This window comes from Microplitis mediator, chromosome 3 (assembly GCF_029852145.1).
Source record: "Microplitis mediator isolate UGA2020A chromosome 3, iyMicMedi2.1, whole genome shotgun sequence".
Taxonomy (NCBI): Eukaryota; Metazoa; Arthropoda; class Insecta; order Hymenoptera; family Braconidae; genus Microplitis; species Microplitis mediator.
In genome coordinates this window covers 24,811,054-24,955,232 of record NC_079971.1, presented here as the reverse complement: position 1 = coordinate 24,955,232, position 144,179 = coordinate 24,811,054, and the positions used below count along the sequence as shown (strand labels likewise).

Genomic DNA, 144,179 nt, shown 5'->3' with positions numbered 1-144,179 from the left:
CGCCCATTCAGATCGAAAACCTCGCGGTAATCAACGAACATCAAAGGCACTGGAAATATCCATCACAAATGAGCATAATTGAAACTATCTAATCAAGATGATTACAATTATACATCTGTTATCATTATCACGATTATCATTTCCACAGTACCGGGATCATAATCATCATTATCGTTATCAACACGCCAACGAAAGAGTTTTAAAATTCTAAAAGCAAATGGATGATGGAAAAAAGCTGTATCCAAAAGTACCGAAAAAAGTGATGTGCTTTATAACAGAAAAAAATAAAAAAAAACAGCACATGTGAAACTCGAGTCAGTGGCTACTCGAACTCATATTATAAAAATCCACAAAATAACCGAGCAGGGCCATTAGCGATGCTCTTTTAACCCTCGGCATTCAGTGTAGCAGCATCACCCCCGTGATGCGTGTAAATTTTCCAGCGGCGGTTGGCTCTCTACTCGTCCGTGTTCCATAACGCGTCCTCTCCTCTGGAGCATCATATGACTCTGCTCCCACCTCACTCGTTCGTTTGTACATCAGCCAAGTACATACATTTTTCGTTGAACGAAACTGTGTTGAGCACACAGCAGTATACGATGCCGTACCACGGTAAAAAAATCCAGTGTAGCTGAGTTGTCCCTGTATCAAAGTGTGTACACAGCCTGGTACGAATGTGTGTGTGGGTGTGCTTGCATTTGGCCCCTGAATATCCAGGACGAGCATCAGCCCTCTGGTCACTCCACCACTCGGTGGTAATCCGACTGGCTAGCCACTCGCGCCAACAAATACCCTCACTGTCGACCAGCAACCCACCCTTCTGTTAACTCACCCTCACTAAAACTCACTCACTTGCTTTATCATTCCCACTCTCTTTCTCTGACTCTCACTCCAGCAGATCGCGTTTTGTTCTCGTATCTCTACATCCGCGGTACACTGGTGAACCATCCCCGACACCCCGAACACCACGAAATGTGCTCCTGGTCTGCTTCTAACCCTTGTCCATCTTCACTCTTTTCCTCCTAAGTAGGGCCGGTACTCGTAATTGTGCTTCTGATCTAGTGTCAGAACCCGTCCCGTTACGGATCGCGCAATACAATTCCCAGCTGAAGACCCTGAGGTCCCTGAGCCTCCAGCTCTGGATTCGCTGACACCCGGATCAATTCTGGAAGTGACTGAAAAATGGTCTTATCCCACTGGGCGACAAATCCATTCGACGAACTGTCAGGCGGATTAATCTCCCACCGAATCCACCCCATTAGCTTGATGATTTTCCTAGTACCGAGGGTGCTGTTTTTTATCGAAGCTGCCCAGCTCGGATCGGAGGCAATCATTGGCCTTTGTGTCGGTTCGCGCGATGTTCTACAAGCCTTGTAGCGGTTCATCGAATAGCTGGAGCCGCAGTAGATCCTAATACACACACCTACTCAACCACTCTCTATTCTCTACGCTCTACTCTCTGCTAGCTACTCTAGTACCGGTACTACTTCATCCCCTGGACTTGATGCCATGACAAAATGAACCCAGAGCTAGACACTCAGTTACCACGGGCGGCATTTCCACTAGACAAGAGGATGATGGACAGGTTAGTAGGTGTATATATATTACAGCGCACCCACCCTAGGTCCATGTTTGTGTGTGCAACCCCCGAGTACACCAGAGTGTCTCTTTCTCTCGGCGATACTCAGCGGGCAAACGAGCTTCTATACAAACCTGTCAGGGTTCTCTGTCACCTCTTTCTCTTTGTCACTTTTATTATCTTTCTCACTCAGTCAGCGAGCGATCCTGTCCCACATCACCATGTACCTTCCATACACACGGGGATCACGCCCGAAATGTCCATGTGTTTGCGTGGATATTGGAGGTCATGTTGGTTTTTCGGTTTTTAGTTAATACCCATCGAGCTGTAGAGGGCATCGGCTGCGTGTGGGTGTTAAAACTATGGTACACCACTTATTCGACCGCATTCTCAACTACTTCCAACTATTTCGTGTATTTATTATTGAAGATTAAATAATACTCCGGTCAATGAGCGCTGCGGTTTTAAATCATCTTACCGTTTCACGGGCTAATTCTATATTATATTCAGTATTTGCGGTCTGTGCAACTGAAAATTTGTTTACTAAATATATTGTCGAGTTAATTAATGATCATGCTGATAAAATTTAAATTTATTAGCCAATAATTTTTAAATAACTAACTCATGATGTCTGTCTGTTTCTCGGAGATAAAATGTCTATATATGATCAGATAGTGATCGTATATGATCATACATGGTCTTATGTGATCATATATGATCATGCATAGTCTTATGAGTTCATATATGATCATACGCGGTCGTATGTGATCATATAAAAATTTGCATGATCATATGTGATCAGATATGCTTTACATATGAGCGTGGATGGTCATGTGATCACATGTGCTTTTGCGTATGACCATATGTAATTAGTAGGGCCAGGATTTTTGTGTTAATTTAAAAATAATTAATAATTAGTGGTGTGAAATTTTTCATATTACGGGGAAAATATTGGTCTTATTAAAAAATTTTTCAAACAAAAGTTGTAGAAAATTTAATTTTATAAAAAAAATGTCTCTTATCATTTTTTCTTAGAACTAATAAGAAAGCCGTAATTTCAAAATTAAGATTTTCATAATTGATCAAATTTTGAATCATTCATTATGAATCTTAATTTTTGAATTGCAGTAAAAATATTGGTCGTATTGAAAAATTTTTCAAACAAAAGTTGTAGAAAATTTAATTTTATAAAAAAAATGTCTCTTGTAATTTTTTCTTAGGACTAATAAAAAAGCCGTAATTTCAAAATTAAGATTTTCATAATTAATCAAATTTTAAATTATTCATTATGAATCTTAATTTTTGAATTGCAGTGAAAATATTGGTCGTATTAAAATATTTTTTAAATAAAAGTTGTAGGAAATTTAATTTTATAAAAAAAATGTCTTTTATAATTTTTTCTTAGGACTAATAAGAAAGCCGTAATTTCAAAATTAACAAATTTTGAATCATTTATTATGAATCTTAATTTTTGAATTGCAGTGAAAATATTGGTTGTATTAAAAAATTTTTCAAACAAAAGTTGTAGGAAATTCAATTTTATAAAAAAAATTTCTCTTATAATTTTTTCCTAGGACTAATAAGAAATCTGTAATTTCAAAATTAAGATTTTCATAATTAACAAAATTTTGAATCATTCATTATGAATCTTAATCTCTAAATTACGGTAAAAATATTGATTGTATCAAAAAATTATAAGACACATTTTTTTGATAAAATTAAATTTCCTACAACTTTTGTTTGAAAATTTTTTTTATAGGACCAATATTTTCCCCGTAATATCAAAAATTTGAACTACTCATTTCAAAAATAAGGCAAAAATCTTGTCCCTAGTGATCAGATATGCTTCACATGTGATCATATGTCATCAGATATGTTTTACATATGATCGTATGTGATCAGATATGCGCTTACATATGAGACTTTCAGTCACAAACGAAATTTTTTGAAAATTTCAGAAATTTTCAATATCAAGTTAAAAAAGTATCTGGAACTACTGGAGCTAAAAATTTACATTTGTACTTAAAATGTTTGTTGAAACTTGAGCTTCGTAAAAAAAAAGTAATCGAGAGTTGAGAAAAAAAATTTTACAATCAAGTGCCTAAAAAAAAAATTTTAAATAGCAGATGGCGGCAAAAAAAATTAACAAACAGAAAACAAAGAATAACGTGTACAAGCTAATTGTCTGATCCACTAATAACAGACTGGCGCACCGAAATGACTAGCGCGGCGAGGGCAAGAGGGAGGGGGTTGAGTTGCAGAGAATGAGTGTGTGACGTTTGAAAAAGTTTACTTCCTGACCAGCCGATGCGGGGGAAAGAAAAGAGAGACAAAACAATGTAAAATAAACGCCTACTCTTAATGATTCCAAGTGCGGCGAACCGGTTAACCGGTCATTAGTCGATCGTGCGCTCCAGCTCCACTCTACAATACTACAGACGGTGGGATGTAAATTAAACCTCCAGGCAATTTCGACGCTTTCTAACTCTACTCATTGGGACATTTGGGTTGCTGCCGCTACTCAGAAATAAACCTAGGGGTTAAATGCATTGTATGTATGTACAGAGAGAGGGAGAAAGGAAGAGTGTAAAAGGAAAGAGAGAAATTGAACACCAGGTGAACGGATATCGCGAGTTTTCGGTAAAGTCCAACTTTATCGCGTGGCAACTTTAGAACAGGATCTCGTCATTTATATTTAATTGCCTATATATTTTACCTGTTTGAGTATCTATCCAACCACATGAGCTGTAATTATATTTATAAATACTTTAATTGCTTGAGTGGTGATTATTTCGTCAGGTGGTCATTCAATTTAATTTTTTTTTCACGAGTCCAAAGGTCGAGGTTCAAAAATGATAATAAAATTCTTTTTAAATTTTCATCTCTTAAAATTACCCGGGTCAAAAATAAAACTTGATTTGAACTTGGTTTACCTGATCACAGGTGAAGCATATCTGATCAGTAGGGACAAGATTTTTGGCTTATTTTTGAAATGAGTAGTTCGAATTTTTGATATTACGGCGAAAATATTGGTCTTATAAAAAAACTTTTCAAACAAAAGTTGTAGGAAATTTAATTTTATTAGGAAAATGTATCTTATGATTTTCTTATACAATCAATATTTTTACCGTAATTTAGAAATTAAGATTCATAATGAATGATTCAAAATTTTTTTAATTATGAAAATCTTAATTTTGAAATTACGGCTTTCTTATTAGTCCTAAGAAAAAATTATAAGAGACATTTTTTTTATAAAATTAAATTTCCTACAACTTTTGTTTAAAAAATTTTTTAATACAACCAATATTTTCACTGCAATTCAAAAATTAAGATTCATAATGAATGATTCAAAATTTTGTTAATTATAAAAATATTAATTTTGAAATTACGGCTTTCTGATTAGTCCTAAAAAAAAATTATAAGAGACATTTTTTTTATAAAATTAAATTTCCTACAACTTTTGTTTAAAAAATTTTTTAATACGACCAATATTTTCACTGCAATTCAAAAATTAAGATTCATAATGAATGATTCAAAATTTTGTTAATTATGAAAATCTTAATTTTGAAATTACGGCTTTCTTATTAGTCCTAAGAAAAAATTATAAGAGACATTTTTTTTATAAAATTAAATTTCCTACAACTTTTGTTTAAGAAATTTTTTAACACGACCAATATTTTCACTGCAATTCAAAAATTAAGATTCATAATGAATGATTCAAAATTTTGTTAATTATGAAAATCTTAATTTTGAAATTACGGCTTTCTTATTAGTTCTAAGAAAAAATTATAAGAGACATTTTTTTTATAAAATTAAATTTCCTACAACTTTTGTTTAAAAAATTTTTTAATACGACCAATATTTTCACTGCAATTCAAAAATTAAGATTCATAATGAATGATTCAAAATTTTATTAATTATGAAAATCTTAATTTTCAATTCTTGAAATTTGGAGCCGTTTTTCACAAGACAAACTCGACTTTTTTTTCCACCCCAAAATAAAAATAAAACAAAGGCCAGTAAAAAAAGTTTGGAAATTTTGTGGCCCAGAGCATTAGCTGACAGCAGTGATTCCAAAGCTGATAGACTTTCAGGATTTCCTCTGCTGACCCATCTCACCCTCCATCTCCCGCTGCAGGATCCCTTCCATCTGATAGCAAATGATAAAGTTACTTAAATATCTGACATCTAAAAGTTCAAGACAAACTTTTGTAGTCTAGACTAATAAATAATTTATTTTCCAATCTCCATTTAAATCGCGATCCACAAAAATTTAAAATTCCCGCCGAAAAAATATTCAAATAATTAAACCTGATAAAAAATTAAAAGGCAAAAGAGCGTTTGTGGTGTAAGTGTACGTGTACTAGTGTAGCAAAGCTAAAAAATCGGCTGACGTCAAACTGGTAACGGCGCTTTATCGAACTCTCATTACCGCGGGTTCAGTAGTGGCGGTGGCGGCAGTGTCGGTGAATGTGTTTTTCAGGCTCATGTGGTCGGCCACCAGGCTTTAAAATCTTTCTCTCTTGCCCATCAGCTATTCTCTCACTTTTCACCCTCACTGGGTCTCCCACCCCCACTCTTTTCTCCTCCCCCTCCCCCTACCGGCGATCGCACCAACTTCTGTCTCGCTCGCGTTTTATCCCGGTCCAACTAACCCTTTCAACCCCCAGCTCTCTATCCACCGGGTTAAGCTAACTTTCTACCCCCCACCACTTCCCACCCCCTTTGGCTGGACGCAATAATAAACAACCCCAGGTCGCTATGGCGACGCGTCCATCGCGCGAACAAAACACTCTGTGACGCTACTCGTATCCACTGGCCTCTACTTGTCGCTTTATACATATGTACTCCCGTACACACGTACCTATATACATATTATACAACTCAGCCTTTAACCACCCCTAAACGCCGACAAAATACATCCTACAAAATTCACAAATTTTTTACACGCTAACTCTACTTTATTCCACTCCGATACATTCAAATCTCATTCGCTCCATTTTTTTTTTTTTTTTATTTCAACAATAAATTTTTTTTTTTTTAATAAGACATTTTTTGGAAAATTGCTGACTTATTAAACTGCCGACTTCAAGATTTGATTTTTTTTCGGGTAGGAAATGGAACCGGTGTCGCCCTCTCTTAGCGGAGCGACCAACAAGATGGCAAGTTTCTTAAGATCAATCAAACTTTCCTTTGAAAAGTAGCTTATAATTATTTTTGAAAGCTGATTGAAGTTTTTTGACATTTTTTTGACGTTCCTCAAAGAGTCATAGAGGAATTTTTTGAAAAAAAATTAAACCAGGGGTAGTTTCTTTGTTTGTCACTAATTTCGATAAGCGCTTTTTTGGAAATTAATGCGGATTTCTCGTTGCGGATTTGAAAAAATTTTTCTGTGGGTTAATTAGGAGAATTTTTGGAGTCATTTACTACCGGGTGTCATGTTAAGACCGCAGGTAAAAAATTTCTAGACGTTCCATAGGGAGGATTTTTTCAAAATTTTTTTCTTAAGGCAGTGAATCTTAAAAATATGAAAAAGGATAAGAATGAGGATGCGCAAGAAGGCTGTCCTTGTATACAAAAGGCGCCGCCCCTTTTTAAGTCTCACCCTCACCCTCACCCTCACCATTCCTCACTGGCTTCTTAAGTGTTTTGATATTTCGCCGCTTCGCGGTTCCAAGTTTACTTTTTTTTCTCAATACCCAAAATAAGACTCAAAAAAAAATCAGTGGCTCTTCCACCCCCTTTTAAAAATCAATAAAATTACTGATTTAACAAACGTATTAACAGATTGACATAATTAAATTACGTGAAACTAATCAATGTGAATTTCACGCTTCAAATAATCAATGACAACTTTGAAGTGGCAATTAAATCTAAATCTATCAATTCAGTTGAATTTCAATATCATTTTATTTAAAATCCTCTTTGATCCTCGTCCCTTTTTTTGAGGGGTGGAAAAAATTTGGCTCTTCAGATAAAAAAAAAATTCTTTATCTTACCGACAGTCGATAGTGAGATAAAAAATTGCAGAAAAAAGGGATTTTATACTGCGTTTTAGTATTTTAGTTCGCGATTTGGACGACAGGGTGCTGGCGTTACTTGACGGTAAGGGAAAATGTTGGTGGCGAGGAGGGAAAAGAAGGAGAGGGAAAAAAAGGGAAAACCTCGTGGGTAATAATTTTTACAAGCGCGCGTAATCAAGGCTGGATGTTACACATGTTCATGCCCCCACCAGCTTCTCGACCTTGGGAGCGCGATAGGAGGGGATGGACAGGGCGCGGGGGGAGTCGCGTAGGGCGGGATCGTGGATGGATGGCAGAGGGAAAATGGTGGAGAGGGTACTGAGGCTTTGGATGTATATAGATAGATTGTTACTGTGTGCAATGAGGTGACCGCGGGAACGCCGAAAAATGTGAGTATGGATAAAAACTCCGCGGATACTTTTACTCTCTTCTATTCGCATTTTAAATGTTTTGGCTTTTTCTTTCGCGGCATCCGCGCGTTTAATCCACTTGCTGGTACGTTCTACCGTTTGACCAACGACGGATTTTGACAATTTTACATCCGCTTCAAGTGTAAGGCCAGAGTTAATGTGTTTTTTTTTTAATCATAAAAATTTGGGCGCGGGTTATTTGAATTATTTTTTCCCGCGCTTTAGAAAATTTGAATTTTCTTATTATCTGTGTACTTGAGTTTAATAGGAAATTTTTGCTAGTGGTTAAAAATAATTTTCAATTGAATTTTTTTTTGAATTTCCGAAATAAATTTTTGAAAAGTGAAACTTGTGATCCAGCGGTAAAACTTACTATTCAAAAGTATAAGAAATTAAAACTTCAAATTAACGATCAGAAATTTTGTCAGTTTTTTTTTTATAACAATTTTCAAATTACTGTTATTTTTTTTCCACTTATTTATAAATTTTTCAATTTATTTTTTTTTTCCCGCGCATTAAAAATTTTTCAAATTGTTTTTTTTTTCCCGCTTAATTGAAAATTTTCAAATTATTTCTATTTTTTTCCCGCTCATTTAAAAATTTTCAAATGATTTCTATTTTTTTTCTCGCTCATTTAAAAATTTTCAAAATTATTTATATTTTTTTCCCGCTCATTAAAAAATTTTCAAATTATTTCTATTTTTGTTTCCTGATTATTAAAAATTTTTCAAATTATTTATATTTTTTTCCCGCTCATTTAAAAATTTTTAAATTATTTCTATTTTTTTTCCCGCTCATTTAAAAATTTTTAAATTGTTTCTATTTTTGTCTGTTCATTTAAAAATTTGAATACAGAAAATTTTTTTCACTTTCTTAGAAAAAAAATTTATTGAAATTCGTAATTTAAAAAAAAAAAATTTCAAAATTGGTTGCTAATATTGAGCTCAAAAAATAATTTTTCCAAAATGACCACCCACTAAATTCCAATTACCCAATAAATAGACAGAGTACAGTCTGAAAAAAAAATTACCTCTAGGAAATAAATAATCGACAAATTTATTAATAGGAAAGAATAATTAATGTAAAATGTAGAGTTAAAGTAAAATGACGAGTATCCTCGTGGACGTCGTGAGTGTGTTGATCGGTGCGTGACGAGCGGTAATTGAATGTAGGTACGGCATTTGCATTGACAAGCTCGCAACAGAGATAATTCGAATCTCATCGGCGAATACTCGCAGCCGTCCACACGAACGCGTTAGGTCGTTTGTCAATATACGACTACGTTCGCCCGAACTCACTTCTCTCCTCATCTCTTCTCTTCTCTTTACCCTCCAGCCCCATCTCCACTTCACCCCTCGCCCTCCACCCCATGAGCACACAAATATATTCTATGCCGATGATCCACACCCTCCAATTCGCCATCCACTTCCCAATGTTTGTCACCCCCCTCCCCCACCCCTTTCCGAACACTCATTTCTCACTGTTTACATTCAATAATTTATCTATGATTTAGTTCCTGCATCGAAAAATTCGACGTCAGCAGAAACATTTTCCGAAGGTATTTCCATTATTCAAATTTTCTTGAATAAAAAAAGGAAAAATTTATCGGTCAGATCTGAACACGATAATAAAATATAAAAACAGTATAAAGAGTAACAAAAGAAGTGGTTGAGGCTAGAAAACAAGAGGGAAAGGATTGAATAGGAGAGAGCAAGAGAGTAGAATAGAAGAGAGTCGACTCGAGAGCTGGTGGGGGCAGAGTATGCGGTCGTGGAGGGGTGGGAGGAGGAGGCTGAGGATGATGATTCTAGAAGGGGATGCTGCGTGTGTTGGCATGGACCAGTGCGTCAACGGCTGTTGCCTCACACGTACCGCCCCGACTATAATTGTTAGTGGCCCTCAAGGCATTCCGCGGTACGCTCGCTCTCGGACTATCAGGATCCTCCTGATCTTTATCGTCTTACAACCGAGTCAACGTTTTTATCAACTGGACCCACTGTGACTGAGATCTAGATTCGCCATAGTGATCTGTGTTACTGTGATGTGAACTGTTCTTGCTAATTAGTTACCATGGTTTTGGTTTTTTTGAGTGAGTGATTCAATTCTCCGATCAAGTAAGACCTTTTTTTATTTTTTTTTTTATAATTTATTGGGCAAGTGGTTTTGCTGTTGGGTAAATCCCTGATAGGGCGGAAATGAGGGAAATCTTCTAAGAGGGAGAGAAAGATTTTTGTAAGACAGAGACTTGAATGCGAAGCAAAGCGAGAGCTTCCGTCGCTCGGTAATAAATTTTTTTACACAATAGCCACTGCTGATGTTTACAAAAAATTCTAGAGTTAACATTTTAGGCAGCACATGATCTGGTAAAAATTAAAAAAAAACGTGGACGCACCACGTGCCGTAGTTTGACACGCGGTAATCGTGCGTAGTGGGTATATATAAAGGGGGATTTGAATCGCCACGTTCTTTTCCCCTGTTTTTTTCATCCCCCACCATGAAACAGCACGAGCACACGTCGATTCAAGTATCATGAACAGAAACACACACATGCCCCTACTCGCTGAGTATTTCATTCTACTGTATTTTATTTCGTTCTCTTCTTTTTTTGTCCACTCTTTCGCTTAACTCACCCTTTAAAATCCTGTCACACACATCGACAGTGTGACGTACGCAAAAATAACTGAATGAATCAGCCGTCACGCGGCCGCCGGAATTAAAAATTGCGCGGGATTTAACTTTGTCGACAGGTCGACAAGTTGCTTTTAACAGAAACTGATCATATTTCGACGCACTGTTACTTTGAAGCCCGAAAAAGTCGCGGAAATTCACCAATCGGCTTAACTGGCGCCCAAGCAGTGGCTAATGATCACGGAATACAACAGATACTATTGCGATTATCAATCAAGACTTTAGAGCTAGAGGCTGGTAATGAACCTGGGGATTATCTTTGGTAATGATCGAAATTATTACAAAGCCGGCGAGTAGGTTCCGAGTAGATTTAGTCCATTAGACTGTAGACCGCATCGGAAAAGCGGCTTTCGGTTGTTTCTCAAGGGCTACCATCCATTGTTTCAGATGCAAATGATGTATTTTGAGATAAAGCTAAAAATCCTTGACATTCGTCACAAGATCAAGAACAAACTCCTGCGTTGAATTTGCGAAGGATCGAAATTAGGCCGCTGATAAGTGAAGAGTCGCAAGAACTTAAGCCGTCGGGTCTGGTTTAGAAAGATGTCGTGGTTCATTTGGAGAAAGATGCCGCTCTAACCCGATGTCCTGATTGCCTATGGATATATTCGGCCGTTGTAACGGTCCAGGAAGTGCTGGCACCACATTGACTGGAGCTGGTAGTGGAGTTGGAACCTCTATCAGAACTGGGACTGTGGTTCCTGCGATAGCAACAGCGACAGCAACGGTAGCTGATTCATCAGCTAGTGTCAGTGCCAGTGAATCTGCACAAGGTCCTGGAAGTACCAACAGGATGCAACTGACCGGGGCATCGGCTCCTGGAACTGCGGCTTCTCCGGAATCCGGGGTATCGCCGCTTGCTGATGCCTACTCCAAAATGACGACTGACATTCTTACGGAACGTACGTTGGGTGACTTTGTCAGCGAGCATCCTGGTGAACTTGTCAAGACAGGTAAGTTGGTCATTACTTTGGCTCACGGATTTTCGTAGCGTTGATGGGAACTTTTCTGATCCTGTCGATGTGGAATTTGAATTTCCAGGCTCTCCACATTTAGTTTGCACGGTTCTGCCGGCTCATTGGCGTTCCAATAAGACACTTCCGGTGGCATTTAAAGTTGTGGCATTAGGAGAAGTTGGTGATGGCACGCTGGTGACAGTACGGGCGGGCAATGATGAAAATTGTTGCGCGGAGCTCAGGAACTCAACAGCTCTGATGAAAAACCAAGTGGCCAAGTTCAATGATTTGAGGTTCGTCGGCCGTAGCGGAAGGGGTAAGTCCACTCCAATTATTTGACCACTGAATTCCTTTTTCCGTCCCGGGATCTATTCCTCACTAGGCTGATTCGCTCTTCGTCAGAGTCGAGCCCATAAGCGCGAAAATAGTGAATGGCACGATTATAAATTCACTGAAGTTGTTAAGTGTGTCGCTAAAATTTCATTCACACAAAAGTTTAAAGTTTTCCGACCCTCAGTTGACAGAGTCAGCGTCGGGTAGATGGTCGGGCGACCTCAAGAAAGAGGGAAGAAAACCAAGGGAAGAAAATGGGGTGTAAGACGTAACGTAAGAATTTCGCGTAACGGTAGGTCATGGATGTCTCAAGCAACATCCCACCCCCGGTTTATTTTTCCAGCCTCGCCCTTTCCGTTTGGGAGGAGTCCCGGAAAGAAAACCCTGATTTCTTGAGGAAGCTTTTGAATTGGCTCCTGTTTTATTCCACAATTCCGAGGGTGGGTAATGGGTTTTATCTGTCTCAACTTGTTGGTTCCTTTCCATCCCCTTTTACTTATCGTCAACTAACTCTCTTACAGTCTACATAGTCTGGTATTACCACTCTTTGCTATTACCCGTTAATACTGGCACAGTAAGCGCTTATAAAGAAGGGTTACTTGTAAGTATTAAAGAGACGAGCCGGTAAGATGAGGGCGATGATATTAATTGAGGTTTTACCAGAGAGTTTCAATTAAGATTATTAGCTCAACTATGCTTTTCAGGTTCGCCAATATTACCCATCTCCTTTATTATATCCGATGTGCCGCTTCGCCGGATACCTTAAATATTTCCCTCAAAACTATTTACCATTATACATATTCAGATATCCAAAACATCTGCACAAATAAATCGTGACTCCTTCTTACGAGTGTATAAATAGACAGGAGTTTTGTCAGGGAATTAGAATGATGATGAAAGACACGGTGGTATTAAAGGATCTCAGAGAAATAAGGACGTTGAGAGTCTTATAAAACAGGCAGCATCTTCTCTGCTTACATCCTTCATCCAAGCTTATGTTAATTCCACGTTTGCCGAAAACAATTGAGTCTTAATCCCAGACAAATGACGTTGCTAGAATCTCCCAGGAGTTTATCAACCCGTTCCACTGGATCGGAAATCCTGGATTGTCGATATTTTTGTCTGAATAAACTATGATGTCAATTCTCGACGATCGCTGCTCTGCTGGATTCAGTCAAGTCGGTCGAGGCTGATGAAGAACACAAAGCAAAGGAGTGTCGAGAGTGGCCACAGTCTGGTTCGCCACGCGAATTTACCGGCCGTCAACCCGCGAGACAAGTCACGCAACAAGAACCTCTTGTGTAAACTCACCCACCCTACGATTACTCTTTGGGTTTGCGTGGCTGTGCCGGGAACTACGCAACCCTCGTATCACCCTCGGTGCCAGTCTCCGAAACCATTTAAAAAGTATCTCATTTTATTTCGCTAATGGCCGCACTCTTACACGTTTTTCGAGGCTATCTATTGTAATAGTCACCTACCAAGTGAATTACACTCAGTGATGGGCATACTTAAGTACATTTGTATTTTAAGTACTAATTAAGTAATAAATACTTTGATATATAATAATTTTTTTTTTGTAGAGTAAAAATATGCAAATAATTAGTATTTTGAACAAGTACTAAATACGACATACCGAAGTACTTAGTATTTTATTTATTATCTAATTACAAATACTTTTAATTTTTCCTAGTACTAAATACAATAGTATTCAGTATTTTATTTTTAAACTAAATAAGAATACTTTTGTACTCATAGAACGGTTCAAGTACTAAGTACATTTGTACTGAGATTAAAAGTTGCATTTAAGTACTAGATCATTGGTATTTCTAACAAAAAATAATTAAAAACTCCCAGAGTATTTTTTAGATTGACTATAGAAGTTGAGCCAATAATAAATTAAAACGATTAAACCTTTTAACTCTACAAGAACTTTTTATTTTAAATTTTATGTCAATAGAAAAAAGTTTTTTTTTTTTTTTAAGAACCCGTAAAAAAATGATGTTATAAAATTTGATATAATAATTTTTGCTCGGGTATATAAAAATGATTGATTAGATTACTGGTTGAAGCTGAAACATAAACTGTACGCGTGCACTTATTTGAACTAAACAGTATAAATTTGACAATAATATATTAATATCATCTAATGAATAAATTTGACTATTAAAATCTTAGGAGTGCAATAGTATATTCAAAAATGATAATTTTAAGTCTCAATCGTCGTATGTAAAGTTCTGGTAGTGATAGAATAAGTATTAAAATTTTTTTTTTAATAGATACTGTGACAATTATAAGCTCTAATTACAATTATGCTTAGTACTTATATCAAATTTAAGTAAAAAGTACACTGTAAAAAGAGCGGTGTTAAAAATGGAGTCATTTTAACTCCACCCGGTGTTAAAATAAAATTACACCGGTGTAGGAGAAGTAATTCACCGGTGTTAAAAATACCGGTGTAAAATCGGGGTAACCGGTGTAAAAGCGGAGTAAAATCGGTGTAAAAGCGGGGTAACCGGTGTAAAAGCGGAGTAATACCGGTGTAAAAGCTGGGTAAACTGCGTCCGCTGGGAGTATTAACTTTAAAGATTATAAAAGACAAAAAATGTCAGTTCTTTATGAAAATTAATAAAAAATATCATTTATTAACAAGTATAGTGATCGAGTAAGTAAAAATACTCACAAAGTAAAATATTTTAACACCGGTAAAGAATATTTACACCGGCGGCGGCGATGTTTTAACACCGGTATAGAATATTTACACCGGCAGCGGTGTTATTTTAACACCGGAGAATTTTTTTTAACACCGGTACAGAATATTTACACCGGCGGCGGCGTTATTTTTACACCGCTTTCGGTGTTGAAATTTAACACCGCCGATTTTAACACCTACACCGCTTGGACTTACCCCGGTGATTTTTCACAGTGTACCAAGTACAATGTATTTAGTATAGATAAATCGTAAAAAATACTAAGTTACAAACTATTTAGTACTTTGTCTGTTTCTGAGGATAAGTATTTTTTAGACACGTCCCAATAATTAATTTGGGTTTCAAGTCAAATTTTACTTAAATACTCAGTATTTATTAAATCCTCTTTTGCCCATCCCTGATTACACCCTTCGGCCTTCGTCTTCACTTCCCTTGGAACCTATTTCCCGCAGTTTTTCCATAAATAAAATGATTCATTTCCCGTAACACATCCCCCCACTGAAGGGTGTCATTGCATTTTACACTCAACGTATCGTCCTTTCGATACATTACTGCGGCTTAATTTGGTTAGCCTGAGTTCCGGTAGATAACCGGGTTTGCAAACTTTTGGCGACAATGCCTGGCAATGCATATTTACCAGAAAAGCTTAATGGAGAAGAGAAAGCTTCAGTGAATAAACTCCCCAGTCCCCAGTGTTATCAAACTCTGTAAATATATTCGATATTTTAACAATACCCATGTTCGTCCTCCAACATCACAGTACTTTTACGTAATAGTAATTGATGCAATAACAAAACAACTAATTTGATAATATTAACGCATGATCATCAATATGTTAACAGGGAAAAGTTTTACGCTGACGATAACCGTATCGACGTCGCCGCCGCAGGTTGCGACCTACACGAAAGCAATAAAGGTGACGGTTGATGGTCCACGTGAGCCCAGATCCAAGACCAGTGAGTATCACTGTAAGCATTATTTCATATTTTTTTAACATATTATCAATAAGTCTGACTGTGTATTTAATTAACGACCTTAATGTACGGTAACTATTTTTTGCGGTGGGTCTTTGGCTCGAGAAACTCATCATCAAAGTTTCTTATTACTTTATTCCCACGTAAGTTTCGAGCCCGCGCTAAATGTTAAGAACACGAGGACTAAAGCGTAATGCTGTTGATGAAGGACTGCGGGTTACACCTAAGATATTGTAGACTGTAGCATCTAAAATGTTAAACTACATAACGGAACATATATAACTATACTGGGGACAACGACAAACTTAGTGTAGAGTCCACGCCTACTTCTTGGTACTGTTCCCAGCCGTGGACCCTTTCGGGACATACAATTATCCCATAGAAGTTAGTTATTCACCCCCTTACAGCCTTACCAAAACGTGCTAGTGGGTAGTGGGTGTCGTTTAGTTGCCACTATTGCACACTAAAACCTAGAATGTGTTGTCTAGTTTGTACCTAACTTAGTACACTCGCATTATCCCGTGTGAACTGGTTTGGGTATCAACAGTTGTGAGTTTTGACTCGGCTCTATTTAACCACTTTCTTATTATATTATACTCCATCATTTTCTTGTTTTTAGATGACTGAGTATTAGACAGGGTTAGGTATTTTTGCAGGGTAAAAAATCGCCTGAAAGTTAGAGCTCTTAATATCAACTTTCTGATGGCAATTTTCTGTCCCATTTAAAAGACATGGAAAAAAAGTTTTTTTAATTATGGAATTTTGTAACTCATTAATTACTTGGGACATTAAGAAGGCTGATACATTTCACTATAGAGAATTGAATGCTCTACAAAAAAGGTCTCTTATAAATTTTTGATAAATTGAGTATTTCAAAAGTTATTCGAGGTCGAAGTTGTGTTTATAAAATTTTTGTTTTCTGACTTTTCTGGTGAAAATATTAGACTTATCGCAAAATTTTGTGGGACCTTTTTTGTAGAGCGTTTCATTTCGAACAAATTATCTCTTGCAATTTTTTCAAAATTCCTGAATAGTCTTTAGTTATTCGCACTCAAAACCAATCAGTTTTAAAAGTCGTATTATAGCCAATTTAATACTAATGCAAATAACTGAAGACCATTCAAGAATTTTGAAAAATTTGTAAAAGATAATTTGTTGGAAATAAAAAGGCCTACAAAAAAGGTTTCATAAAATTTTTCAATAAGTCTGATATTTTCACCAGAAAAGTCGAAAAACAGTGAAAATTTCATAAATTCAACTTTGACCTCGAATAACTTTTGAAATACTCAATTTATCAAAAATTTATAAGAGACCTTTTTTGTAGAGCATTCAATTCTCTATAGAAAAATGTATCAGCCGTTTTTGTATACTAAATCATTGATGAGTTATAAAATTCCATAATTAAAAAATTTTGATTCCATGTTATTTAAACGAGAAATAGAAAATTGCTATTAGAATATAAACTTTTGAGTGCGTCCTCGAAAATAAAAAATTCCCGATTTTTCGAATCTGTCTAATGAGCATGACAGCAAGTATCGGAGGTCAATTTTTCTCTATACGTAATTCTAATAATTGGCAATAGATCCCGAAAATTTAAGAAAAGGCTACCGAGCCAAAATTTTAGATCAAAACTCCAAGTAAAAGAATTTTCAAGCAAAAACGTCACCAAGACTTTATCCGATGCCTATCCCCACTCTACCGCGCTCGTTATAACCCTAAGGTACCGAAAAAGTTTATCAACATCAAATCGTGCCGCTCAATCCCCAGACGCTGGACCACCCGCGTAATAATAAAACCCGACTGTTCAGACCTTGCCAAAAATAGCTCCTTTGAAGACAAGGAGCTTATGGAAACAAACAGACATGAAAGGGGATTTTGTATTTCGTCGGATCATAGTTTAGCCATTTTTTAATAGCCGACTTTCTTAGATGTTTCATTTATCTCAGGCGCGACAGCTATTCCGATCTCTGGGCTTCTCAATACAATCGCTGGTAAGGGAAATCACACAGAAGCCTATACGGTGTTGCTTGGAAGCAGTTGGGTGGCGCTTACGTGGACGCGGTTTGACACGAGGATAAATGAGCGTCGGCCCGGGCTGCTGGCACGTTTGGTTCGGTCCGTGAGAGGGTTGTAATTAATTAAACAAGCAATTCATTACATATTCAACCCTCCTAGTAGACACCCACGTATACCTTGAGCTCCTTTTTGTCTCTTACCCTCTTGTCCTTATCGTTATTTCTCTCTCGGAATCGGGCAAAGCAACCACGTGCATCCAAGGAAATTGATCGAGGGTTTCCCTGTACCTCCGGGTTCTTCTTTGTCTCTAATCCGGAATCTGAAGGACTCCCATTGGCCGAGGACCTCTGTTCGATTGTTTCCAAGTCCAAAATGTTAGACGATGTACAGTTGTACCATGTCCTCACTTTTCCCCAATAGAAACGTGTATATGAACACTCACATGCACACATCCGTAAGTTTTGGGATGTGCGGGATGTGGGTGCCAGACTGTGTGTGTCGCGAAATGAGAAGCTGTCGTTGACAGCTGGCTGATTCTCTTGGCAGCTCGCAAGCTCTCTTAGGACCCGATGAAATCGATAATGAACAGAAAAGTCGTTGGTTAATTTCGTTTTTTTTTACCCCAGCCAACAGAAAGGAATTAAGCGAAAATGAAAACTACTTTGTCAAATTAAATCAGATTGTCCTTTTGATTATTTCCCGGTAGTTTTTTTACTCGGAAAGTAATTTAAGCTTCGGAGAATGTCATTGACATATTGGGGCAGGATCAGGTAAATAAGGAAAGTGCGATGGTCAACGTGCAGTGACTCAATCGCTGATCGTTTAACCGGATCTCGTTAGCTGGCGTCGTGGAAGCCGTCGGTATTCCGTCTGCTATTGTGTCATCTGGGTAGTACGGTACCTATTCAGCAAACTAGCGGGAATTTCGGGTTGCCGAGTTAGAGGAATTAGGGCTTCGATTGGATTATCGAGTGCGCCGGGATCTGGACTCGGGATGTCTCTGTCTAGCTTTTTATCAGTGTATGTCTCCATCACAACTCTATATTACGTTGGGCTTGAAATGTTGGTCTCTATGGCCTTCAGCGTTTGCATTAGAGTATACAGAAAGCTAGGGTTCTACTGAAATTCGTTCCATCTCACTCGATTTCAAACCCACCCTCTTCGGTCCTGTCCCCATGCTCTCTCTATAACTCTCTCTCTTTGTGCAACCAAGAGAAAGGGAGCTATAGCGAGAACTGTACACATGAGAGATACGCTCTTGTTGCCAGCTGGACGCCTGCTGGGACGTCTTTAATTGGGTTCCAACGTCGCCGCCGCCGACGGGAAATAAAATATATCGGCACCTACTACTCTTCGCTGACTACAGAGTAACATATAGCAGTCGCGGTGGATTTATCCCAGTCTCCAAAGTTCTCCCTTTGGACCCACGTCAATTCCAATTGATTCTAAAGATTTTACCATCAGTGAATAGATTTGGCTTTTAAACTTTTTTAGTTGATTTTGTAAAAATTTATCTTTTGCATTTGTTCTCATGGAATTTTCAAAGAACTTTGATATAATTTATCATAATTTATAAAAAAATTTCCAAAAATATCATTGGTTCAAAAGTTTATATGCATACGAGGGTTTTTCTAAAGAAAACAATTTTTTTTTCTCGGAAACAGGTTCAAAAGTTTCATTTAGATATAAAAATACGCTTGTAAATATAAATATTAAGAGCTTCCGCATCGCACTGTTCTATTTTCCATAAGAATAACATGAAAAATTTTTTTGCGTCTTCTGATTTTTGTAACTAGCTAACGATGCGTCGTAGGAAAAATCTGTAGACATGTTTTTGTAGGGAATTGAATGCCCTACAAAAAAAGTCTCTTATAATTTTTTGATAAATACATCTGTTCAAAAGTTATTGGAGCTAGAAGTCAAATTTATAGTAAATTTCGAGATCTTTTTACTTTTCCAGCGAAACTATTAGACTTATCACAAAATGTCACTCGATCTTTTTTGTAGAAAATTTTATTCCCTACAAATTATCTCTGATAAATTTTTTTCAAATTCCGCATTTTTTTCTAGTTATTATCATTTTAATATCAAGCTCTCAGAAAAAAGATGAATTCTAATCGATTTTAAAAACGTCAAAAAAAAATTAATTTTTAATTGAATTTTATCTTGAAACTTCGAAATAAAGAAATAATGAGAAATCTGCTTCCATTTCGGATGCCGAGTGGCCGTTTTTTTTTAAATTTTGAATTCCGTAATTGGGCGCCAAAAAACTTTTATAGACTTTCCTGCTCAGAGCATAAATTTATGCTCAGTAGCAGTTATTATTATTATTAAATTTATGAACAGGCGCACGATTTATGGTAGTGCTGTCATTTTTAGGGCATCAACAGCAATTTCATGCATTTGCATTTGCATCACAAAGAGGAACGCCATTTTTTGCATCACCGCTGGTTGATTCACTTCAACCGCTACCGAATCCACTTCAACCACTACCAAATCCACTGCAGCCACGTGATCCACTGTCATCGTTTCGACATGCAATGCCCGGCAATTGTCAAAGTAAGTACAGCTTCATATTTTGTCCAGCACTAATATATTCCATTACCCGCCCAAAAAACCGAAACCACAAAAAAATCTTAATAGCTTTGAAAGTTGATCATTTTTAAGGAAAATCCTTTCCCTAATCTCTATTTACACTAGCTTCCTGTCTCCCTCTATCCCACATGATGGGTCTGGTCCTCGTGCTCGGTTGCTGTAGCTCTCACAGGCTTTTTGCCCAGACAGTAACCGCAAGCCTGTTCAAAGCTAGATTAAATATTATATTAAAGGGCTTGCCAGAAGGCCAGAGGCGGACTACTACTTCGCTCATTCTCTCATCGTTTACCTCGTTCTCGTCCCTCCATCGTACTACCGAATTCGCACGCGAGTTCCTGCGGGTTCGACTCTCGAAAATATTTAACCCCGACAAAATAAAGACTAAAATCCATCCATAGTTAAAAAAACAGCCATAAGCTTCGCAAAAACAAACGAACAAAAATCGCATATCAAGTAAACAGACTGATTCACCCTTTAGTGAATTCCGCGAGAGATGACCTACGAGTAAATTTTCCAATACGTGTGTAACATCCACATACTTCACTTATTAATTTTTTTAGCTGTATCGTCAATACCGAAGCATCGCTTGCGGTTTAATAGGTCCGCGCTTGGCTATCAACTTCGATATCCATCCATTTATTTTTTTTTCGATTCCGTCCTTTGCTAGCCTGAGCATCCCTCAATATTTCCTTTTTATCTCACCACCTAGAATTATCCGTAGCCGCATCGAGCCCAGCCTCTACATGAATTTATATTTATATCCCAGTGAAGCAACTTGCCGACACACAGGTTGTAGAATTAAAAGTCAACAAAAAAGGAAATTAAAAAGTATCCACCGAAAGTACATCAGTAGCTGCCAGTTACTAGAGTATCCAACAAAACTCCTAGGGGATTGCGAGGAATTTGTTAGTCTACGTGGCGCTGGATAGAGCGACTGGGACGGAGAGATAAAGTTAGAATAGGAAAGTGGGATAGCGATACGAGTAAAAGCATCACCGGGTTCCGGGAGCGAGAGTATTTAGGGTTAGTCAGAGCCCAGGATGGACCGTCCAGGCGAACTCGGTTATTTGAGTTGGACGCATCATCGAAATTCAACCCTTTGATCTCCCATCCCCCAATCCAGGGCTCCCTGTCCTCATATAAAGTCCCTTTATAAAAAGTAAGCATTCAAGCTACGATCAATCCATAAATTCTTTAGACATGTCGCAATTCGGATTGACAACTGGCAACTCATGGGGCTACGGAAGTACCGCTGGCTATGCTGGATACTTACCAGGACCGTTGTCATCTTGTGCTGCCCAAGCACCTTTTCCGCCACCTCCACCACCGCCTCCAGCCCCGACCACTGCACTGACGACATTTTCGGGCGCCAGTATGAGCACTCCGACGGCGCCCGATTCAACCGCTGGGTCTACTGTTGCTACTAATAGCTCACGGACACCTCAACAAGATGCTTTCTCATCTGTTTCATCACGTAAGCTGCCCAATAATTTAATTATTACATCTATGGCGCCCATCTATTAGAGTTGGCCGTCCGTTAATGGAATGGCTGCTTCCAGAGCCCGTAATTGTTTGCTTTACGTTCGGTTTTCAGTTGTTCCAGACACGACGACACCTGGACAAGCAGATCCCCTTGATCCTTTGAGCACTCTGATGTCAGGATCAACCCAACGTTACCAAGACTACGTCTCCCCACGTTCATTGTCCACGGACTCCAATACCACTGACAGTCCAGTCCACGAAGAAGGCTTCGGACAAAATTATGGCAATTACTTTCCGACCCCAGGCGTTTTGCCAAGCATACTCTACTCACAAATTTATGGTAATCAATTTCAGAACAATGACAATTCCGAACAAACGTCCGTTGCAGAAAGCTGCAATGTCAGGCAAGAAGAGGTTAGGCCTGATAATAATGTATGGAGACCTTATTAATTGAACTTTATTAGTAAAAAAAAATAATATAAATAATTAATTGTAAGTAACAAGTGATTCTATTGGTTATTGGTGCTTGTGGAATATAAATTTTAGAATTATTTTTTTGTGACTATTGTCCTCTAATTAACTCATTAAGACTATCGGCGATTAAATCTTGGGCATTACCTTTTTATTAATCGATCTAGTAGGCATCAAAAATCACCCACCTAAAAGGCTTTTTAAATTAAATTGTAAATTTTTAAAGTTACCCAGAAAAAAGTCAGACATGATCATTTATCAAAATTAGCCTATGTGATCATATGTAGTTTGGTGACGGAAAAAATTTATACTTCATCATATATGTCCATATATGGACATATATAACTCAGATATGGACATGTATGGTTTGCATAGCAGCAGGTTTTCGGTTTATATAATTATATAATATTTGTGAAATCATATATAAGTTCAGATATGGTCATATATGATTTATGCATATTCGTATTCGAACATATATGATCACATATGATTCATACACGATCATATATGATCACATATGATTAATGCAAGTACATATACGATCATATATCATCATATATGATTCATACACGATCATATACGATCACATATGAATAATGCATATTCATATACGATCATATATCATCATATATGATTCATACACGTTCATATACGATCATATATGATCACATATGATTAATGCATGTTCATGTACGATCATATATGATCACATATGATTAATGCATGTTCATATACGATCATATATCATCATATATGATTCATACACGTTCATATACGATCATATATGATCACATATGATTAATGCATGTTCATATACGATCATATATCATCATATATGATTCATACACGTTCATATACGATCATATATGATCACATATGATTAATGCATGTTCATGTACGATCATATATGATCACATATGATTAATGCATGTTCATATACGATCATATATAATCACATATGATTCATGCATGTTCATATACAATCATATATCATCATATATGATTCATACACGTTCATATACGATCATATATGATCACATATGATTAATGCATGTTCATGTACGATCATATATGATCACATATGATTAATGCATGTTCATATACGATCACATATCATCATATATGATTCATACACGTTCATATACGATCATATATGACTATATCCGGTCATATATGATCACATAGATCATATATGACTATATATGATCATATATGACTATATATGATTGTTTGTGATTATGTATGATTTATTTCTGGGTATATAGACAAAATAAAATTTTTTAGTGATTATTTTAATAAATTGATTGTGTTGTACTAAATTATCAACGAATAAATTAGCAAAAAATTTCAAAAATTGTGAATGGATGCTAATGTATAATGTGATTATATATGAGAGAAAAAAATTAAAACCATGAGAGTGAGACTGATGTATTGTAAATAAATTGTACATATAGTAAGTCCTTATTAGTTGAGGATACATTATTTATGTTTCATAGTATATTTTTGTGTTTATTAAATGAAAAATAAAATAATAAAGTGAATTATTTGGGGCATGTGCAATAAACTGTCTTTAAAGAAAAATACTAAATTAATTTAAAAAATAAACGGCGCTATTGCATGGCGAATTATTTATGCAAACCTTTAAAAATAACTGATGAAAACTCTCACTCTCAACATAAAAATTTCAAGTAAAAGTATTTAATTACTTTATAAATATATTCGATGATAACCAGCTTCTGAGTCTACCGAAGTGGATATCGCTAAAATTACGTAATTTAAAAATTTAAAATTAAACATATTATTAAATCCAGGCAACTTAATACCACTTATTTCCCATAATACATATCCGAATGTAGTTTTTGACCGAGTCGAATTACAAACAATTGTATTTCAAAAACAAAAAAAAATGAAGTAATAAATGTATATAATAATTGACTTAATTTTTTTTTCATTAGAAACCTGCCATCTTTTCACAACTAACCTAAAAATTAATTTATTTTAATTATCAGAAATTATGACCAACTTTAAATTAAAATTGTGGCGAAACTATCGAACTTACGTGAAATAGCAACAGAAACTTTTTTGTAGAAAATTTAATTTCCTACAAAATTTAATCAGTAAATTTTTACCATATCTTTTATAGTTTAGCAGAAATTTGCATTCAAAGTTAAAAAAAAAATGAAATGTAGTAAATTGAATTCCAAAAATACAAATTAAGATTACGGCTAAAATATCGAGTTGCGGTCAAAATTAACAATGACATTTTTTGTAGGAAATTAATTTTCCTACAAGATTGTAAGATATCATTTTTTCCGTATCTTGAATAGTTTAACCATAATTTTGAGTTTAAGTAAAAATAAAAATTCTGAATTAAAAACCTGGAAAAATGAGATAAATTTTTTTTTTTTCACTAGAATGTGAAAATTTAATGTAAAAAAAAATTAAATTTTCATTTTTATGAAGAAGAAACAACTACACAAATTATCTGCTGTATTTTTAACGGGTAAGTAAATTTTTATTAAAAAAAAAAAAAGAAAAAAATCACAATTTATCTGAAAAAAAATTTAATTTAACAAGATCTGAATAAATCTACAAAGATCTTATTAAATTAAAAGAATTTTTTTTTTGTATAGACCGAAATTTGTCTAAAAATTTAAAATCATGGATTATTCATTTTTTTGCTTCTTTGGCTGAGATCGGTTAAGATCTGGACGAAAAAAAAAATGATCTATGCAAGATTTAAGTCTCAGATCTGAATGAAATTTTCCCGAGTATAATTTATAGGTGAACGTATACTTCGCGGGAGAAACTGCGATGTCTTCTTATTTGAATATTTTCCTAATCACCATCGATGGCTTAATTAACAATTTTCACCGGCGGTTAATGAAATTTTTGTGACTTTATAATTTCTTTGTTCGGAAGAATTGAAATCAGTATTATACATGAGTACACGGAAGAATAAGTTTAGTTGTGCTAGGTTTAATTAAATCTTCTGTTGAATTTGCATATACCACTGTTTGAATCATTCCTCTATATATCTATATACACATACATATACATATATATAGCATTTGCTGCTCCCTTGAGTACAGAAATATAGCAGAAGTACTGGAGTATCTACTGTAAAACCCTTTGTCGAGATTCAACATGATGCTTTTGTGTTGTGTTGTGTTTTCTGTGTGTTATTCTAAAGCGTAAAAAGGTTTTCACGGCAATAATATATATAGAGATATGTGTATATTTAGAAACGCAATGCCAATTAAGATCTCAATTACAAAGAGAAATGATAAAATGGATCCTGTTGTTAAAATGGGCGCCATAAATTGCCGGAAATTATTTTTAATTCATAAGCTGAGAAAAAATAATTAAAATCTACGTTGATCTGAAGTAGACCTAAGATCTGATTTTTCTATAAATTAGATCTACGTTACTTATAGCAGATCTACGGAGATGGCTTCTGATTATCATCCAACATCATTTTAAAGCTCTGTCGATGTAAAATAATAGAAAATACTGTCTTGATTTATTGAGATCTTTTAAGATCTTCTGAGATCACCTGAGATCTAGATTCTTTGATGATCTGCTGAAATCATCAGAGATCAGAAATCGCTTCCAAGTTCAAGGTTACTGTAGATCTACCAAGATCTGATTCTTCAAAAATTTAATTTACGTTACTTCTAAGAGATCTACAGAGATCTGCTGATCTATGAAGATCGCAGTAGATCTTATAGTTTTTGGATTTTTTTTTATAGATCCCTGGGAATTCGGAAAATTCACAGAAATCGAAGATCGGCGACCTCAGATCTGCCGAGATCTGCCGAAATCTTTAAAGATCGCGTAGATCTGAAATCATTGACGGTCTGCGAAATCATTAGCGATCTTTAGGGATCTATTAAAAATTCCAGATCTACGTAGATCTTTATAGATCTTAATTATATTTTCCCGCGTATTCAATTCGATTCGAAATTTTGAACCCTGCCGGCAAATTTTGAAAATTACCAGCGATCTTAAAAAAATTCTAACGGCTGTAAGGAAAATAATTTTTATAAAAATGACCACTAATTTTGAAAAATGGGCGCGAAAAAAATTTCACTGCACCTCCCATGAAAAAAATTTATAAAAAAAATATATGTTAAAATGTAAAAAAAATATATTAAAAATACATAAAAAATATATAAATATGTATAAAAAATATATTTTAAATAGCTGACTTTTGGCCGATTTCCGTATATATTTTATATATTTTTAATATATTAAAAATATATCTTAGAATATATAAAAAATATATTTTTTATATAAACTTTTTATATTTCTTTTTCTATGTTATTAATTAACTTAATAATATATTTTTGATATAATTTTTTTATAGATTTAAAATATATTACTAATATATTTTTTTGATATTTTTAAATATAAGAAAAATATATTTTTCGTATATTTTTATACATATATTTTTTATATATTTTTAATATATTTAAAATATATAAAATATATACGAAAATCGGCCAAAAGTTAGCTATCTAAAATATATTTTTTATACATATTCTATATATATTTATATATTTTCTATGTATTTTTAATATATTTTTTTTATATGAAAAATATATTTTTTTTATATTTTAACATATATTTTTTCTATAAATTTTTTTCATGGGGGACCACACAGTCTAAATATATACAAATGTATGACGTGTACAAGTGGTTTCATTGGCACGTGTAGTCAATAGACTCGTGAAAAGAGACATTGGCATTCACATCGGCAATATATACCCCCAGTTCACTTGTTCTCCTGGTATGTAGGGCTCGAGGACATTTTTTCATTTATTTTTCACAACCACCCCACTCGCTCTCTACCTCTCTCCCGCTCTTTGTGTGCTATCTCTCACATGCGTTATCACTCGTGTTCTACCTCATGTAGGTCAACCTCAACCGCCGACTTTTTTTTATCAACCACCAAAGCCCCATTAATCTCTTTCGATTTCGTTTGCATGTTTTTTTCCGCGGACCGGCCTAAAAAAATTTCTGTCACTATTTTGATACCAATAATGACAATAATGAGGCCAAAGACGAGGGAAATTCTTCGGTTTGGATTTTAAATTTTTTATTTATCGGGGGGCGTGATTGAATTAATGGAACAAATTGATTGGATCAAATAGCTATCTCTAGTTTGTGTATATCATTTGACATTCACGTGCTATTCACCATACACTCCATTATCCGTATTCTACATTCACTCTATCGTGTCCACTTTAGTCTATTATACGTGTACCGAGTATCGATGACAAGCTGCCTTGTACCTTGTGCCTGGTTTGTGTTTGACAGCCAACTAAAGATTTATATATATATATACTTTTGGAAATTATTAATTATTAATTATTGATTCTACATTTTTACTCGGAAAATTTATTTGAGACATTGAGTGATTTCTGAAGGCAACAACGCAACTTTTATTGATCAAAAATTTACGTAAGGGTGAGTAGGGTAAAATGAGACACCATTTTTTCATAAACAAAACATTCCATACTTTGGTAAGAAGAACGAAGGAGAATTGGGGTAGGAAGGGATTGGTCAGGATAAGGAAGGAAATTTTTTTATGAAAAGTCTATAAATAAATTGACGAAAATATGGAGTCCGAAGTGGGAGTCGAACCCAGACCGTGTCGATTACGAGCCGAGTGATCTTACAGTCGAGCTCTGGGCCTATGCCGTAATCCGTTCGATTGGAGAAATTTTTCTTCATGGAGAAACCTGGACATAAAAAGATGAACTATTAGAAAATTGGTGTTAAAATAAACTTACACCGGTGTAGCGGTGTTAAATCAATGTGATTTCAATCGAAAGTAAGGATTATTTTAACACCATTTCTGGGCTTAAATTTAACACCAATAATCTTAACATCAGAGTAGTATAGACTTACACCATTTTTTGTAATACATTTCTGATATTTGAAGAATAAAACTACTTTTTTTTAACACCACGAAAAATATTAACATCACTACTGCTGTTATTTTAACACCATGTCTGTGATTAAATTTAACACCGATAATTTTAACACCCGAGTAATATAGACTTACACCTTTTTTTCTCATACATTTGAATTCTGATAATTAAAATATAAAACTACTTTATTTGTAACACCACTACCAGTGTTATTTAAACACCATTCCAAGCTTAAATTGAACACCAGAGTAGTATAGACTTACACCATTTTTTGTAATACATTTCTGATATTTGAAGAATAAAACTACTTTTTTTTAACACCACGAAAAATATTAACATCACTACTGCTGTTATTTTAACACCATGTCTGTGATTAAATTTAACACCGATAATTTTAACACCCGAGTAATATAGACTTACACCTTTTTTTCTCATACATTTGAATTCTGATAATTAAAATATAAAACTACTTTATTTGTAACACCACTACCAGTGTTATTTAAACACCATTCCAAGCTTAAATTGAACACCAGAGTAGTATAGCCTTACACCGTTTTTTGTAAGACACCCACCTTCTGATAATTAAAATATAAAACTACTTCATTTTTAACACCACGAAAAATATTAACACCACTACCAGTGTTATTGGAATACTATTCTAGGCTTGAATTAAACACCAGAGTAGTATAGCCTTACACCGTTTTTTGTAATACACCCGACTTCTGATAATTAAAATATAAAACTACTTTATTTTTAACACCACGAAAAATGCTAACACCACTACCAGTGTTATTTGAACATTATTCTAGGCTCGAATTAAACACCAGAGTTGTATGTCTTTACACCATTTTTTGTAATTTATTCAACTTCTGATACTTAAAATATAAATCTACTGTATTTTTAACACCACGAAAAATAATAACACCACTACTGGTTTTTTGATACCATCTTCTGTGTTAAATTTAACACCAGGATAACGTGGCCTTACACCGTTGATTTTTACTGACTTTTACATTCCTATATATTTATATACATCTATACTGATCATTAAACAGTACATATATGTGTTACACCCATCCATACAGTAACACCCTTAGCCTCCGCATCTACCCAGCGAGTAAATAGGTTTATCCATCTACATATATTTATATAAATACATAGATTCGTACATAGGTAACTATACCCAAGTATTAGTGCATTATAGTGGTAAAGAGCGAGTTAGAAATAGTCGTTATACGCACCGGTCACTGCTCTCGCAACTCGAGTACCCCCGTCCCGACCATCGGCGATCACTCCCATACAAAATCACCCTTTGTCCCCTGATGCACGATGGGAAATTACTTTTTGCCCTCGCCCGATTATGGAGAGACAAATTTTCATGTACGCGAACCCAATCATTTTCTCCTGTAGGGCCGAATGATTTGAGTCATGGGTTTTGTTAAAAAATCCTCGAATTTCGACAAGGGTTAGAATTTATTTTTTTTTCTACTCGTGTTTTTGCTCAGGGTTTGTATTTTTTGTTAATTAATGGAATTAAATATTTTAGGGATGCAAGAAAACGTGCATCCGTGTACTGAATTCAAGGCGAATTGAAATAAGTCGAGTTAAACTTGACGAAGTGGGTCCCCAGGGGGTGGTCGGGGTAGAGGCAGCCCTTGATTACCAAGATCTTCATCTACATGCTAAACATCCCTCCGCATCGTCTTGTGAATACACTTGTATATGTATGTATATCACTAGATCTACAAGTTTGTATCCTAGTTCTCCAACAGAGGAATAATTATCATAAGTAAAGTGCGTATGTAATTAATTAAATCCTCACTCATTAAAATTTTTTTATCTCTTATCTGCGCACTTTTTTCCTCAACAGCGCCACGGAATATTTCCGTACTATCGCGCCTCCTTTCTACTTTAACTCCGTATTTTTAAGACAGCGACAGTGGCGCTACAACTTATTCACTTCTTTAAGATCCTTTCCTTACTTACGTCACTACTTAACTTTCTTTCCCTCTTTTACCGGCTGTCTCTCCGTGTTACGTTACCTCAGGGGATGCTCGCGTTTCTTAGTTGAGCTCACGACCCTAGTTCACGAGTCGTTGCACAAGAAATTTTACTTTGGGGGATACTTTCTTAAAGCACTTTCTCCAGTTTTGCGTTAGAGGGCGACACTTGTGTCGATTTTTTTTTTTCCAAATTTTTTTTTTTTTTTTTTTTTTCACGCGTTTTAGAAATTTCTAAAATAAAAAAATTGTTTTTTTCATGCAAAGATGAAAATTAATTTTGAAAAAAAAAAAAAAAAAAATTAATTTAATACGGAGGCTGGAAAAAAATTGACGGATACTTTTTTATTCAGATGACATGTATATGTATATTTATATATATAGTATGCATATATGTATGTATATATGTATATAGTGACCTTATGTGTGATATTAAAGTAAAAAGTGAGAAAGAGAACAAGATTCAATGGACTAGGTGATAACCCAAGCTTGTGCAAAGAGAAGAGAGAGATCTCGGCAAGTATCTTGGCCGGGTCTCGCCGGTAGCTAGGCAACCCCCACCCTTAGTCTAGTGAGTGGAAGTGAGATTGAAAAAGCCTGAGACAGACAGAGACGGAGTAAATGACTGAGAGTATAGAGGGACAGAGAATAGAGGAAACGAGATCAGAGAGAAGTAGAAGGTGAGACTAAGAAGGGAACCCCGCGGTGTATATCTATATCAAGACCCCCCGCACCCCAGACCGACGGTCCTCTTTCGAAACCCCTTGCAGCCTCATCGCGGGAGCGCGGGATCCCAGCCGCGCCGCAGCGGCCACGCTGGGCCACCTCAGACCCCAACGCTCTCTCTCTCAATCCTCTCCTTCTTTTCACCCCTCGCCCTTTTCGCTCTTCACCCTCGCTCCTTTTCTTTCACTTACTCGCTACACTTCAACGTGACACACTTCCGCCCCTTCACTCTGCCTTCTCCTCACAACAAAGATCACCTGCATCCTTCTAAATTACGCTAATAGCAATTTTGTCTCTTGTTATATAATTATTTTTTTTTACCCAACATATTTATTAATTTTTTTTTTTTTTCACAAAAAAATTCACAATTTTCTCCACGAAAAATTTTTGCTAAAATATTTCTAATTATCTGACAATTTAAAAAAAAAATTTTTTTAAAAAATTTTGGCGGTTAAAAAATGAAAGGAAAATTTCGAATTTCCGGTGAATAAAAATTTCAATTTTTGGAAAATTAAAAAAAATGTGGAGAAAAACTTGAGAACCAGGTAAAATTGGTCACCATTTTGTTTTGCGGTTGAGGGTGCGTGGTGCGTGATGGGCGAGGCAACGTTCTGCGCATCGTCTTGCGGTTGGTTTGCGGTTAAGGGTGGCTAGGCCCGATCATTGGCCGCGGGGGTATTGAAGGAGGCTTTTGGGCGTGTGGTATCGCACCTTGCGGTTGATTCACCACCGATCTAATGTCTACAAAGGTGACTCGGCAGACAGCCGATGGGCGCCAGATTCAAAAATTTGAACGTTAAAAAAAATCTATAACTCTTTTGTGAATTTTCAGACGCTGTAGCATCCCTCGAAGTGTGAGGGCTATAATACAAAACGTAGAAGGACTTTCTGGCGTTTAATTACGTTCTACCCTTGATAGTTAACCCGGGACTGCCAGCGACGGCTCCCTTTCATTAAGGCAATAATTTTAATAATTTTTATCTTTCTGTATAATCTAGCTAATTAAAATTACGCTTTGATCGTGGGGTACCACTTGACTCGCACCCTTCATACCTTGTAAATTTTAATTTCGTTGATTCATGTCTGATTATTATTTTACATTTATACTTAACGCTGTACGCGCAAGATTCAATTGCGCTTTTAAAATTTTTTTTTCTGATAAACCAGCCTCTGATTGATGTCAATTTACATCCATATCCTGCTAAATGGGACACCATAAAAATGATAAATATCTAGGGGAAAATTGACATCCATTTTTGAGACGGAAAAAATTATTTTTCGAAGGAAAAATATTTCAGATGGAAAATTTTGATTTTTTTTCGAGTCCAAAAAATCGTGTTCCATTTTGCCCCAGGTTCCTGGGTATCAAAAGCAGTCTGGTAATGATAGAAAACTTCTTGCAAGACTACTTTGAAAAAAAAAAAAATTCCGAGGCTTTTAACCCAAAACTCCTACGCTACGGTCTACTTTGACGCGCATCGTTTTTTTCGGCATCAAAAGGGATGTTCTGAAAATCAAGGGTAAAGGTTAGAATGTATAGCCAGCACATGAAATAGCATATACCGTTTTCGACAAAGCAATGAAAAGTAAATAGGAAAAGTGTGTAAGAAAGACAGAAAATATCTTTGGCGTATTCAAATGCCTGATGAAATTGACCAGACGTTGAACTACTTTGATCTGGTGCTGCTGTACCGCTGCTCTTACTCTGGGCTCTTTAAATATATTCGCTTGGAAGATTGAAGTGAACATCTGAGAAGAGAACCGCGTAAATTACTGAGCCTTAATGGAAACTTATTTTGTCTAAGGTCTAGTGTAAAAAATATTTTGCTGTAAAAAATTGGTGTAAGTCCACGCGATCCCGGTGTAAAATTTAATTCCAATAACGGTGTTAATATTTTTCCCGGCGCTAAAAAAAATTAGTTGTTTCAAAAATTAAACTGTATAAAAAGGTGTAAGTCCAAGCAATCGCGGTGTTGAATTTAATACCCATGACGGTGTTAAAGTAACACCAGAAGCGTAGTTAAGATTTTTCCTGGTGTTAAATAAAATTTATTGTTTCAATAATTTAACTGTAAAAATGGTGTAAGCTCACGCAATCGCGGTGTTAAATTTAACTACGGTGTTAAAGTAACACCAGCAGCGTAGTTAAGATTTTGCCTGGCGCTAAATAAAATTTATTGTTTCAAAAATTTAACTGTAAAAGTGGTGTAAGCTTAACTACAATAGTGGCGTTAAAGTAACACCAGTAGCGTAGTTAAGATTTTTCCTGGTGTTAAATAAAATTTATTGTTTCAAAAATTTGACTGTAAAAAATGGTGTAAGTCCCCGCGATCCCAGTGTTGAATTTATTTTCCGTGACGGTGTTAAAGTAACACCAGCAGCGTAGTTAAGATTTTTCCTGGCGTTAAATAAAATTTATTGTTTCAAAAATTTAACTGTACAAATTGGTGTAAGCTCACCCGATCGCGGTGTTAAATTTAACTACGATGACGGTGTTAAAGTAAAACCATTAGCGTAGTTAAGATTTTTCCCGATGTTAAATAAAATTGATTGTTTTAAAAATGTAACTGAAAAAATGGTGTAAGCTTAACTACGATGGTGGTGTTAAAGTAACACCAGTAGCGTAGTTAAAAAATTTCCGGTGTTAAAAAAATTTATTGTTTCAGTTTATTGCACACTCTCACCTTTATACTGCGGTCGGAGTTAATTTACTCATTAAGTACACCAATTTAACTCCGGTTGGATAACACTGCTAAGTAGTACCACCACACTGGTGTAAGTTCATTTGAACACCGTTTTTTTACAGTGTGAGCTTAAATTACCATAATCTGTGCGTTCAAATCAGTCGTTAAAAATTTTTTTCTGTTTTCCAACACACACTAATTGCGTTGGATTTCTTTTGTATTAAAAGCAATCACTGGTGTCAATTTCTGAGGGAGATACTTTGCGACATTGCCATCGAGGGGATGAAAAGTAAAAAAGGCAAGATTTTGTATCTCTGCTGTTCACCCCTGGCGTTTAATATTTAAAAGCGAATCTGAAATATGCCGATTCTTGCACGTAAATACTGAGCTTCTGTATATATAATAACTCTACCTTCCTTGGCATCACCAGGAGTCTAGTTGCCCAAGGGAAGTTGTAGAGACGCTTGGCAAAGTGACTTAATGATTTATTTGTCACTTTACCTCTGATGGTTTACCGTCGGCAAATTTGAATTTTTTCTCTTCCGCCCGGATACCTGCCGTCTTTGAAGCAGCTCTGAATTTTGATGATCTACCGAATTTTAAAAGCGAAAAAAACACAGACGCAAAATGTAACCCTCTAAAAAAGATCCAAAGACGTTTGTGTCCGTGTCCACATTCATGTTGATAGAAATTGGAGCGACGGTATAATGAAAAAGGATAAAATAAGAAGGATATGCATGGAATTTTTCGGGTTGGAGTCATTGCGCCCTTAATTAAAAATCCAACAAGCATCCCAACCCAAAAGTCACCCCCCGTTAAAACTGGGCAGGCCACCCCAGAGTATTCGGAGTTTGGCTGCTAGAATCGTTGAAACGAAAAAAGCGCGAGTTTTACCCTCTTTGCTCTGCGAAACCCCTTGCAACCTAGAGAGAGAGTATACCCACTCGTTCCCCCGGTTGTTCATTCTCTTCACGAGCAAACTCGACGGCCGGGGGAGAGCCAACGAGCTGGCCAGGGTTAAGGGTGGCAGCCAGCCGGTCGTACGTCGACGCAAACCGCATTCTTTCGTTTAATTCCCGCGAATTTATTCGTACGCTAGTCTACTGGGTTTTATATATATATTTTTTTTACTACCCTTATATATGTATATACTGAACAAAAACAAAAAAAATAAAATAAAAGTAGAAGCCTGTAGAGAAGAGAAGGCAGAGATAGTGTACATTGGTGACGCGAAAAAACAACTTTTAAAAGTATTGCTTTGGATAATTGGATTCGACGAACGACACCTACTTTTACTCTGATTCCTATACACGACACAATACTGTTCTTTATTTTCTGATCTTTTTTAAAGGCCGTTACAACAACAATCCGATAAAAACGTCCTAATAAAAATGCCAACAGTTTTAGTTTCAAAGCCAATTGATTTTTTTTTATCATTAATAGCCGCCTTTACTGCACAAAAAACGGTGTAAGACCACGTTATCTCGGTGTCAAGGTTATTGGTGTTTGATTCAACCACGACAATGGTGTAAAAAAATAATAATAGCAGTGGTGTAATATTTTTCCTGGTAGTATGGCCTTACACCATTTTTTTACAGTGTAATTTCTGAAACAAAACCACGTTTTAAACGGGAAAAATATTAACACCACTACTGGTGTTATTTTAACACCGTCATCGGAGATATTATAACACCGTTATCGGAGTTTAATTTAACACTGGAATTGCTTGGACTTACACCGTTTTTACAGTGTAATTTTTTAAACAATAATTTTTTTTCAACACCGGAAAAATATTAACACCATTATCGGAGTTTAATTTAATACCCAAATAGTGCGTGCTTACACCGTTTTTTACAGTGTAATTTTTGAAACAATATAAACTTTTTTACTGACAAAAATATTAATAGCACTACCGGTGTTATTTTAACACCATGATCGGAGAAATGTTAACACCGTTATCGGAGTTGAATTTAACACGTGGATTGCGTGGATTTATACCATTTTTTACAGTGTAATTTTTGAAACAATAATTTTTTCCAACACCGGAAGAAATATTAACACCATTATCGGAGTTTAATTTAATACCCAAATAGTGCGGGCTTACACCGTTTTTTGCAGTGTAATTTTTGAAACAATACAAACTTTTTTATTGACAAAAATATTAATACCACTACCGGTGTTATTTTAACACCATGGTCGGAGAAATGTTAACACCATTATCGGAGTTAAATTTAACACCAAAATAATGTGGGATTACACCGTTCTTGACAGTGTAATTTTTGGAACAATATTTCTTTTCAACGCCGGAAATATATCAACACCATTATCGGAGTTAAATTTTAGACCAGAATAATGTGGAATTACACCGTTTTTACAGTGTAATTTTTGAAACAATACAAATTTTATTTTACCGGGAAAAATATTAACACCGCTACTGGTATTATTTTAACACCACTCTATCAGAGATATGTTAACACCGTTATCGGAGTGGAATTTAACACCGGGATTTCGTGAACTTACGCCATTTTTACAATGTAATGTTTGAAACAATAATTTTTTTCAACACCGGAAAAATATTAACACCATTATCGGAGTTTAATTTAACACCGAAATAATGCGAATTACACCGTTTATACAGTGTAATTTTTTTTACATCAGGAAAAATATTAACACTACTATCGAATTTGAATTTACCACCGGGATTGCGTGGACTTACACCGCACTATACCTATGTGCCCATTTTAACACCGTTTTTTTGGTGTTAAGCAATTTTCGAATAAACTTTCCTATTTACCTATAAAACAGTATTTGCTGATATTCCCAAAAAACAAACCCAGTGATGAGCTAAATTGAATCAGTGTAAAAAAAAGAGAATAAAATTTAAGATTTTGTTTCCAGACTCCAATGAGCGGAGGGTGACGAGTCAAATGAGACGATCCCCAATCCGGTGTAAAAGTGAAAGAGGAGAGTTTAAGAGTCGCGTAAAAAAATGGGGTGGTGTTCGTTTTATAAGAGAGTGTAAGTACAAGGAGGAAAGAAAAGACGGCGTTTGAAATAATTAAACCGAGGCAAGTTTTTTACGACAAGGTGTTCATTACCGTGGGTAATTAAGACGCCCCTTAACTAGACCCGCTAACCACCCCGGAGGGCGGTAAACCAACTTCTCGGTTAGAATACGCAAGGGCGCGCATTCAAGCACGATATTCCTTAGCTTAACTATATATATATTGATACACGAGGGTACCGTTAACTTTTTTTATAAGCTGCTTGTTATCAGTGATTATAGACGTCAAAGTAACTTTCCTTTGTCTATAAAAAATATCCTTTTTAATTAGTAACCAACCCAGTTCCCGCTGTCTTTTGATGCAGAACTTAGTTCCGAGTTTTGCCTTACAAAACTTCAGTACTAATGAAATGCACTCGTATTTCGCTGAATTAACTGGAGACGTAACTGCACAGCCAAGTCTTGACTGAGTCAGATTTCCATCTTCGTCAGCATCAGTCGTGTGCACTAATCAGCTGCATAATTTAGTTGACGATCGAGGACATCAGCAAAAAAGGTCATAAGTGAACCGAGTTCTCGGCTCAGAGTATTGGAAGAAATGTAAAAAATATCATGAAGAATGGAGATACTCAATCACCCAAAGACACCCGTGGAGTCAGCCAGCGTCCACTGAAAACAATGCGAAACAAACGCCCGTCCGAAACGGATATTACTTTTTCTCGATTTCTCTAGAAACATTGTGCCGAGTGGTAGCATCACAGAAAAGCTCTTGCTCGCATTTTTCTCAGTCATGCATTTATCACTTTTTTTTACATAAAATAAAACAGCAACAACGAATCCAGGGAGTGCCGGTCTAGCTCAACGGCATCTCGCTCGGAGAAAAAGCTCACGGGCTTTGATTCACGAGTCGATGCAAAAAACCGTTTGACCATGAGACAGCCCCAAACCGGATTCTATATAGATTTTCAGTAGAATACAGCACGGGCTTTTGCCTATTTCCGAGACCGAGGTTCCTCATAATTCAGTGAATTCTGACTTGGACTCACCACGGCAGCCCTTTGCAGCCACTAAAAACTCTTTGCACCCGGCTCGCGTGCACTTTGGCTTATTAAGATTTTCCCAGGAGTCCCTCGGGCTGGTGTACGTTCCCTTCAGTACACGGTTTTCCCACTCGCTGGGGATCTCCGTGTCCCACAACCGCCGTACATCACTTCTAGACAATGACTTATAGGACTCTGGGTTCTCTTACTTGATAAAATCCATACCGAGTGCTATTATTTTAATCATCGGGCGATGAATCATCGGAACGGCTGAATTTACACGGAAAAAAATTAATCGTGAATGCAACATGATGCAGTCTTGGTAAATAAACATGATGAAATCATGTTGCATTCACATGATTTGTCATGTTTCGGTTACATGATAGTCATGTCGCGGTAACATGAGAAAATCATGTTGCATTCACATGATTTGTCATGTTTCGGCTACATGATAATCATGTTCCGGTAACATGAGAAAATCATGTTGCATTCACATGATTTGTCATGTTTCGGCTACATGATTTGTCATGTTTCGGCTACATGATAATCATGTTGCGGTAACATGAGAAAAATCATGTTGCATTCACATGATTTGTCATGTTTCGGCTACATGATTTGTCATGTTTCGGCTACATGATTTGTCATGTTTCGGCTACATGATAATCATGTTGCGGTAACATGAGAAAAATCATGTTGCATTCACATGATTTGTCATGTTTCGGCTACATGATTTGTCATGTTTCGGTTACATGATAGTCATGTTGCGGTAACATGAGAAAATCATGTTGCATTCACATGATTTGTCATGTTTCGGCTACATGATTTGTCATGTTTCGGCTACATGATTTGTCATGTTTCGGCTACATGATAATCATGTTGCGGTAACATGAGAAAAATCATGTTGCATTCACATGATTTGTCATGTTTCGGCTACATGATTTGTCATGTTTCGGTTACATGATAGTCATGTTGCGGTAACATGAGAAAATCATGTTGCATTCACATGATTTGTCATGTTTCGGCTACATGATAATCATGTTGTGGTAACATGAGAAAATCATGTGCACGGAAAAAAATTAATCGTGAATGCAACATGATGCAGTCATGTTGCATTCACATGATGAAATCATGTTGCATTCACATGATTTGTCATGTTGCATTCACATGATAGTCATGTTGCGGTAACATGAGAAAATCATGTGGCATTCACGATTAATTTTTTTCCGTGTGGCATTCACATGATAATCATGTTTCGGCTACATGATAATCATGTTGCAGTAACATGAGAAAATCATGTGAATGCAACATGATTTGTCATGTTTCGGCTACATGACAATATGTGGCAGCAACATGATTATCATGTAGCCGAAACATGATAAATCATGTGAATGCAACATGATTTTTCTCATGTTACCGCAACATGATTATCATGTGAATGCTACATGATTTTCTCATGTTACCGCAACATGATTATCATGTAGCCGAAACATGGCAAATCATGTGAATGCAACATGATTTCATCATGTTTATTTACCAAGACTGCATCATGTTGCATTCACGATTAATTTTTTTCCGTGTACCGGTCTCCAGATATCGTCAACGATGATGATGATGATCATAATGACAACAATGAGGGCATGCCATTGATGACGATGTTCGGTCGGTCATCAAGGAAACACATGTGGTACGAGAGTTGGATCAGGGCTTGAGTAATCGCACTTGGGTGTGGGTTGAGTCGGCACTTGGGGGACTTAGGCTTGCGTTGATGGCCGCTTGAGTGTGCGTACGGAATAACCCGGCAAGCCACGATTAGGCGGCGATTATTCGACCGATAGCTCGAGAGATAGCTGCGGATGTTGGGGTCAAGCTTAACTACGTGTTCGCGCATCTAATCTTCCAGGTGATCTGTTGATCAGACCATCGATCAATTGACTGACAAACTCTTGACTAATCGCTGATCTTGTTTCGTTCTCGGAGCTTAACATCGTCGTGGTTCACTTTTCTGTTCACGTTTATTCTGTCACATGCATTCCGAACGCTGACGTCAACCAAGTCCTGGATTGAGATGTGGGGACTGGGAGCATGACGTCCGGTAAATTGATTTCATTTCGCGTCTGTTACTCTGGGGTTGATTGGCTGCAATACATAATAACCTATTCGTTGTTTTTAAAAATTCCGCTTAATTACTTCCCGTTCATAAGCTATCGATTGCCAAGTCCGATAATGAACAAGCAAAAAAATAGCCGAACTTTGGGAGAATGTGGAAACTGATATTGATGTTCGATCAAGTAACCCTAGGGGATTTAATTAAATACAAGTATCTCAAGCATACTCTTACTCCGGGTGCTTTGGCTGAAACAAACTAATATTTTTCCCAAAACCACCATCTACAATTCTCTCACTCTTTCGCTCCCTCGTTTACTTGGCTCATACTCAAGCCAAGTTATTAAGCTCCACAAGATTGAAGACAGTCTATCCAGCAAAGAGAAAGCAATTCCTGACTTTGTGACTACGACTACCAGCAACTGGGATATATGTTTCCGCAAAAAGCACCCGCGGCTGTGTACCCACTTCGCGTCTCGTCAAACAAACGCCCCAAAATATATTTCTACTGCTGCTAGAAATTTTTGTGTTCCACCTCCAGGCTCCTACACTGTAAAAAGAGCGGTGTTAAAAATGGACTCGTTTTAACTCCGCTCGGTGTAAAAATGAAATTACACCGGTGTAGGAAGAGTAATACACCAGTGTTAAAAATACCGGTGTTAAAGCGGGGTAACCGGTGTAAAAGCGGAGTAAAACCGGTGTAAAAACGGAGTAATACTGGTGTAAAAGCGGAGTAATACCGGTGTTAAAGCGGAGTAATCGGTGTAAAAGCGGAGTAAAACCGGTGTAAAAGCGGAGTAAAACCAGTGTAAAAGCGGAGTAATACTGGTGTAAAAGCGGAGTAATACTGGTGTTAAAGCGGGGTAATCGGTGTAAAAGCGGAGTAAAACCGGTGTTAAAGCGGAGTAAACCGGTGTAAAAGCGGAGTAATACTGGTGTAAAAGCGGAGTAATACTGGTGTTAAAGCAGGGTAATCGGTGTAAAAGCGGAGTAAAAAAGGTGTTAAAGTGGGGTAATCGGTGTAAAAGTGGAGTAAAAATGGTGTAAAAGCGGAGTAAAACCGGTGTAAAAGCGGAGTAATACTGGTGTAAAAGCGGAGTAATACTGGTGTAAAAGCGGAGTAATACCGGTGTTAAAGCGGAGTAATGCCGGTGTAAAAGCGGAGTAAATTGCGTCCGCTTGGAGTATTAACTTTAAAGATTATAAAACACAAAAAATGTCAGTTCTTTATGAAAATTAATAAAAAATATCATTTTTTAACAAGTACATAGTGACTGAGTAAGTAAAAATATTCACAAAGTAAAATATTTTAACACCGGTAAAGAATATCTACACCGGCGCCGGCGTTATTTTAACACCGGTACAGAATATTTACATCAGTGCCGGCGTTATTTTCACACCGCTTTCAGGGGTAAATTTAACACTGATAATTTTAACACCTACACCGTTTGGACTTACCCCGGTGATTTTTTACAGTGTAGGTCGTCTGTAAGACTCAATAAAGCATGAAAAACTATCCATCAGTGTGGTAACGTCTCACAAGGTATCAGTGTACCAAAATCTACACATATACTTCTGTTATTAATTAGCGAAGACCTAAGCCCTGACGATGGTTAAAAATAGTAATTTACCAGGCTTCAATTATCCGAGACAAAGCCGTTGGGGAGCCATGGGATCATAGACAGATATATATATACGTCGGATGGGACGTTGATGGCATTGCTTCTAGTGATATGACAAACGCGCCTGGCACGGGGACGCCGACACCCCCCGCGTCAAGAATTCAAACGGAGGGGATATGATGGTCGACACACCGATATCATGGGTATGAGGATCATAATTAACCGAATACCGATACTCACCCAGGTTATATAGGACTGGCGCCCAACCCCGGTGTGAATATCCTACCGTCCCACTGATATATAACGGCATATGTGTACGCATACGTACGTAATTGTGTGCCCGCTGAAACTCCCGCGAGCCGACCTGTTAAACCAACTGCTATGTATATCGGTATGCCTCCAATCACCATCGAGACATCAGAGACTGCAATCATTAAATTGACATTTCATTTTTTACAAACAATTTTTTCCCGCGACCCGAAATCGGGCCGTTAAAATCGCGTACGTCATTTATGTTTTCGTGAAAAAAAAGAGCCTGATCCAGAAGTTCAGTCTTTGTAACATCTGGTATTCCAACAAAAAAGAAGCTCGTGAGGCCTGAGGGTGTGTGAGGAAAATTCACTGAGTATATATATATATATATGTATACATTAAAAGCTGTAGGGTTAAGTCAGTGTGAGTGAGACGGGATCCTCGGCAAGCTGTCGCAGCTTCTTGTTCTTCTCGTGTCTTTGTCGGGGCAGGTTACTGGCTGTAAAGTAAGAGGGAGCTGAAGTGAGGATAAAAGGGGGAGAGAGAAAGGAAGAAGAGAGAGAAGGAAAGGAACCCCAGGCCACCCCTTTACGGGTCTGCCGGCGGTAGCGGCGGTGTCGTATCTTGGCCTCCGCGGCGCGCCGCTCTATCGACGTACAGCCAACCCAACCCTCTTTCTCTTTGCTGTTCTCTCTCTCAGCTATGCTTCCTTTAAAGCTCCCAACCCCGAGCCCCAAACCATCATTCCCGTTCCAGAGTCCTTCTATCCTGCTCGGTGTCTGCTTCCTTGCTTGCTCTTCTATTTCTAGCTCGTTGAAATACTAGTATTAGTAGTTGTTGTAGTAGTAGTTGGCCCACGAGATGTGGCAGCAGCCCACCCCGTAACTCTCGCGATTGCCGAGATAGTAGTATGAGGGAGATATAGTTTCCTATGAAACGCTCGCTTTCCTCCGTCTCCACTTCCTTCTCCACAGTCTAAGTCTCAGTCTTAGCCTCAGCTTCAGCTTTATCCTCATCCATACACTCAAGCTGCCGTAGAGAGATCTCAAGAACTTGACGTTATTGAGATGTCTGTTCTAGACTAGAATTAGGCTTGGCCTTCATCCGGCACCGGTCTATTGAAAATCCACTCCCAGGAATGCCCAACAGACAACTTGAGAAAATTTGCGCGAAATAACTCGATCGGAAATATTTTCCTTTATAAATAGCTGGTGTTTTTTTGAATTCCTTAAGAATTCATGCCTAGAACGAGGATCTTAAATCAAAGTTTAATATTCTTGGTTTGGATTTTCATGGTGTAAGTAGTAACAGGTCAGAAAATACCGTCAGAGACGTAGTACCAACGTGGGTGTGGATGGTGAGCTAGAGGTTACTGCTTGGAAGAAGATTTAATTAAGCTTGGGCCGATTTATCTCTCTGACAGGTCTCCAACCAGTCTAGGCATCTCCCCTAGCTGTAGCTCTCACTCAGAACCAACATGTTCCTTGTGCTATTCATGAAAGGCCATCCCTTTAGAGTTTTCGAGGACAGTGTCCTATCACTCTGCTGGGGTCGCCGTCGCACGAAAACCCGAAAGAGAATCCAGCGTCCGCCCAATCCTCTGTTCAATTCGATCGCTAATTTTTATCGGCATTAAAAACACAAAGAGCCGAGAGAATAAAAAGGACAGGAGGCCGAAAGGAAACGGAGAAGGGCGAACAGGAGCAAAGTAAATTGATGGTGTGGTAAAGCAAAGGCTGGGACTGCTGAGCCAAAGGAGGATGCGAGAGAAAGAGGTCGTGCTAAGTAAGGCGGAGACACGTATGATCTCGTACCTCGGTCTCTCACTTGCTGCTGCTTCCTCTTCAGAACTCGCCTCCGGACCCTCGTGCAATTATTAATTAACGCTCCCCTCTCAAGGCATTAATGCGGCTAAGAGCAACCCCATCCCAGTGACCCACGACCTTACACCCTCTTACACAGCCCCTTACACCCCGTAAACTTACCCTGGTTCTCTAGTCGTATCTGCGCTCAGCCCGAGCTGTTCTCAACCCCTTGGCATCGCTCAAAGCAGACACACACCGAGTAACGATACACCTTTGGCTCGTCGGGGCGTGACAACCGGTAGAAAACCAGTCGACGGGCTTTTACAACCCCGCAGTCTCTTTTATTCTTCTTCCTTTACTTAAACTTTAACATTTCCTCTTCCAGACTAAACTCTTCTCGGAGCTTCACTCTTTTGCTTGCTACGCTCTCACTCCTGGTCTACAATGACAAGACCCAAGTATGGACTTGACTTACAAAGAGAACTGTGTGGCCACTTGCGCGTGAAAATATCAAGCGGAGGAGAAAATGCTGGCCGACAAGCTAATGATTGCTGAAAATTTAAAAGGCACTGGCTTTTTCAAGACGTGACGTATTTTCATACTGAAAAGGAAGAAAAAGAGTTCCCGCGATAATTGTCCCGACAATTGGACGTCTAGAGAACGGCTGTTATGGCGGAGGGATAAAATCCTCTGTTGTAGACGTAAATGGGAGAAACGTGCGAATGGAAAAGAAGAGGTCGCAAAAGGAGGATCTAGAGTTTTCCGAGTGTTAAAAGTACGAGTATGAGTATGAGGGGAATGAACAGTCGAGCGACCGTACGTCCGGGGAGAGACAGGATCTCGCCACGTATGTAGCTCCTGGCGGTCCACGTAGCAGAATAAGGATTTATAGTTTAATATCTCGGCGAAGCGTCGTCACATTTTGAAACCCCCCAGAGAAACTACGCATTCACTTGCTACTATCCGAGCAAATTCGAGCAAGTGAGACGGCATTCCCTAACCAACCAACCAACCAACCGACTACTGTTGCTGGACTACACTCGCACGACTTTCTCACCCTCATCCCAGTCCTCGTCCTCACTATCACTATCACCCTCTATCACTTGTGTCTCTTTTACACTTTTCCTGGTCCCCCATCTCCCCTCCGGGCTCTTCGGCTCACAACTGCGGATCAACGTGGATCCCAAAGAAGATTTGTTTCGGTTTGATAGGGCCGTTTAAACGCAGATCCGCTCGTTAGATTGGATATTTCACCCCCTGCTGTCACCGCCAATTTGTAACAACTCTTTATTGAAAATCACAGCTCCGGTTCTCAGATAATCGACTTTTTCATGACGATCACGGAATAATTATTGTTTTACTCGCCGTATGTAGAGATGAGAAAAATAATAATGTGAATTACAACCCGGAGATGGGTGTAGGATAAATTTTTTACGGATACCCTTTTATGAAGCACGACCTCATTGGCTAAATCTACGAAGATACACGCACATTGTTAGGGAGCGGCTATCGACATCCAGCTGGACGCATATGCCGGTAATACACGTTCGTGATGATCATGTAAAAAGCCAACTTGACTTCTCATTAATCAGAATATCACAAGTCGGAATTGATTTTAATAATTTAGGCAACGAAAGAGAGAAGGATAAACCCAAAATTTGATGAAAAATTTATTTTTCCAAATGTTTCTTCAAAAATCGAAAGTGTCAGTCGAAAAATTTTAATGACTTTTGGTGTACGAGTCTAGATTTTCGATCGATTTTCTTAGACGACGATCCTGACCAAAATTAAGGCGTTCGTTGGATGATTGGAGGCCTCTAGGGTATCAGACTTCTGGACGTATTCTAGCACACAGTGAAGGCAAAAAATTTTTTTTCAGCAACGAGCCTTAGTCTAGATCAGTGATGGGCATACTTAAGTACATTTGTATTTTAAGTACTAATTAAGTAATAAATACTTTGATATATAATAATTTTTTTTTGTAGAGTAAAAATATGCAAGTAATTAGTATTTTGAACAAGTACTAAATACGACATACCGAAGTACTTAGTATTTTATTTATTATCTAATTACAAATACTTTTAATTTTTCCTAGTACTAAATACAATAGTATTTAGTATTTTATTTTTAAACTAAATAAGAATACTTTTGTACTCATAGAACGGTTCAAGTACTAAGTACATTTGTACTGAGATTAAAAGTTGCATTTAAGTACTAGATCATTGGTATTTCTAACAAAAAATAATTAAAAACTCCCAGAGTATTTTTTAGATTGACTATAGAAGTTGAGCCAATAATAAATTAAAACGATTAAACCTTTTAACTCTAAAAGAACTTTTTATTTTAAATTTTATGTCAATAGAAAAAAGTTTTTTTTTTTTTTTAAGAACCCGTAAAGAAATGATGTTATAAAATTTTATATAATAATTTTTGCTCGGGTATATAAAAATGATTGATTAGATTACTGGTTGAAGCTGAAACATAAACTGTACGCGTGCACTTATTCGAACTAAACAGTATAAATTTGACAATAATATATTAATATCATCTAATGAGTAAATTTGACTATTAAAATCTTAGGAGTGCAATAGTATATTAAAAAATGATAATTTTAAGTCTCAATCGTCGTATGTAAAGTTCTGGTAGTGATAGAATAAGTATTAAAAATTTTTTTTTCAATAGATACTGTGAGAATTATAAGTTCTAATTACAATTATGCTTAGTACTTATATCAAATTTAAGTAAAAAGTACTACAACTTTAAAGTACCAAGTACAATGTATTTAGTATAGATAAATCGTAAAAAATACTAAGTTACAAACTATTTAGTACTTTGTCTGTTTCTGAGGATAAGTATTTTTTAGACACGTCCCAATAATTCATTTGGGTTTCAAGTCTAATTTTACTTAAATACTCAGTATTTATTAAATCCTATTTTGCCCATCCCTGGTCTAGATTTTTGATCGATTTTCTATAGAATTTCCCAGACGATAAACGACGATCCCGACTAGAAACCGCTCGATTCGATTGATTTGTTCCAAAAATATCCTCAGGCAAAAAAATTTCACACACACGGGCGGCCATCCACCCGGAAATAGTCGCGATCTGATGAAAACTCGATTTTCGAAACCAATAACTTCCCTTCTATCAAAAATTTTAAAAATTCCGCCCAAATTTTTGTTGAGTGGCTGATTTCGCCCCAGATCTTAATCTTTGCCTTCTTATAGGCCATAGTGACACCAAATGTTTATTCGAAGACCAAAAGTTTTAGTGAAATTTTCACCCAGCCCATTTTGCCCCCTCTCCTTCTCTCCCTATGATAATATTCCCCGCCAGGATTCCATCGACTAAAACATTTAGACAAACGGAAGAGCGTCTCAAACCTTTATAACCTCACCGGAAGTCCCTAAGACTCAAGTTGTGGAACACCGAGATGTTGGCGGGCCGCTCAATACGAGCAAGTGAAATAGCTGCATCAACCCACGGATATTAAAGGAAATGGCGATATGATTAGTCGACTACGTGTTCGGGGTTTAGTTTTAATTCACTCATTTTCACCCAAGGAAAATTCAAATTTATAATAATTTATTTTATGATATTTAGTCCAACTAATTCTGGTGCTTTACGATATGGGCGCCATAGTCGGGAAATGAATCAAGAAAATGAAATAAATAATTAATAAACGGGCGATAATTAATAAAATAAAATTATGAATAACGACGTATTTATGGGCGTTAAGTCTCAGTTGGTCTTATATTATTGATAAGGGTTGTTTCCGCCCTAATATACACAGAAGACAGAATAACGCAGGGTGGAGGTTAACGGTAAAGTAAAGTGTAGTGTGGAGTAAAAGAGCTGGAATGAGAGGAGAGTTAGTTGGTTGTGTTGAGAAAGAGCGTCGAGGTAGAAAGCAACGAACTACTAGTAGCTGGGTTTCAGAAGAGCTATGCTTGCAATGTCCGGCAAGGGTGGTATGTTGTACGCGGTGGAAGTAGTGGTGATATGGCGGTAGTAGTGGTGGTCCTAGTATTGTGCCTGAGGGATCAAGTCTGGAGCTTGTTAGAACGAGGATGCTAATTTATTAGGGGCCAGTTGCTCGGCAAAGATCTTTTGCTTGATCTGATGGTAAAAAATTCAGTCATCTGTAAGAAAGTTTTAGCGCGATGGTTGGTATAAAAAATAGACGACCACCTTCACCTGAAATCGAAGGGTAGATTTTTTTTTTGAATACAATAAGGCTACGATATGAATTTCAAAGAATTTTTATGCCTTTCCAAGTTGGAATCGGAAGCATACTTTGAACCTACACTGCAAAAAATCACCGGGGTATGTCCAAGTAGGTGGTAAAATTATTGGTGTTAAATTTACCCCCGAAAGCGGTGTGAAAATAACGCCGCCACCGGTGTAAATGTCCCTCAGAAAATTTCTGGTTTCAATTTATGATGCAAAAAATTTCTTAGGGCAAGTAAAAATTTTCTGGGTGAGGGTAAAAATTTTTTGCTTCAAGAAAACCTTTTTTTTGTGCACAAAAAAATATATAGGGGAGGGTGGGGCAGAGCGGCCCCCCCTAAGCTAATTATTACTTTTTGTGGCTTTCAACCATAAGATCACTTTACTTTTGTCCTATTTCGAACAAATTTATGGACATTTTCCCAAAATTCTGAAAAAAAAAATTTTTTTTGTGGGGCAGAGCGGCCCCCCTCCAAAAAATGATAAAAAAATTTTTTTTTTCGTTTTTTTTTTTTTTTAAATTGTTTTCATCATTAAGAATGTATTTCTTTCTCTTGACAACTATTTTTGGTTTTATATTACTCGAAAAAAATTTTTTAAGGTGTAATAAATCGTTCACTCTCGATTACCTTAATTACTAATTGTTATTTAATAAAAAAAAAAAAACAATTCTATAGTTTTACTTTATTTCAAAAATTTATCAACTAAAAAAAAAATTTTATTTTTATAAATTTTTAGTGACCAAATTTGCCTCTTACGTAGAAAAACGGCCGAAAAATATGAAAAAATAATTTTTTCGGAAGTTTCGGCTGGTCCATTTTGCCCCAGGTGTTATGCGTAGGGCTAGAAATGTGGAATTATAATAATTTTTTTTTAATTTGACGATAAAAATATGAAAAAATCACTTTTTCAAAATTTTGGGTTTGTTCATTTTGCCCCAAATGTCATGCGTAGGGGTAAAAATGCGCAAACATATCAAATTTATAGTAATTAGTCGAAAGAAAAAAAATTTTTTTTGATCAAAATTTCAGGGGGGCCGCTCTGCCCACCCTCCCCTAATTGTCCAATAAATAATGGATAATATTTCATGAAGATTCGTTAAGAATTGCGGGCACTATTAATGAGGAGGCGCGTTAACTTTTGAGTGGATGGTATTTTTTGACTGTTAGGTAAAATAAGACATATGGTCGCAAAATTATTTGAAAATTCCATCCTGAGACCCATTGCAATAGTCCGATTTCTAAAGAAATGACCCCAAAAAAGATCGTAATAAAAGTAATAATGCCTAGGTGATTATGGATTTTATTAGACGCCGTTAAAAGGCTTTACTTGAGAAAAGCCTGCCGCTTGTGCGATCACAAGTTATACTTTTAATAAAGAGATACCTACGGAAACTATAACCCACACCATCAGCACCACCATCGTCATGATCCGAGGGGCGTTTATGTTAAAGGAGAATGGGGTGCTAGTAGATGGAGAATGAGGTGACTCTGGTGGTGGGCTGTGGGCTGTGGGTGGCTAGCAAAGGATGAGAACGAGGATGAGAATGAGACCGAGCAAAAGGAGAAAGGAAGAGAGAGTATAAGGAATAGAAGAGGACGTAGCGGATGCGCGAGCGCCACACGTGTCTTGAGGGTGGTAATTACGCGGCATCTGCAGCCGAGCCCCGCTGCCACCTCACGAGTGCTCTCTACGACTTGCCATCCCGAGACACCCTTGTCCCCGCTGGCAACCTTACGACCGGGAGAAGGGGGCAGGAGACGGGTATGCCGTTGTAAGGGGTGTTCTAAGGGGGTGGGTGGCCACAGTATTGATTTTGTCCAAGACAGCCGCCGACGCCAACGCCGCGGCCAACCAGATCCACCTCTAGTGGTACCCACTTGGCTGTATAAAGCTACCAAGGAACGAATGGGGTGGCAACCCCTCATAGTTACACGCTAGGCTTCTGTTTCAATGAGCTCACGAGTATTTAGTTGATAAGAAAGCGTCCCATTACAGGTTTCACATCACATCAAATGCATTAAATCATATTGGATTCACGCTTCTACCGAATTCACGCCTCTGTGACTGGCACCTGGATTCCCTTTTAGGTCCCGATTCCTAGATATCAATTCAAATTTATTTAAAGTTCATCACGACCTCGGAATTCGTTGAAGCATTTCAGGTCTAATGGACAATCGATCCGGAAATAAATAAAACTGTGTATCGGATCCTGAACTGGGTGTACCGAAAACTTTTGTAAGGAAACTGTCGGATCGTTAAAGGTACTTTGGACTTTGGACGAAATGCAAAGAAGCACTCGATCCATGATGCGGGGCTGATCCCTTTCCTTGTTCACATTGACGTAACTCTAACACAGAAGTAGGTGGTGTATGTCGAAGGTGGGTTGGGATAGTTGAGAAACTTGGCGACGTCCGACAGCTAGCGTGAGATTCGCGGCATCTGTCCGGTAGTTAAAATGCATGTAGCCGATGAGGGTGAGTGGTGGTATATAGATGGAGAGTAAAGGCAAGTAGACGTCCCGTATTCAAATACAGGATCAGTGTTCCTTCAACCTACGGTCCCTGATCCCATTGCGATTCGCGAATCCTAAAATTCACCCTCTGCTGGCGACTACTTCCACTGCTACTACTACTACCCCATCCGGATTTCTAAGAACTTTTCGTCTTGCCAGAGGAAAGATCACTGGAAGCAAGAGAGAGTGAGCTGGACTCCCACTGGATCCGTACACCCGCGCCACGGCTCTAACTTTCCCACACACGGCGACGGCATTACACCCGATCTACATTTTAAGGAATGATGCTCTCACACTTATTCCGGAGGCTAGACCAGCGTCCCCAAAGTTCTCGGAATCGCCAGATGAGATGCGATAACGTTCCTTTGCATCACAACTAGGTTCCAGTTTTGCATATCGCACCATCAGAATGGTCACTCTTCTTCCCATCTATTGATTCAATCGGAAATTCAAGATGGAAATCACCCTCTGTCTGAACAAATTGCCTTTTATTTTCCAACTGAATCAGTATGATCCTTCTCCATCAGAACACTGTTTGCTTTTAGATGGATTTACGGTATCTTAATTCAAGTGTTGTGTTTGCTTGATTCTGTTTAACCAGTAGTATGGTAAAATACTCTAAAAAGCTCTTGAAAGGTCAGGATGATGAAAACCCTTCACTGGCTATCACGTAAGGAGATATATAGGGTAGAGAACGAGTGTGAGGATGTAGATGATCCAGACAAAAGAGAGGATGCTAACGAAACTATAGGATGGGATAGCCAGGCATGTATCCAGCTTAGTCAGTACCGCAGTTTAAGAAGCTTTGGTCTCCTTAATCCGTCCAGTGAGTAAAAACGAGACGCTTCTGACAGTAAACTGTCTTTCCTTGGGTCCCTATCTCCCTCTCTCCCTCTCTCCCTCGTGGAAAATCCATTCGTTACATTTTGAAAGACAAAATTGTCTGGACTAGTGAAAAGGACAACAAGCCGAAGCGAATGGATTTTCTTAATCATTCCAACCGAACTTTTATCCAACTATCTGCTCTGTTCGAGAGCACGGCACAGCTATGGAGTGCCGGGTTTCCTTTCAATCCCAAGTCGATCGATCTTTTGCCCGGCTCCACAACTCTCTACAGAGTTACCAGTAAGATCACTTTATCAAGATGCACCGACTCGCCTTTTCCGAAGGAAATTCCACTATCGGACTATCAATTAGCAGATTTTTAAAACTAATTAAAACCAAGATCCCGGCAATTGAGTGGCTTCCGGAAGAGATTTATTGAATATAATCATCCTCCAGATGGATATAACGAGAAGCGCTGCATCATGTTTTCTCCTCAATTACGTCAATCCACTCGACACCCCACTATAACCGAGGGAAAACGGGCACTCGAATCTACGCCCTCGTCGGTCCTTAATCGGTCAAGTGATCGTACAGAATCTCCTCCACGAAGCTTAACATGCAGCAATCTCTCTTCTTCCTCCAGTAACTCACTCGCTCTCATTGCGTGTCTTATAACTCTGCCCGTGTCCGTCGGCTACTGGACTAAACTCCTACTCCATCTGCCCCAGCTTCTGTATAAGAAGTAAAGAGAAACGGGGGAGTTGGACACCGCACATTGGCAAAGGGAGAAAACACGAGAAATGGCTAATTCCGGATATTTATGTCCAGGGGGTAACTACGAGTGCGGGGCTGTTACGAACCTCGAGAGATCGTTGGGCTATAACCTCGGTAGAGAGCCAGAAGCGACCAACTGACCAGAAAATTAACCCTCCGATTCGAATGGGAGATCCTCAAACTGCTCTACTATACTCTACTCTAGATCCATTCCACTTATAGCCAAGCACCTCTTATGCCTCCACTTTCAGCTGTACAATCATTTACCAGGATACGGAAATCTAACGTGTCCTCTTGAAAGTATTGACTAGTTACCCAGCGCCGATCCTCTATTTCTTTATTAATTCAACCCGGGACATCTCATTCCATTATCATTGCTTTTTTATTCCTCTTCGCTTGATGCTTATTTTTATTCTACAAGCATTCTGTGTACACCGAGTCCACGGGATGTGCCAGTAGCAGCAGCAGCAGCAGTACCAGTCCCCAATAAAAGTCAACAAAAGACTAACGATTCATCCGGCTAATGGAAAAGTCCGAAAAACAGAGGCGCATAACAGCTCGCGATCTCCGTCTACCATTCGTCCAACAGAGCCCCATTCTTTCTCTATCACTTTGATACTTCCTCTGATTTTTATCTCTTTCCCTCCACTCGTGTCGATGTAACTGGCACTGCTGGTCATAATTAAACAGACTTTTAGCTGATTAGATTCGCCGACACCTCTGTTCTTGAAGGAAAAACAAAAAAATTTATATTAATGTTGCATAGTCGAAACCAATTCAATGCTTCATCCAGAACAAGATGGAGATAAAAAACGGTTTAACTTTTTGACAGCCGGTTTAAAAGCTGCTGTGAACGGAACAAAGACAATTGTCAGTGGCAAGGTCCCCAGAAGGGGGAGGTCTGAAACAAGGAGGAAATTTCTTTAAGCGTAGCGTTGATGACGGAACCCCCACAAACCGGATGTCGGTGTTCGACGGGGTGGTATTATTCCAAGCCATTTGTCACTCGCTCTAAAACGCAACCCCTTTGGTGGATATATTCTTGGCTCCTGTGCCTGCATGTACGGAAAGGAGACAAAGAGACCCGAAGAAAGGCGAACTATTAGGAGGTGAATAGAGAATAAAAAAGGAACAGGGTAAAGGAGTGAGGATTTCTCACCCTTGCATTGAGATAAACTTTTTATAGCCGCGAATCCTCGCAATATGCCGACAAGGGGCTTACATCCCCTCGGTGGGGTGGTTTCGCAGAGAAGCAGCCGAGCACCAGCACGACAGATTAAGAGGGTGTGGAAGGATTTAAAATTTCTTACTTTTTTTCTTGCCATGTCTTTTAAGTGATAAACGGATTAAGTGTCTCTTGAACTGTGAATTTATTTACCTTTTTGCCGACTCACGTGATAATGATACTGATACTGATACTGATACGATGTCTACTTTCCGCGGACTACTGACTAGTCAGCGATCGGGCAGAAAGGTAACGTTCGGAAACCGGTCAAGTCTATAGATCGGGATAATCTTGGACGATCTAAAAGAGAATAGTTTTTTTTACCCCTGAAATTTCCGAGGTAGGGAAAAAAAGAGGACACAAAGCTATTTTAAATAAAGGAACGTTCCATCCATTGAATCTATTGTTGATGTCTGACGTTGACTGAACGAATCGGCAAATCGTGAATCCATCATCCTCCATAGAAAAGCTTAATTATTTTCTGATAAAAGAAAACCTCGTCTCCGTAAAATCTAACTTTGTTGTATATATATATATAGAGAGAGTCTCAGTTTGACGTAAAATTGCTTTTCTTTCATTCAGTCGCCGCTTCTTAGCCTCATTTCGTCGGCTAAAATTCTTCAGCAGTTTTGCACGACTCGTTCGTGCTTTACGATCGAAAAATTTTTTTTCGCCTCACTTCGGTAACTAATCAATTATTATACCCTTGTTAGTTTACGGAATTAAGATGGTTTGCATACTATTTTGAAGAAAATTTAATGGAGATTAATTCCATACTTTTCAAAAATTTATTTAGTTGAATAAAAACGGAAAAAACATCAAAAATAGTTTTAAAAAATTTCCTGTCCGTTAAGTATAAAACCCGTATACACGATAACTTGCGAAAAAATGCAGTAATTGAATCAAATTTTTTTTTAAAAAATTCTTTGAAATAATTGTAGGTCTCCTATTGCAAATGGCTAGGTAACTCAGTGTCGTTTAATTACAATTAATAAAAGAATAAAAAAGGCTGTATAACTATATATCTATATATCTATGTAAAACTAACATGGATGGTGATATATCTATACATTATACGGACATTTATTCCGCTAGGGGCGCTTGTGCATTACCGTCCTAGAACAGCTGTTTTTTTTGCTAATTGGTAGGCCTGAATTTTTTTTCAATTCAATTTTTTTTTATTTTTGTTTTTATTTACGTTTATTTTTTTTTTGTTATTAATCGAGATATTTTGAATAAGTTCTTTTATAATTATAAAAAAATAATAACATAATAAAAAACAAGACAAGTTTTAATGAAAGAGAATTGTATATATTTTAAATTTATTCGCACTTCCCGCCATTTTTTTTATTGTTATTTATTATTTCATAATATATGAGCATTACGAGTCGTGCACTTTTGGATTTTCCAAATTTCTCTCTAAATATGAATCAGTGATTTTTCACAAATTTTAAGTGAATATTCACAAATTGTCAATGCTACAATCGTACCACGCAGAATTAGTGAATATTCACTAAATGAATATGTGAATATTGGAATTCACTGATGTGATAAGTGGATATGAGAATCCACTAAATTGAAAAGTGAATATGGGAATCCACTGATTTCATCGGTGAAAAAAAATATTATATTGCGAAAAAAAATATAAGACACTTGTAATTAGATCCGAAATGTGATTAATGTATTAGAATCATTACTTAGAGGAAGTATACATGATTTTGATTGATGAAAAAATCCCGGTGACTGCTGGGCTCGAACCTGCATCCTTCCGATTCAAAGTCTTTGATGCTATCCACTGCGCTGGCCTACGCATGTGATCGCGCGAGTGTAAATAGTATATTCGTTATGATACCAAACAATAACTGATGAAGAAATAAAAAATCCGTGATGTTATGATTGACGTACTCTTCATATAAATATATTATTGTTCTGTACTTCTATTTTTTTTTTATTTTGAAAGTTTTTTATTAAAATTTTTAAAAATAGCACCATAATTATTAATTATATTTATATCTAGTAAAATATTTAATTATTTGCTAGTTAAAGTTACTAGTGAAATTGTGAAATTCATAAATTAAGAAGTGAATAACAGTTTCACTTGTAGAAATTATGAAAATATCGCTAGTTCAGTAGTGAAAATCACTAATTTGCTAGTGAAAATTATAGTACTAAATTTATTAGCGAGAATTCACTAATTTGTTATTTAAATACACTGATTATGAAGTGAATACTGCTTCACTAACGTAATTAATGAAATTTCCACTAATTCATGTTTAGAGAGTTCATATAAATCCGTCCGTTTGTCATCTGTCGAAAAAACCCTTATAATTTTTCGCTAATTTTTCTCCCGCCGAAATTCAAATATTCGATTTCTTAGCCTAGGATTGAAAGCAATAAATATCATCTGCTAAATAAAGCTTTTGCAGCATAACCCAAAGGGGACTCAAATAAAACAATGGAATAAAATCGAGTCATAACCTCGTGGCATTAAAGTATCGATAACTAAAACCAAGCAAACAGATATTTTTTTTTTAGATGAGTTTCTCTGAAGAGCTGAAGCTGGAAATAAAATATGATTTTTTTACCCCGAGTATAGACGGAAGTAAAAAATAGAGGGATGTTCTTCTCTGGGAGTGGGGGAAAGTATAATAAAAAAAAAAAAAAAAAAAAAAAAAGCCGGTGAGTATTCAAATGTGGGTTTTCTAATGTTTTATATCTGAGTATTTCTATTCAGTTCCGTGCATCCCTTTGCTGAAAATCACCCTCGGCAAACAAATGACGCTTGAAACAAACGCAAGACATCGCGTCATTCTCTTTTGAATCTCAAAAAACAAAAAAAAAATAAAATATATTCTCTTATTGTCTGGAGGCTGAAGAACGAATTGAAGACGCGGACGCGGAGGTATTCGGATTTATTTTCTTGAAATATTTCACCCAGATTCTTTTTCTCGGTTAACCGAACGTTTTCGGCGCTCAATGGAGTGGCTTTAATTTTTTTTACTTCATGACATGACTCATGGTCTTCAAGGGTTACAAATGTGACGGCGCCTTTAATCGATTCATCAAAAATACAAGGAACATTTCTTAGCAAATGGTCTAGTTGTTAGAGTCCGAGTTCTTAAACCGAGGGCTACTTTAAATTAGATTAGATCCCCGAAGCATGAAGGGGCGAGAAAGGCGACACTTGGTCGGGTCAAAGCAATGACCCCAAGACATTAGACGGACCCTTTTGCAAGGAGTTTAGTTTCTGGCTCGATACCCTCCGCCAGAATCCTCGAATCGCTGGTCGTATAGACCAATGGCTTTGGGGACGGCCAGAAATACAAGTGCCCGATAATGGTGATAATAATAATAGCAGTAAAAATATACGTCATAGATATTTTTGATCGCTAATTTATGTCCGGGTTATTACAAGATCATTAAATGTACGGATGGAGTTAATAATAACAAATGACGGTTCTTCTAAGAGGTAGGACCGACCCTTGGGTTCACTTACACCGGCTTGAAGGTAATTCGTATAAATGATAGCGTGGCCGATCGAATAGTTGTATAGTAGGGTGTTTGTGTTCGTCCATCGAAATGGCTCTGAAATTAGATCCCCCTGGTGAACTCAAGGTCGAACAGGGTGTCGGACAAATTCGGTTAGCTGAGGGATTGAAAAATGAATCTCGCTAAACAAATTCTTTTAAAGTATACAGAAAAATATATGGTGAATTAAAGTAGATGTATATGTACACTGTACAAAAAAGCGGTGTTAAAAATGGATTCAATTTAACTCCGCGCGGTGTTAAAATAAAATAACAGTGGTGTAGAAGGCGTATTTCGGCGGTGTTAAGCCAGTTCAAAGGCGGAATTTTTTTTAACACTGGTAAAGAATATTTACACCGTTAGCGGTGTTATTTTAAAATCGCTGAAGGCGTTGAAATTTAACATCGGAAATTTTAACACCTACACCGCTTGGACTTACCCCGGTTATTTTTTACAGTGATGTATACTATTAAAAAAGCGGGGTTAAAAATGGTTTCAATTCAACTCCGTGAGGTGTTAAAATAAAATAACACCGGTGTAGGAGGCGTAAATCGGCGGTGTTGAGTCGGTATAGAGGTGAAATTTTTTAACACCGGTAAAGAATATTTACACCTTCCGTGGTGTTATTTTAACACCGCTTTCGATATTGAAATTTAACACCTACACCGCTTGGACTTACCCCGCTTATTTTTTACAATGTAATTACACTATAGAAAAGGCGGTGTTAAAATAGACACACCGGTGTAATGGTAAACATAAGGAGTAAATTAATTCCGATCAGAGTATAAGGGTGTGAGTATACTGTAAAAAATGGGCTAAGTTCAGACTGTGTAGGTGTTAAATTTTTTGGTGTTAAATTTCAACACCGAAAGTGGTGTTAAAATAACACCACCGATGGTGTAAATACCGGTGTTAAAATAATTTTTGGTGTAAAAATATTTAACTTTGTGAAAATTTTTACTCAGTCGATCACTGCAGTTAAAAAAAGTATTTATTGACTAATTAAATTATTGGTGATTAAAAATAATGGGAGTAAAATGGTGTAATTTTTAACGAAATAACGTAAAATATAAATAATTATTTAAATAAGTTTGAACTTTTCTCTACACAATATTCATTAAACTTAAAATTTTTTTTTTTAAATTTCAATACGTGGAATTTTTTTTTCGCACCGATTTAACGTGGGTGTTTTAACACCACCAAATTACACCATCTACATGTGTTAGTTAATTTTACAATCGACTTCTGATACTTCTAAAATAAAACTACTTTTTTTTAACTGCTAAAAATATTAACACCATTTTCGGGGTTAAATTTAACACCGATAACTTCATTACCAGAATAGCATGGACTTACACCATTTTTTTTACTGTATATATATGTATATATATGTATATATATATATAAATAGAGATAGAGATAGGAATGGAGATGAGAATGAGCATAGAGAGCAGAGATGAAGCATGAAGGGTTGAGGGTAAATCTCGTCTAAAGAGCGTACACTCGCATTGCTCCGGGCATCAGTCATATTATGTTTACTCTTGTTGTTTACAACTGCTATACACTATAGCCGTAGAAACCTTATGCTTCATATCTTCTATGCTCAATGTATATCCTAAGACATTGTTATAGTTTTGCTCCATATTAATTGTTATTTGTTTATAACATCGCGGAAGTTTAATCTTCGTTTTGTTAATTTACATATTCTTACATAGCGAAGACCTTCTGATTAAAGTGAAATTTAATCATCGAAATTTTACTTTTTCTGTCGCGAGTGATTTCTAGAGATCTAGTGAAAAATAATTTGACTTTTTCTCGGGGGTGGTCCGTTTCGCCCATCGCGTTGAATTTTAAATAAAAGACGTCTCGTCATGAGATCTAATTTTTTTTCCGGGATTCAGTTTTTCTGTATCTCGTAGTCGAAAAAATCTACAGCTTAAATATTAATATTCCGAAGTATAAAACATTAAAAGTATAACGTTTGGAAACTTTAAAAATTTATGACAAGAAAAAATTCTAAGAAAATTATTTATTTTACGCAAAAGTGAACGTTCGTCTGCAAAAACTGCATGCATTCGATAGTGAAAATTTTGATTTCCGTCCAGGTGTTGGACAGTAAAAATAGGAAATAGCTGAAAAAGGGAGAGAAGAAGCCAAAGGTAAAGCTGAGCTAAAGAATAAGGACCAGCAGTAAAAGAAGATGAAGGAGAGACTCGATGAGTTACGCAAATGGGAAAAGAGACGTGGCGTTAAAGAAATTAGAGAGATAATTCCTCGGACGAATACCCAATTTACCCTTTCGCAGCGGCACCCTGGCCTTATTATCTAAAGTGCTCGGGCTCGGCTACGGGTCGGAATAAAAAAATATAAAAAATATCCAGCAGAAAGGAACAGGAAAAGAGGACCAGCGAATAAGGGAAAGAAAGAGCTTGCAAGAGGTACGTGGACAAAAAAATGAAACAAAGTGGTGAGATATACCCACACCCTTCTCTTATTTCAGTAGCAGCTTCGTAGACTACTGCCCGGAACTCTGTTTCAGGATGTCGAGATCCTCGCGAGACTTTTTGCGGAGCTCTATAATTTATTTACGCGCCAGATATTTTCCCGGCTTCCTTTTCTCTTTCGCAACCCTTTTAGTTTATTTATTTTTTTTTTTACCATCACCCAAGACCGGTAATCCGATTAGTCTGATCGTCCTCGGGTCCTTATTTCACCCTGGGCACCAACAGTCTTTTCTTTTATCCTCAGGACACTAAACTTGTTTCCGCTTCTTTCAGTCTATTAATTATTATTTATTTTTTTTTTTTACATCTCTACAAAAAATTAATTTCATTTCGCTAAAATTCTTGGGTCATACACGGAAAGAAAATTATGGGAAGTTTTGCCATGGATTATGGGAATGGTTCCCTTAATGGTATGGGAATAGATCCTATACCAATATGGAAACCATTCCCATAACATTATGGGAACTATTTCCATATTATTATGGGGACCATTCCCATAATGGTATGGGAACCGTTCCCATAATATTATAGGAACTATTCCTATAATGGTGTGGAAACTATTCCTATAATATTATGGGAATGGTTCCTATAATATTATAGGAATAGTTCCCATAATGGTGTAGGAATAGTTCCCATGATGGTGTAGGAATAATTCCGATACCATTATAGGAACCATTCCCATAATATTATAGGAATGGTTCCTATAATGGTATAGGAACTATTCCCATAATAGTTCCCATAATGGTGTAGGAATAGTTCCTATACCACTATGGGAACTATTCCTATAATATTATGGGAATGGTTCCTATAATGGTATGGGAATTATTCCTACACCATTATGGGAACTATTCCTACACCATTATAGGAACTATTCCTATAATATTATGGGAATGGTTCCTATAATATTATGATATAATGGTATGGGAATTATTCCTACACCATTATGGGAACTATTCTTACACCATTATGGGAACTATTCTTACACCATTATAGGAACTATTCCTATAATATTATGGGAATGGTTCCTATAATATTATGATATAATGGTATGGGAATTATTCCTACACCATTATGGGAACTATTCTTACACCATTATGGGAACTATTCTTACACCATTATGGGAACTATTCCTATAATGGTATGGGAACTATTCTCATAATAGTTCCCATAATGGTGTAGGAATAGTTCCTATACCATTATAGGAACTATTCTTATAATATTATAGGAATGGTTCCTATAATGGTATGGGAATTATTCCTACACCATTATGGGAACTATTCCTATAATATTATGGGAATGGTTCCTAAAATGGTATGAGAATTATTCCTACACCATTATGGGAACTATTCCTATAATATTATAGGAACCATTCCCATAATATTATAGGAATGGTTCCCATAATTTATGGGAATGATGACTATATATTATAGGAACCATTCCTATAATTAGAGGAACCATTCCCATAACGTTATGGGTATCATTCCCATAATTATAGGAATCATTCCTATAATTATGGGAAACATTCCTATAATTATAGGAACTGCTCCCATAATTTATGGTTGTAATTCCTATGATGATATAGGAAAAAATTTCACAAAATTATCGGAACAGTTTCCATAATTTTCTTTCCGTGTATCCTGAAAAACGGCCATTTTTTATATAAATTTAAAAGCCATTTATTTGAATGCCGGTCAAAAAGCCCGAGTTGGATAACAATTTCAATAACGACAAATAATTTCAATTCCGCTGGACAAAGTCCTTGCAGGCGGGAAAGGGTTTGTCCAGAATCTAATCTGTCAGGATTTAAATCAAAAGAACAGAATCCATCAAGTGCTCAAAAGCCATTTCGTCATCCACTTGATTCTGCCACAACAACAACAACAACAGCGACAGAAATATATGAAATATAATAACAGTCTTACCGAGCGAAACAAAAATAAACAAACAAAAGACACAAAATACAATTAGACAATGGAGCCTTTGTCGGCATATATTTTAATAGATAAACGATCGATGAATCAATCCGTTGCCCGTGACGTTGACGTCGCCAAAAGAGGACAGTCGTGTGTCGTCTCGCTATCGGTGTCCTCGTTCCCTTCCCTAGTCAGGGGATCTCCCGTCTCTCCTGTACGCAGGTGAGGGAGTTTCAAAAACGCGGGGTGGTTGTGGTCAGGTACCAATCACCCGGCTCGGATGAATGAGACGAGGAGTGAAGGGATTCTATGCCAAAATACTCTGAGGCCATCAGACCACCACTATTACCCCCCTTTCGCTCCCTTTCTCCCTTCCGCTCCTAGCTGTCACTATTCTAGCAACAGAATCTTTCTCACTCTCCACACTGTACACAGTAATGGCTGTATGACAAGCGATATACATGAAATCTATCTCCCGTCCTCATTTGTTCTCTCCCTCTGTTTTACGGACAACTGCATTCTCCCGTCCCGTTCGCAAGGGAGAGACGGCTATTTTTCCGTCCTGTCCAATACTGTCCTGCCCTCTTCTCTTCTCCCTTCCCATCCCCCGTCCTGGTCTGTATCACCTCACACCACCGTGAAATTTTAATCGTGTCGTCATTGGGGTAGTTTGTTGCGATAACCCGACCAGTAGCGTGTATCCGCGGATTTACAAAAAAAAAAAAAAAAAAAAAAAAAAAACGATAAAATTGAACGCACGAATTGAGGGAAAAAAGAGGATCGATTTGACGACATAACGTAACAGTTTTTTTTTTTTTGAGGGAAATAAAAACCTCTAACTGACCAACCTGGCGCCCAAACATTTACTCGGCTGTTATTGTTATTGAATTTGAATTTGAATTTAAATTTAAATTCAGATTTTTTTTAGTTTCTGTAGTAAGGAAGAGCTGGGGTGGATTAGAAGTACAAAGATGGGGATTGGGATTTTTTTTTTTTTTTTTTTTTTTTTTTTAATGGAAAGCATGATTAGTAGTCGGGATAAATAAAATATAAATGGATATTGGTTTGTTATGTTTTAAAATCCGATTGGAAAATAATAATGTATAAAACTGGTTTTTGTGGGCTTTTTATCTCTCGATTTTCCGACGTGTGCGGCTAGATACGCTTTGTATTTTCCATCAATCACGCCCGTGGCCTTTTCACCGGACAAATGTATTATATAGATGTAGTATATATAAATATATATGTATATATGTAACGTGTAGGTATGTTTGTACATAAATGTTATATAGTTATTTTATACAGGAGAGTATGAGAATGGCTTTTTGCCACGCGCTATGCACATTCCCGGTCCATGAATCCCTGTTCAATTGCATCAGACAAATTATTGAATCCAAATTGACATTTGTCACTCTTTCGTATTTACAACCGTTATTATATTAAAATATAAAATGCGTACTTTTTAAATACTTACCTGTCCTCTGCTTTAATGGTCGAGTTCTGCCATAAGCAGTTGTACTGAAATTTTTTTTTATCTGCCTTTGAATTTTTTTAAATTTGGGCGGGAAGAATTTGAAATTTGAAAATTTATTTATGCAAATTATTTCGGTTAAAAATATTTGTGATTTTTTTATTTTAATTTTGTAGGGAAAAATAATTGAGATCTACGGGGATCTGATTTTTCAAAAAATTTGATCTATAGCAGATCTGCGGAGATCGGGATAGAGCTCGAGTTGTCAGGATTTTTTTTTAAGAGATCTATGAAAATTTGTGGAAATTCACGATCTGATCTGCTGATATAATCGGGGATCTAAGATCTATTCAAAATTTGAGATCTACGTAATTTTACCGAAATCTGATTTTTATATAAATTAGAACTATGTTACTTTTACAAGATCTACAAAGATCTGATTTGTCAAAAAATTAAATCTAGGTTACTTCTAACAGATCTCTGAAGATCTTATGGTTGCCGCGGATTTTTTTTGAGATCTATAAAAATTTGAGAAAATTCATGTAAGATTTGGTGAGATCAGTAGAGATCTCAAATTATTGACGATCTGCCGAAATAGTCAGAGATCGGAGATCTATTTTAAATTTAAAATCTACCAAAATTTATCAAGATCTGATTTTTTTTAAATTAGCTCTAAGTTACTTCCAACAGATCTACAGAGATCTGATTTATCAAAAAATTAAATCTACGTTACTTTTAACAAATCTCTGAAGATCATATAAGATCTCATAGTTGCCAAGGCTTTTTTTCAGAAGATCTATCAAAATTTGGAAAATTTACAGAGATCTTTAAAGATCGGCGACTTCTGTGATCGTAATAAAAAAATTTAATTTTTATAACTTGTCGATCTGCGTAGATCTTCATAAATCTAAATAGATCTTCATTGATATTATTGTAAAATTTTTTAAGATCTGCTGGGTCAATGAAAATTTCTACAGATCACCGTAGATCTGAAATCATTGACGATCTGCCAAAATCACCAGAGATCTTCAGAGATCTATTCCAAATTTAAGATTTACCGCGATCTGATTTTCCTAAAAATGAGATCTACGTTACTTCTAAAAGATCTACAGAGATCTGATTTGTCAAAAAATTAAATCTACGTTAAAAACAAAATCAGATCTAATAATAAATCAAAATTTGATCTGAGTAAATAAAAAATCAAAAATTACAGTCAGTTCTTTAATTTTTTTCTGGTATTTCCAAAACTAATCAACTGATTACGAAAATTCTCACATCCATTAACAAAAATTTTCCAAACGATCGTAACTTTTCGATTTTTTGAAAATTTTCAATTTCTCTAGAAAAAAGTCTAAGAAATTTTCTGCGTTTTCCAAATTTTAGTAACAAAATACGATGGACCTGTACTCTGCTATAATACAAAATTTTTTTACAGTCCATTTAAACTTTTCTAAAAATTTTCCAAGTTTTCCATCTTACAGCAAAATATGAAAATTTTTTAACCTCACAAAAAGTCAAACTACAGAATTTTGAATCCCCCCTTCAAAAAATCGGGTATTCTCAAATCGTTCTTAATTTCTATCGTTTTTTTCTGTGATCCCTGGTGGAAATTTTCCTGAATTTTCTCTGAAAAACTCAGTTCTAAAGTTCTAAAGACTTTTTCAGAGTTTTCCAGAGAAAAGTCCAAAAAATTTCCACCAGGGATTGGTCTTAATTTCATCCGACCAATCACTAGCCGACCCTAGCAAAATTACCAATTCGTCCTCAGACGATTTATTTCCGTAAATTTTTAAAAAATGATCTCATTCGTCGCTCGAATTAATTTTCAAAAATTCAAAACTGTGATTGTGAAAAAATGTTAATAAAAAACAGCATAATTTAACAGTAATAGAAAATAATAGATGATAAATATTTATTCAAATACAAAACAATAAAATTTGAACATAACCTAAACCAATGAAAACAATTCTAAAGTAATTTAAAAAAAAATGATTAATAATTACCGTCTTAAAGTCTAAGCTATTTATTTACAATGACGATATTGCACTATATAAACTTGCAATCGATTTAAAACAATTCCCCGACTCTTATATTTAAACAGAGTCATTTTGTATATATATAATATATATAAGGTGATAAGGATTTATTTTTATTTAAAATTAAATTTTGTACAGACTAATCGATTACGAGCGTACCCTGGTTAGTCCTTCGAAGTCCTTGAACCTCCAAATAAATTTAAAAATCGACCGTGACGTTCGCATCAATAAGGTCTCCAAACATGTCTCGGTTTAGGACTTCTGTCTTTGCGCGGCCTAACCGATTCCCTCTCATCAATATCCTCGTCCTTTTTCCTTGTGGTCAAGTCCTGGCCCATGTTCTCCTTGTCCGAGTTGCGTTTCGTGCTCAGGTCGACGGTCCCCTCCAGCTTTATTTTTACCGTCAAGTCGTGCCGGTGTTCTGGATGATCTTCCAGATCGTCATTGAGGTTCTCGACGGTGGGTCTGAGACGTTTTGCCAGAAAGGTCTCGTCGTCCTTGACGCTGTCGTCCCTGTCACTGCGACTAGACATCAGCGGAGAATCAGCCTGCAAAGAATCCTCACTCCGGATCTCCTCTATCTTGGGATCCTGGTCATGGCGATCGTCAACTTCGATGCTGCCGTCGGGACTATCGAGGTCCCTGACAGGGTCAGGATCAGCATCGGGGTCTACATCTTGGTCGCCGTCTGCGTCGGGTCTCCCGTCTTTGGAAGCATCCCCGTCTGCCTGGGGGCTGTCACTTGAACTTCTCAGCTTCCTTAGGTCTTCTAGGCTCGCTTGGTCAGGTCTCTGTAAGCGCTGCTGGGCCATTCGCAGAGCCAGAGTGTGCCAATCGGGTTCAAGGATGTACTGCTGCTGGTAAGTTGATAGCGGGTTGTACAGCCAAGATGATTGGGGTAGAAAGGGAGCAAATATTGAGCCGAATAGTGAGTTGGCTCTTAGCAAATGAAGACCTGGAGAGGAAAAAGTCTTAAGTAACTGGACTAATTTGGGTTGAAAAGTCTAAGTACCTTGAAAATGGGGGTGGTGTCCAGATGGACTTGGAGTTGCCGGTTCAGCTGGAGGAGTTGGTGAAGTTACGGCCGCTGTGGTCAGTAACCCTGGCCCTGTACTCGGAGATTCTGTTTGCGAGACTTCTCGTACAGACACACTCAGAGGCGCCAATTCATTCCTGGACTCTGATGAAAGTAATAAGGAGTCATAATTTCGGGTGCACTTACAATTATTGATAAGAAATAATATTTTGACAAGATATTTTACCGGCAGTCGAGCCTGGGAGACGAGATCTTTGTTCAATGGCATGATGGAACGGATTAAAAGCCGACGTGGCGCCCGTCGGTGGATGCGGTGGCTGCGAAAGGTGACCCGGAGGCGGCGGTAAACAGTGAGGAGGCAGCGAACCGCGAGGTGGTCCACCCCACTGGCCACCGTTTTGTTCAAGACTCAGATGTTGAAGTCCTGGTTTAAAAAATAGAGACAATAATTACGGATCCATAAAAGCTTTTGGTAATTTCGTGTCTGGTAATTGACAGGAGACAGGATTTTTCGGTTTTATAAAATCATCGAAACTGCAATTACTGGATAATTTGAGAATTAAAGCATTTATAAATGATTGAGAATGCAAAACGTGCGGCAGCGGCGGGATATCACATGAATTTTGTGGCAGAACGGCCGGCTACCTGATGATAAAGAGTCTGTATGTTGCACGAGAATGGAAAGACAAAGAGGCTGATAGGAGTGTGTGGTGATGGTGTATGGACGAGAGGGAGAGAGAAGGCTGGTTGATCAATAGCAGATTATATCGTCATCTGTGCGGAACGGTTCAAAAATTCCGTAAAAGCTCCGATGCCAGTACTGTCCGCGAGCGTATAGCACAGGGTGACTGTGGGGAGGATGATGGAATGGGATGCAGTCAACCCACTGGGACACTGTGTAAAACCTGACGGGGTTAAAAGAGAAGGGGTCTGAGGGTCAGAGGGGTTTTAGTGATTGAGGCACCAGCGTAGATTGAGGCGACGGAGGAGAGAATAAAAGCTCGGAATGGTGGGAGACTTTAGTTTGTTGGGATCAAGTAGGGAGTAAAAGGGGAAAAATGTAGGGGAAAGTTTGGATTTAAGTGGGGTAGGAAACTGAGTCACTGGTGCGTGGGCGTACCTCGCGGAGATTGCGGCAGGCCGGATTGGCTGCCCGCAAACCCCCGCAACGAGCTTTTCCCGGTTGACGAGGTAGGGTTTCGCGGGGGGAAAAAAAACCACGCGGTAACCTGCTGTAGTGTGGGTGTCTGTGTGTCTACATAGGAACTGAAAAAATACTCGCATGGGGGCGCGCAGTTTATTATTTCAACTCTTTGACACTGCGAGGCGCTACTGCTGCGAGTGCACTACCACTGCAAAAGAAGCTTTTGCTTGTTGACGAAATGTTTGGGAGACAAAGAGGGAAAATTTTTAAGCTCTCGTTAAGCTACACGCAGTGCCAGGTAGAGAACACCACTGTCGAGAATTATTCTGCGCGCTTTTTGTATTTTTTTACGGGAGTTTAATTCAGGGATCGAACTTCGAAAATAAGTGAATTTACGATAGCCAATTTATGGGGGCATTCTTTGGGATTTAATATAAATTTACGAGGGAATAATGACCACAGAGTGTCTTTGGCGGGGGTAAATTTCAGCTAAGAAAGGGATTGAGGGTGATAATTCCGAAAACAAATGAAGACTAATGAGAAGAGGGTCACAGCCACGACGAAGCTGTGAGCCGATGGAATGAGGTCCAACTGAAAGAGGGTATGCCAAAAGGGTTTCAAGGAGCTCCGCTTTAAAGGGTGAGAAATGGTGAGCTTGAATGTTACGGCTTCCCGTCGTGACGAACCCACGCACTCACGCCACCAGCTCATTTCAAAATTAGGATGATGTATTATTGTCTTTAGCGTCTTGAAAATATGCCCTAAAGCCCTTCACAAAAGAAACTTGGTGTTGCAAGGAGTTAATAGTTCAGCTGTCAATTTGTCAGCCGAAAATCCTCAGGTTAAAAGAAGGCTGGTAATAAAAAAAAGCCGTAACTTTGAGTGAGATGATTTAATCTGGCGAAAAGGGTGCGGATTATTCGTAAGCTACTGTAGATACATAATAAATTAATTCGCGTATTTTCCTGTCTCTTATCTATTCAAATCTATGCAAAACGGGCCGGTTAAAAGCAGTGGCAACAGCAACAGCCCTTTCTTATAATGCGTTAACGTTAACCCTTGTCGAAGTTTCTGAACCCTTATCCGCGCTTTTCACTTGAACCTCTCTTGTGTTTCTTCAGTCCCGTTCTACACTTTCTACCTTAAAATCCTGCCACCCACTCACCCTCATTCTTAACCTCCATCTCTATCTATATATAGTTAGTGAACCCCTTGTGTTAAAACTATGTCTCGTTCTCTTTTCTCAGCCCTCCTTCCGCCCGCTAGTTGCAGAAGCGGTCGCTCCGGGTGTCTTTGCACACCCACCCTTTACGCCCGTTCTCATTATCGCGTCTACCCCTAAAATGCTATCCTGCTAAAGGTCTTCAACACTACACTAATACAAGCTACCCAGTTGTGAGTACACATTATACACAAGTGCTGCTAAACAACGAATCGATGATGAAAATTCACGGCGATTCTGTCGACAAAAGAACTTTCGGCTGCTTTTTATTCTAGGATTTCGATCAATTAATAAATAATTTAAGGGAAAATAAATCTCTTTGAATAATGAGAGATTGTTTTTTCTGGGCGAAGATGGAGGATGGAAATTATGGGAATTTACGGCAAAGTGATCGGAAATGAAAAAAATAAGAGGGATAAAAAAAAGTATAAGTAGTGGGAGGACAGTTTTAAACTGAACGCTCGTAACAATCTCCCCTAAATGAGGTAAAGGCTACCTTATTGAAACAGGGGTTGCGATTTTTCCGGGTCTAACCACCCCACGGAGGCGGTTAATTGACATGAGGGGTCTGGTGAGTGAACGCAAAGAGACGCGTTCCGGAAGAAAAGACTACGGCTGCTACTACAGGGGACCTGGTACGAGATGACGAGGAAAAAAGAAAGTGTACGCGTTCTTGTTAACTCGAATCTCAAGCTCGCGATTTTTCATCCCCTCTCTCCTCTCTATCACTTTTTCTCGGCGAGGACGGCGTGGTGATGAAAGTGATGGGAGAATAAGAATGTCTTGAATGAGGGTCGCCTGGACAATCTTAAGATCTTAAAGTATTTTATTCCGACGCGTCTCATGATAGTCTCAAGACATTGTTATTAAAGTGAAATTAAAAATCGTCTATATGGTATTAAAAAATTTTCATTAATAAGCTTCCCTACTATGAGCTATTTCTCATAAAATTTTCGTCACGGAAAATAAGAATACTCTTGACGGTGCATCGAAATCGACTGGATCAGAGACAATAAAAATATTCGAGCGGCATCTTGAGAAGTAATTTAATATAAAAAAATGAACATGAGGGTCGATGTTTCTCCTTGCAGAATAAAGTAAGTAGGGTATTGAAGAACCGTTAAAATGTGCCGGACTTTGAGTAGACAGCAGAGCAATAGCAGTAGCACTTGGTCGAGACCCTTGAGGAAACCCCATAAAATACATCCCCAAGCTGCTGAGGTAGGCCAAACGAAATTTAATAACATCACCCTAGTTACACCTCAATGGGCACCTTAACAACCCCGAGGTCTTTCTCCATCCCTTCTTCCTGTCGCACCTCACCCACTCACTCACTCACTCACTTACTTACGTTATAACCTACACACTTGTACCCATCACTTCATTGGCGTCGTCGGTCCTTATCAACCCTGGCGCGGATATCTAATAAACCACCCTACCAAAGGCACCCTTCGCGCCAACGATACACCCTCGTCAATTCACGTGTTCCTCCATTTACCAGCGTTCATATATATCCACCACATGATACACACGGGTCGGTGGTTGGGTGGGGGACGAGGTGCGACCGGACCTTGAACTGGACAGTGGCGCGACCTGTGCGCCAGCATGTGAACTCGTTTGCTTAAAGGGTTACGACATGTGGCGCTGAATTTGAATAATAACCAACAGAGCAATTTATCAAACTAATGAAAAAGTTACTCGGATATTGTTTCGCCCATTAGCCATAAGGAGGCGTCTTTATCATGCGTTAAATCAAGTGCGGAAGGGAGTTGGAGAATATTAAAAATTTTAATCTAACGTTTGAATTTAAATTGAATTTGAATTGATCGGGGCATCGGAATCAAAGAGACTCGGGTAAAATAAACGGGACTATTCTCATCATGCTTTGGGTAGATCTGTCGGGAGAGTGACGCTGGTATCGCGATGCTAGTGGTAGAATGCCCGGAGGGTTAGAGTTGTATAGAAGAGTCGGCGGGATAGTGAAAGGGGGAGGAAGCGGGTACGCAGAAGCTCCGTTAAGCCGCTTATCATGCCGAAACAATACACTGTCGGTGCACCAGTATCAGTTACTCTCTGTCCTCAAATCATCCCCGCAGGCCTAGTGGGAGCTATAGTCCCATCAAAATTTTCCAGGCTTTAATCGAGTTTGAATTTTCAACGTTTTAACGTTAAAACTTTTTCCCTCCCCATCCAGAGTTTATTTAACTAAAAACTGGAAAATATGGATAACAAAACATTCAGCTGGATAAAGTAAATACGATTTATGATAAATAAACTACTCTGATAAGATTAAAGCTGCAATGGACGCTACAGTTCACTGATATCCAATATTCGTTGGTTTTTTTCGAATTCTGGCGCCCAGTGATTTTCACATTTTCGGCCGTATGCTGAAAATGAATTTTCAGTTTTCATTGGCGGCTTGGGCATGCAAAGTACTTCGACTTCCGCCCAATTTGCGACCTTAAACGACCGAATCGATCAAGAATTGCCGGAGATACAGCAGCCGGAAAAAACTCCTCCAAGCTTATAGGTCGTGTTTATTTTTATCTGAATTAGTTTCATCAGAAAATAAGGTACCTAGCGTATTTAATCAAAGTCTTGACGTGTTACATTCGTGAGAAAACTCAATTTTGAGTCCAGAGACGACGGCAACTACGGCAGTTCAATTTTGACACCCTTCGTGTGGCAAGAGAGGAGCGACGGAATCAGCAGGAGCCAGCCACCAAGTCGTGATGAATAAGGATAGGAAATAGAGAAGAAGGAAGGAAGGATCCAAGTCACCCTTCTCATCGTCTACCTGAATCTACTAGCTGGTAGCTCGTACAGAAGGAGCCGAGGGATGGGAGAGGAGTTAGGTTGCAAACTTCGTTACCTATCGACAAGAAGACACGTTGCAAGCTTGGATGGCTCGGCGAGAAGTGAATCAAGCGAGAGGAATGTCTGAGGGTGCAGGCAAAGGATGGAGACTGAGAGAGAATGATAGAGAGGATACAAGATACATCAATGATAGAGCCAGAGGATATATAGAACACTAGTTTAGTGTACTAGTGGATGTAGAAATTTAAACTGATATAGAGTGTAGTTGCCTGGAGCATCCAGAGCCAACGCCTAAGAACTTACCGGACAGTTTGAATCCCAACGGATCCTGCGGATGTCCGAAGGGAAATGGCCGTGGTCCAAAGTGGTAGGGATGAAAGGCCTGGTGTCCTGGAACGTGAGATGCATACTTTAGTTGGCTATACAGATTCAGATATTCGATGTAACCCCGCTCATTTTTAAATAATTCGCTTCGTTCTGTGACATTCTATTGGAACTTCATCGCTATTTGTCACAGCGATTTTAACCTACGTCTTATTTTTAGCAAGAACTACTTTTGAGGAACCAACCTCTGGTTGAAATTCTGTGTAAAAGACAACTTACTCGTTTTAGATCTCGGCTCTCGTGGTCCATCGACGGTAACTTTAATTGCTTTGGACAATGTTGCCACTTGCGGCGGTGATGTTTGCAGCATTATGGTCAGCGTGAAACTTTTCCCTTGAAAAGATAAAAAAAGTCAGCTGTGTTTATGGGTTAATTTAAGTTTAATGGTCTCGCTGAGGCGCGAATGGCTTTCAATTCACGTTTATAAAATTGTGATGACGGAGCAAAGTAAAAAAATGATAAAGCTGGAAAGCGGAGGCAAGATGGCTGGCCCGGCGGGACGATAGCTCAACCGCGGGACGAATGAAAAACCATAAAGGTGCGGGCAAAGCTTTGGTTTCTCGGTTTCCCTGCTTTTATTATTCAAATCCAATTCAGCCACCGCGAGTCGGGAATTATTTTTCTCGTTCTACCAACGCACTGCTTTTTTCCAGCCGCGGTTCGCTTTGTTTTTTTAACGTTTATTCGTAAATCTAGTCTAATAGTTTGGGCAAACGTCAAAAATCTATTTATTGTAGAAAATGTATTTTGATTTTACACCGTCAAAAATTTTGAGTCCGTGGTGTGAATGATTTGGTGTTAAAATTTTAAACACTGCTGGTGTAAAAGTTACACGACGTATGGTGTTACATTTTTGACCGTGAGAATTAGGACTTTACACCACCGATGGTGTAAGTGTGTAAGTTCTTTACAAAAAAACTCTCGATTACTTCGACTCTAGGTGTTAAATTTTTTTGATAAATAATCTACACCAATAATAACACCAAACGGTGTAAAAGATAACAATCATAACGTATTAAAAGCACACTGAATGATTTTGTACACCGTCAAAAATTTTCAGTCCGTGGTATGAATGATTTGGTGTTAAAATTTTAACACTGCTGGTGTGAAAGTTACACGACGCATGGTGTTAAATTGTTGACCGTGATAATTATGACTTTTACACCACCAATGGTGTAAGTTCTTTATTAAAAACTCTCGATTACTTTGACACTAGATGTTCAATTTTTTTGATAAATAATTTATACCAATAATAACACCAAACGGTGTGAAAGATAACACTCATACCGTATTAAAATCACACCACTTGATGTTTTACACCAAAAAATTTTCACACCGAGCAGACCGTGTAAAGACTTTGAGGACCATTTTCACACCAATTTTTTTACAGTAATGACACCAAATGGTGTGAAAGATAACACTTACACCATATTAAAAAGAACACTTCTTCATGATTTACACCGTCAATTCACACCAAAGACAACGGATAAAGTCCTCGAGGACTATTTTTACACCAATAATTTTTTGGTGTAGAGTATTTGGGTTGGATAATTTTCGATTAAAAAATTGACGATTTTTTTATGACCAAATCTTCTGGGGGATTTTCGAGGATGAAAAATATAAAGAATAATGATAGGAAAATAACTGACGTCGCGACAAATGGCTTGTACACCTTATAACGAGGCGCCAGGCAGCCAGGATGGGTAAATTGAGAGAAGGCAAACTACAAATTCCACGTGGATAGCTGGATATTTGTATATTGTGGGGGTGTGAGTAGTTTAGTGTACGATGAGAGGGATGTAAAAGTACGTAGTTTTATTTTATTATTGCCGAGCCCGCATATACACACGAGGGTGACGCTTTGGTTTTTATGGTGAACCACGACATTTAACACGGGCTTTATACTGCCACTCATACCCTTACATGTATAGAGAAAATAGTGAGGCAAAATGAGACACCACTTTTTATCTAGTGTTTAGAAAAAAATATGGGGTAAGTTGGTCGCTCAAAGTAGTACGAATATTTCGAAATTTTGACGAAAAAAAATTTTGGTGTTTATTGTCTGTTATTTTATTGCAAATCACTAAGGGGCAAAATGAACTAAAAATTTTTTGGTGAATTTTAAAAATAAATTTTTCCATTTTAGTTAACATGAAAAAATTGTAAAATGGTCAATTACTCGGACTGACCAACTTACCCCTTACTAGCGACTCTATATAAATATTTACAAAAATGTCTGATTTTTTTCAACTCTTGTATAAAAATTTCATAAAATTTATTAATGAAAAAAATATTAAAATTATTTTGCATAGAATTTTAGAAAAATTTTTCCTTAATTTCTATTGGGGGCGATAGCAAATAAGTTTTGAAATAACAATAACAGCTCAACAAGCCTCGTAGTTTATTGTCTTTTCGTGACGTCACAACAGGATGACGTGAATTGTCGACGTTTAGGCATTTTAGGGGCTGTTTATGAGGCATTATGTGTAACTCGCTGGAAGAATTATCCCCTCGTGTAGTTAGTTTCAGTATAACGTCAACCTCACTTTAAATACGCGTCTCAAAGATAAAATAAAATCCATTACCGCTGAGAATATTGTCGCGAATCAAAAACGGAATTTAATATTTTTCAAAAAAACTCAAATCTTTAATTCTTTTTTCAAGGGGCGATGTATGAATATACAGTAAAGGCAAAAACGGACCACCCCGAAAAGAAAAGTCAAAGTTTTTTATATTATTTCAAAAAAATGACTGGAATAAAATTGTTTCCATCCAATGTAAGTGAAAAAAAAGATTTACAATATTGTTAGGAGCCAAAAAAAAAAATTAATGAACAGACATAAGTTATATAAAATTTAAATATAGCAAAGAAGACACCGTAGGGGAGGGTGGGGCAGAGCGGCCCCCCTGAAATTTTGATCAAAAAAAAATTTTTTTTTTTTCGACTAATTACTATAAATCCGATATGTTCGCGCATTTTTACCCCGACGCATGACATTTGGGGCAAAATGAACAAGCCCAAAATTTTGAAAAAGTGATTTTTTCATATGTTTATCGTCAAATTAAAAAAAATTATTATAATTCCACATTTCTAGCCATACGCATAACACCTGGGGCAAAATGGACCAGCCGAAACTTCCGAAAAAATTATTTTTTCATATTTTTCGGCCGTTTCTCTATATAAGAGGCAAATTTGGTCACTAAAAATTTATAAAAATAAAATTGTTTTTTTTAGTTGATAAATTTTTGAAATAAAGTAAAACTATAGAATTGTTTTTTTTTTTTTATTAAATAACAATTAGTAATTAAGGTAATCGAGAGTGAACGATTTATTACACCTTAAAAAATTTTTTCGAGTAATATAAAACCAAAAATAGTTGTCAAGAGAAAGAAATACATTCTTAATGATGAAAACAATTTAAAAAAAAAAAAAATGAAAAAAAAATTTTTTTATCAGTTTTGGAGGGGGGCCGCTCTGCCCCACAAAAAAATTTTTTTTTTTCAGAATTTTGGCAAAATGTCCATAAATTTGTTCGAAATAGGACAAAAGTAAAGTGATCTTATGGTTGAAAGCCACAAAAAGTAATAATTAGCTTAGGGGGGCCGCTCTGCCCCACCCTCCCTTATATATTTTTTTGTGCACAAAAAAAAAGGGTTTCTTAAAGCAAAAAATTTTTACCCTCCCCCAGAAAATTTTTACTTGCCCTAAGAAATTTTTTGCATCATAAATTGATACCAGAAATTTTCTGGGGCGAAAAAAAATTTTTCGCGGCAAAAAATTCTTATTTTCTGTGTGGCCAACAATACATTGGGTCCATTAAAAAATTCAAAATTTGGGACACTCAAAATTGTACAAAAGTGATGATAAAATTCGTAATGACAGTTACCAATAATTTGAAAAAAAAAAAAAAAATTACCGAATTTTAGGGTGGTCTGTTTTGCCCACCCTTCCTTTATATATATGAGAATATATTTATGTGTGGATGTATGATATGAAAACTCACTCCAGCTTACAGACGGAGTGAGTTTACCCAAGGATCATGCAGCGTTAAAAACTCCCCTGTTTGCTGGCAAAACGAGCCAGCCGTCGGAGGGTGACTTATTCAGGATCGTTATTCCACGAGTGTTTGTAGTGTTTTAAGATTCTGACGTTTTGACTGCCGGAATCATGAGGTATCACATGAGTTGAGCGTACGAGCTACCGAGCGAGCGACTTAACTGAGACATATATGTTTAGTTGTATAAACTAAATCGCGTGATATTGAAAATATATACAATTTTTTTTTTCACTTTGTATAGACACTGCTACGAGGTAATCAAACAAACTCACTTCGACCTGATTACACATGTCACATAAAAAAATAAATAAGTAATTGTTCAAACTATTCAGGGAGACCGGGAGCGAAATAAAAAAAGAATTTTTTTTTTTAGTAAAAATTTTCACTATAGTTTTTATAGAGGGCAGGGTAAGTCGGTCATAGAGGGTAACATGGCCACCCGTGAATTTCAGTAAAAAAATAATTTTCTTATTGGTCGAAATTTGAGTACATTTTCAAATAATTGGCGTATTTAGGGGAAGGGGGGGGGGGGGGGCAAAACAGAATACTTAACGAAAAATTTAGTTTTTAGGGACATAAATATCGTAAATTGGCTTCATTTTGATTCTATTTGAAATAAATATAACGAATGTTAGACTGCCATCAGAAAAAAAATTTTTATTTTCTGCGGGCAAAATGGGATACTCCAAAAAAAAGTAAATTTTTTTTTTTTTTTTTTTCAAGTGAATAAAATTGATGTAATAATGTCTTTCTAAATTGATGTAAGTAATAAAATTTACTCTCAACATATTTTTAAAGAAGTTTTTCCTTGTTATTTCTTTTCAAAATTTGAAATTGGCGCCAATATTATACTTTTCGCAAAAAATATAAAAATGTTTTTTTTTAGCTTTTAATAGTGTAAAATGATACTAGATGTCATTTTTGACCATTTTCGAAAGTTTTTCGAGAAAAAAAAATTTTGACGAAATTTTGAGGGTATCCCATTTTGCCGGCCTATTCCGTTTTGCCCCTCCCCCCTTCCCCTATATTTTAATGAGGCAAAATGGCCAGTCTAGATTTTTTTGTGGGTTCAGTAAAATTATTGTAGTCAATTAGAGTCTGATAGACGATTAAATTTATCTTTTATCGTCTGATTAAGGAGGTTACTGAACTTGGCGACAATTTCTCCCCGAGATCAGCTGTCACTGTAGACTATATTTTAGACTTTAATTACTTATCAGTCGTGAAGTATCGTACAGAAATATGACACACGGGTCTGTACTTTACTTCAAAATCTACTCTATTCTACACTTATCAAAATTAAAGGAACAAAAAAATTTTATAAATTTTTTAGTGATTTTTGGAAGGCTGTATTTTCGTGAAAAATATTCGTATCGAAAAAATGAAAAAAGCAAATTGAAGCTTGAAATCTTTAGAGACAGAGAAACAACAAAAAGGAAATTGTAGCTGAATTAATTTCCTAAACGAGCCATGAATTCGTTTTTTTGAAAAAATTTTTCTCGGCCCCGTGGGCTAAAAAAACAAAACCAAAAAATTTAGAAAAATTCTGTCTCGAACTTTTTCTTATGATTCCGCAAAAACCGTGGCTCGAAAAAATATTTTTCTGGGAGATCTTTAAACTAGAGATTTCAAGCTTTAATTTGATTTTTTCATTTTTTCGATACGAATATTTTTCACGAAAATACAGCCTTCAAAAAATCACTAAAAAATTTATAAAATTTTTTGGATAAGTGTTTTTACCTATCGATCATTTTACCTATCGATCATTTTACCCACTAATTTCTCCTTAAATTTAAAAAAAAATTTGAAATTAAATTTTTTTGAAGTTCACTTGATAAATTTCCAACCAATTAAATTATTGGAAGGTATATATATGTATATATATGTAAAAAAAAATTAATACATAAAATAATTGGTGAAGTAAAAAAAATTAGGGGTTGAGATTCGATTATTTTCTATGAGGTAAAATTTTACATTAACAAATAAACTAACTCTGACATTATAAGTCTATATATGTGTATGTGTGTATATATGTATAACGACAGAAAACTTTCGCGACGGAATATCGTCGTTAAATGGACGAATGAATTTATTGATGATCACGAGAGCAGAAAACTAGATGAGTTCGAATCTCTTCTCCACCGTCAAAGTTTACGTGCAGTAACGAAATTATCATACGAAAAAAAGGTAAAATTATTAATAATAATAATGAAACAATAAATGAAATAAATGAGTAAAAATAATAATGAAACTCATCGATAAATAAGCAAGAAACTGAGGTAAAAAAATTTAAAGCTTAATCGGTAGAAAAACTCCGAGTAATGCAGTCATCCGCAAAAATCCCTTCTCACCCTTAACTTCTACCCGTAACTTAGGGGTAGCTTTTATTTTTAATTTTTAATTGGCAACAAAAATAATATACATATACATACATATATATACGGAGAAGAGTCTCGAAAGTATTTCAATATTTAATGTATTTTAGTAAGAAATACTGATGCAAATCAATGAACGGACTACTTTTACTATTTATTGCTATAAATGTATAGCAAAATCCCGAAATTATAATTATTACTGTATGTTTATCTGAAAAATTGATATATTATTAATTTTATTACTAATTCATTCGTATTCTTTATTAATAGAACAGCAATTTTTATAAAGAGTATATTAAATTATTACTAAACGTTGAGTCATACATTTCATTATACGATTCAACGATTTTTATTCTGCAAAAATATAAAAATTAACTAAAAATATGCATTGAATACTCTACAGTATGCAAAAATTACAATCTGTTTAGTAACTTCTGTAAATCAGATTAATAGCGTAGTATTAAATATTATGCAGCAACTGACAAATTACTAAACGGTTTGTAATTTTTCTAAAGCAGATCGATAAAATTAACAATTGGCAGAGATTGCGTGTACGAATATGCATTACAAGTTCAGATGCCTTCGGTCAAAGGAGACTTCGGACCGGCAGACTGAGGACAGGATTCGCACGCGGGAGATCAGGGTTCGAATCTCGGTCAAGTCGAGTGATTTTTAAATATTAAAATTCACCCAACACTAATTCACATGCCATAAATAATAACAATAATAATAATAAAAAGTTTAAAAAATAATAAAAAGTTAATTTTATTTAATTACATTCTAATATAGTAAAATTTACTAAACTGGGTGGTAAAATTTACTATATTGGATAGCAAATTTCACTAAACATATAGTCAAGTTTTCTAATGCAGTTTATATTTATTTCCATACTCAAATAATAAAAACTACTAAATATAAATAGAAATTTAATTCTCGATTAGTAAAAATTACACGAGAAATACGGATTAAGTCATTTTAACTCATATTTTTAAGTAAAGTTCCCTATATATTTTTCCACGTATATAAATATGAGATAAAAGTATCTTAATATTATTTTTTTTTATACAGAATAAAATTCTGTAATTTTTTTTAAGGATGTAAAAATAGTATTTAAAAAAAAAAGTTGAGATAAAGGAAGATCAAGTAGTCATAAGTGTGCGTCGGGTCGGGTTTTAAAAAACTCCGTCGTGAAATGGCTTACTTATTTAGTGAATGGTGTTTAGACGAAATAATAAGTAGCATTAAGAGTAAATGAACAAGTGAGAAGACATGTGAGGGTAAGTAAAGCATGGTATAATATTATCATAGCTGTGCAGGGTGTGTATCATCATCAGTAACCCCTTTCCCATCCCCGACGTTCTTTCCAACCCCTAAAAACTCCTTGTGTTTTTTTTTTTATTTATATTTTTATTATTTTTCAGCAGACGAGGATTAACGTCAACCTCGACGATGAGAATCCTCGACCAGTGAAATAGCAACTCTGCTACTGCTGCCGGTACTCTGGGGCAGGGGTGAGTGGCTCACATAACAATTGGGTGGATGTTAAAACGAACAACAGAAACGCATAAATACTGGCGTTACCTGTGTTTTATTGTGAGGATAAAAATAAAGGAAAGTTGAATGCGTTGTAACGTAACTGTTACTACACGGTCTTCTCGTACCGGCAATTGAGAACGGGGGAGGTAAGCGACGGTAAAAGTTGTCAGTACGAGGGTGGACGTGAGGATAAGGGATGAAAGGGTTGTATCGACAGGTAGGATCCTGAACTATGGGCTTCTGATCGGATTGAAGAAAGCTTTGGATACTAAAGCAGATCGGATTTGAAGACAATGATAAATTTTTTAAATTATTTGTCATATTTTTATGGGCTTTTACGTTATATTTCTTTGTGATTAATATTTTTGTTTAGATTTATCTGCATTTTCTTCTATTTATCGAGATATTTTATTCATTTTTTTTAGTTTCTGATAGAAAATGTTTTTTGTTTTTACTTTAATAAATATTAAGATTTTTATAATCACAAGTTATAGCAAAAATTCAAATTTGAAAAAAAAAAAAAAAAAACATGGGTTCGAACTACCGACTCCTGTTCCGAACAGTAATTCTATTGAATCATCAAGAGTTGAAAAAAATTCAGTAATTTTATAGAAAATGTCTCAAACTATAACGGTAGATCGAAACAAAAATTGCTATTGAAAAAAAAAAAAAAAACTGTAGAGTGGACTCGAACCGCCGACTTTCGAATTAAGGAAAAAATGATTTAAATATACGGAGGTTTAAATCTCGCATTTTACAGACTAGATCTAATTTTTTTAAATAGATCTAGATTAACGTAAGTTAAAGTTACAAAATCAAAATTTTGATTTTTGAGAATTTTTCGAAATTCTTGTAAATTTATGAAAAAAATTTTCAATAAAACATCTATATAAATATCAGTATACACGTTTGAAGGCTGATATCTCAGTGACAAATTGTCGTACGAATCTCAAAAAAAATTCAAATTAAAGCTGATTAAATTTGCTAACCGACCTATGCATTGGTTTAGCTGAAAAAAATTTTACGCAGCCCGTGGACTTTCTCAAAGAAAAGAAAAAATTTTTGTCTCGCGGTATTTCTCATGTTTGCGCAGTGGCTGGTCTTAAAAAAATTTGATTAAAATGCGTCGAAATTAGAGATTTCAAGCTACAAAATGCCTTTTTTTTTTTGATACGATTATTTTCCACGAAGTTACGCCTTGCAAAAATCACTAAAATTTTTCTGTTCCTTTAATTTTTGGCATGGGTGTATTTTTTAGAACCACAGAGATCAATATCGATCTAAAAATCCAAAAAATTCGATTTAGATCTTAATTATTCTCGCAGGTATTCAGACTCAATTATAAGGTCAGCGGTTCGAGCCCAGCTTACGGTTTTTTTTTTTAAATCTGATCCCTAATTTTTTTTTTTTGATCAAAATTTCAAATTTTCATAATTTAATAATTTACTTTGTTTCAGTTTCGATCATAGATCGAAATAATTAAAAAAAAGATCTACATTTATTGATTCAAAAGACGTCATTAAAAAAATATAAATTGTAATATAAATAAGCGATTACGATAGTTGCCGATCAGGATCAACAAAGAGGCCCGCGGGTATGAGGATAATCAGAGGTAGGGTACGAACAATCTCGAGGCAAACCGTTACCTATACTCGTGATAGTTAGGGGCTGCCCGTAATGCAGTAATGAGGGCTTACTGCCATGGAAACCAAAGCCGCTTATAGCCAACCACTCGGCCCCCTTACCCCTTTGTACCACCGGAAGCCCAACAATTCGCCAAATGCATACGTATACACATACGCGGTCCTTCTCATCCGCGAATTTACCGTAAAAAAATTTCACGATTTTTTTATACTTCCAAAAGCTTCTGTCGAGCTCTACGTCGAGCTGAACTTTATATTTTTTTTTTTACTGACGGAAAAAATCATTTCGAAAATATCTCGAAGTTCGTGTCTATTTTTGTTTAAATTTATTGATAAGCGAACGCCCCCTCGTTAAAAATGCACTGAAAGAAACTGTTTAGCTCAGCCCTAAAAATAATCCCCGCAAACCGTGAAATGACAAGTATATAAGAGACTGGTAGAGTATGAAATTAAACGAATTAAAGAAGTCGTTAAGCGTGAGGCGAAAAACAGAAAACACTTTTAAAGAAATAATAATAATGATAATAAAAAAAAATTTTCAAGGCTTTTCCCATCACTCAAGAGATTCGCGACTCTTCACTCGATTTCCTCCGACGTCGCTGAGAAAGAGAAAGCAACCAACCGACCGGTAATGGCAGTGATTATTAGGACGCATTATTTACAAGTCCAGACTCCCTAAATTTTTATTTAAACCCCGAGGTTGCTGGAGAAAAGAACCTCAAGGTTTACTCTCTTCTGCCCTCTTGAGTTCTCCATCCACAGAACATCAGCACCGGGGGTTTAAGGTTTTCTCAAGTAGATGAGAAGGTGGAGAAGAACCCGAGGTCTGAATAATTTACAACCAACCGGGATGAGAATTAAAAATCTCCATGTCCGCCGACGGTACGACTTTGATGCTATGAAAATACGCTTTTAAATAAATATACTGAAATATAACAACCAAGACGCTTCGATTTACCGTTGCTAAATATATTTGTCGGCTGAATAAATAATGAGACTTTTAAGCCCGCGACTTTTTGATAGAAGGAATCGGAAATTCGAGATTTCGTTCAGTGCCATCTTGCCTCCATTCGTAAAAAGTAATCAAGTAAAACTCACCTCGACCACTTCGACCGACGAACCTCAGGTCGTTGAACTTGGCCACCTGGTTCTTCATCAACGCCGTTGAGTTCCTGAGTTCCGCGCAGCAATTTTCGTCATTCCCAGCTCGGATTGTAACGATAGTGCCGTCGCCGACTTCGCCAAGTGCGACGACTTTGAACGCCACTGGCAGGGTTTTGTTGGATCTCCAATGATTGGGCAAGACCGTGCAGACCACATGTGGACTACCTGAAATAACAAAAACCTCATTCTCGAATCAGTCTTAAAGAGATTCCGAATTATCCCAATCAAGGAAAAACCTGTTCGGATGAGTTCGCCAGGATGCTCGGCCAGGAGCCCGTCGAGGGTACGTTCGGCGAGAAGATCAGCAGTAAGTGCGTAGTCCGGTACCGGTTGATTGTTGGAAGAGCTCGTGGAATTGGGATTATCACCGGCCAAGTGCATTCTTCTGCGCGAGGATGACCCTCTCGTTTTCCTGAGCCTCGAACTTATGGTGCTGGTTATCTGACCCGCGGGATTTCCGTTCACCTGATGATGATTCGCCCTGAGCCGCGGATCCGAGTAGTCTAGACCAAGAGGACGATCCTCCGGGCGAACATCTCTCAGGGGATTCGTCATGAGATCTTGATCATTTACTTCTTATCCAATTAGTGAAGCTCAAGGATCCCTTGCATCTAAAGCTCCAGATCAGTAACTGATAGAAGGAATCAAATGCCAAATGATAGTGAAAACTTCACCACAATACAAGAATCGAATCTGTTTTTCCAATCCGTCTCAGATGGGATTTATTTCTACAGACCCCGGAGCAGAAGTCTTACAAATAAGCGATCGCTTTGATCCTTATTTCATTATCCCGCGACGGATAAGTTTAAGGCAGTACACAGAAGTTGTAGTGGTAGTAGGATCCGTTTGCAAATTCTTCTCTTCAATGCCAAGTCGCGGAGAAAATTCGTTTTATTGGAATTGACAGTGGGTTCCTTTTTATTTTACTTTTCTTCCTTATCATTCCCTTCGCCTTTGAGACATTCTCAAATAAGCTCGCCTTTTTACGTCTTCTACGTCTTCCTGTTTACTTATTCACCGATTTCAGTTTATAAATTTTTAATCACGTTCAACCGCTCGACCATCAATCAAAACTTTCTTGACCGCGGATGACCACTGGGTTTCGTTACAAACTATTCCACTTCTGGTTCCTCGAGCAAATTAGCCTCCGAACTGATTATTGTTATCAAAAACTGTCAGTAATGTCCATCTGCGAGCACTAATGAACAGTTCGAACATTCGAGCAATGTTTTAATGGCCACTAATTATCGCATTTAACTCGGATGTCAATTGACCACCGCACCATCACATTCCCATAACTGGTGACGCACAACACAATCACTGTCCAGGTCTCGGTCGACGATCCTCCGAGCAAGGAACCAAAAATCTCGATGACTTATTTCCCTTTCGCAAACGGGGAAATCAACTGACGGTCAAAGTGTCCCGTTGGCCAGCAGTCAAGACACTCAAAGTGATCAGTTTGTATCCAGGAAGTAGTTGGTTAACTGGTTGGTCGGTTAGTTGGTTGGTTGGTCGGTCGGATGCTCGGGTTCCTCTCACTCGTCCTTCTCTCTTGGGGTAGTCAGGGTGTTTAACTCGCGCGGTCTCGTTTTGGGTTCGGTGGAAGGCGGTGGCGGCTTCTGCGGTGGAGCCGCGCGGTGTGGTTGCGGTGTATTTTTGAGGCCGCCGCCCCCAGCCCCCAACTAGCAGAGAATCCCCCACGACTCGCGAACAGTTTTCCACAATACGGTGGGGAGTCTTTTTACAGAGCAGTGGGGAAAAAGTATCTCTTACTTACACACGCGTGTCCACCCCCACCACTAGGTTTTTCACCCTCTCTTTTTTACCCGTACTTCCAAATATACATATATACATACACATATTACATTTTTTTAACAAACAACCCCTTACTGACACCGATTAACGCTAAATCTTTCCTTGTCTGTCTTCATAATAATCCCGGTGTTTCCACTACTCAGGCTCGTCACCGTCTCTTCTTACTTGTCACCTTCTTCTTCCCCTTTTCCTTCTTTTTCTCTTGGTGTGGATAACGAGCCTCGTTACTTGGATCTAAAAAAACCGACAAAAATAACAACATATATATTTATAAAGTTATAAAATGGACAGCAATTTCATTTAAAACTTTTACAATTATTTGTTTACCAAATAATTTTATTATTTTATTATTTTCGAATTCAAAACTTCTGTTCTTTACCATCATCACTTAGATTTTTTTTTCATAGAATTATTGTTAATTTTTTTAGTCACTATTTATGATACTGGATTTTTTTTTAGTCTTATTTCCGAGGATAGACGACATGAAACATCTCGCCAGCGACTATGAAACGACACTGCCAGAAGGAATAAGGAAAACAAAGACGAAAAGACCCCAGTCTTTACGTTACGTTTAGTCTCGTGAAATAGGGGTTGAAGTTAGAAATGATACGGGGCGATAGGGCAGACAAATGAGTAAGAAAAAGACTAGGAGAAGAAGACGAAGAAGGGAAAAAACGAGGGTGGTAAAAAAATTTTGAAAAATTTTCGGTGTTTTTTTGAATAAATATCACAAATGACTCATTCGAATGTCGAAACGATACTATCGATCTGAAAACGTATCTGTAGAAGCAGAGAACCGACCCCCAAATGAGCCCCCCGATAATCCTAAGCCCGTATGACCAACAATGCGGGGTCATGAACCCCCTCAGACTCCGACCACTTTCCTACCCTTTTCCAATTCCCATCTCTCTTTTCAATCAGCACTTCTCTCGTCATTTAATCCATGCGCCGATTGTATTCACTGTTTTCCCAAAACACTTTCATTTTAAAAAAACCTAACCCTAATACCCCGTTTATTAGTTTTGTTAAAAAAATACTGGGTAGATAATAGGGTGGGTTGAAAAAAAAATTTTTTTTTGTTTTTCTTAGCATGGGGGTAGAATTTGTACCTTAGTTCCAACGAAAAAAATTTTTTTGTCCAAAATTGGGGAAAACATCTAATAATTTTCGAATGTGATTTTTTTTTACTTCACTTTAATTTTAATTCAGAAGAAAATGCTTTTCATTTTTGAATTTTTTACTTAAATTACAAAAATAATAGGAAAAAAATTTTTTAAATTTCTGACTTTCAATTAGCCTTCAAGGGGACACCCTACAGATTCTAGAACACCATGTAATTTTTTTCGTTGGGACTACCCCGTTTGATCAATTATTTATTTTAAAAACGAGTGGGCCACCTCAAAAAGTTGAGTAAAAAAATTTTTTTTCTTGAAAAATTTTTTTTTTTATGGTACAAATTCTACCCCCATGCTAAGAAAAAAAAAAGTTTTTTTTCAACCCACCCTAGTAGATAATGAGTATTAATATTTAAATAGAGTACTAGTAAAAAAAAATCCGTATAATCGGTCGGGTGGAAAAAAAATATTTTTCAACGAGATCGTCACGTGAAAATTTTGATACAGAGATAATGAACGAAATGCATTTGCAACGAGAGTGGTGCGATCCGTTCGATTACTTTTAATCCGAAAATAGTGTTTCAAGTGTTGTGCTATTTTCACCACCATTTTATTTATTTTATTTTATTTTTACTTTTTTTTTCTCGTTATTTCATTTATTTATTTATTTTATAAATTTTTTTTTTTTTTTTTTTTTTTTTTTTTTTTTTTTTTTTACGTAATGATCACAATGACGAAACAGAGTTTGGGTATTTGTGTCTGAAAAGTGATGAGTGAACACCAACTGATAATAATCGGACTTTTACGTTTCAAATTAATTGGACCAATTATCGAGGCTGGACAATTACCTGGTGGCGTGCCAATTAGATTGCCGGATTGAGAATTTGATGGACGGTTTTGTTGAAACCGGTATGACGTTGTTAAGCACACACACATATATACGCACACGCTGTCGAGTGGCAAACAACAATAATTTTCTCTACGCTCTATGAAAAAATTTTAGTGGGAATTCCGACACTGCATTTACGGTTGATAGCAAGGGTACGAAAAATTTTTAAACCAAATGATTAAAAAACGACGAGGTGAGATAGCACACACGGTGGTTGGTAGCACGTTTACCGAGACATCCCTGAAAAAGGTGGCTCGACGTCCCGCGACGTCTTGAGGGGGTCAAGGGGTAGTGTCACCCCACGACGGCAGAAGAATACGAGGAAGAATATGGGGGACAAAGAAAGGGACTAGTTTCCAAGGGAGAAGACATTGGGGCGAGCGAGATGGAGTTAAGTTTGTATAAAGTGAGAAAGAGATGAGGGTCACCGGGGTTAAAGGGGTGCAAAAGCTGCGACACGGGGCGGCAACTTGGAGGCGGGCAGTTTTTCCGTAATCTGCGCATGCGGATACTTTTATAACCCCACCAAAGTGTGTGTGTGTGTGGGTAAGTCTGTAGCTTGGTGTTCTTAAAGGCTTCTTAGGATAAGTTTTGTCCCCGAACGTGTTGACAGGACACCTTTCAAGAAGGGGTTGACTTGCTTGATGTCGAAAAGCTCGGAATTCGTGAATTTCTCTATACCTGCCTGACGTATAGACTTTTAAATAAACGCAGACTCCAAGCTTTCTGCAATTAAACCGAAATTTGAACCTTGACCTATCCTAGAAGCTACATCTCATTCCGAACCTGGGCCTAAGCCTGGTCTTGATGCAATCAACTGAGTCCTAAATCTCAAACTAGACGATTTGGTTGAAGATCTGGTGCTTGACCTAAAAAGTAACGGAACTTTTTGTAATCGCGATCGAAATTAACGAGATTGTTGACAAAGAAACCAAGAAATGACACTAAGTTGGGATTCTGGTTGTAAATCTTGTTAGACTCGACGTCATCTTGGGGTTTCTTCAGGTGTCATGACAACGTAAAGAAGACCAACAAGTCGGATAGACGAATCGAGGAATTAGGAATGAAAAAGTTTATAAAAAAAAATATATAAGAAGGAAAGTATCTAATAGAGTGCACAGGACAAGAAGCTACAAGACAGGAATGTTAGATATTTGATGTACGAGGAAGGAAGAAAAAAATATAACAAAGATCCGGGGGGTGAGATCTTGTCGTGAAGAATAAAATACGAAAGTAAATTACCTTGAAGGCACCCTCGGAGCTGTGGGTTGAGGGTCCCAGCACACTGAGAGAGAAAGCGAGTGAGGTGTCGATATGACATGTAGGGAGTCGTAGCACAACGTCGAGGTAACCCCTGGGGTTTATTACAAGGGTGGAATCAAATACACCGGGTGTCAAAAAATGAAACTCACCCCTGGCATTAAAGGGAAAATAAGACGGCAAGTTTACTGGCGAGGATGATCATAAACTCGATGTTTGTTGCATCTCGCTGTAAAAAGGGATTGGAAAAAATCTTATCTGAGAAATTATTTCAGTGACTTTGCAGGCAGAAAATATTCTAATTTCATTACGATCCAGGATTTTGGTCGTAAAGTTTTTCTGTCTTTAGTAATAAATGTCAGAGAGCCATTGATAGAAATGAAACTCTTTAGTATATTGAAAAGACTTGGACGTGTAGTTGTAAGCAGCTCGACAACTGGGTGAAATCTTGGTTCTGTTCTTGGGAAACCGGGTGAGACCTTAAAAGGGGTAAGCAGAGTGCCAGCAAAACCCCACGCAAGTTGGCACCCCATTTATCGAGGTGCTTTCCCTTCCCGCGAGCGCTCGTTTGTTGCGTAATCTTTAAGATCGAAAGGGTTGAGCGAAGGAGAGCGTGAGGATTTCACTTTGCTGATTATTTTTTGTCATCTCTGTCTAACTCCGAGGCATCTTTTTACAGCACCGAGCTTCTCTTATGACTTTTTATCTCCAAGACAATCCTCGAAATGCTTTCAAGAATTTAATGCAACCCGACAGCCGCATGCCTCGCGATTTCAGTCGTGAACAGTGAGCTGAAGGAACAGATACTCTGGACAATAATTTTACCAGGTTTTTGCTTCCTGTAACGCGCCTTAGGACGGCTTTTCTCGGAATAAAATAAACGAGTAGTGATTAAATATTATGACCGTTGCACAGCAAAGTATACTCGGGACTAGAGGAAGCTCCTGCTCGCAAAGACGTTACTTAGCATAATTAAAGATTCCCTGGGTGCCGAAAATCCTGCGGGCTGGTGCTCGGAGAATAAGAAGTACACCCAAGAAGAGCCGTGGATTGAATTTCCTTCGTGTGTCTGACGTTAAGATTTACTCGGACTTATTGCAGAAATGAACGTAATAACAAAATTCTCTTTCTTCGTTATTTACGTCGATTGAAACGTAAAAAAGGTCCTTTTTTAGTACATGGATGTATGTATAGATGGACAGGGAGAGCTGAGCTAAGAGATTCCGAGGTCATTTCCATTCGGTCCTCGCAAAGTGGCATCATTTCCCGTGAGACCTCGTAGGCACCAGCTGGCCAATGGCTACATCGTTGACTATACTCTGGCTCGGTTACTGATCGAAACTCCCTTAGAACCTAACTGATCATCAATACCCAACTGGGACACATTCTGCCAGATATTTACTACTTTGTCCTCATATTGTAAATTACAATTGTTTAAATTATTCCCTCTTATTTATCATTCATTCCTCCGAAAGCATGCCTCGAATTCGGGATTCGGGGATTTCGTTTTTCGGCCATATCCCATAAGCGGACTTTCAGTTTGGATTCAAATTTCTGGGCGGTCATCTCCGATCACCAAAAAAGAATACCCCATAGTTTTTTTACGTTAACGTGCGACGTAAGCCCTTCTTTGTTGCAGTCGAAAAAGGAGCCTTCGAAATCCTTAATTGGCGGGTTTTGAAAAGGGGCTCGAAAATTGATCCCAATTACGGGGAATTTCATAGTAAGAAGCATAAAATATAATGGAAGAAAGGATATATTTTAAAGTAGGAGCAACGATTGTGATCCACTTTAAATTCAAGTATCAGCCAACAATTTTGTACGTCCCACAGGACGTGTACTTTCACCACCATCGGGGCAAAGGGTCTGTAGTTTGATTTCGCGTGAGACGTCGCACATTCACACATACACAGACATTCACCCTCACTCCCAACGGGGTAGTTTTAAAATTCAACCCCCATATGAAGACCACTGAGACCAGAGTTACACGCTCGTCATATCAATCTGTGAATCGATTGTAAAATGTTTTGGCAATTCTCGCAAAGTAATTTCGATCGTCTTACCGACTTTGACGGATCAAAATTTAAATTAAATCTTAACCACCTTCAAGTCGGCTACCGGCTGAGGGTTTATAGTCACGTTGGGTTATAAGCTTTCATATTTGGTGTAGACGTCGAGGTGTTTTGGGCTCCGCGACCCTTCGCAAAGTCACAAACTAGCAATTTGATAAACCGTCACACGACCTAAACACAAACATCCCTTTAACTACCTCAGGATGTGCCACTGAAGGTTCTTATATATACAAAGAGCAAACATGAGAAGATTTTATCCGCCATTACCATCATTCTAATACTACGACATAATGCCAATGTATTATCCCGGGGTTACATGACCCAGATGAGGTAACGGAGGCTGTAAAATAAAGAATTATAACGACACACTCGTTTACATGCAAATACTGTCGCCATAACTTGCTAATGTAAAATAAAAAAAAACTTTTAGGGGATGAAAAAAGTTTTAAAAAAAAATACGGAGACATCTAGCCATGGCATTTGTAGTTAGTTCCGGGCTAGAGATCAGGGCTGATGAAGCCACTACTGTGAATTACATTAGATATGGAGATGTTGCGATCTCGAGGGTTAGAAATACGAAAATTCTGTTCAATGATTTGCTTTTTGTCATGCTTATGACCCAGAGGGGGCTGAATCGACCCCCCGAGGAAATAACTTTCACTTTTTTTTGTTTATTCTGATTTCTAGCTCTCAGATATACGAAGCTGGGAAAATAATTTTTCAAAATTGTTCTTTTGACTTTAATAACCTCTAGCTCCTAAACTACTGGGTTTAGATAAAAATTTATAAAAACCTTTTTTATAGATCTTTTAATTTTCTACAAAAGTGATCTCATCAACTTTCGTCCTTAAGCCAATAGTTTAGGAGATATTCAAAACCAAAAATTAAAGTAACGAAATTAGTGATTTTTCTTTAAAGATTTAAAAATAATTCATTTATTTGTTGATTACTCGTTAAATATCAAAATTAAGTAAAAATTTATAGAGACCTTTTTTATAGATCTTTGAATTCTCTACAAAAGTGGTCCTATCAACTTTCGTCCTTAAGCCAATAGTTTAGGAGATATTCAAAATCAAAAATTAAAGTAACGAAATTAGTGATTTTTCTTTAAAGATTTAAAAATAATTCATTTATTTGTTGATTACTCGTTAAATATCAAAGTTAAGTAAAAATTTATGGGAACCTTTTTTACAGATCTTTAAATTATCTACAAAAGTGATCCTATAAATTTTCTTCCTAAAGCCAATAGTTAAGGAGTTATTTAAAATTAAAAATTATAGTTACGAAATTAGTGATTTTTCTTTAAAGATTTAAAAATAATTCATTTATTTGTTGATTACTCGTTAAATATCAAAGTTAGGTAAAAATTTAAACGGATCTTTCTTATAGATCTTTGAATTTTCTACAAAAGTGGTCCTATTAATTTTCGTCCTTAAGCCAATAGTAAAGTAGATATTTAAAATTAAAAATAAAAATTACGAAATTAGTGATTTTTCTTTAAAGATTTAAAAATGATTCATTTATTTGTTGATTACTCGTTAAATATCAAAGTTAAGTAAAAATTTATGGGAACCTTTTTTACAGATCTTTAAATTATCTACAAAAGTGATCCTATAAATTTTCTTCCTAAAGCCAATAGTTAAGGAGTTATTTAAAATTAAAAATTATAGTTACGAAATTAGTGATTTTTCTTTAAAGATTTAAAAATAATTCATTTATTTGTTGATTACTCGTTAAATATCAAAGTTAGGTAAAAATTTAAACGGATCTTTCTTATAGATCTTTGAATTATCTACAAAAGTGATCCTATCAATTTTCGTCCTAAAGCCAATAGTTAAGGAGTTATTTAAAATTAAAAATTAAAATTACGAAATTAGTGATTTTTCTTCAGACATTAATTCAGTTATTTGTTAATTACTCGTTAAATATCAAACTTATGTAAAAATTTACAAGGACCTTTTTTGTAGATCTTCAAATTTTCTACAAAAGTGATCCCTTAAATTTTCGTCCTAAAGTCAATAGTTAAGGAGATATTTAAAGTCAAAAATCAAAATTACGAAATTAGTGATTTTTTTTCAGATATAATTCATTTATTTATTAATTACGCGTTAAATATTAGACTTAGGTAAAAATTCATAATAACCTTTTTTGTAGGCCTTCAAATTCCCTACAAAAAAGCTGGAATCAAATTTCTTCCTAAACTCAACGGATAACGAGAAATTTATCTTGAAAGTCTGTAAAAAGCAGAAAAATGTCAAACGCAGAACGATTTCCCATAAATCCTCAATTGAAACCTTAAAAAAAATAGTTAAATAAACAAATGATAAAATAAATAGTTTGAGTGAGCTGAATAAACAAAATGTATAAATTTGTTTAGCTGTGTCATGTATACTAAAATAGTGAAAGCAATTCCACGTATCAGAGATACCAGAGGCCTGGTTAATTCGTATTGATCGTAACTCTTAATCCATTAATGAACTCACTCGGCCTTTTATCCTAGTTACGCGGAGCTTTTCACAACCAGACAACATACCCTACTTCCCACATACACCACATAACCATTTATAGTTACTGGGAACTCTGACAATTAACACTAAATCCATTACAGCCTAATTTAAATTTAAAATAAAATATTCGCCTCCGATAAATAAATAAATTTATAGCCGTCGGTTAAAACAAATCGACTTTCGTCAGCAAACAATTCTGTCGAAGTATGAAATGAAAATATGACAAACATAAAAAAAAATAAGTAAGAGAAATAAAATGAGGGATGCAAATTGACTGAAATCCCTTTATCGTTCACCCAAACAAGCGATAGGTCCCTCACGGTGAGGAAGACAACAAGAACCAACGACAACAGCGACGACAAATTCCTCAAATATTTATCTCAACGCGTACTCTATTCGCGACGCCCTATCTCCAACCACCATCATGTCATACCACTTTCTCTCTCTCTCTTTCTTTATATTTGTCGACGTCAACTCTTATTCTCAGTTGGCTTTTGTCACCCTGCACATTATACACACGACATAAAAGTGTCGTGACGTCTATCGACGTATGACAAACACACCCACGTCATTTTACTCGCCGACAAAGACGTGACACTAAAGAAATTCGAGTAGCGACAATACTAAATAACAAAAAATACGATCGAAAGAAGACGTTCGACACACCACTGTCTTGATCCTGCAACATGTCCGCAGTGAGAAATTTTGTGTTTAATTCAAAACACGCGGGTCGCGATTTTCTATTTCTCATTTAAATAACACGGAAAAAAATTAAGTTTGAAATTTTGTAGCTCGGCAATGGCTCATTGTACAGATGAACTCAGGGTGTAATTTCGTAGGGAATCGAACGCTCTACAAAAAAAGTCTCTTATCATTTTTTAATAAATTCGCCTGTTCAAAAGTTATTGGAGCTTGAAGTCAAATTTATAGTAAATTTTGGAATTTTTTTACTTTTCCAGCGGAAATATCAGACTTATCACAAAATGTCATAGAAGCTTTTTTGTAGACAATTTTATTTCCTACTAATTATTTCTGATAAAGTTTTTTGAAATTCCGCATTTTTTTCTAGTTATTTCCATTTTAATGCCAAGCTCTTAAAAAAAAAAATATATTCTGATCGGTTTTAAAAGTTTGACATTAAAATGATATTAACTCGAAAAAAATGCAAAATTTCAAAAAACTTTGTTAGAAATAATTTGTAGGGAATTGAACGCTCTACAAAAAAAATCTCTTATCATTTTTTGATAAATTCGCCTGTTCAAAAGTTATTGGAGCTTGAAGTCAAATTTCTAGTAAATTTCGGGATTTTTTTACTTTTCCGGCGGAAATATCAGACTTATCACAAAATGTCACAGAAGATTTTTTGTAGAAAATTTTGTTCCCTACAAATTATCTCTGATAAATTTTTTTCGAATTTCGCATTTTTTTCTAGTTATTTCCATTTTAATGCCAAGCTTTTAAAAAAAAAGATATATTCTGATCGATTTTAAAAGTTTGACATTAAAATGAAAATAACTAAAAAAAATGCGGAATTTGAAAAAAATTTATCAGAGATAATTTATAGGGAATAAAATTGTCTACAAAAAAAGCCCTTTGACATTTTGTGATAAGTCTGATATTTCCGGCGGAAAAGTAAAAAGATCTCGAAATTTACTATAAATTTGACTTCAAGCTCCGATAACTTTTTAACAGATAAATTTATCAAAAAATGATAAGAGACTTTTTTTGTAGAGCATTCAATTCTCTACAAAATCATGCCTTCAGATTCTCCCTACGTCACATCGTTAGCTAGTTATAAAAATCAGAAGACGCGCAAAAAATTTTTATGTCATTCTTATGGAAAATATAAAAGTGTGATGCGGAAATCAATTGCGATTCAAGTTTCCAAATTTTGTATTAAAACTGTATGGTCTTATTAAGCCGCTACATCTACAACATTTTATAAAGAGGGATTTCTAGAGCGTGATTATCCCAGACGAATGTTGAAGACGTGAGCTGATGGGAAGTGATGAGGCCGTAGTCGTTAGCAATTAATTTATTTTTCCGCGAAACTCGTAATTGTTAAAGTTAGATGGGCGGTCGGAGTCGCGGGAAAGTCTTCAGTAGATAATGCCAACCCAGACTATACCCAACTGTTTGCCCAGGGTGATTTTGGCGGGATCAAGACCGAGGGCGAGGAATAGACAAGACGGAAAGAATGCCGGTTGTTGGGACAACTGAAGAAGGAATTAAGACAACGAGGGTGAGTTGTTGGAGAAGCCAACGCGTTTATGCATCCCCTTGTCCGGGGATTGGGTTACCAGGATAATTATAATGATGATTAGCCCAGATGACACGGCTCGTTGACCAGAAGGCTCTTTTTCACCCTCGGACATGTTTTCGGGTATTAGCTAATGAAATGAAAATAAAGCAACGACCGCGACAATCGATACGTTGTAAAGTCGTGGGTCAAATTTCTTGGTCGCCAATTTGTCACTTGATACCGATACTTATTTGTTATTGGGCGAAGTCGAACCGGGGAAGAGAAATCGTAAAGAAGAGACGCATTTTTATGTCGGACCGAAAAAATAACTGACCGGCTGTAAAAATGAATTATGATTGCGGAAGATTGTGTCCGAGGACGAGGCTCTTTACACGGTACTCATCGCGATCGTAAAAGAGCTGGTGGGAGGGGGAATGGCACCGAGGTCTCGAGTCTTGAGAGTTTTAGTGGAAAAAAGAGGAAATTTTGTTTGTTTCCTGGATGCCGGATAGGGAGCGTAAGTTGGCTAAGAGTAACCCTGCGTCGGGAACATGTTAATATTTGATCGGTCCTTGGGCGTGTGTCGCACACACACACGGCTCTTGGCGCACCTCGACAACGAGCTGCTACCGCTCCAGATGCGGTGAATTATTTAACGGCCCTCGGGGACACACGCGACTACGTGTAGGTACATGCCAATGCGTTAGCTTCGAGATTTCTCATACTTTTTTTACTATAGAGTGCACCCCAAACCCCTTGTATATGTATGCCTTTCGAATATAAGATTCTACTTTACTTTACTCCTAAGAGTTTTTTGCTTTTCAAAGCATGCTTTTCTGCGGGGTTCAAAATATTCAAAATTTCTAGTTTTTTTTTTTAAGTGATCGAAATGTGGACCATGTAATTTTTGTAGATCGTCAGAAATATTCTAGAAGATCGTAAACGGAAAATTTATAAAAAAATTGTTTTTGCAAATGAAATCTGTGGCAGGATTCCCAGAATCTGTAAGAAACGCTGAAGAATTTTCATTGATTTGCTCCAGACTGCTATTATTCATCATTTATAAGATTTACGAACGCTAAACTTATCACGCCTACCGTAAAAATGGTGAACTTCGAAGCTATGAACCCATCGGTAACCTAGATAGCTATAGTTTCTCCGCGACTGTTAGCATAGAGACTAAATAGATCTAGTGTCGGTTACAAATCTGTCTCAACTTTCTAAGAAAGTCGTCAATCTGCCGCAATATGAAGACGACAGAGAAATTTTCCGTCAACTGGCAACTTGGTGATGGAAAGTCGCCTTCAATTTTCCCCGAAAGTTGGTGACAATCTGCGGGCGGATGACTATGACAGATTCTGGTGATACTGATAATTAGATCGAGCACTCTGATAGCCAAGTTGGCCACAAAAATTGGCATTTCCATAAGCTGATGGCAATTTTCTGAGAATGTTGGTGGCAAAAATTGGTATTCCATTAGTTGATGGCAACATTTCAGCAACTTTCTGAGAAAGTCGTTTCTTCGAGGTCGGTATCTCGGAGATACGGAACGTTTTGGATCATGGACACTGTGTGATTATGGTTGGTAAGTAAGAAACTCAATATGTGTCATCGGGATCTGGGTAATTGATTATCTGATATCTGTACGATCAGGATGTGTATCATCCGGACCTGTATTATATTATTATAGTCATCCGCTACAACCTACCGCGAACTTTCTAAGAAAATTGAAGGCAACTTTCCATCAACTAATGTAATGTCAACTTTACCCACCAATTTTTTCAGAAAGTTGGCGGCAAGTTGCCATTAACTTTTGGAAAAGCCAATTTTTGCAGCAAACTTGGCGACTATGGTAGGCTACAATCTCTACCCCCATGAAAAAAATTTATTAAAAAAATATATGTTAAATATAAAAAAACTATATTGAAAATACATAACAAATATATAAATATATATATAATATGTATAAATAATATATTTTAAATAGCTAACTTTTGGCCAATTTTCGTATATATTTTAAATATATTAAAAATATATCTGAGAATATATAAACAATACATGTATAAAAATATACAAAAAATATATTTTTTTTATATTTAAAAATATACAAAAGTTATATAAAAAATATATTTTTCGTATATTTTTATACATGTATTTTTTATATATTTTTAATATATTTAAAATGTGTAAAATATATACAAAAATCGGCCAAAAGTTAGCTATTTAAAATATATTTTTTATACATATTTATATATTTTTTATGTATTTTTAATATATTTTCTTTATATGAAAAATATATTTTTTTTATATTTTAACATATATTTTTTTTATAAATTTTTTTCATCGGAGTACTTCTCTTATTGAAACAGCTTTCTTTCTTACCAGTATTAAATAACCAAACTTCTGTCTTACCTTCGCAGACTGATAAAAACTATCCCTTGAATACGTCTTAAAAAATATAGAACCTTAATATCCATGAATGAAGAAAAAGAAATTGATAAATACATCAGCGGTACCGAAAAAAATTTTTTCATCATCGAAGTATTAATACCCGAAGCACGGAGTGTTTTTTTCCCGATACATGAATAAAACATTAGAGTGAATGATCTCGATAGGACAAAGACCCGCAGCCGTGGACTCGTGAACGGAAACGAGTGGGACCAATTTTAGTCTGACAACGTACTAAATATTCGGGTATTGTTTGCGAATTTGAACTTGACCTTGTGAAAAAAAAATATATAAATTCACACGGCTTAAAACCGGTACTCGACGCTCATTCCCACTAAACTAGTTAATTTTTAAATATCGTTTCTCGACGGTAAAATTATTTTTTGTCCCTGCTATTGTGAGAAAATTTTTATAAAAAATTTTAAATATATTTTGTATTTTGGAATTAGTTAAATAGGCAGATGTTAATCCAACCGTCGATTGGAATAATGTAGCAGGTGTAAAGCGTTTAAGAAGCAGGTGGATTCGTTATAACTTACAACTACAGAAATATTTTAAGTTCATCCTACTGTTTTCGAAATAATTACTCGGTTTTAAAGTTTAAAAATTACACAGTCACGGAAGCCAAAATGAACACGGAGAAGACCAGTCTCGAAAATATTTCAATACTTAATATATTTTAGTAAGAAATACTGATGCAAAGCAATAAATGGATTACTTTTACTATCTATTACTAAATGTATAGCAAAATCCCAAAATTCTAATTATTACTGTATGTTTATTTGAAAAATTGATATATTATTAATTTTATTACTAATTCATTCGTATTTTTTATTAATAGAACAGCAATTTTTATAAAGAGTATATTAAATTATTACTAAACGTTGAGTCATACATTTCATTATACGATTCAACGATTTTTATTCTGCAAAAATATAAAAATTAACTAAAAATATGCATTGAATACTCTACAGTATGCAAAAATTACAATCTGTTTAGAAACTTCTGTAAATCAGATTAATAGCGTAGTATTAAATATTATGCAGCAACTGACAAATTACTAAACGGTTTGTAATTTTTCTAAAGCAGATCGATAAAATTAACAATTGGCAGAGATTGCGTGTACGAATATGCATTACAAGTTCAGATGCTTTCGGTCAAAGGAGACTTCGGACCGGCAGACTGAGGACAGGATTCGCACGCGGGAGATCAGGGTTCGAATCTCGGTCAAGTCAAGTGATTTTTAAATATCAAAATTGACCCAACACTAATTCACATGCCATTAATAATAACAATAATAATAATAAAAAGTTTAAAAAATAATAAAAATTTAATTTTATTTAATTACATTCTTATATAGTAAAATTTACTAAACTGGTTGGTAAAATTTACTATATCGGATAGCAAATTTCACTAAACATATAGTCAAGTTTTCTAATGCAGTTTATATTTATTTCCATACTCGAATAATAAAAACTACTAAATATAAATAAAAATTTAACTCTCAAGATTAGTAAAAATTACACGAGAAATGCGGATTTAGTAATTTTAACTCATATTTTTAAGTAAAGTTCCCCATATTTTTTTCTCCATGTACATACTGCATACAAGCGTATGGTAAATTAAAGGTATTTTAAAATTCTCCTCGTGGTTGATGTTTATAAAACATGATCACGATACGAGTTTTAAATTGTACAATAGTACGATGAGTTGAGAACAAAAAAAAATAATTACAAATTTTCTCAAGACCCGCTGGGATTTTCAATTCGATATCGCACTTTGCAGGAGTTGTCAACAACACGGGAGTGACGTCCGAGAATAATTTTGCACGATGAATACAAAATAACTTTTTTATGGACGTTATAACCTTCAATGACAATTGCGCGGAATATTTTATATCGCTGGGAATTTTTTATTATCGATCTTTTATTTTTAACATCAAAACCATAGAAATTACAAATTCGTCGTCACAAATACAAAATAACTGATAATATTTTTTTTTAAATAATAAATTTTTTTTTTTTTTTTTTTTTTTTTTTTTTTTAAATTACAAAATAATCAAATTTTGAAAAAAGTCAAATTTTTTAAATTTTTTTCTCAAAAGCTAATTAGGAAATTTTGATTTTAAAATTTTAAATTTCGCGCGTTTATTTGAAACTGTCACTTTTATAAATTCGAAGATATTTTCAAAAAATTAAAATTTTGCTGATTCGTAAAATTTGAATTTTTCTCCAGTAAATTTCAAAATAAAAAAAAAAATAATTTGAGTAAATTCCGTCCGCTTACTGAACTCCGGTTTGAATACTCGATTTAAATTTTTAAATTCCATCGCTCAAAATTAATTAATTAAATAAATTAATAAAAAAAAATTACTTAATAAATTTAATTATTAATGAAACTCATGTCCGATAACAAGAATAAAAATTACAGTAATTAGTAAACAGATGAGTAAATAAAAAAATCAATGGCTATAATTGTTAAGAAAAATAATTATGCATACAAGACAAAACAAGACAATCCAAAATGTCGTTAAGTTGGACAAAGGAGAGGATGTCAATTGTAACCGCCAGCTGGTCGCGTACTTGTCCCTGCCGCAAAAAAGGACTAGACTCTCACATAAAATTCTCTACTCAGGATTCAAGACCCAGGAGCCAGGAGTGAGACTAGACTTCTAGACCTCTTGGCATCACAACACACATATATATAAACATATATAAGCATTACGTGAAAGATTCTTACAAAGTATATCCCAAAAGAAAACATTTACCCAAATCTACCCGAGCCTTTGATTTTTCCGATCAATTGTCATCGACACGGTTCCGACACATTCCTGGCATACCTCCAAAAATATGAGCACATAAATTTTCCAATATAATTATTGAGAATTAAAATGTTATCAATATGCTTTATATTATCTTTCCGATAATATATAATAAAAGAGTGTTGATATAGATTAATTTAGTGAGGCCTGGGGGCTACGGAAGAGCCGGATAAATTTTTACAACCCAGTATACTACAGCCGGTAGATCCCAAACAGGTTTTCGCGGCCAATTAATTCGATCTTCGAGACGCGGCGAAACCCACCGAGGCTTCTCTTAAAATATATATGTATATTTATATATATACCCTGGGGCTTATGTACAAAAAGATAATACGCGAGCCCACAAGTATATACCCCGGAGAAAGCCATTTGTATTTCATTAAGCAGCAATAGCTGCCCTTAATAACAACCATAAGACCAAAATCTCTGGGTTGTGAACTCGCTCGAAAAATTTAAGGTTTTATTACTGAGGACATTTTTACTTGTAATTTTTCAACAGTGATGGGCATACTCAAGTACATTTGTATTTTAAGTACTAATTAAGTAATAAATACTTTGATATATAATAATTTTTTTTTTGTAGAGTAAAAATATGCAAGTAATTAGTATTTTGAACAAGTACTCAATACGACATACCGAAGTACTTAGTATTTTATTTATTATCTAATTACAAATACTTTTAATTTTTCCTAGTACTAAATACAATAGTATTTAGTATTTTATTTTTAAACTAAATAAGAATACTTTTGTACTCATAGAACGGTTCAAGTACTAAGTACATTTGTACTGAGATTAAAAGTTGCATTTAAGTACTAGATCATTGGTATTTCTAACAAAAAATAATTAAAAACTCCCAGAGTATTTTTTAGATTGACTATAGAAGTTGAGCCAATAATAAATTAAAACGATTAAACCTTTTAACTCTACAAGAACTTTTTATTTTAAATTTTATGTCAATAGAAAAAAGTTTTTTTTTTTTTTTAAGAACCCGTAAAGAAATGATGTTATAAAATTTAATATAATAATTTTTGCTCGGGTATATAAAAATGATTGATTAGATTACTGGTTGAAGCTGAAGCATAAACTGTACGCGTGCACTTATTTGAACTAAACAGTATAAATTTGACAATAATATATTAATATCATCTAATGAATAAATTTGACTATTAAAATCTTAGGAGTGCAATAGTATATTCAAAAATGATAATTTTAAGTCTCAATCGTCGTATGTAAAGTTCTGGTAGTGATAGAATAAGTATTAAAAATTTTTTTTTAATAGATACTGTGACAATTATAAGTTGTAATTACAATTATGCTTAGTACTCATATCAAATTTAAGTAAAAAGTACTACAACAAGTACAATGTATTTAATATAGATAAATCGTGAAAAATACTAAGTTACAAACTATTTAGTACTTTTTCTGTTTCTGAGGATAAGTATTTTTTAGACACGTACCAATAATTAATTTGGGTTTCAAGTTAAATTTTACTTAAATACTCAGTATTTATTAAATCCTATTTTGCCCATCCCTGTTTTTTAAAAACCAAATTCTGGTAAAATAAATTTTTTATCACCAGATTAATTTAAATTTTTTAAATTTCCCGCCAATTTTCAAAAAAACTAATAAAATATTCCGATTGTCTAGTCAGCAGACTTTCAAATGCAATTGATTTAAAAAAAAAAATTTAAGGAAGTCTTTGGACGTGATCGGATCGTCACCCTATCGTATAAAAAGTATAGAATTTCCATATCAAGTTTTAAAAATACGTATAATGCTGAGTAATTTGATCCACTGGCTTCAGCACGTGCGGAAATTACGCCAAGTGTCAAAAGATAATAAAACTACTGTCGAAGATGAGCACCTAGGCCTTTTTGACCCAATTCCGAGTCCCAGTTTCCGACTTCCACTTCCCCGTCATAGTTTTCAAAATAATAAACTCCCGATTTTTATGTCCGTTGGTAGAATCATAAGACCGTTGTTATAAATTTGAATGAAAATTTTTGAAACAGGACAGGACTCAATGATTGAGAGTCACTGGGTACAGAAGGGGCGCGTGCCATAAGTTCACATCTGCTGCAGTTGGTTTTACACCCCTCTTATACATACACTCTCATATCTCTCCATTTTACATACATATATATATGTATATGTATGTAATATCCATAATACCGACATTGCCGCTCCAACCACTACGATCCTCTTCATTCTATTCATTTTATTTAAGTTTTGGATCCGATTACAAAAACACTTCCGCAGGAAACTGTCTAGATCTTTCCATCATATTTTTTTTTAATCTTCATATTATACATAAAAAAAAAATCCAACCTGGCTGCTACACTTATAAAATACCGACTTCCTTCGGATCCTCATTATCCTTATCCTAGGGAAAAATAAATAACTTCCCAGAAACAAATGCATTAATTATAATTATGAGATTAGCAGGTTCTGAAAAAAAGTAAAAAAATTCCTCCGAAATTCAAAAGCAGCCATAGAAATATATAAAAAAAAATCAATCGACCGGGTAAAATTGAATTCCGAGAAAACGTTGCAATTTCTTTAGGTAGTCCCATTATTTGAGATGAAAAAGAAATTCCAGTTTGGTACCGTGCATAGAAAACGCCCGTTTATACCTGGGGTAAAACGTATTTTTAATAAAATATCAAACTTTAAAAAAATATAAAATTTTAGGTCGTATGTAAAATTTAAAAAATTCAAATTTAAATGTAATAAATAAATATGTCGTTATATATTGAGACAATTGAGGATTAAAAATAAACGGTAGCTATTCTCAGGAGCGGTTTTTACCCTCGGGGACTACAATAACAAGGGGACGTATTGCACAGCGAATTGGTAGCCGGGAGCGAGGGAAAAATAAAATAAACAAAGAAAAAGAATGAGAAAGTGGAGGGGATTGAGGTCTGGTACACTGGGCCCGAGCGATTGAGAGTAAGGCCCAACGGCTGACATTACAAGACCCAACGGTGCCCAACGTCGGGCCCAGCGGTCCGGCAAAAATTAGAGTAGGGAGCCGTAAAGAAGCAGCTCTAGTAGGGAAGGGACCGAGCGCACGCCGAGTCTTACCGAACACAAGCAACCTGGAACAGGTAAGCAGCTGCGTGTATATCCTCGGGGTTTGGATGGAGAGAAAGACCGAATGAAATTATGCTTGTGTGTGCGTGTGTGTGTGTGGTGTTTTATGGTATGGGGGAAAACACACATGCATGGAGTTTAAAAACTCGGGAAAGACAGACGCGTGTTTAAATTAGTACCGGCACAACTGTCGTCCGTTAAACATGCCAGTGTCCAAATGATAGTCAGCCTATACGCGGCTTCGTAAAATCCATTTATATTTTGAGACGTAGAAGGAATTTTCAGTGCGAAAGTTAAAAGTTTTTTTTTTAAGTAAAATGTTTTGATGGTTTAATTTTTAGTGACAATGAAATTGTGGGTTTTCTTAACATTTTTTATGGTGGTCCAGGCAGATCTTCTGGATCTGTATGTCGAGCACATGGACGAAACCATGAGGACAAACTTACACCGTAAAAAGTTGCCAAGATTTTCAAATAAGAGGAATAAAAGAAGTCCGAAGGTTTCGTTTAAAATTGGAGACTTTAAGAAACAGCGGCTGGATGTTGACGAAAACTGGCGGATTGGCAAACGGGTGGAGAAGAAACCGGTAAAGCTTCCGGTGCTGAAGCACGACGACATGGATATCCCGAATTTGAACGAGAAGAATTTGAATCGGGATTTCGAATACGTTAAGAATAACCGGCAGCTTGAAATACTGGAGGGTTTTGGGGTTGGACGAGTGCCAAGACTTTGGGAAACCCAAGTTCTGGATCCAGTGAAAGATGGTTCGGAGAAAGAGTTGATGAATGTCAGGAGCAAAGAAGTTTTCCGGCCGACTTTTGTAGATCCGGAGATGAAAAGATCAAAAAAAGTAGAAGCGGTCGTGCAGGAAAAAGAAATTTCCCGATTTCGGAGGGATGTCAAGGGTGTGAATTTTACCCGGCATGAGTTTCTGGATGACAACGGAGAGGTTCTGCTGGAATGGGACCCCTCGGATGAGGAAGTCGTAACTTTTAAAGTGTCCGCCAAAACTAGGGGATACATCGGAATCGGTTTTAATGACAAAGGTCACATGAAAGGAGCAGACATAATTCTGGCCTGGGTCGATGATCATTCGGGTGTCGTCAATCTGCTGGTAAATATATTTTGACACTAAAAAAATTTAACATTAATTTGAATTTAAAATCGGAGCCTCTGGTTTTTGATCCGTGGTTTTGTCGAACAGAAAAATCGATGCTCAGTAATTTAGATTTAGCTTTTTATCGCTCACATTTCTTCTCTTAAAGCCGTTTTTATTCGATTATTTTTGTTAGCGTGTGTTCTTTTACTTCTTCTTCTTCTTATTCTGCATCGGTTTTTTTTTATTTGTACGCCTGAAATTTCTCCGCAGAGATTGTACTCTCTCGGGAGATCTTTGGAACCTGTCGCCGCAAAAAGACATAAGAGAGTAAAAGAAATACTGGTGGTTATAAGCTTGTAAGAAGAAGCGGGATGAAGAAACGGAGAAAGATAATAGTAATAAAAAAAGTTAAAAGAAAGGAGGAGCTGGGGGAGGAGAAGGTGAAAATGAATAAAAAAAGAAAGCGACTTGAGGAATTAAAGGAAGATTAAGAAGCCGGCATATGTGTAAAAGAAAGAGCGGGAGATTCTCTTTATGGGGAGACAAAGGGCTTTTTTAAAAGTATTTTATTATTCTTTACGAAATCGCTGATTTTTTAAACAAAAGGCAACGAATTCCTTAATAAATTTTTATAAACATTCGTTCGAATGCCAGTGGATTGACTGTAGAGGAACCTGGGGTAAAATGAGACATCATTAAGACCAAAATTTTTTTTTTTTATTTGAATGCGCAGTTACGGTTTTTGAAAAATGGCGCGAGTTCAGGTCTGACAGGAGACCAATTAAATTTTTTTTGAATTGTGGCCCATTTTACCTCAAAGTCAACTTTTTTTGACAAAACTAAAAAAATTCACTGGAAATTTTAAATTTTCCCGGCTGATCAACTTGCCCCATTTTTCTCCAAACATCAACAATTTTTTTTTTTCAACGGCTCATTTTACCTCTGGACTTTTTCTGACAAATTTGAAAAAAAAATTTACAGAAAATTTTTTTTTTCGACTGATCAACTTACCCCGTTTTTTAGTATTTTTGAATAGAAAAAATTTTTTTTACAATCGTGGCTCATTTTACCTCAAAATGAACTTTTTCTGACAAAAACAAAAAAAATTCAATGGAAATTTTAAATAGACCAATTTTTTGAGCTGATCAACTTGCCCCATTTTTCTCCAAACGTCACCAAATTTTTTAAAATAAAAAAAATTTTTTTTTCAACGGCCCATTTTACCTCTAAACTTTTTCTGACAAAAACGAAAAAAAATTTACAGAAATTTTTTTTTTAGACTGATCAACTTACCCCATTTTTTAGTATTTTTGAATAGAAAAAATTTTTTTTACAATCGCGGCTCATTTTACCTCAAAGTCAAATTTTTCCGACAAAAAAAAAAAAAATTCACTGGAAATTTTAAATTTTCCCGGCTGATCAACTTACCCCATTCTTTTTTAGTTCTTTTCAATAGAAAAAAATTTTTTTCTTGTGGTTTATTTTGACCAGAGATATTTTGGATTAAAAATAAAAATTAATTATCTCATTATAAAAATATAAAATAAAATAAATTTATTAAATAGCCGAGTGTTATTTCATTGGGAATTAGATAAGACGAAATAAAAATAGTTATTTAAAGGATAAAATAAAGGAATGGGCAAGAAGGTCAAACCGCAAAAGTATAACCTGTATTTTTAAAATTCTTTTAACAGATTCTACATCTACCGAAAGTATTCTCCACCCAAAAGTTCCGAGAATACCTAATCTTAATTAAATTTATTTCCATCTCGCCAACGACTGTCCATGTAGATCGCGACATATCCAAACGCAAATAAAAAAAAATTTTAAAACCATAAACGACCAAAAAGATAAAACTTAATAAATAAGAAAATAAGTAAGCAGCAGATGAATAAACCGTAGATTAAGATAAAATAATGGTCCGGAGTCTTTAGTCTTAAAAATCTATCCAGAGTTTCTATATACTCGATAATGATCTTTAATGCCAGTCAATTCATTGTTTTACTTTTTTTTATTTGGCTATTCGCATTGACTCGCAGGTTGATGGATGCCCTGCAGATGGATCTCTCGATTCAAATTCATCGATGTGGAATTTCGGCAGATCAAATCGACGATCTTTCCACGGGGGGTATCGGCCTGTTGGATTGATAGACAGGCCTATGGATTTTGTTTTTTTAATCTCTTTTTTTTTTTTCTGAATTAGAATTGAATTGTTTTGAACAGACGTTAAGAGACGATATATTGGGACAAAGTCATTCTGACGTAAATTAGAATTTATGTAATTATTATTTATAAATATATAAGACTTGAAGTCTAGATATATACCATTTTTATATGATCCATGTATGTTTCACATATGATCCATGTATGTTTCACATATGATCCATGTATGTTTCACATATGATCCATATATGATTTATAAATGCTCCATATATCATTCATATATGCCCATATTTGATTCACACATGATCCATGATCCATATATGATTTATATTTGCTGCATATATGACATATATGCTTCATATATGACACACATATGCTCTATGTATATTTCACATATGATCCATATGCGATTCATATATGACACATATATGCTCCTTATATGATTCACATATGATTCATGTGTGATTTATATATGCTCCATTTATGTAGCATATATATGGTCAATATTTATATATGACCACGTATGATTCATATATGCTCCTTATATGGTTCACATATGACCCATATGTGATTCATATTTGCTCCATATATGATACATATGATCCATATATGACACATATATGCTCCTTATATGATTCATATATGATCCATGTGTAATTTATATATGCTCCATCTATGTAGCATATATGGTCAATATTTATATATGACCATGTATGATTCATATATAAATATTGATGACATATATGCTCCTTATATGGTTCACATATGACCCATATGTGATTCATATTTGCTCCATATATGATACATGTGATCCATATGTAATTTATCCATGCTTCATATATGATTCATATTTGCTCCATATGTGATACATATATGCTCTTTATCTGATTTACATATGATCCATTTGCGATTGATATATGCTCCATATGTATGTGATTTATATACGATTTACATATGTTCTATATGATTTATATATTGTTTATATATGAACTATATATGTTTTATATAAGTATCAGGTATACTCCATGCACGAATCATATATACAGCATATATGATCAATATTTATATATGAGTTATATATGCTCCATATATTCTATATACATAGAAATATATGACATATATAGATAATATATGTAGCATATACATTCATATATGATTTTTCACAAGGATCTGTAATAAAATAATTTTTTTTCGATCGAAATATTGAAATGGTCATACATTTTGGGCTGTCTAACTCACCCCATATTTTCTCTACCGACTAAATAAAAAATCTATATATTTAGATTTGAAAAAAAAATTCAATTAATCAAAAATTTGGTGCAGAAATAAATTAAAAAATTTTTTATCGTTTTAAAAATTGTAACTGAAATTTTTTTTTTTTTTTCAAAAATTAGTTCAGAAAAAACTAGACAAAATTAATTTCTGCGTCTCGAAATGTCAAGTCACATTTTTCAAAATTAATTTTTTTTTTTTTTTTTTTTTAAATATTTTTATTTATTTTGTAAGAGTATTTAAAAATTTAAAAACAATTAAAAAAATATATAATCGATAAAGATCTCTATGGATAAACGAAATAAATTTGAAAGAGTGCAAAATATCTCAACGGCATTTGGCATCACCATGAATCCGTTGGGTCCAGTCAGGGCCCAAGGCCTCCAGACACGGCCCCCCGTCGAGTCTCCTCTCTACTATTCCCTTTGCCAAAGAAATACTATTATACTCAACAATATTTAAAGAGGAAGAGTAAGAAAGGCTCTGGGCAAAATAAAACCAAAAAACCAGCCAATGCCCAAGTTAAGAATTCGCCAGCGCAAAAAATCACCAACAAACGAGTCTTGGTCACTTTGTTGCCGTGTTTTTCACACTATGCCTTTTTGTAACATACAATAATTATTATTTTTTGTCATCCTACATCTTTCTTTAGGATTTCCAGCTTCTTCTATAATTTTCTCCGCGCCCATTCTTCCGTTTTCAGTACAAAGGCCCATTTATATTTTTTTACTCCCACTAAAAAAAATTTATCTCATCACGTCATCGAAATTCACAAGAAAACTCCGATGTTTACTTTTGGTTTCATCATAACGTAACATCTTTCTACAATTCGTCAGCACTTTCATTGATTCCGTCCCCAGATTCGTTTATAATCTAAACCAGTTTCCATTTCAGGCGAAATCTGAGATCAGAGTTTAGAAAAAAAATATTTTTCCGAGGCATTCTAATAAATTTTTCCCAAATAAATCCACTTGATCTTAAATCTCGAGAGCTATTAAAAAACTAACATGCAATAAAAGTAATTCAAAGAGGGTGTACTCATTAGCATACTCGAATAAGCGACATCCTGACATAATCCAAGCGTATGATTTACGACTTGTGAGCGCAAGGCATGTAAACCGGTCGTTTCAATCAAATAAAATATGTACCTTGTACACATACTCTGGCATTTGTCCGCGCATTGCGATCATGTGGAAATACAGATAGACATCGGGATGATATCCCCGCTAGCGCTCTCTTTGTCTTAATCCTCGGAGTTAACGAGCAAAAAACCTTCAGTACAAATTTAAAGACAACAGCCTGTTAAATAGCTTCCATCAACTGGACTTACTTACGTTTCAATTTATCTTAAAATTGAGTCAATAACCGGTAAATAGATGAATGAAAAGTGCACGTCATTGATCGCAGGCCTTTTTTTCTTAATTCTGAGCTTATGTTTTTTTTTGCTGACTTTTAAATCCTTGACAAAGTCTTTAATGTAAAAAAAAACGGTGGAAGTTTATGCTGTACAGGTGTTAAAATTATTGGTGTTCAATTTACCCTGGAAAGGGTGTAAATTAACACCAGTATTAATACTTTCCTGCGTTAAAAAAAAAGAATTATTGTTAAAAAAATTACACCGTAAAAATGGTGTAAGTGCACCCTGCGACGGTGTTACATTTAATCCTGAGAGTGGTGTTAAAATGATATCGGTAACGGTTTTAATATTTTCCACGGTGTTAAAAAACTAATTATTGTTTCAAAAATTACACTAAAATGGTGTAAATACACACTATCACGGTGTTAAATTTGACCCTGAAAACGGTGTTAATATTTTCCACGGTGTTAGAAAAAGTAATTATTGTTTCAAAAATTTCACTGCAAAAATATGGTGTAAGTGTACACTATCACGGTGTTAAATTTAACCCCGAGAACGGTGTTAATATTTTTTCCTAGTGTTAAACAAAACAATGATTGTTTAAAAAATTACACTGTCTAAAAATGGTGTAAGTGCACACTATTACGGTGTTAAAATAACACCAGTAGCAGTGCTAATATTTTTTCTAGTCATAAACATAATAATGGTTATTAAAAAAATTACACTGTAAAAAATGGTGTAAGTCCACGCTATCACGGTGTTAAATTTAACCCCGAGAACGGTGTTAATATTTTTCCTAGTGTTAAACAAAATAATTATTGTTTAAAAAATTACACTGTCTAAAAATGGTGTAAGTGTACACTATCACGGTGTTACAATAACACCAGTAGAAATGCTAATATTTTTCCTAGTCTTAAACATAATAATTGTTATTAAAAAATTACACTATAAAAAAGGGTGTAAGTGCACGCTATCGCGGTGTTAAATTTAACCCTACAAACAGTGTTAAAATAACACCAGTAGCGGTGTTAATATTTTTCTGGTGTTCAAAAAAGTAATTACTATTTTAAAAATTACACTCTAAAAAAAGGGTGTAAGTACACACTATTGCGGTGTTAAATTTAACTCCGAGTGTTAAAATAACACCAGTAGCGATATTAAAAAAAGTAATTATTGTTTAAAAAATAAAACTGAAAAAAATGGTGTAAGCACTTACTGTACACGCTATCCCGGTGTTAAATTGAATCCCGCGAACGGTGTTAAAATTCAAAATATTTATAATTATAATTACAAAGAGGGTGAGGTGAATAATCACGATTAAAATCAATGAGAAGTAGTTAAGAACCTCTAGGTAAAAAGGTCTTAGACCCGTAACTGAAAGATTAAAATCCATCGCTTGATCCGTGACGGAATTACCGCCTAGTGTTTCGTCGAGCATGACGGGAGTTTGCAATTATTCGGATTCATTACTCCCAGGAAAACAACTTCCCTCGTATATAAGTTATTGCAACAAACTAACAAGTACATTAAACACCCTATATGCATATATAAAACCTCAAACGAATGTTCCTTATATTGCCCTCTTTCAACAGGTAAAGACCCTTTTTTTGTACTGACGGTTACAGACTACTCCCTTTCCGAGGGATTTTCCGTTAACTCTTTGTTTGCACGGCCAGTGTATCTAAGCACCCAATCCTCGTGGCATCCCAATAAAATTCCCACGAACTGAATTTTTGTAATTTAAAATTTTTATAAAGACCGCTCAGGTCAACAACCAAAGAAACCATTTTATTTTCCTTTTTTTTCTAGGATTCACACGGTGATGAAGAGACTAATGCATCTCCAATCACAGACGTCTCCCAAGATGTGAAGATACTTGAGGGTTTTCAGAACGACACCCACACATCAGTTACGTTCTCACGTAGATGGCAAACATGTGATCCGGACGATCGTCACTTAACCGTAAGCATCAAAAAATTCACGTTCCCCAAAAATCCTCACTATTCTTGTAGCCAATGATGTCGCCCTATAAGAGGACTGCGGAGTTTCTTTGACACAAAACATGCCGACCGATCGCGAGAATTTGAAACTACCGGTTCGTTAAATTCGCAGTATCCAATGACAACAAAGCATTCAAGCCCGAAATCACTTAAATGCCCCATTAAAATATTTCAAAAGTCTTTTTGTGTTACGTTACGATACCTCGTTATGTTACACTCGCTAAAATAGTTGCCGGGTTGTATAAGAAATATTATTAAGTCTATCAATACGTTTGCAGGAAGACAATGTCAGAGTTTTATGGGCAATGCACGAAGCTGATCCAGAACTAAACACCGCAATTTGGCATCGGGAACGATGTGGCTCACGTCCTTTGAGGATCAGAGCAGCTCCGGCCCGGCCACCGCCACCGAAATCACCCAACGTCAGGCATTGGGACGTTAAGTTGAACCAATTTGCGGTTGACGATAAAGAGAACACCGTTTATTGGTGCAAGATATTTTCTGCGCCGTTCAATAAGAAGCATCATATGATTGGGGTATGGATTCGTAGACGGAAACTCGACAATGACGAATAAATAGTAACCAAAATCTTTGATTTACAGTTCGAACCACTCGTGGAAAAAGGCAACGAGGCCCTGGTTCATCACATGATTCTGTACGAATGCGCTTCGACATCCCCGATGTTGAAGCAGCATGCGCGGATTGTCGGCACTGCGTGCTACAGTCCCACTATGCCCAGAGAATGGGACTCTTGCATCCAGCCGATAGTCACTTGGGCACGTGGAAGCAAAGGTATTGGTCTGAGGAATGATTCTGGGATAGGGTCTGAGCTAGAAACTGAACCAGTTGATCTTTTGCAGGCGATTGGCTGCCAGAACATGTGGGAATTCCAGTAGCTGAGCACAAAGAGGGATCTTACTACATGCTGGAGGTCCACTACAACAATCCGGAAATGAGGAAAGCCATCGACAGCAGTGGAATCAGGCTTCATTTGACTCCGGAATTGAGGTCACAGGAAGCCGGGATCTTTGTCACCGGAATGTCTGTCGGGCCGTTGCACCTGATTCCCCCGAAGCAGAAGGAATATGCGACTGCTGGATACTGCGACACCCATTGTACCGACGCAGTAAGTTTCTGGTTCATATTTGAATCGATTGTGCGATTGATGAAGTTCAGAGTACTGACATTAAATGTATTTCCAGCTGCTTCCAGAAGACGGAGTCAACGTAGTGTCCGTTGTGTTGCATTCACATCTGGCAGGAAGAAGGATGAGTTTGAAGCACGTCCGCGAGGGCAAGGAACTGCCTCACATCGTCAGGGAAAACCACTTCGATTTCGATTATCAGCAATCGCACAGTTTACAAGAGGAAGTTAAAGTCCTACCGGGCGATGAACTGATTACCGAATGCGTCTACGGAACTCAAGACCGGACGCGGCCGACATTGGGCGGATATGCTGCCACACAGGAAATGTGTCTGGCTTTTGTGGTTTATTACCCGCGGACGGACCTGGCCGGATGCTACAGTTCGACTCCACCGAAGGATTTCTTCAAAACTCTCGGAGTTTACAATTTCAAAGGGGTTACGTTGGACAATTTGGAAAAACTCTTTCTGACAACTGGGTAAGGATCCCTCCGGTGGCTGATCGATTGATCCCCGGATCCAAGCAATCGACGGCTCGACTAATAGGCGATTTATTTTTCAGAACCGACGCAGTCACGCTGCCGACGATCGTCCAGCAGCAGCTTCCGGTGTACCCAGCAACCAGACCCAGCGAGAACGTCAACGAAGAAATCATCAAGGAGGCCGAGACTGCTTTGAAGGCCATGAAAGAGTACTCGGAAACCGAAAACGACGACAACATTTTCACGAGGCTGGTGATAGAAAACCCAGAAGAGTTCCGGGGACGGACTTTGGCAGAACATATTCTTGCTCTGCCTTGGACTGAAGAACTCCTTGCCCGGTCCATTGAACGCAGCTTCTACCAGGGCAGGCACATGACCTTCTGTCGTAAGCGCGACGATAATTTGGCGCTGCCTTCAGAAGTAAGACAGTTTCCCAACTTCACGCGAATCACGGAACCCAGCAGCGCGAATTGTTCGAAGAAAGTCGTCATCTCTGCGGGAATTGTCTCACTTCCAAATATTTTCATCATTTTCGCTGCGCTGTGCATCTTCTTCTGCTGATTCGGAATCAGCGAACTTTTAACAAATCTGTATATTTATAAATTAAAAATATATATATATTAATTATAGTTTTTATTTATTACAGCATTCCGTTCTAAGTATAAATAAATGAAAAAAATACTCTAGCTTTGTCTTTTTAAAGTGAAAAAAAGACGATTGTAAAAAAAACTGATGGAAAAAAACAAACGATTGTAACTGTACCCTTAAAAAAACTGTAAATATATATTTATAAGAAGGATAATTTAAGAGCTTTTTGTATGAAATATTTTTGTATAGATTAAAAAATTTTTTATAAATTTATTTGCGTATATTTTCACCAGACCTTGACCTGTTTAGCGTATCGACAACTGCCAGACGTGATAAATTATTTTATAAAGGGAACTTTAATAGATTTAGTGAATGGAATAAAATAGAGCACCCAATTTTCTAGTTGATTGAACGGAGCATCTCCACGTGTTAGAGAATGATTACTACGGATTCTTAACCGGTACATTACGCCTTCGCACTGATGGTAAATCCCACGGGTCGGCAAGCAAAAAGTGGTCCCATGTGGCTGTCGCTGATAACTGCGGATTGAAATTATATTGAATTATAGCGGCCACAGATAGTCGATGGGTATAAAATGGGCGAGCTCGGGTGCTGGAGCATCAGAAAGTCTACGGACGTTGAAGCTGCAGTATCTAGTCCTTGCTACCTTGCAAACAGTCAGCGTTTTTGGAGCTCTAACTTAGCAGGGTAAGTTTACTAACTAGTAGAGGCATTGGTGGTTCTTTGATTGGAATTAGAATTCTCTGCTTGGTAATTTTCAGATGAGGCGAACACGTTTCTTAGTGAGACCAGTCCGTTCTTGGCAGTACGTGGGTCTGATGGTTGTGTCGTTGGCCTGCATGACATTGGGCCTGGTCTCGAGGGACCGCGAAGGAAGATCTGGAAGCCTCGTTGGTCCAGAACTGAAGCATTCTGCACCACATAAGTGAGTAATGATGATAAGGAAGTATTTTGTGGTAGAGGGTACTGATCATTTGGTTTTGATTTGATAACTAGGGTGGACGCTTGCCCAAATGAGCTGGCCATGGTATTCCGACGGCTTGCTGACGACCCGGCTGACAAAGGACTCGATTTCGGTGACAATCGAATTACTCCCTATAGTTTTGATCAATCGAGAGTACGATCTGTGGGATCGAGATCACGGTCTGTGAGATCGAGATCATTGGATCGGGAGAGTGGACGAAATGAACGTCGGTTTTTGGAAAGAAACCGAGAGTCTAATTTACGAGAATTGGAGAATCGAAGACTGAACAGAAATATGCGAGAAGCAGAGAATCGAAGACTGAATCGAGATGTTCGAGAAATGGAGAATCGAAGACTGAGTGGTAGCAAATTTGATAGGAATCGGAACTCTAAGCGCGTTACTGAAGAACGACGATCAGTATCAGAACGAAGGATTCGAGAAGCTATGGAACGTCGGGATATGAGGAACGCACGAGTTGAAGCTTCTCGAGTTCGGGAAAGTCGGGATAGACGTCTCGAGGAAAGAGTTAGAGAAATTCGTAACAGGCGCGTTGAGGAAACTAGAGTTCGGGAAATTCGCGATAAGCGCGTTAATGAAAATAGAGTTCGGGAAATGCGGGAAAGACGTGCTATTGATACGTCGCGGATTCGTGACACGCGAAATGGTCGCACTGTAGCATCACGAGCTCAAGAATCTCGAAATGGCCGCCTTACTTCTAGACTAGTTGACTCACGAGAAGAACGTACTGTTGAAGTTTCGCGAATCCGTGAATTACAAAACGAACGTCTTGCAGCCTCTAGAGTTCGTGACTCACGAGATCGTCTCTCAGCTGCAAGATTATTAGAAGCCCGTGAAAGACGTTCTATTCCAACAGAACGATCTCGCGAAACCCGAAACGAACGTCTCGTACGGTCTAGACTCTCCGAAATACGCGACTCGCGTCTTCCAGAAGTTTCCCGAATACGAGTACGAGACACTCGGAATGAACGTATTCCAGCTACGCGAGCTCGTGACTCACGAGATCAGCGACTCTCAGCTTCTAGATCATTAGAAACCCGGGAAAAACGCGCCGTGGAAAAGTCACGAGTCCAAGAAACACGAAACGAACGACTTGCTGAGGCTTCTAGACTTCTCGAGCGTAGGGCTCGTGATGCAAATGCTCAAGATCGCGTTCCATTAACCAGCCGAATTCAAGAACGCAGATCCGCAGAACGTCAGCAGGTCAATCGTCGCATTGACAGCGCTCGTGACTCATCAGTAATTTCTCGAGACCGCAAAGCAGATGCGGTCCGCGTCGATCGCGTATCAGAACTCGCGGCTCAACTTACGCGACTTAACTACCTCAGTAAATTCCCCGAACTCAAAATAAAGACATCGAATTACGAATACTTCAAAGAAGCTTTGGTAGCTGCTTTGTGCGCAGTCTACGCCGCGTCTATTTTCCAAGGGAAGACCAGCTACTTCAGGTAATTTTTGATCAACTGATCAATCAAAGATGTCATCGGAAGAAAACTGGAATAGAACGCAGACTAAATATTTTTTTCATTGCAGGAACATCATCCCCCAAACCAACCGCTTCGTTGTCTGGTAAAAAATTACCGAGATTCAAAAATATATTTTCAACAACTGGCAATTCTGGCACTCATATTTATCTATATACATATATATATATTTATTCTGGCCTTATAAATCTAACCCTAGTTCTTAGATTGACCTGAAATTTTTCCTGAATATTTATAACAGCCAGAAAAACTTATACTCATTAAAAAAATATAACTATATATTATATATTTATTGTAGCTCTCTAATGAGAGCATCCTGTTATTGATAAATAAATAAATAAATATTTTTCGTGTCATTAAAAATGTGTCTATTTATTATTGATCATTACACTGATAGAAAATTTATATTGACTCAAGAAATATTTTCTTGAGCCAAGAATTTATTTCTGAAGAAAACCAATTGTCTTGCTTCAAGAAATTCTTGTCTTGATTTAGATTTTCTTGGCTCTATAGATTTTGTATCTTCGATGGATAACTCTCGTGTCTTGATTCGAAACTATTTTATCTTCAATCGGTACTATCGAATTCTTCAAGCAAGACCACTTGTCTTCAACTAAAAATGTCGTATTATTATTTTAAGAACTTTAAATTTTTGGTTCAAGTAATAATTCCTTGATAGAAGATGTTTTTAAAGTAATGAAAAAAAAATTTTTTTTAAAATAAATTTCTACTTTAACATATCTGAAGTAAATGAATGTAGTCCTAAAAAATCACTTTAAAACTTTTTATTTTTAAAATAAAAAAAAAATTTTTTTTTCAAGCTGAGTAAATTGATATCTTGATTTAAAAACCGCGCCATTCTCGAAACGAGTCGGTAATGTCTTAAGGGGGTTCATCGGATAATCACTTTTTTTACAATACCTTTCAATTTTTAAATACAAATACTTTGAAGTGTCCTGTATACGTACGAATTTTTTAAAATAGTCCTTGCGGTACTATATTTCGAAATATTAACAATTATAAATGGTACATTTAACATGAACTCCCTATGTTGACCGTAGTTAGAGTGAGAATTTTATTAAATAACAATCATACTTTTTTTACAACATTTTTTTAAAAGTTGAAAATTATTAATTCAATTTATAACAAGTAATTTTTTTCAATAAAAACATAAACGAGCGGTATTCATTTTTTTGTAATTAATTTTTAAAGTTTGTTACTTTTAATGATTTTCAAGCTTTCTCTCATAAGCTGACAAGTGAGAGATAGTGACTTGGCAACGTTGCAGTGCACGGGAAGTTTAAAACACAGTAGAAGCCCAACAGATTTAAATAATTATAAAAACTTTACGGATATAGGTTAAACATAAGGTTATCGTATAGGGAAGGGTAAATATATATTATATTTAAGATAATAAAAGGTATAAATTATAAATAACTGCAATACAAATATTTATTATTTGTTATCTCCAACTATGTATAACCTCGAAATTATTCAAAACACTTTCTACAATACATGCTCAAGGGGAAAAATATTATAAGTTAGAATGCAACGTAGCCAAGTCTGAGAAAAGACGCAATGGAATCATTCTTATACTTCTGCGCATTATAAGAGAATGCACAAAAGTGTACTGTATCTCAACCACTTCTTGTTGTATTTAGAATGTTTTACACGAGAGAAATCGTTCTAAAAGTTGCGAACTACTGCTACCGATGAACCTCCTTAAACCTAGATTTTGCCTATCTTAATCCAAGAGCAAGAAATTCTTGAACGAAATATGTCAGAATTTTGTTTCAAAACAAAAAAGGCTTCATCGAAAAATCAAATTCTCAAACAAAGAATTTTTTTTCTCTATCCGAGAATTTCAATTTTTTGGTTCAAGGACTTATTTCTTGAATTAAAACAATTAAAAATTTTGAAACAAGAACCACATTTTGAAGAAAAAATTTTTCTTGAATCAAGATAGTTTTTCTATCAGTGTAAAGAATGAACTAAAGGCTGAAATATTTTTTGAAAATATAAAATAAGACAACAAAATATTACAGTAATAAATTTTTAAACTTTTATTCCATCAAATTCACATAAAACCATTCAATCAGTAAAATATTCGCAATTAATGGAATCACAAATAAATATCAAGAAAGACAGAGATAAAACTTTGTACATTATTATTAAAGCTAGTCCATATGTTAAAAAAAAAATATTATATTTATGTGCAATACTGATAAATCAAACGGAATTACTCCGTTTTTTTGTGCATACTTTTATAAATTAATTAGTTAAGTCGATAAAGTTAAGGAAATGAATATTTTTTGAGCGCGAAAATTCGTTGATCGTCTTCTAAAAATACACACTAGTTTAAAATATTAATAGTTTAAATTTCATTGATATTTTAAGCCTATGATATCTTAGTTTATTTATCATAAATTATAAAATAGTCAAAAATATATCATTTTTAAAAATAAATAAATAAAAATAATTGTTCACTTTTTAAAAATCAGCTCGTAGATTAAGCACTTGATCTTCTAAATTAATAATTTATAGTCATTGGGATAAAATATCGTAAAATAAAATCAATAATTTTAAAAATATTGAGGAAGTCTTGAGTCACATTCTATTTTACTGACGCCACAGAATTCCAGTTCGTAAATAAATTAACGGCGCGAAAGTTCAAAATTAAAAAAAACGAATTTTTGATTTTAAATTTTCGCGCCATTTGATTACGTCCCGCTTCTACTTCGTCGGTTATGTTGGTCAGTATTCTTATCTATTTAGGAAGATCTCTAGTTGCATAATATACTTTTTTGCCACACCTGCGCAGAAAGTTGAAATTTGCGCACTGTTTAGCCAGCGAAAAGTTTTGGGCGGATATCTATTACACAGATTCTAATGACACAGATTATTTTTTTTTTACTGACCGACCGTAGATCTTAAATCAAAAATAAAATGTCAACTACACGATTTTCTTAGACGATTACAAGTCCTGATTTTTTTCAAGTTTTCTATGGACTTTCCTAGACCATGACCTGATTTTCTAAAAATTTTCTATGGATTTTCTTAGACGGTGACAAGTTCTGATTTTCTATAGAATTTCTACAAAATTCTTAGAAATTCCCTGATAGCCAAGTAGACGATAAATTGACGTCAACTAACAGCCTCAACCTGTCACCAAGTTAACCGCAAAAATTGGTATTTTCAAAGTTGATAGACACTCTAAGAAAGTTGGTGGCAAAAGTTGGCAATTCCATAAGTTGACGGAAAGTCGCCTTCAATTTTCTTAGAAAATTAACGGCAGGCTGCAGCAGTAGATCGCCGCAACTTTCTGGGAACTTTGAAGTCAACTTGCAGTCAACAGTTACCAAAGTTTAAAGTTATCAACAACTTGTTGTCAAGTTGCTCGCAACTCATGTACATCAACTTTCTGATCATCAATACATCGGTGTCATCGGAACCTGTGTAATAGACCTCCGCTCCAAAGTTACTTTTCACAAGAGAAGTAAATGCGCGCATGCGCAAACCTTAACAATCACGTAAATCTGAACTTTTCGTCACAGATGTGGGTCTTCAGTTCAGTCAAACAACTGAACCTGGGTCGGAATGACTTACTTTCGCCCCTAGGCGGGAAAAATACTATTTTAAATAAAATAAAATAATGGCAAGATCGATTTATTACTAAATATTAAAATAAACGTCAGTTAAAAAAAAAAACTCAGCAATAATCTTTGGCAGTGATTCCAATCGATAAAATCTACCGTAATCTTAATAGCAAATCTACATTTAAAATATATTATTTTGATTATTATTATTATTATTATAGAATAACTTTCAAATAAATTGTAAAGATCGATTGGACATCAGGTATTTTGGCTCGCAATCACTTAAAATTTAAAAAATAAATAAAACCGGCAAGATTATCAAAAGGTAATCAGATCTAGACAAACTTCTAGTTATAAATATATAAATAAATAAATCTTATAGTCTAGAGATATTAAACATTGGCAATTTCTTGTAACATCGCCAAGATATGATCGAGTTCCTGCCTAAAGTAACACAACTGTCGATTTTTACCTTTCTCGCCCCTGCAATCTCTGCACTGAGTTTTACTCCTCAGCAGCTCTCTCACCAAATTCTGCAGCGTCATTTCCCTGCTCTCGTGCCTCTGTTGTAAAATCGTTATCTTCTCCTGCAGCAGCTGGAGCTGCTCAGTACCAGGAGTAGACAAATATTTTACTTTTTCATTCAAAACCTTGACCTTGTTCTCCAGGTGCTCGCGCTCAACCTTCAGTACCAGCACCTGCTCCTTGTAGTCCTTCAGCGACTCGATCTGTTCCTTGAGGTGACCAATCACAGCGACCTGGTTATTGATCAGACCTTGGAGCTTCACCACCTTCGAGTCGCCAAACTTCACACTGTACTCCTTGACAAGTTCCGCTAGTTCCCGCTCGTGTTCCTCTTGCAGCAGGTTCAGGTCGTGCAGCCTCTTGGTCTTCAGTCCCATGAACTCTTTGTTTATTTTGTCCAGCTCTTCCTTCAGGAAATCGTTCTCGTCTCTCAGACGTTTCGCGTCGATGTTATCACCGTTTTCAGAATAAACCGAGGGGTCGTAAATCCTAGAACTCGACCCCGTAAGTTTGTTGCCATTGACGTGTCCGTTCTGGTAAACATTCGAGTTGTGATCATTGGCTTCATTTTTGCTGGTGACTCCCATGGAAATCCGCTTATCGACATCAGACTTGAAGTTCTTCCTATCGTTGACGAGCTTCTCGCGTTCCTTCTGCAGCTTCCGGTTCTGCTTCTGCAGCTCCGCTAAGTCTCTGGTCAATTTACCCAGGACTTTATCTTTGTTCCCGAGCTCCATTTTCAGCCCGCGGATGGTCGCGATCAGATGCGCGTCTTCTTTTATGTCTTTGACGGTCTTGCAGGTTTTAGAATCCCGTCTTTCGAGGCGTTTGTCGTCAACCGAATCGCGACGCGCTTCACTCGCCCGACTCTCAACAGATGGCGCCACTTGGACCCACGCGTCACGACGCACTTTCTCGCGCTCTTTGTTAGAGACCTCGCGAAGCTTTTCCTCAAGTTCTTTCACTTGGGTCGTATATTTTTCCTTCATTTCCACGAACTTCCTTTGCAACTCAGACAACTTTTCCTGACCGTACTCTTCCTTGGCGCGAATCTCTCCCTCTAGGGACGCGATCCTGTCTTCGAGTAATCGAACTTTTTCTATATTTATCCTCTCGTTGTCAGATTTCGCGGTGAGAATCAGAGCGGAGACGGAGTCTGGGTTCTTGCGCTTCAAAATTCTCTCCATTTCCCGGACCTGTCGGTTCAAATCTAGTATTTTTTTGTTGTCCAGAATCACCTGGTCCTTTAACTTCTGGGTCAGAACTTTCTCCCGCTCGACGTGACTTCTCGATACCTGGAGCTTCTCCAGCAGAGTTTCTTCCCGGGTCCTCAGGTCCAGGAGTTCCTTCTCCAAAGGACCGATCGCTTCATTGAATCTCTCCAGTTCCTGCTTAGCGATCCTGAGCTTCTCGTTCTTGGAATTCAACTCAACCCGCATTTCTTCCATTCGTCTGCGAGTCTCAGCCTCTTCCGTGCTCCAGGCTCTCAACTTATCACCAATGAACTTGTCCTTAGTCTTCAACTGTTCCTTATACATACTCAGCTCTTCGCAGACCAGACTATTCTGCTGCTGGAGATCGTCATTCTTCATCGCAGCCTCGCTGTTCTTTTGCCTCAGATCAGTAACTTCGAAATTCAGCTTCAGAATTTCTTCCCTCAGGTCTTTCATCTCATCATTGAGCTTCTGCGCCTTGGAATCCTCAAGGTCCTTCGACTCCTTCTTGTCCTGTGCCTCCCAGAGCCGTTTCTCTTCTTGGAATTTCTTGGCTTCCGCCATCAGTCGCTTATTCTCACTGTCGTAAGTCTTCAGAAGGCTCTCCTGCTTCTCCAGTTCCTTTTCCAGCAGCAGAACCCGCGTGTCACTTCTCCCAGTGACCGGCTCAGTCTTCTTGTCCTGCCTCAGGGACAACTCGTCGATCTGCGCCTTCAAAATAATGTTCCCTTTCTTCACAGCAAACAATTCTTCCTCGAAAGAAACCCGCATGCTCTCGATCTGCTGCTTGTACTGACGAGCCTCAGCCTCGATCTGATTCTTCAGCAGCAGATTCTTGTGCTTCTCCTCATTAAAGAGAACTTCCCAGTCATCTTTTGATGTCCGCTTAGAATCTCCACCCGCCAGTGAGTTTTTCGCTATGGACTCAACGGAATCATTCTTGCGCATCAATGGACGGCTTTTAGTCGCGGGTTTTACTGAAAACTTAACACGCGACGCTAAAGTTGTGAGGTTAGGTTTTATGTGGACGTTTATGTTCGGATTTGAACTCAAATTAGAACTGGATCCTCTGGACTTTGAAGCTTTTGGCGGTAATTTTTTGGCGACGTCAAGGGAACGGGAGTTCCTGATGTCATCTAGTGAACGGAATGATTTCATTGGCTTAGATAATTGATCACAACTTTTAGATCCTCCTAGACTTTTGCCTCCACTAGTTCCACACACTTCTGTAGCTTTGGAATTTTTATTTGAATTTTTAGTTCCTAAATTTACAGGAATTATTTGTAGATCAAATTTTTCTGTTGGTACAGAAGATTTTTCTGTTGGTAAAGAAGATTTTTCTGTTGGTAAAGAAGATTTTTCCGCAGCTTCATTTGATTTTTCCGCAATAAGTTTAGGAATAGCATCGGCAAATAATTCTAATCTAGGAGTCAACCCAACAGAATATAATTCATTTTGATTATTGATTACTTTTTTAATATCAATTCCACGATCACGACTTGATTTACGTGACAATCTTGAACTATCTGTTGATGACTTCCGTCTTTGCTGGCACTCATCTTTACTATTTGAAGTTTTTTGTTGACTTGACTGCGAGACTTTGGACAGTTCCCGTTCAAGAATTTCGGTTATTTCTTTCTCTGGATACGTCGAGTTCTTGGGGTCATTTGGCAGACATGTGATCAAATCATTGGAATTAGCAGCAGCCTTGGCGATGTCGTGAGCGGAATCTTGATGCTGAAGAATTTTTAGGAAATGGGAAAAATCTTCTTGACCAAAACTCGAGCTGGATGATATTTTGCCCTCAGCTTTATCACGCGAACGCCGTAGCAAGTCATCAAAAAAATCTTTATCAACATCAGTGATTTCCTTCCTCAGATTCTGATCATCCTGAGAAATTTTCTTTTCGTTCTTCAAGTCCTCAGACTTGGAATGACGTTCTATTGGATCGTCGAGGTCTGAAGAACTTGACACCTCGACTTTTTGTTCCTCGAATCGCTGGCGCTGGAGGCCGATACTCTTGGGAGGCTTGAGACTGTTGACATTCTCGTAGACGACCTCGCAGTCGGGACTGGGCGACCTTTTGCGTGGACTCCGCGGACTCTTGTGCATTTCCCGGTGGACTTCTTGCTCTATCAGCTGGAAAATGTCATCTTCCATATTGTGCACGCGGTCGAGACCATCTGCGGATCGAGAGAGACCTTTTAGGTCATCCGGGACCAGGGTGTCTGACCGCGAAGCACTTTTGGAGAGTCCGACATTCTCGCGAACGAGTTTCTCAGCTTCTTCTAGCAGTTCTTCAACAGACTTTTCTTCTTCAGTCGTTATTTTGCTCGACTCCGTAGACTTGGTGCGCTCGGGAGCTGAATTGGGGCTCAGAGCTCCAGCAATTTTGCTCATCTCTTCGAGAAAACTTCCAATGTCATCATCTGTCGCATTTTCAAAGTCAGATGGATACTTATCGAAGGCTGTCGATGCTAAAATATCACACAGAGTATCGTCTCTGTCTTTTGTTGCTCCATTTTGGACCTGAAAAAAATTATAATCATCAACACGCTTGCGATATTTTAAATTCGATAGCATCAAGATCTATATTCAAATATCGAATGTAATGAAAGAACGTCGGAATTGAGGTTGTGAAAAAAATATGTCAATAAGATAACCAGCATAACAATTCGCAAGAACATCAGCAAGACCATCAGCAAGACAATTAGCAAGACCACCAGCAAAACAATGAGCAAGACAATTGTCTTGCTGGTGAACTTGCCAAATGTCTTGCTAATTGTCTTGCTGATGTTCTTGCTGGTAATCTTGCTAATTATCTTGCTGGTGGTCTTCCTAGGTGTCTTGCTAATTATCTTGCTGGTGGTCTTACTAATTCTCTTGCTCATTGTCTTGCTAATTGTCTTGCTCATTGTCTTGCTGATGATCTTGCTAATTGTCTTACTGATGAACTTGCTGGTAATCTTGCCAATTGTCTTGCTGATGTTCTTGCTGGTAATCTTGCTAATTATCTTGCTGGTGGTCTTACTAGGTGTCTTGCTAATTGTCTTGCTGGTGATCTTGCTAATTCTCTTGCTCATTGTCTTGCTAATTGTCTTGCTCATTGTCTTGCTGGTGATATTGCTAATTGTCTAACTGATGAACTTGCTGGTGATCTTACTAAGTGTCTTGCTAATTGTCTTGCTGGTGATCTTGCTGGTGATCTTGCTAATGGTCTTGCTAATTATCTTGCTGATGATTTTGCTAATGGTCTTGCTGATTGTCTTATTGACATATTTTTCTACATCCTAAATTTCGACGTTCTTTTATGACATTCGATATTTGAATATATCTTTTAATTTAATTCGCGTTAATTTCCTCGCAATCATCATTTCGATCCAGAGAAATTTGAGCGAATTCTTCTCTTTTATTTTTATTACTGAGCACAAACTTCCGTACCCTGCTGATGATTCAAATGAAAGTTTTCTATAAATTTATTTAATTTTTACCTTGCAAATTTTTTCCTTCTCAAGAAATTCTCTCATGGAAGAATGAGTGACGTCTTTGGAAGCCTTGGGTCCACTCTCAGGACGTCCAGGTTTTTTTACCCACCATTTACTGTCGTCATTTTGTTTATAATTAATTTGATCGGTTGATTGTTTGGCTGCTGGTTTTTCTTTCAGACGAACTGAACACTCGCCAATGCTCAGACTTATTGACGAACTCAAACTATTTTCGTCAGTTTTCGATAGCTATCGATAAATAGAAAATTTTTAAATCACTGGGGTAAAATTACTGGTAAAATAATTGATTTTTTGAATAAAAAATTCATGAGGTTAAAGAAATAAATTATGAACTTACATCCTCAGCAGCTTCATCATTGACAGAGTCTTTAGTTTCACTAGTCATTATTACACTGAATTATATATATATAAATATGTTTATATATATCTTAAGTATTTTATTAAAATCATTATTTTACTTTGACATTTAATTACTTTGTTAGTTTGTTTATTTTACAGCAGCTCGCTGCTGTAATATTTTTGTCGGTGGTTATGTTTTTTTTGTATTTGAATTTAGCGCCATCTTGCCGCGTGAAATAAAATTAAAATGGAGGTTTCGAAGAGTTCCATGTTGTCGACAAACATATAACGAACATCTCCCACCCCCACTTTAGCAAAAATTTGAACGCTTACAGCAACGCGCAGCAGCGGCAACTTGGCGCGAAATTTCAAAATTGTAATCAAATAATTTAATTAAAACTTATATGCATTAATAATTATATTAATTAGGCTACAAAATGTACTCGAAAATTTTCATTTTTATTCATTTTTCTCATTACTTGCGCGGTAAATTTAAATATTTGAAAAATAAATCATTAGAAACTGGGGAAAAATTAAAATTAAAAATTAAAAATAGAAAAAAAGCCCATCATAAAAGTAATTATTTTAGTTTGTCAATCAGACAATTCAATTTTTTCATTTAGGACTACTAACAAACATAAGTCCTTATTCACAAAATTTTATTTGTGATGTTTGTTAGTCATTTGTAAGAATTTATTGTAACTTATACAGCTTTTCTTTATGTTCCCTTTATTGTAAGGGTATGGAAATCCGTTTTCAACTTTAATATATAGTCTGAGTAAAATCGGAAAAATTTTAGTTGATTATAAAGATAACTCTCTTCGAAAATTCAACATTTTATCTTTTATTTATACTGTATGAATATACCTTCGATGTACTAATTATTTTTAGAAACAAAAATAATAGTACATTATTCAACTATAAATATAATAAACATTGACGAGTTTCAAATAAAATTTTCTTTCATTTATTAAAATGGAAACATCTCCTGTACAAAAATAGCTAAGCGAAAAAAATAATTCTTGATATGACAAAATTGAATTGTCTGATTAATTATTTTAGTTTGTCACTTTTATTTGATCTTTGATCAAAAAATCAACGGCGATTATTCGCTTATGAAAAGTGGAACTTTGGAGACCACATAATAAATAAAGGGTAGTTTTTAGAGCTGAATAACCCGGATCACAACAAATATTTTCCAAATGGTGATGTGAGGTTGAGAGTAACACTACATGAGAAAATAGTATAAAACTTCGCATTAAAAAATTTTTGTAATAAATAAAAATTTCAGAAATTGACAAACGTACGGGCAAAGCGACCACTTTTGCTTTAGTTATTTGTGATTGTCTTGAAATCACATCAAAAAATTAGTGATGAAAACTAAAATATGATATTTTTAGAACTTATAATTTTAAGTTTATTATATTATACAGTTTGGTTAATTTTCTAGTTCAAATGATTAGAAATATGAATTTTGGCAAAGAAAATAATTTTGTTTTACGAGTAATTGGTCAAAAAACCATAGATCGTTGACCTTTCAGAGAGGTAATTATTGGTCGGTCATACAAGAGGAATAAAATGTTGCTGGAATCGCTCACAAAATATAATGTAATAACTCTGGAATATGTTTCTTACCAGGGACACTACAAATGGTATGCGCTATCTAGTGGCGAGCACCGAACTACTTCCATTGCCGTTGTCTAATACCGACTCCTCCTTTCTCTTTGTATATTTTTTCTCCCAAGAAATTTTTCTCTTGGTTTACTTTTAGCTTTTTTTTCTTAGCTTTTTTCTTTTTCTTTAGCTTTTTTTCTTAGTTGGAGCATAAGAAAATTCTCGCGTTAAAAGAATAGTCCTTATTACGAGAAATTTAATTTCTTTTTGTCAATTCAAAAAATATTTTTTGGATCCAAAAAATTTTCGATAAAGTAAATAATTCAGTTAAATTCGCGAATAATTTTTGCAGTTAGCACAGCTAAAGAAATTGTTAGCTTCTTGTTAAATTTTATTGAACAAAATATCAACAAGTCGCGTGCCAAATGTCAAAAGGGCGTATAATTTTTTTTTTTTTTTGGGCCAATCGTTTTGGAAACATGTTCTAAGTTTAAAAATGAAAAAAAATTTCCAAAGCCAAATTTTTCATACTTTTCCCATGGATATTTAGTCGTTTATCATAATTTAATTCACGTTTTTTCCACACATTAAATTTTAATTACTAAAAAAAACCAACGTGAAAAAATATGTTTTTGTTTTTGTATCAGGTCATACTTATTTATGTTCCTCAAATTCAATTGAAACAATTATTTTGTTTTATCGAGTAGAAAAATATATATTACGTTACAAATTTCTATTTTTAATGTTCAAAACAAAAAAATTAAGTTTTTTTTTTTGATTAAATAATAATAATTAATAGCCCCGGGCTATAAATTCCTGGCTCTGTTTTTACAAAACACCGCTATATATATACCGATCCCATTAATTCATTAGCCAGTTATCATATTAATTGACGGAAGTGACAATCAATCGAATATTTTAGTTTCACTACAAATTTTTTAAGTCGTCATCAATTTATTGAAAAATAAAATACAAATTTTTGTTTTTCAGTTTAAATAAAATTCAAAAATGTTCAAAATTACAATTATTTTGGCAATTGTTATAATTGCGATGATAAATATTTTACACGCTAAATTGTGTAGCGAAGAAAATGAAAGAGTATGTATAATTATTTACAAATAAATATATATTTAATTTCCATAATTGTATATATTTACACATTTAAAAATTTTTATATATTTTCCAAATTCGAAAACTTGAGAATAAATCGATTTTTGAAAAAAAAAATTCGTAAGATTTGAAAAATTTTCAAGCGACTTCTGAAAATTTTTAAATTATTTTGATACTTGGCTTTTAAAATTTTTTCAAAATTCAAAAATTTTTATACGGAGTAAAAAAATAAATTATCGTATTAATTTACACCACTCCAATATAGGGAACAGGGGGAAAACGGGCCACCCCCAAAATTTTATAAAAAACAATTTTTATGTTTAAATTTTTTTCAAAAATTCAAAAATCACTTTTGTAAATATAATTTATTATTATTTTGAATTTTTTTTTTTCAACTATTTTAAAAATCGAGTGTCAGTGGAAAAATTTTAATGACTAGTTTTATAATAAAAACTATTAAAATTTTTTTTTTCCTCTGCCCAATAATTATGTGAAGTGTAATTTTTCTTTACGTAAATTACTTGCAACAAAATTTAATGTAATCAAAATCATTTAATATTTAGAAGTTTTTTTCACCTTTTTTAGGGGATACGCCATTTTGCCCGCGAAATAGGAACAATAGGAACAATAACATAGGAACAATTTTGTAGGAAATTGAATTTCTGACAAAAAAGGTCATATTCATTTTTTTTATAAAATGCATATTTATGAAGATATTTTTAAAAAACTTTTTTCGTAATCCTTAAAATGCTCAATTAATAAGATCTAAACAAGTTTTTTAAAAATATCTTCGTAAATACACATTTTTTGAAAAAAATGAACATGACCTTTTTTGTAGAGAATTTAATTTCCTACAAAATTGTTCCTATGACTTTTTCCCCTAGTCTGCATATTTCTTGAGATATTTAAAAAAAAACACAATTGTGTCAAAAAATTTCGATCGTTTTGAGGCACGTGTTTTTTTTACTTAAAAAAAAAACCAAATTCCCACGGATTTTTTCACGAAAAATTTTTTATGGGGCGTCTTAGAAAATTTAATTTTTAACCACCCAATGCATATATTCATATATATAAATAAATATATAATATAAAATAAATAAAAAAAATATTTTTCAGTGTGATGTCATGCATTCAACGTGCTGTCTTCCATACTTATGTAAACTAGAGTCTGGACTATCTACATTTAAATGTCAAAAATAATAAGAAATTAAAATACCAGCCTGTATATAAAAAAAACAATAATAAATGTAAATAAATATTTTATTCAATATTACATTCATTTATTTCCATGTCAGTATCACTAATAAAAATAATAATAAAAAAAATTATTTAGAGCAAGTATTGCCGTAAAATAATCCAGGGACGAATCCCTGAATTAATAAAAAGAAATCCTAATTTACAAAACTTTATAACGGCCGCGGGACGCAGTGTGAGCTCCCGAAGATTGTAATTTTATCAACTCTTCCTTAATCAACCTCGAGACCTCAGCCTTGGCTTTGCTGACGGCCATCTCGCTGGTCGACTCGATAGCCAAGTAGAGTTTCCGTTCACCCTCTGGCGGACTCTTACCCGGCACAATGTAAGTACCCCTGACAGTAAGTCCAGCTTCCGAGTACTCGGATATCTGAGCGAGGGCTTCCTTGCTGGTGACCCGCCAACGCGCTTGCTGAGGGAAGTCATTTATCTCCAACTCTTCCTCGTATTTCTTGAAAGTCTGCTCTCCGATCTCGCCCTCGCCTTCCAGGAGATCTTCCTCGCGCGGCTGGTAGTTAAGTTTCGTGTTGAGCTTCGCCGCTAATTGTTCCGCGACAGTTTTCGCCTGCAAAAAAAAAATTTTAGAAAAAATTCCACTAAAAATTTTTTTTAAATGATAAAATAAAATAAAAATACGTACGGTGATGAGATTTGTCGGGCCAGCGCCTTTGAGAATCGCTTCCGCGGCCTGTTGAGTCGCTCCTTTGGCTTCAGCGCCCAAGTTCTTGGCGATGTTGATCTTGGAGGCCAACTTCCTGGCGAGTTCCAACTTGTCCGTAGTACTGGGCACCGGCTGTCCAGTGAGACCAAGACTAGCAGCAGCAGGACGCGTTATCTCTTTAATACTTCTCTTGGGTGCGAGCATTATTTCAATCTGCTGATCGATGTCATTCTCAATGTCCTCGTCGTCGGAGTCCTGGAGACCCAGAGCCGCTTTCTGGAACTTTTTCTTCTCGTTGGCCAACGCGGCTTCGGACTCGTCGAATTTGAAGCCTTTGCCGCTGAACCCACCGCCAGTATGGACTTTCTTACCATCAGCAGCCAATCGGGCGCGATACCGGTCCCATAGAATTTTGAGTTTATCAGGAACTGGAACGCCAGCCAACTCATGAGCACGTGAAATATCACCGGCGTATTTTTCCTGCTCTGGAGTGATGAACGTGTACGCGTACCCTTTGTTGCCAGCACGTCCAGTTCGCCCGCAGCGATGGACGTAGTCCTCGTAGTGGTTGGGACAGTCGTAGTTGATGACCAGGACCAGCTGCTTTACGTCAAGACCACGTGCGGCGACGGAAGTCGCGATCAGCAGCTTCGTGCGCCCGGCTTTGAAGTCCAGGATCGTCGAGTCACGGTCGCACTGATCGATCCCGCCGTGCAGAGACATGCAGGCGTACGAAGCCTTCATCAAATCCTTCAGCAGAGTGTCGGCATTCTCCTGCTTGTCTACGAAGACAATGATCGAGCCCTTGTCCTGATAGTGGCCCAGTATCTCCAGGAGTTTGTAGAACTTCTGGTCTTCTTCAAGAACGACCACGTGCTGCTCCACGTCCTTGCAGACTACGGACCGACCCCCGACCTGGACCTCGACCGGCCGCGTGAGGATCCTCCGGGCCAGCGCTTCCATTTGTCGAGGAAAGGTCGCGCTGAAAAGAACCGTCTGACGATCGGGACGGACGTTCTCCATGATCCGCATCACCTGGGGCTCGAACCCCATGTCGAACATCCGGTCCGCTTCGTCCAGCACCACGTAAGTGACCCTGCGTAAATTAGTGACTCTCCCGCTGTTGGCTGCGAGCATGTCGATCATACGACCCGGGGTGCAGACGATTATTTCCGCCCCGCGTTTCAACTCCGCGATCTGCTCGGAAATTCCCGTGCCTCCGTACACGCAGACGTGACTGAGACCCAGGGACTTTGCAAACTTTTTCGAGTCCCGGCCAATTTGCATGCAGAGCTCCCGAGTCGGGGTCATTATCAAGGCGATGGGTCCGTCGCCGTCTTGCAGCGGAGGCTGGTCGAGTATATGCCGGAACATCGGCAGCAAAAATGCCAGAGTTTTACCACTTCCTGTTTTCGCGATTCCTATCAAGTCACGACCGGACATTATCGTAGGAATCGCCTGGCACTGAATAGGAGTTGGCTTCTCGTACCCGAGTTTCTTCAGTACCTCGAGCTCTTTCTTGGTGACCCCGCACTGGGCCCAGGATTTTATTGGCTTGGGACAGCCCTTGCCTTTGACGCGAATTCCCTCCAGCTCTTCTTTGTATAAGTCCACCTCTTCGTTGGTCATCCTCGCGATCTCCGGGACTTCAACGTAAAAAGATTTGCGGAAGGGCAAGTAGTCAGTGTTCGCATGGTCAACTTTCGCGAGCTCGCGCTTCTGTTTGTTGGCGATACCGGCTGCGGTCTCGTGGAGATTTTCGCTTTCCTCTTCACTGGAATACTCGAGGCCGTCCTGGTTCTGTTCAATCAACTCGCCCTTCTGCTTCTGCACCTTCTTCTTGGCCACCCCGGTCACGATCACGACTCCGCTTTGATTCGACGTCGTTGAGTTTCCGTTGGAAGTAGACTTTGCTGTGGGATCAACTTTGTTTACTTTACGAACTTCTTCTTGGACTTCGGCCATGAATGCGTCCAGCGGATCGATTTCTTCTTCTGCTGGCGCTTCTGGCTTGGGCTCGGCGGGTTCTTCTTTGACTTCGCCTTCCTCGCCCTCTTTGACACCCACTGCAGGTACGAGAGGAGTTTCTTCGTCACTGTCGTCTTCCAGCGACCACTTCTTCATCGGCAATTGGAGATTTGCGAGTATCGGCTTCCCGTCTTTCTTGGTCGCCTCTAGTTCATTTTTCTTGCGCTCGGCCCGCCAACGCTCGATCCGCTCACGGCGTTTCTGCATCTCCAGCTCCAGACGTTTCTGTTCCTCCTCTTTGTCTAATTTCGTGTGATCGAATGGCAAATCCTCGTCATTCTTGTCCTTGTCTTTTTTTTCTTTCGACCGCGAACGCTTGCGGTCTTTCGTCGACCGCGACTTTGAAGAGTCGGAACGTTTTTCTTTGCTATCGCCGCGTTTACGATCACGGTCTCCACGGTCGCGACGGTCCCGATCGCGGTCTCGCGAACGACTTCGTCTGTCGCGGTACCGCGATGACTTTTCCTTGTCACGCTCGCGGTCGCGGTCACGGTCACGTTCTCTGCTCCGGGAGCGACGGCGTTTTTTTTCAGGTGTCACTGATGAACGTGATCGGGAACGAGATCTTGATCGTCTCCTATGATGACGGTCTCTGCAAAAAAAAAATTATAATAATCAATCATTGATTTTTTTATCGGAATGTTAAAAAAAAAATTATCTTTAAGTTAACAGACAATTAGTAATTTTCAGTTTTTTTTTTACAAGTCATTTACAAAAAAAAAAAACTAAAAAAATGCATATGTAGGAAATTTAAAAAACTACAGGTGCAATTTTTTCAAATATTTTTTTTTTTATAATTTGTCATTTTAAAAAAAAATTAGTGATCCTGAAGTTAGCAGACAATTGAAAGTTTATGATTTTATTTTGAACAATTAAATTTAAAGAAAAAATCGGGTACTGGGTTTCTGATCTTATAAATAAAAAAAATAAATAAATTAAAAAAATGCATATGTAGGAAATTTAAAAAACTACAAGTGCAATTTTTTCAAATACTTTTTTTTTAATAATTTGTCGCTTTTAAAAAAATTCAAAAATTATTAGACGTCGAATAATTTCAGTATCATATACACAGGGATCGGGTACTGGGTTTCTGACCTTATAAATGAAAAAAATTAATTAATTAAAAAAATGCACATGTAGGAAATTTAAAAAACTACAAGTGCAATTTTTTAAAATATTTTTTTCCTTGTAATTTGTCGCTTTTATTAAAATCCAAAAGTTATTAGACGTCGAATAATTTCAGTATCATATACACAGGGATCGGGTGCTGGATTTCTGACCTTATAAATAAAAAAACTAAAAAAATGCACATGTAGGAAATTTAAAAAACTACAAGTGCAATTTTTTAAAATATTTTTTTCCTTGTAATTTGTCGCTTTTATTAAAATCCAAAAGTTATTAGACGTCGAATAATTTCAGTATCATATACACAGGGATCGGGTGCTGGATTTCTGACCTTATAAATAAAAAAACTAAAAAAATGCACATGTAGGAAATTTAAAAACCTACAGGTGCAATTTTTTCAAATATTTTTTTTCTTAAAAATTGTCGCTTTTAAAAAAATCTAAAAATTATCAGACATTCACTAACTTCCGTATCATAAAAAAATGATAAAATACAAAATTAAAATTTTTAAAAATAATAATTAGCACATTTATAATAATAATAATATTTAAAATGTGGTCTTGTTTGTTTATTTAAATCCAGTATTAAAAACGACTAAATATTTTACTTTAAATTTCCAAAATTCATAATTTTCTCTCCTCTAATAAATAAATAAGACAATTAATTAAAAATAAATAAATAAAAGTAATTAATTATTTAATTAAACGTGCATATGTTTATTGTAAATATAAACTTAACCTCGAAAATAAAAAGTACTCACTTATCATTACTGCGCCCCATATTTCAACAATAAATACTTTTTTTATATTTATTTACACTTTAAATATTTATCAATATATTTATCACTTATATTTTATTGATCACTTACTAATTATTTATTTAAAAACTATTTAATAGTTTGCAACTCAACATCACGACGATTTATGTTCGTTTACTTTGCGAGTAATTTTTAATTCCGTTCTCATGAACAGTTTTCAAATTCAACCTTCAGATGGCGGCAAATTCAAACTCCGCTTAATCGGTAAAATGTTTCTTCTGCTCTGCGCACGCGCATTTAAATAATCTGTCATCTGTCAAATGTCAAAAAATTATATTTGTCATATATTTTGTATATAAATAATTATTATAAAATATAAGTAATTAGATAATTAAATATTTTAATTGTTTAAACGTAATGCCAAGTAATTAATTAAATTATGGCATTTCTCGAGGTAATTAAAATATAAGTCATTAAATTTTTCATCTGACATTTAATATTTTAACCTTAATTTTAAAAATTATTTACTTGCACAAAAATTATTAATCAATTATTTTTTAAATTGTAATTAAAAATAATTATTAATTTTGACAGCTGTCATTTAAAATTTAAATTTTGAATTTCAGTGGCGACGATTCAATTTTTTTGATTTAAAAAAAGAAGTCGATAATGGAAAAATATTTGAAGTACTTGGGGTAAAAAAAATTAATTAATTAATCAATTAATTAATTATTTATTTATTTAATAATGATCCTGAAGATGGCAGACATTTAAAAATTTTTGAATTTTTGTTTTTCAACAAATTAATTGCAAAAAAATAAACTAAAAATATGCACATGTAGAAAATTTAAAAAAACTACAGATGCAAATTTTAAAATATTTTTTTTTTATAATTTACCATTTTTAGTAAAATTCAAAAATTATTAAACGTCGGCTAACTTCAGTCTCACTATTTAATAATCAATTTTTTGACAGGACTCCCAAGTGACGTCAGCGACAAGCGGTAACGGGAGTTTGATATTTTCTGACAGTCTCGGGAACATCCACGTGGTAAAACGGACATATCAAGTCTCGTCTTTCAAAGCCTATGAGATGTCATGCACGCTGACGCACCAGGTGCCTCATACCTCGTACCTCTTCACCATCGGCGAGGACGACCCCGGCTGCAACCCGACAATCAAAGTCTGGAACTTCTCCAAGCTCGACAAGCAAGAAAACCCCACGTGCATTCGCATCAGCCGCGCGACTCCCAGTTTCCGGGCAGTGCCAGCGACTGCGCTGTGCATCCACCCGAGTCTCACTTTAATGGCAGTGGGATTTTCCGATGGGTCGGTGATGCTCTACCGCGGGGACGTGACCCGCGACCGCAAGAATAAAATAAAAGTAATCAAAGACTCCAACACCGCGGTGACTGGTCTGGCGATTCGGTCCCCGGGTAAGCAGAACTACTTGTTCGTTGCCACGACCTTGAACGTCTACCTCTACAACATCACCGTCAAAGACAAAGAAGTCAAGACCGTCCTGGACAACATGGGCTGCGCTCCAGGATGCAGCGTCTTGGCGGAGACCAGTCAGGACAGTCATTTTATGATCGCGCGCAATGACGCGGTCTACTGCTACACCCTGGACGGCCGCGGGCCCTGTTACGCCATCGAGGGTCAGAAGGTCATGCTCGACTGGTTCCGCGGGTACTTAGTAATCGTGGCCAAGGAATCTGCGAGCACTCCCTCAGGAACTGGAGCTTCCAGAAGCACGACGATCTCAGCGAAGCCCAGTACGATAGAGCCGATTCCCCCGGGAGTTGACAAGCATCTGATCACCGTCCTGGACATTCAGAACAAATTCATCGTTTTTTCCGCCTCGATGATCTCCATTTCCGCCATCGTCTCCGAGTGGGGCGGGTTCTTTATTTTGAGCGGCGACAACAAACTCTATCATCTAGACGAGAAGGATCTGCAGCTAAAACTCGCTCTGCTGTTCAAAAAAAATCTGTATGACGTCGCGATACGGATCGCCAAGAGCCAGCAGTATGACAGCGAAGGCCTCGTCGACATTTTCCGTCAGTACGGCGACCACTTGTACTCCAAGGGTGACCATAATGCCGCGATAGAGCAGTACATCCGGACCATCGGTAAACTGGAACCTTCTTACGTGATCCGGAAGTTCCTGGACTCCCAGCATATTGACAACTTGACGACTTACTTGCAAGCGCTGCACAAACAAGGGAAAGCCACCGAGGATCACACGACTCTGCTGCTCAACTGCTACACGAAACTCAACCAGACTGACAAACTCAAGCAGTTTATCATGACCAAGGACCGGGAAGTTGACTTCGACGTCGAAATCGCCATCAAAGTCTGCCGGTCGGCCTCTCCGGAAGACGCGCTGCTGCTCGCCCGCAAGCACAAAAAGCACGAGTGGTTCCTGAGGATCCAGATCGAGGACAAGCAGGAGTTCAAGAGCGCGTTGGAGTACATGGGGACTCTGGAGTTCGAGGAAGCCGAGATGATGATGAAGAAATACGGGAAAGTCTTGATCGAGAACGTGCCCGCCCTGGCGACGGAGTTTCTCAAGAAATTGTGCACCAACTACCGGCCAGTTACCGTCGATCGTCCGCTGATTGACCAGAATGTCGACCTAGATGAGCAGACCGACCGGGCGAACCCCGAAGACTTCATCCATTTGTTTCTGAACAACTCCGAGAGACTGGTTGAGTTCCTCGAGTACTTAGTGAAGTGTGACACTAAATGGAGCACTTTAGTTTACAATACTCTCGTGGAGCACTACCTCCACGTGTGGGAAGCCCAGGAAGCCGACGTCACTAAACTGCAGTATGAACAGAAGGTAATTCGCCTGCTGCAGAACTCGGAGGCCTGTTACGACAAAGACCAGATCCTGATTCTCTGCCACCAGCACAACTTCCGTCGCGGTCTGCTCTACTTGTACGAGGAACGGAAGCTGTACCAGGAAATCCTGCAGTACCATCTGCGGGAAGCGGACGACGAGTCTGTTTTATCGACCTGCCGCAGATTCGGGCACCAGGACCCGAACCTCTGGGTCCAGGCCCTCTGGAGCGTCGCTCGTAATCGCAAGGCTTCGCCCAAACTCTTGGCGGACATCTTGGCTTTCATCGCTGCTGAAAAACTGCTTCCGCCGCTGATGGTAATCGACGCGCTGTCCACTTCATTGAACTGCACCCTGGGTGATGTCAGGAGCTACTTGACTAGTGTCCTGAAGACTGAGTACGACCAGACGGTGGCTGATCATGAACTGGTTGAAAAGTACCGCAAGGACACCATCAAACTCCGTGAGCAGATTGACGTCATCAAGAGCAGCACGATAATATTCCAGGGGTCCAGGTGCAGTGCCTGCCATCACCAGCTGGAATTACCGTCCGTTCACTTCATGTGCACGCATTCTTATCACCAGCACTGCTTCCAAAGCTTCTCGGAGAACGAGAACGAGTGCCCGGCTTGCTTGCCTAATAATAAAAAGCTGCTGGACATCATCAGAGCGCAGGAAGCCTCCAGGGATTTGCACGAAACCTTCCATAGTCTGCTGGACAGAGCTGAGGATCCATTTTCGCTGGTTGCTGACTACTTTGGCCGCGGGGTCTTCAAGAAGCTCATGGTAGTGACCGACACTGATGCCGAGAAGCCGCTGCTGGCTGGAATCTCCAACACTGCGGCGCTTAATCCCATCGTGAGGAACAGCGAGGACCAGGAGGTCAAGGAACGGGCCTACGGGACTTCGGAGGCCAGGATCCGGTTGACTGAGGGCAAGTCTAAGGACCTGGATGAACGGGCCAGGTACGCGATGACTTTGGAAGCGAACATCAGTCCCAGGAGTGACCGCGAAAGAAAATCTTCGCCTGTTAGAATCCGCGAGGCTCTGATTGTCAACAGCAGCCCGAGGAACTCCCCGGGGAAGGGATTCGTTGTTCCCAAGACTCCGATTGTTCCGGTCAATGCTGTCGCGGTTGACTATGATGAGAAAAATAATCCCTTTGCTGAAGAAGCTACGGAGGAAAAAAGTGTGAATCCTTTTGATGAAGACGACGACAAGGATGACGATGATTATAATAAAAATTTGAATCCTTTCAGTAAATAGATTTTTTAAAATTGACTTTTGTAATTTTTATTTAGATTTTTTTGTAATTAAGTGTAAATACTGCCGTATATATAAAAATATAATTGTACAGTTTAAATATTTACAATATATAGGTAATTAAAAATAAAGTATCAATATTTAAATATTTTTGAGTTATTTAAAACGTAATTTTGTAAGTATTTAGATCATTTTTGTGTGAATACTGAATTGTTTTTTTGTGATAACAAAATGGCGGGTGATTTTTAAAATGGCGGAATTGATTCAGGGCTGGTGAGATTTTTTGTAGGAATATAGTTCTAGTGCTTAAATTATTAGATTTACGTAAAAGTTGATGGAGACGTTTTTTGTAGAGAATTTGATCCTCTACAAAAATGTATTCACATATTTTTACTGTATCTTTGATAGTTTGGCCACAATTTCGATTCAAAGTACGACAGAAATAAATCTAGTGAATAAAAATCGAATATTTAAATAAAAATTTCAAATAAACTTTAAAAATTTCCGGGGCCTGAATGATGCGACTGATGTTAAAATTGATAGGGGCTTTTTTTGTAGAGAATTTAATCCTCTACAAAAATGTACTCTTATATATTTACCGTATCTTTAATAGTTTGGCCATAAATTTGATTCAAAGTACGACAGAAAGAAATCTTGTGAATAAAAATTTAGAATTAACTTTAAAAATTTCTAGAGCCTGAATGATGCGACTTCTGTAAAAATTGATAGAGACCTTTTTTGCAGAGAATTTAATCTTCTACAAAAATGTACTCATATATTTTTACCGTATCTTTGATAGTTTGGCCACAATTTTGATTCAAAGTACAACAGAAATAAATCTAGTGAATAAAAATCGAATATTTGAATAAAAATTTCAAATTTACTTTAAAAATTTCCCGGGCCTGAATGATGCGACTTCTGTAAAAATTGATAGAGACCTTTTTTGTAGAAAATTTAATCCTCTACAAAAATGTACTCATATATTTTTACGGTATCTTTGATAGTTTAGCTGAAATTTTGATTCAAAGTACAACAGAAATAAATCTAGTGAATAAAAGTTATGAATATTTAAATAAAAATTTTAAATAAACTTTAAAAATTTCCAGGGCCCGAATGATGCGACTTACGTTAAAATTTATTGAGACCTTTTTTGTAGAGAATTTAATCCTTTACAAAAATGTACTCATATATTTTTACCGTATCTTTGATAGTTTAGCTGAAATTTTGATTCAAAGTACAACAGAAATAAATCTAGTGAATAAATGTTAGGAATATTTGAATAAAAATTTCAAATGAACTTTAAAAATTTCCAGGGCCCGAATGATGCGACTTACGTTAAAATTTATTGAGACCTTTTTTGTAGAGAATTTAATCCTCTACAAAAATGTACTCAGATCTTTTTACCGTATCTCCAATAGTTTCACCAAAATCAAGAGTTTTCTCTGCCGTCTCTTAACTCTACATGTTAACTGCTCAAAAATCCGACTCCCTTTCAATGAACGCTCAGTTATTTTTTAAAAATCACCATCAAAACAAACTCCTTAATCATCTAGAGAAGACTTCCACTCAAAAATACGGTCGCTTATTTTAAATGCCGACCAATTGTCATCAAACTCCGGAGTCCTCGGTCGTATTTTAACAGAAGCGCAGTACTCATTGTTATACTCCGGCTTGAAAAAGTCTTCCAACTTGGGCTCCAGGTCTCTCTGCCTCGGCTGCGGGTCTCTGGTCCGCGTGATGGGTCCCGGCAGATGGGATTCATCAACACTCAAGTCAATCAGGTCCCTAAAAATCGGCTTGTCCGCCGGAAAGTCCAACGCGCTCGACATCTAGAAGTTGAAAAACAAAAATCATCAGTAAAAAATCAAACTATCTTTCACTCTACCAACCAACCAATTACCTTACGAGCAACCAAGTCCTTGTACGAAGCTGGCAGATGATCAAAATCACTGACAATCTTTTCGTGTTTCAATTTATCGATTTTTTTAATTGTCTTTATAACAGAATTGTACTCAGGCCTGCGTAATTTATCACTTGCAGGATAATTTGTCAGTCTGCTAGTTGGTTTAGGATCAGAAACTGATGGCAGACTTCGTGCTTTCAATATTCCTGGTCCTACATAAACATTTGGACGTGAAACTGATTTATTTCTGGCCGTTGTTACTTTTATTTGGGTTTTTTTAACTGGATCTGGTGGTTTTTTAAATGCACCTGGTGATTTTGATGGTAATTTTTGTGCTACTGATGCTTTTGTTTGATTTCCTGATGATTTTAATTCAACTCCTGCTGATTTTGAATGAACTCCCAGTGATTTTGATTGAATCCCTGGTGATTTCGATTGAACTCCTGATGATTTTGATTGAATTCCTGATGATTTTGATGGAGCACCTGAAGATTTATGAGGTCCAGGTGCTCTTGATTGATTCCCTGATGATTTTAATTGATTTCCTGATGTTTTTAATTGATGACTTGATAATTTTGCTTGATTACCGCCAACTTTTGAATTTAAATTTTTAAAATCATTATTGTTTCCCGGTTTTTTATTTAAATCCTCATTCACTTTTTTTGTTTTTAATTGTCCAGGTGTTTTTATAGAAACAGAATCAAGTATTTTAGTTATTTTGTCCATTTCAACTTTACAATCTTTGCTTGCACCAGCTGTCAAACTATTTGATGATTTTTTAGTCAGACAATTTTCCCTGTCATTTTTAATATTCTCTTTATTCGACTCTACTTTACCAGAATTATCAGCATCAATAATAATTTTACCAGCTTCTGTTTCCGTGGATTTTATTCTGGATGATTTGGGTCCAACTTGACAGGTTGACATCTGGACACTTTTGACAGCGCGTTTGAGGTTAAGGCTGTCGCGGACTTCACGCACTAATTTGAATGGTTTTTTGACATTTTCGATGCTTTTTATTCTCACTCGTGATGATCCTGGTCTTGATGATGATGTCGAGTCATCAGCGGACTCCGATGTTTCGCTGAATCGAACTTTTGGGCGCGCGATATATTTAAGTTCGGACATTGAGTTTTTTTATTACGAGCAAATATTTAAAATGTTTACGAAATTTAATTACTTTTAATTATTCTCTAGTTAATAATTAATTTGTTAATTAATTTTTAACGATAATTAACTCACAACTATGATATTTAATCACGTTACCGGTTTGTTTCTTTCAATATTAAGCGCAATAGTAAACAACAAAATGGCGGTAAAATTTGAAAATTTGTTTCCGTGGAAATTAAATTTAGCTCGAGTGAGTAGATCTAGTTTTTTAATGGACAGCAGAATCGAGGTCGAGGTATCGATTGTTTATTTAGTCATGAGTTTGAAAAGTTTATCAAGGATTTTGTTAATTATTTATTTTTGTTGGAAAAAAGTTTTCATTCCATCGGAACGCGCGGCGGGTATACGACTCAGATATAAGTGAAAAAAATACACAAAAAGAAAGAATTTCTTTGCGCAAAAAAATTTTACTTGCCGTCAGAAACTTTAATTTTTTAAAATAAATTTTTCGCGCTAAGAATTTAAATAAAAAATTTTCATAGGGCGAGAAAAAATTTTCTTAGAGCAAAAAATTTTACTTGGCCTAAGAAAATGTTCACTTGTCTAAAAAATTTTTTGAAAGAATTGAAAAAAAAAAAAGTTTTATGGTGAGCAAAAGTTTCCCGCACTGATAGAAGGATTTCTTTGTATTTAAGAAATCATTTCTTAAACATCATTTCTTAGCATTTAAAAAATATTTCTTAGTATTTAAGAAATATTTCTTTGTATTTAAGAAATATTTCTTAAATACTAAGAAATATTTTTTAAATACTAAGAAATGATTTTTTAATACAAAGAAATATTTTTTAAATACTAAGAAATCCTTCTATCAGTGCGGGAGCAAGAAAAATTTTTATGGGGCCAAGAAATTTTTTCTAATCCTGAAAAATTTTGTTCTTAATTTATAATGCAAAATGGCTCTTTGCGCAAGAAATTCTTGTTTTCTGAGTACTAATTAGTATTCTTTCTGTTTAATTTAGGAATCTAAGAAAAAAAAATTATTTAAACGTTTAATGCAGTAATTATTCAAAACATATATTTATTGCATGCCTTAAGCGCGAGCGTAGGTATGCTCTACTCTCGCCTAAAAATTAAAAACTGGGTTCCGTCAGAGTTTTTTTAAAATAAATAATAATATAGTGGTTAAAGTAGGTCAGCCTTCATACCACAATTAAAGAAAACATCAATGGTCATTTTTCTAAACAATAAACAGCTGGTCCAACCCACAATTTAGATAATAAATGAATTTTTCAGAAAAAATCCTGTAAAATACATGTAACACTCTTCTTGTAATCTCCATAACTTTCGAAAAACAAAACGAATTCTTTCAAATTTTATTTCAATATATCCGTAAATTCATTGTGATAAACTGATTAGAAATCCACAACTCTATCATTATTCGTTTAATTATAAAATAATAAAATGTGCACTGTCGAAGCTAAAAAATTTACATCTCAGGCTGCCATATATAAAAAAAATATATAAACAGAGTTATAGTGAAGACCTGCTTCTTCTATCGGAGCGTGCTAAATGGCGTTAGCAAAGATTTCCATTCTATCCGTGGAAATTTTTTAATATTTTCTATAATAATTTTCTATTATAGTTTAATAGTTCCTTAAATGTAAGCAAAAAAAAAGTTTGGAAAATCCAAAAGTGCACACCTCGAACGCTCATGTTCCACCGAAATATATAAATTATTGATTTTCTTTTTAATGACAAAATTTTTTAATAAATATCTAGAAAGAAATTCGTCGTTTTTTTTTAAATTTAGTTAATTCTATGACAGTTAGTAATAAAAAAAAAAAAATTATTTGATAGTAAAGTAGAACCTTATGATATCAGCAAAGTTCGATAATAAAAAAAAAAAAAAATTCCCGATAAAATGAAAAAAATGGCTGCAGTGTGTGTTTGTTTACATGGAATAGTGCCGGTTTTAACAGAAATGATTTATTTTAAAAAAAACAAGAGGGTCTACAGTAGTGATTTTCGAAAAGAACCTTCTTTGCATAATTTTAAAGACAGTGAAAAAAAAATAAAGTCATTTTGTCAAGCCGTTCACGAAATATCCGTGCCACAGACTTTTTTTGGACTACAGACTAACTGACGTCCACGATACATATTTTTTATTGAACTTTTTTTTATTATAATACGTATCGGACAACTTAATGAAAGTATCAGTCTTATTAATTAGTGTTTCCTCTTTAGGTTAATGAGCTTTTTATAACGTGTGAGTGTGACATAAACATAATATATACAGCTTAATGAGGAAAAGTCAAGTGACCTTGACAGGTCCGTTATAAAGCACAACCTCGCCGCTTCGCTTTCGAGGCGTGCAATAGGAGTCTTTATGAAAAAATTAACAAATCGTAACGTAAACATTTAATCTAAATAATTCGGGTATGACACGACCGCTTAAGGCATGCTCATTTGGATTTTCCAAACTTTTTTTTTTATTAATGAATATTTGAATTTAATGTAAACATTTTACAATTTGAATTTCAGAGCTTGATTCTTCTGATACGCTAGCATTTTTTTTATAATTAATTTACATTTTAAAAAATTTCGTGGCAAACATGTTGTTATTCATTAAGTCCAAAGATATGTTAAATCTGAAAAATTTGATTCGGTTAATGGTGGATCTTGACCGATGTAAACAGTTATTTCCAACCAAATTGTTAATGTATCATTGGGTAATTCCAATTCCATCTCAGGAGATACGCCTTTGAGAAACATTGAACGAAGGTTGTAGAAGTTTCTGTTACTTATCATCCAGTCACGAAAATACCTGTTGACTCTTGCAATAAAAACACGCCCCTTGTTACGATCTTCCACATAAATTTTTACCGTAGTCCAAATAGCCGAATGTTCTGAGCTCATACAAGCGAGTTTCAGTTCTAACCAGAAAGGATCATTATGATAGATCTCTATTCTGAAGCACCAAGTATCATTGATTCCGGGTGCTGATGAAAACACGAAGTCCTTATTGTCGCTTATTGTCTCTATATAATCGTCGGGGTCGACTACGTCGACTTCGTACAAATTGGAACTGAAGTTTTCAAGAGAAAACTTGTGGGCATATGTATATGTCTCACGTCTTTGCGTCATTTCAACACTTGCACTTATATTTATTTTAATAGTTACTATTCACTGACTGCAACGTAAGTAAACTCATGATTTTTTCACAAGACGGATACTTAAATATCCAAACTATGATGGAGATTTTAAGGGCTAATGAATCTCAGTAACCCCTACTACTTTTACTCAACCAATTGAGAATCAAGTTCTGTTCATTTCTTACTTCTGAAATTATCAATCCATCCGATCTCAATGGTCAATGCTCTTTAAAATCGAGACTCATTACAATATCTGTGTCTCATTGCAAACTCATTACCATGGGTTAGAAACAGAATTATTGAACATCGACTTGGATTTTAGTAAAACGGATCCATAACGTATCGACAGAAATTTACAGAAATATTTTTAGAAAATTGTTGATTTGAGGATTAGTTGATAGACTAGTCGATTCCTATGAAACGAAAGAAAATTAGAGTCCCATTATGACTTTTTGGAAACGTAAACTCACGTCGAGATTTGAACAACTTATGATTAGTTATTACTGTATTATATATATACAAAAATATGATAAATATAATTCCTATAAGAATTGTGCCCTATACTAAATAAAGTTTCTTTTGTAAATTCAGTTGTAAATTTATAGCATTATAACATTTTGTTTAATTACTCAAAATTTGTACATGCATTATATACAATAGGATTTGTGATATTATTTTTAATGACCTAATGCATTTCTAAGTGAGACTTATTTAAAAGAAAAGGTGTGGGTCATTATAAAGGAATATCTTTAAAATTAAATAAAAGTAAAACTAAATATTTAATATTTTCTAAATCTTTGGAAAAATATTTTTTCCAACTAAAATTTATTTTATCGAAAATTACAAAACTTACAATCAAAATAATTTATTTTAAAAACTTAATAATATAAAGTTTATTTTTCACTTAATTTCAATAAATCTTTATCACTTAAATATAAGGTAACAATATCTCTTATAAAATCATAACTAAATTTATATCTGAAAATATTCAAAAGAATATTTTCAGCATTAATTATTAATTTTTTTATTCTTAATGCTTTTTCCAAGCGATAAAATACCATTCCTCTGTATAACGGAAAACTGGCATGGAATTTAACTCTAGAAATTTCACTTTCTTCAATTCTCATTATTTTTATTGCTAACTTGCGTGTGGATTTATGCAAGATGCTGTAATAATTAAAGTTCGTATCAGCAAATTTTGAATTTTTCAAAAGTTCTATTTCTTCATCACACGTTTCACGCAGTTTATTAAATTCACTACCACTTATACTTCTTGAATTTATTTCGGAAACGGCATGATTGCAAGCAATCATTTTAACAAGATGTTCTTTTATTATCGGGATAACTCTATTCGGGGTGTCACGAAAATAACTCCAATTAAATTCAACTGCAGGTGTTCCAGGTCCTATATTGACATCAATACCTGCATCCAGAAGATATTTCACCATGGTCTCACTATTATTTTCTACTGCCGCAGTATGGAGCATAGAGTGATTATAAAAATAGTTAGTTGA

The 144,179-nt window shown here is 36.4% G+C and overlaps 7 protein-coding genes across 12 annotated transcripts; 4 read left to right on the top strand and 3 right to left on the bottom strand.

Annotated features, from left to right (window-relative positions):
* The first annotated feature begins 9,853 nt into the window (after positions 1-9,853).
* On the top strand, positions 9,854-24,149 carry LOC130665533 (runt-related transcription factor 1-like). Of its 6 annotated transcripts, none has more exons than XM_057465972.1 (7): positions 9,854-10,101; positions 11,088-11,653; positions 11,742-11,972; positions 15,543-15,668; positions 20,055-20,249; positions 21,484-21,759; positions 21,880-24,149. In XM_057465972.1, the coding sequence occupies exons 2-7, from the start codon at positions 11,299-11,301 to the stop codon at positions 22,215-22,217; spliced, it is 1,521 nt and encodes a 506-aa protein (XP_057321955.1). In that variant the 5' UTR covers positions 9,854-10,101; positions 11,088-11,298; the 3' UTR covers positions 22,218-24,149. The 6 variants fall into 6 exon arrangements, with proteins under 6 accessions (XP_057321955.1, XP_057321958.1, XP_057321956.1 ...); XM_057465975.1 differs by having other exon boundaries at positions 9,854-10,126; positions 15,543-15,656; positions 20,070-20,249; XM_057465973.1 differs by having other exon boundaries at positions 9,854-10,126; positions 15,543-15,656.
* Positions 24,150-82,391: 58,242 nt separating this feature from the next.
* On the bottom strand, positions 82,392-124,037 carry LOC130664506 (centrosomal protein of 162 kDa). Its single transcript, XM_057464448.1, has 4 exons — positions 123,843-124,037; positions 123,491-123,733; positions 118,733-122,528; positions 82,392-83,861 (listed from the first exon to the last, which is right to left on the bottom strand). Exons 1-4 carry the CDS (start codon positions 123,888-123,890, stop codon positions 83,776-83,778), a joined length of 4,173 nt encoding a protein of 1,390 aa, XP_057320431.1. The 5' UTR covers positions 123,891-124,037; the 3' UTR covers positions 82,392-83,775.
* On the top strand, positions 102,174-112,419 carry LOC130664507 (MOXD1 homolog 1-like). Its single transcript, XM_057464449.1, has 7 exons — positions 102,174-103,188; positions 109,775-109,927; positions 110,244-110,501; positions 110,568-110,757; positions 110,826-111,091; positions 111,168-111,586; positions 111,670-112,419. Exons 1-7 carry the CDS (start codon positions 102,421-102,423, stop codon positions 112,148-112,150), a joined length of 2,535 nt encoding a protein of 844 aa, XP_057320432.1. The 5' UTR covers positions 102,174-102,420; the 3' UTR covers positions 112,151-112,419.
* On the top strand, positions 112,759-115,016 carry LOC130664508 (uncharacterized). Its single transcript, XM_057464450.1, has 4 exons — positions 112,759-112,885; positions 112,960-113,123; positions 113,195-114,628; positions 114,714-115,016. Exons 2-4 carry the CDS (start codon positions 112,960-112,962, stop codon positions 114,751-114,753), a joined length of 1,638 nt encoding a protein of 545 aa, XP_057320433.1. The 5' UTR covers positions 112,759-112,885; the 3' UTR covers positions 114,754-115,016.
* Positions 124,038-127,826: 3,789 nt separating the features above from the next.
* LOC130665091 (probable ATP-dependent RNA helicase DDX46) lies at positions 127,827-132,562 on the bottom strand. The gene is made up of 3 exons (XM_057465360.1): positions 132,397-132,562; positions 128,463-131,103; positions 127,827-128,387 (listed from the first exon to the last, which is right to left on the bottom strand). The coding sequence occupies exons 1-3, from the start codon at positions 132,414-132,416 to the stop codon at positions 127,965-127,967; spliced, it is 3,084 nt and encodes a 1,027-aa protein (XP_057321343.1). The 5' UTR covers positions 132,417-132,562; the 3' UTR covers positions 127,827-127,964.
* Positions 132,563-132,706: 144 nt separating this feature from the next.
* On the top strand, positions 132,707-136,631 carry LOC130664880 (vacuolar protein sorting-associated protein 11 homolog). Its single transcript, XM_057465057.1, has 3 exons — positions 132,707-132,847; positions 133,020-133,088; positions 133,369-136,631. Exons 1-3 carry the CDS (start codon positions 132,833-132,835, stop codon positions 136,501-136,503), a joined length of 3,219 nt encoding a protein of 1,072 aa, XP_057321040.1. The 5' UTR covers positions 132,707-132,832; the 3' UTR covers positions 136,504-136,631.
* Positions 136,509-139,700, bottom strand: LOC130664882 (uncharacterized). Its single transcript, XM_057465058.1, has 2 exons — positions 138,401-139,700; positions 136,509-138,329 (listed from the first exon to the last, which is right to left on the bottom strand). Exons 1-2 carry the CDS (start codon positions 139,529-139,531, stop codon positions 138,042-138,044), a joined length of 1,419 nt encoding a protein of 472 aa, XP_057321041.1. The 5' UTR covers positions 139,532-139,700; the 3' UTR covers positions 136,509-138,041.
* Positions 139,701-144,179: the final 4,479 nt, after the last annotated feature.

Bases quoted from the DNA above. Each gene is read 5' to 3' on its own strand.
- LOC130665533 (XM_057465972.1), top strand. From the start codon at position 11,299: ATGGATATATTCGGCCGTTGTAACGGTCCAGGAAGTGCTGGCACCACA. The intron at 15,669-20,054 runs GTAAGCATTATT...GATTTATGGTAG, and splicing joins CAAGACCAGTGAGTATCACT to TGCTGTCATTTTTAGGGCAT. The intron at 21,760-21,879 runs GTAAGCTGCCCA...TTCGGTTTTCAG, and splicing joins TTTCTCATCTGTTTCATCAC to TTGTTCCAGACACGACGACA.
- LOC130664507 (XM_057464449.1), top strand. From the start codon at position 102,421: ATGAAATTGTGGGTTTTCTTAACATTTTTTATGGTGGTCCAGGCAGAT. The intron at 103,189-109,774 runs GTAAATATATTT...TTTTTTTTCTAG, and splicing joins CGGGTGTCGTCAATCTGCTG to GATTCACACGGTGATGAAGA. The intron at 111,092-111,167 runs GTAAGTTTCTGG...ATGTATTTCCAG, and splicing joins ACACCCATTGTACCGACGCA to CTGCTTCCAGAAGACGGAGT.
- LOC130664508 (XM_057464450.1), top strand. From the start codon at position 112,960: ATGAGGCGAACACGTTTCTTAGTGAGACCAGTCCGTTCTTGGCAGTAC. The intron at 113,124-113,194 runs GTGAGTAATGAT...TTTGATAACTAG, and splicing joins AAGCATTCTGCACCACATAA to GGTGGACGCTTGCCCAAATG. The intron at 114,629-114,713 runs GTAATTTTTGAT...TTTTCATTGCAG, and splicing joins GGGAAGACCAGCTACTTCAG to GAACATCATCCCCCAAACCA.
- LOC130664506 (XM_057464448.1), bottom strand. From the start codon at position 123,890: ATGACTAGTGAAACTAAAGACTCTGTCAATGATGAAGCTGCTGAGGAT. The intron at 123,734-123,842 runs GTAAGTTCATAA...ATTTATCGATAG, and splicing joins ATGATGAAGCTGCTGAGGAT to CTATCGAAAACTGACGAAAA. The intron at 83,862-118,732 runs GTAAAAATCGAC...CGGTTTTTTTAG, and splicing joins AGATTGCAGGGGCGAGAAAG to ATCCAAGTAACGAGGCTCGT.
- LOC130665091 (XM_057465360.1), bottom strand. From the start codon at position 132,416: ATGGGGCGCAGTAATGATAA. The intron at 131,104-132,396 runs GTGAGTACTTTT...TTTTTTTTGCAG, and splicing joins ATGGGGCGCAGTAATGATAA to AGACCGTCATCATAGGAGAC. The intron at 128,388-128,462 runs GTACGTATTTTT...TTTTTTTTGCAG, and splicing joins GCCCGACAAATCTCATCACC to GCGAAAACTGTCGCGGAACA.
- LOC130664880 (XM_057465057.1), top strand. The intron at 133,089-133,368 runs GTAAAAAAAATT...ATTTTTTGACAG, and splicing joins AAATATTTGAAGTACTTGGG to GACTCCCAAGTGACGTCAGC.
- LOC130664882 (XM_057465058.1), bottom strand. From the start codon at position 139,531: ATGTCCGAACTTAAATATATCGCGCGCCCAAAAGTTCGATTCAGCGAA. The intron at 138,330-138,400 runs GTAATTGGTTGG...TTCAACTTCTAG, and splicing joins AGGACTTGGTTGCTCGTAAG to ATGTCGAGCGCGTTGGACTT.